This window comes from Gymnogyps californianus, chromosome Z (assembly GCF_018139145.2).
Source record: "Gymnogyps californianus isolate 813 chromosome Z, ASM1813914v2, whole genome shotgun sequence".
Taxonomy (NCBI): Eukaryota; Metazoa; Chordata; class Aves; order Accipitriformes; family Cathartidae; genus Gymnogyps; species Gymnogyps californianus.
Window position 1 is genome coordinate 66229542 of NC_059500.1, and position 144179 is coordinate 66373720.

The 144179-nt window shown below is 38.1% G+C and overlaps 2 protein-coding genes across 2 annotated transcripts; both read right to left on the bottom strand.

Moving 5' to 3' along the window:
- Nucleotides 1–326: 326 nt before the first annotated feature.
- On the bottom strand, nucleotides 327–77122 carry ITGA1 (integrin subunit alpha 1). Its single transcript, XM_050913218.1, has 30 exons — nucleotides 77066–77122; nucleotides 46179–46299; nucleotides 43141–43253; nucleotides 42079–42167; nucleotides 41872–41986; nucleotides 41078–41205; nucleotides 34891–35039; nucleotides 32992–33142; nucleotides 31254–31419; nucleotides 26956–27029; nucleotides 24941–25085; nucleotides 23612–23754; nucleotides 22151–22294; nucleotides 20469–20723; nucleotides 19905–20035; nucleotides 17693–17856; nucleotides 17366–17502; nucleotides 16269–16379; nucleotides 15628–15713; nucleotides 15290–15425; nucleotides 14277–14357; nucleotides 12402–12478; nucleotides 11206–11295; nucleotides 9455–9557; nucleotides 7858–7971; nucleotides 6092–6196; nucleotides 4856–4960; nucleotides 3899–3991; nucleotides 2277–2393; nucleotides 327–1522 (listed from the first exon to the last, which is right to left on the bottom strand). Exons 1-30 carry the CDS (start codon nucleotides 77091–77093, stop codon nucleotides 1478–1480), a joined length of 3516 nt encoding a protein of 1171 aa, XP_050769175.1. The 5' UTR covers nucleotides 77094–77122; the 3' UTR covers nucleotides 327–1477.
- On the bottom strand, nucleotides 68520–71346 carry PELO (pelota mRNA surveillance and ribosome rescue factor). Its single transcript, XM_050913219.1, has 2 exons — nucleotides 70468–71346; nucleotides 68520–69289 (listed from the first exon to the last, which is right to left on the bottom strand). Exons 1-2 carry the CDS (start codon nucleotides 71191–71193, stop codon nucleotides 68858–68860), a joined length of 1158 nt encoding a protein of 385 aa, XP_050769176.1. The 5' UTR covers nucleotides 71194–71346; the 3' UTR covers nucleotides 68520–68857.
- Nucleotides 77123–144179: the final 67057 nt, after the last annotated feature.

Below are 144179 nucleotides of genomic sequence, written 5' to 3' on the forward strand. Positions count from 1 at the left end.
CCTTGGCAAGGCAAAGCTTTTCTGCAGACAAGTATGTCTTATAGAACTTAGTACGTCTCCTCAACATTTTCTGATCTGTTGGCAATCAATACCGAGTCATCTCATGCTGAGGCAACATTGGACTTTGCCAGCACGCCTCCACTTTCTTCTGTTAATTTTGTGTGGCTGCAAGTAATATAGGAAGCTCTCAAGGACAAGGCACAGCCCAAGAGCCCTGGGGAGAGATCCTCGTGGAAGGAAGACAAGTGCATGAAAGAAAGGAGGAAACTGAATAGTCTAAATAGAAAGAAAAAATTTCTTAAAAACTTTTACTATCTACATTTCAGTGTATTCTCATATAAAATTTAATCTTTGACACAAAATAAACATCATTTGTTAAGTGCTTATTTAGTATGCAAATTCTTCATCACTTCTTAAACTTGTAAGTAACAAAGATGAGGTGTGACTTATAATACTAGAAGAAGCTTGCCAGTGCTGAATTTCCTATCTGTGCTCTTTTGTTAATTACTATTTTGTACACTTTAAACTCCTTGGATTAAATAGCTACACAATAAATTTACAGTGACAGTTTATGAAGCACCCTCCTGGCTACTCCAAGATATACAGCAAGAGTCAAACTTTCAGGGTACCTCTAAACATTTTCTGCATAAATATGGACATTTCAATTTGCAGATATAATTGTGCCCCTGCTTATTTGAGTACAGTGTGCAATCAGATGGGCTTGAATGTTTTGTGCATACATTTTTAGGCCTGCCAAAAATCTGTTTCAAGTTCAAACAGTTATGTAATTTAATGCATCAACCCTTTATGGTCTGCTTGACCATAAAAGTCTCTTTCTTGGAGTATCCTGGGTTCAGCTGGACATGCTAAAACAAGCAGAAAGAGAAGTCCAAGGTATTTCAGTAATTTTCACCCCAAATTCTGCAAGTGCTTCTATCTTCTGAATTGTAATTACATCAGTTACCACACTATTTGGTGCATTCTCAAAGTTTGCAAATTACGCTTCGTAAACTGACAGTCTGCTTTCACAGAACTGACATAAGGAGGAAATTTTGAAACTTATGCTTTTTCCTTTTGAAAATTGTAAGGTGATAAAAAAGACTGGGATTGCTACATACAAGCTGACTTCTTGCATTATTTGGAATGAAAAATGATTCCACATAATAGGTATATAAAAATATGATTACGCATTTTCCATTTTAAAAAATGTTAGAATCTTTGACCTCAGTTACTCTCAAAAAATGAGTAACACTTGAAAGTATGTCCTCGAGTATCACAAAATGCCATAAGGCTGTTTATTCTTCCTTTGCATCATTCCTTTGCATGTGTGCTTTATTGGCTTCTTGTTGTTCTGCTTCTAGTTTTTTTTAATGCACCAGAGTTTAGAAAACATTGTGACGACTGCATCTAAGTTTATAATTTTACAGTAACATTTTTGAGGCAGACCTGAGCAAAAATTTCTGCTTTTTTTTTTTCTTCATTTCTCCATTTTCTTCTTTAGTGGTCTCTTGAAAAATCCAGCCTGCAGAAAAGAAAAAAGTGACTAAGAACAAAGCATACAACCCATATTGGTAGCATTCGTGTGCTGGTTCTTAATACTATTTTAATACTTTCAGTACAGTAAAAAGTCATTTAATATTTTATCATGGAAGTACAACATTGTTTTTCCTGGAACGGAAAAACTAAAGAGACATATCATGAAAGCAGACAAAAGGAATACAGTTAATATACAGTGAGTGATTGCTGAATCATTGTTATGCTCACATAATGTCAAAGTCTAAAACTCTTAATAATATTTGGTACTCAATTGAATAAATAATACTTTATTTTATACTTGTCAAATTTTTCAAGAGGTTATGCAGTTGAAATTTATAAACGGTAACCTTCTAACGCAAGTATGAACTAAATATTTAGCTTGGAGAAGAGTGCCCACTTGCGGCAATACTTACACCACAGGCCTAGTATCTCTTGAGCAAAGAGGAAACCTGGTTATCGAAGACCACAGCCAAAGCTAATAATAAAGCCCCTTAATAAGCCCTTAATTGTGCTAAAATCTCTTTTTATTTTTCTTTTCATAACCTACTGGCAACGTAGGTTTCAATTGGTTAGCGTTGCACGTTACACATCAGAAAAATGTAATGTTATTAGTTATTTTGTCACTTCTACAAGATTTCACTCTACTTATTAGATAATATTAGTGTCTGTTATGAGAAGGACACGGCAGAGAATTTAAGCATATTTGTTTATTTTCATGGAGACAAGAATGTGCAGCTTACCTTCCACAAAGCAAATATAAGCAGTGCAAGAATCAAGAGTCCAGCGAAGATACTCAGGAGGATAACCCATAAGGGGACTGAACCCGGTGGGAGTTCTTTGGAAATCTTAATCATGGTCTGCAAAGTGTTCAGAATGTAAGCAATAAATAACAGGTCCTTCTAAAATATCAACAGAGCAGCATGACTTTTATCAGTACGCAGTGATTTTCCAGGGTACCACTTCATTCTAAGTACAGGAATTTGTAGCAGGGAACTGAGAAAATAATCTCCAACATGAAACCTTGTAATTACATAATATATTGCACTTTGTAAGTGCATTCATTTCATGGGGGTCAGCCCTGCTGTAAGTCAGTAGTCATTGTTATAAAGGATACAGGACCAAAACCATGAGTAGTTGAAGTGTATGTTATGGATTTTCTTTAGTATATGCTTCATCACTCAATGCCTGCCTCCCTGAAAGGTGGCAGTGATTAACAAGCTTCTAAACCAATTAAATGAAATAAGTGTAAAAGGCTGTGTAGATACTAAGTTGATTTTAAACCAGGTGTATCTGGTGTAAACTAAACTGAAATAAGGAATATTCACATTTAAATAAACGTGACCATATAGGAGTTTGAATTATTTTAACTGAAGAACTTATTAGAGACACAACTTTATAGTTCAAAAAAGCATTAAAGAGCTGAACACTAAACATTCAACTTGAAATTATGTCTTAAAAAAAGTTAATTCTGAAATTCCTTTGTAAAGCAGCTCTCATCATCTTCAAGCTTCTCAGCTGTGTTTACACGCCTGGATTGAATTTTAATCTATCACTTAAAAGAAATGCCTGGATACAAAACCAGCTAATAATTGACCTATGATGCTTGTATTTCCAAAACTATTTTGCACAAGATGTAATTCACACTGAATATTACTTTGCTCTAAATTTTGGGGGTATTAACAATAATAACACATAATAAGACTTTTGCTTAAAAATGTACATTATAGTAAATAAGGCCTTCCATGTACAAGTTATCACAGAAACGCAATGCATTAACCACTATAAACATCTTGGAATAAAAAGTATTAAAGGATAAATGACAACTCTAACAAAATTAAATACATTGCTCTGTATACCTGACACCACTACTATAATGTTATATACCTTCTTATCTAAGAAAATGACAGGAAACTTCTGAAAAATAAAAAATCCTCTTTCAAATATATGTCCTGGATAATGAAGCGGAAATAAATAATAAATAAAGAAATAACAAAGAAAATACAATGTACAAAGTAAGATCACTTCTAAATGACCCAGGACAGTTTTTAAAATACTATTGATTCCTTAAAAGAATTTTAATTATGCTTTCAATTTACATACATGCAGGAAGCATTTATACTGCAGCAGGCAGAAATACTTCAGACAGGACTTCTTCTCACCCAGGTACATTGGTGGGTAATAGGATTTTGGTATTATCATCTGACTAATTCTGACATTTCTACTGTGATATGAAATCACTTTTAATTAGAGTAGGACAATACATTACAACAGGTAACAGTTCACTAGTAATGAATGAAAATGAACGATTCAGTAGCACAATAAATCCTATGAAGAGTAAATCCATGAATTATCATGTTCTTACCTCCAGTTTTTGATGGTCATTTCTCAAAATCAGTGATGAGTTCTCACTCCTAAGTAATGCTTTCACAACAAGGGTTAAGCTGTGAATACTTGCCTGGAAGAAGAGAGAAATGGCTATGGTTTATAATTAGGTATTTTGAAGAAGAAAGCTTTGTAGAAATGAGAAGGGTGAAAGGAAAACTTAATGCTAAAGTTTTGGGAGATTCTGAAAAATGTGAAAGTCAGTGAAGCTGCTCATGTGTGTCACCTTCAGCACACACATCACTGTTTACAAGACAGCAGTACAGCTTTGAAAGAGTAGAGAGCAGAGATTTCAAAGAAATACTAATTAATCCTGGAATAGTACTTTGGCCACAGGGACAGGTTTGGGCTTTCTAAAATTCTGCTGTATCTCCCCTCCTGTCCTGTTATTTTCCAGAAAAAAACAAAGACAGAAAACAAGAACTCAGTATCAGAAATTTATCAACTGAGCAAAATGGACCACAGCCTGGTCATTGTTGTAACCATCAGACAACACTGAGGTGTGCTCTGAGGTGAACTCTCTCTCCTCTGTTCTTTTTGATCAAAAAATAATTTCTAGACATGAGAAATCTTTCCAGATTAAAACTGATTTAAAAATTATACGCTTCTACGTACCCCTCCTTACATCTGCTGAATTAGAATTTGTGGATGCATAAGTAGCTATTAAAAAAAGGGCCATCAATACAGAATAAGTAAGGGGTGTCTTCTTACCATATTTTGAAATTCCTGCTAAGTTCTAAGTACCTATTTTAAAGATAATAAAATGCACATAACTTAGTTTTGAGGAAATTTTGAACTAGCAAGAGAAACTATTTCAAATACTAGGAGACTGTGGAGACTTAAGAAAAAGAAAGGTGTAATTTTAATAGGCATTAGAAACATTGGCTTAAGTTTCTCAAACCCAAGAGCATTCTGAATACAAACGGGATTTACTTACTTTTATGATGGTAGGTTTCCATACTCTTAATGAAACATTCACTTGATATATGTCAGATGGGACCAGGGCACAATTAATAGATGCACAGCTGTATGTATCACAGTCCTGTTTAAAAGGCACCAGCAAGAATTAATAGGAAGAGATTTTTCACATTAAAAACATGTGAACTACAATATATACAGATTATAGACTTGCTATGACACCAACACTGAACTGATATTAATTACTGGGGCTTTTTATGTAAAAATGACACTGCAGTGTATAAAACGAGTTGAGATATTCATGCTGTGGTAGAATAGACTCAGTTTTTGCAGGCTTGCTTAGCCTTGAGGAAGCTCTGTGACTGTAGGTGCTCAGCAAAAGGCATTGGCAGAGCTCCTAAAGGAGGCAAAGGCTGTAACGGCAACTGTTTTTCTGCCAACACAGCTATGGCTTCTCTGCAGTGTTTCTTGAGCCTTTGAAATCGTGGGACACCTGAATCTTTCAAGCAAGGCAGGATGTGTGTGTGAAAATTTAGGTATCTTTACTTCCCAGCATCACTTGCTAGCTGGGAGGGCAGCAGAATTATATTCAACACTTTGGAAATACTTGCTTAGCCTAAACCTTTATCACCTCTGTGAAGGACTATGATAAGCATGGCAAAATACTCTTCTCATGGCATGGTTTCATTTGCACCAGAAACTCAACTTGTACATCTATGCTGAGGAGGTAGTATGACACTTTTCCCCGTGACATGCCAACATAACGACAGCAGCAAAATTACTTTGCAACTCTTCCATCTAAATATGAGAGGCTAATCCCTTCCAAATGGGATCATCAATTACATTTCTACCAGGAAAATCTGTCAGGTCAGAGTGCTAGCATTTGAAAGTATTTTCAACTGGGTGTCTAAAAAAGTTGCAAGGGAGATGAGAGCCTTTTGAAATATTATTATTTATTAATTACAATGGGAATATAGAAGGTCAAGATTTAGTCAGCTGTCAAATGTGCTACTGTTATTTACACATTTGCTAAATTTAAAAAAAACCACCCCAAATTCAGGTCCACATACAGTTTTATAGCCAAATAAAAACTATAGCTAGTCTACATAAAGATGGCTTTTCAGGCTATTAAGACAAAGTGAGTTTCCATAGGATACAGTTTGAGAGAAGCTTTTATATATTTATTGCAGAAGTACTCAGCTCCAAAATCTGGGTTAATATCTGGAATGAATATATATACTATATGTAGGCTTACCATAATTGTATCCTTTGTAGGTTCTTTTATTTTTGGCAACACAAATGGTTTCCCAGTGCTGATCTTTAAGGGATCTACAGGGTAACTAGTTTGGCAGATGACATTCTGTTAGCAGAAATACAAATATTATTCTTATTGTCTGAATATGCAATCTATTACCAAAAAATGCTCTGGAAAAAAGCCAACATTAATAATATTTAATATTTAATAACATTAATAATATTTACTAACTGCTAAATGCAATAAAACTGCATATTGAAAGACTGCAGAATAGGAAATTCAGATGGTGTAGGTACTGAAGTATCGTTATTCAAACAACAAATGATCTTTGTATGAGATAATTTAACCTGAATGCTATCCAGCTACTTAAACATCTGTAGAAGCAAACAAGAGCTTCCTGCAAGATGACCACAACATGAACCAGCAAGAGTTGGCTATTAAAAGAGCTAAATAGCTTTTGCACAGCAATCCACAGAGGTTCTATCTTAGCAAGCAGACAGGCAAGTTAAGTGCAGGATTCAGGAGCCTCTGTTGCAGTGCCCAGGGAGGGGGAGAGGGTGCTAGAGCACTGCTAGACCTCCATGGATCCTTCAAAGGCAACTGGGAAATCCTTTGGTGTCTTCGGTGCGGGGGAATTTGTTTTTTCAGTCAAGTCATTCAGTTTCAGATTGCTAGCACGAAGAGGATTGCAAATCCCCTGCAGTGCACTTTAGCACACTACGATCACTAGAGTGTAGCTAGTGGTAGATGAATTATACCCACAGAAAAAGCACAGATTTGTTGAATTTACGTGCAAACTTGGGTCAAATGTGGTGATTGCCTAGGAATGAAAATAATGGGGGAAGGAATTTAGGAACGGACACAATTTCTTTGTATTCTAAACACGAAATATTTTGGGTTTTTTGGACTTCTTTTCTTTTAAGGTGAACCTTGAACTTTCATTTAGACCATTTGGTTTATTTTTCAGTGGTGCAACACCTCAAAACTACGTGAAATATTTGGAAAGAGGTGCACTTGTGTGTGTGTCTGAGGGAAAGAAAAAAAAAAAGATGTTTAGGTCACCACTTAGTGATATTTGGGTTCTTCAGCCATCCAGTTATTGATAGAGCTCTAGTTTTATTATCTACAGATCTGGAATTATGGAATTTGCTGGAATTGTGATCTCCTCCAGCTGCTCTGGAGGAGTAAAATGGAAAACTCAAATGAGGGACGCAGTGAAGAGCATGTGAAAGACATGACATACCATCCCCTTCAAGATGTCTCAGTGCCCCAGAGAAGGAAGAAGCCAGAGAACTGCTAGTGCTGGAGAGCAGACATGCAGGAAGGCTAATTTCAGTAACAGAAAGAAGAGGACTGAGCAGGAGATTGAGCTCTAGACGTACACAGCAGGACTAGAGCATTCACAATAAGCACTGCTGACAATGGAGGTAATCTGAGGCTCAGTAGGCAAAACTAAGAAAGAAACTCCTGTCACTCCTATCTCAATCTGGACCTCTCATCACTTGGCAATATATCAAATTAACCTTATTATAGTCCAGTTATTGTTCAACTCCGTTTTAAATTTGCTTGTTTCCTTTTAAGAAAATTTATCTCTCTGTCTTATGCACATCTGTACATACACTTAAAACACCAGCATCTTGTCTTTTAGACTGAAAGCAATATCTACCTTGAAGCAAGGCATAATCCCAAATGTTTGCATTTTGCAGTTCCTTGCAACAAAAATTTCAAATTTAAATTAATCATAAAAATAAAAATTCCTAGCTTACTTGGGAATGTGACAATGCAGTAAGGTAGAGAAGAGTGTTCTTGGCTGCTGTTACATTGGGAAATAAGATCTGCAGTGTGAGGTTTGGCATTGGAAAGTGTTCACCTTTTTCAACCTTTTAAAAAAAAGAAAAATGTTTTGATTAGTACTGTCCTTATTTTGTTGGTATTTGATTGCAAGTTTTTTCCTTTTCTGTGTTTTTCTTTTCTTCCGTGTTTTTTTACGTTTCCACAGTCAGTTATGCAAAAAGTGGTGTGATGAACTCCTACTTTTTCCCCAAGAACAGCCTGTTGTGAATTAGCAGACACATTCTTCTGTGGTCTTTGGTAACACAATGCTCTTTTGAAGGAAATCAAATGAACAGGATGAAAGGAGCCATTTTGACATAAATTCCTTCTTGTTTACTGCATCCTCTTATCATCTGGGACTTCTAGCAAAGGTCATTTCATTTCAATTTTTAATAAAGCCCCCAAAATGCTTTAACATGGGAGAGGAGCCACTGTACCAGTGGTGGCTCCTGCTGGTTCCTCCTCAGGTGTGCTTAGGCAACAGTCCTCCTGCTCACCTGCTCCTCTCCCCTGTTTTCCCTGAGAAGATCACAGGACATATCTGTAAGCTTCTGCTCCTTATGAACAGGCCTGCTGTGGCTGAGGATGGAGAAAATGCCTAGGTAGAATTGCTGGCAGGGGAATTGGTGATCCTGTCTCTGAAGTGGATGAGCTTAATAAATACTCAAGAACCTGTTTAACTTTTCTCTTCTGACTACTCATTTGTGGTAAGCTGCTTGCAGAGATGAGTTTTACTTACGAGATCATAAATGGTATGCTCTGCAGTCCACCAGCTTTTACATTCAGAAAGAAAATGTTTTGAAATGAGATGAATAATGTCTTAAACATCCACAAAAGCTTTGAGATTACTGGGTTTGAACTTTTGGACAAAAAAAAGTAGCTGAGTAAAACACTGTAAGCGGGCTAAAAAATAGAAAAAAAACCTTTGCCATTATTATTTAGTGAGAGCAAGAAGTTTCCCATGGCCCTTTTTTTACAGACAGAAGTTGATTCAGAGACTTTTATCCTTTTTATATGGGACCCTTGTTCAGCTTTGGATTTGACACTGGGAAACAAGGATGCTCACAAGAGAACTAAATTCAGTCCTACTGCAACTTGAGGCTGGACTTCTAGTCCATTAAATATCTTTTCCAAGTGATTTTAGTTTGCAGTATTCATTCCACTAGGAAGACAATATTCTTGGAGCACGGCATTTTCCTTTTTCAAAGCTGACTGGATTTCGGAAATATCTGTTCTAAACTGCAATAAACATAGCTCAAGTTCTCATTTACCAGGGCATGCTCTCTTTCATCTGCTGAGGGTAGCAGCTCTAAACGCCCCCAGAACCACTCCGCAGGGATGGACCACTATGAGAACCTCTGACTCACCTTATTCTGAAGCAAGCAAGAAAAAACATATTGCATATGTTGCATAATGCATAATGCATAGCTGCTATTTAAGTAATAGGCTATCACATTAAGCGATTCAAACCAAATGAAAAAAAAAAGATGAGGCCAGTACCTATATCATACAGTTTTAATTGTTTCTTACCCTGTAATGTAGAGTAACTTCATCCCCAATCTGCTCTGTTGTGTTAATAGCAGTAGGGACGGTATCATTTGCTGCAATTATAACATGGTGCTCTTTGAAAACACTGTGGGTTAAAAAAAAACCACAAAAAAACCCCAATAAGCACACACATCTTCATAAAAACTCTAGCAGTTAATAATATAAGTCTTGTCATTATTTCATGAATCCTCCAGGACTAGTCTTGCAATTAAGAGTGCACTGCTACTTCCACTGAAGTTCAACTCATCCATTTTCTGAGTAGTACTTACTTTTTATTATGTACATTTTGAATATTTTGTTCAGATAAAACTACAAAATGAGCAAATATTGTTCCCAAAAATAATATATCAGGGCCTGATTTTGCTGTTCTTATTCTAGCTGTGCAGTCCCTTATCCTGAGTATTGCCACGTGAAACAGGCAGGGTCCTATAAAAGACAGAACCAAGTAAAAAGAGAACAAAACCAGCATGTCCTAAATGCAACCTGTCCTGGTTTTGGCTGGGATAGAGTTAATTTTCTTCCTAGTAGCTGGTATAGTGCAGTGGTTTGGATTTAGTAGGAAAATAATGTTGATAACACACTGATGTTTTTAGTTGTTGCTAAGTAGTGTTTATACTAAGTCAAGGATTTTTCAGCTTCTCATGCCCAGCCAGCAAAAAGGCTGGAGGGGCACAAGAAGCTGGGAGGGGACACAGCCAGGACAGCTGACCCAAACTGGCCAAAGGAATATTCCATACCATATGATGTCATGCCCAGTATATAAACTGGGGGAGTTGGCTGGGAGGGGTGGATTGCTGCTCGGGAACTAACTGGGCATTGGTAGGTGAGTGGTGAGCAATTGCATTGTGCATCACTTGTTTTGTATATTCTAATTCTTCTAGTATTACTATTGTCATTTTATTATTATTATTATCACTATTATTGTTTTCTTCCTTTCTGTCCTATTAAACTGTCTCTATCTCAACCCACGAGTTTTGTTTTTTTTTTTTTATTTCTCTCCCTCATCCCACTGGGTGAGGGGAGTGAGCGAGCAGCTGCGTGGTGCTTAGTGGCTGGCTGGGGTTAAACCATGACACAACCTTATTCCCTATGGGACAAACAAAGGCTGGATTTGAACAACAAAATGCATCCAAAATTAATTTGACTTAATTATTTACCCCTGCACACCATGCAATGTAGTCTACTGATAATATTTATAACGTTTTTCAGGGATGGAATTTATTTCTGAATTCTGATGGAAGCTATTTCTGAAAATAAAGTATACTACAGGACCTGCATTAAAGTTTATGTCTGAATTGATAAAAACAAACCCCTGAGAATCTAAAATTAAGGCTAATGTTTGGGGCTGGAAATCAAACACCACACCATAAAATATTATAGTGATACAAATTCATGGCCATCGGGAAGCTGGAAGTATTTGTTTTCTTATGTACCTGAAATGCCTTTGAATGAATAGAGCAAAGTATAAGAATCATCAAAAGATGCTGTTGTACTTGCAAACTGCAAACCAAATTTAAATAAATAAAATGGAGATACAGCAAGATAGGGACGGTAACTGCTCCATTATTTGATGTAACTGCTCTTTTCAATGAAGCCTGTGCTTCCTGTTCATGAGACTAGAAGCTGTCATCTGTAGGTACTGACCACAGCTCAACAACAAAACAATCCTATATTCTCTTTGAACACCTGCTATTTACTGTGCTAGCAAATAGAGTACAGAGAAGCATCAATACCTTACAAATATTAATCCTACTTCATATTTTACTGGAATTGTAACGTGTCCTCTGTTGTCACTCAAGGTCTCAGGTGGTTCTTCACTGTCACTAAAATAAAACAACATATGCCACTCAGATTAGACTGTGCAGATGCAACATGACTACTAGGTGGGAAGAGATCTTAAGAAACTGAAATACCTACAGCTCTGGGTATGAAAACACACTCCTCATTTCCAGTTAATTGCTATAGCCTAAAAATAAATTCAAAAGACTATTTCCAGTAACTAAAAAGTTAAGTCCTGCACCAGTCCCAGCTCAGAAATGCATCTTTGTTAAAATTACAGACTGCAGTTGACTGATGAGGAGCAGCTGAGGGAACTGGGGTTGTTTAGCCTGGAGAAAAGGAGGCTGAGGGGAGACCTTATTGCTCTCTACAAGCACCTGAAAGGAGGTTGTAGTCAGGTAGGTGTTGGTCTCTTTTCCCAAGTAAAAAGTGATAGGACAAGAGGAAATGGCCTCAAGTTGCCTCAGGGGAGGTTTAGATTGGATATTAGGAAAAATTTCTTCACCAAAAGGGTTATCAAGCACTGGAACAGGCTGCCCAGGGAAGTGGTTGAGTCACCATCCCTGGAGGTATTTAAAAGACGTGTAGATGTTGCACTTAGGGACATTGTTTTGTGGTGGACTTGGCAGTGCTACATCAATGGTTGGAATCAATGATCTTAAAGGTCTTTTCCAACCTAAATGATTCTATGATTCTATGAATGCAAATGGACCAAGTAAGGGTCACTACTCTCACACCGTCCCTGGATTTTGCAGGGACAGCAAGCACTGAGGGCAAGTGCATTCCTTTATCACAGACAACTTGTGCAATGCTTTTGCTCTTTGAAGGCCAGACCTTTTTGTTTAGCATAAACTGTGATTCATGCTAAAGTATGCAGTAATTTTATAAGAGAATAAACCTTTTCTGAAAGTAAAACTACTGGAAATTATGACTCATTTGTGACTCTCAGGCTCTAGAGACAAACAGCTATTTATTTAGTCCACTCAGTCCACTGCTGGACCGAGTACATCTGTAAAGGTGCCAGCTCTACAGATTGTTTAACCAATTCTGAGTTCAGAAAAGTCATCCTTGTTTTACTACGAAACACAAAGCTGTAGAGCTTTCTAAGAAAAAAAAATCAGAAGGTAAACAAGTAATGATTGCAACTAACCTTGTTGCATATACATGAACAGTAGCATTTTCCAGGAGATATGATGCATTGAATTGGAATGATATTTTGAAGGAAATCTGTTTAAAGAAATACATTACATATTTTAAAAGGAAAAAAAAAAGAAATAAAAGCACACTAATAAGGTTTGATCTGATAAAAAATGAGCAAATTTTTGCTACTTTTATCTATGGAATCCTTATTCACATTTTAACAGTTTTCTATAAATGAATTCACTTTTTTGAATTTGTCCCAACCAAGAAAGAAATCTAACAGTTATCATTTATTAAACAGAAGCCTCCAATTTTCACAACTGAGAAGCCTCAGTAAAACCAACTGGTCTTGCAAGCAATTTATCAAAACCATTTTTTGTTTTCTCTAATGAGGAAGAAACAAAGCTTCAAAGCCTTGCAATTACAGTGGACATGAGCTGCCTATAGAAGGCTACTGGAATCTCATTTAATATACAGTAAAACACCTAGAATACCGAACAGAAATGTTTACAATGTAAATAAATGACTACTAGGTCTCAGAAAAATTCCCTACTCATTATAACTAGGTCAAATCTATCACAATTTGGCACTACATAACAATTTGGGAACACTGTCTCAAACATGTCCCTCTTCATATCCTGACACTTAAGGGTAATTTTACATAAAGCAGAAGTTTTACTATTTGTTTCTGTACAGGATTTTTCAGCTCAGACTTTTATTTTTCCTTTAATGTGTACAAATCTTTCCTACAAAGTGACCCAGAGAAAGTTGTCTGAGATATTTCTTTACACTTAAAAAAACCAAAAAAAGCCAGGAAGAGGCTTTAAAAAGGAATGTATTAGGGATGCTTATCAGTGAATCAGAGAGTAATTTATTTCTGAATGCAAAGGAGAGTATGAAATATCTAAATTTAGGGATTTATAGTTACAGACAAACTAACAATCAAAGCATGAAAGGAAAATGTGAAAAATCCAGTAAAGCTGGGAATGGAGCATTGTGAGCACTGGCATTGGGTAGTATCCTTATTTGGCTGCAAGAAAGTAACAGCTGACTTAATTCGTAGAAGTCCAAGACACAAGCTGGAACGTGTATGTGGGAGGCAATGTAAGGGAACATCTCTCCAGATCGTCCCTCTGTTATGCATCTGCAACACAGACCTGATATGACAGAGGAACAGACAAGAAACTGCCAGGAAAGACAGTTGGTCTTATTTGCATGCAATTTGATATTTCCCAATTCAATATCAGAACTATTTAAGTGAGGCTTAGATGCATATGTTCAAAGGCTTAGTTTAGCTAAAGCTCCCTGTCTATTCCAGCAGGAGATACAGGCTTGTCGCTGGAGCTGTTCAAGCTGGAGCTTGATTTTAAGTGGACTGCTTGCTGGAAAGGCTTCTCACTCCCTGCTGAGCAGAGGTGAAATCTTGATGCCTGGCTTTGGTAGATCCAGGTTAGCATTTCCACATACCAGCTTATTCTCTTTTCAACCAACTGACTAAATTTTATGTACAAAATAACTAAAGTCATAGGCTCCAATCTGTGGAAAGCCACAGTATCTAATGTCTTATCAGTATATCCTAACCGATATCCTATACACCTGGTGACAGACCCTTCTGGCCCGGTGTGCCACTTGCCTTCTGACAGTGTCAAGAATGACAATACGCACCTATTAGCTCCTCACATACCACAGCTGACTGCCCAGGTACTGAAGATCTGATGTTTTCCTATCTGGCTCAGTGTAGTTCATGTCAAGGATAGCTTGGGAAACATGCATGGACAGGTTTTGGGGTGAACACAAGAGAAAAGAAATTCAGAGGTGATAGGGACTGCTCTGGCCTTAGAACAACATGAAGCAAGGAGAACTTGCATGCAGGGTGAGTTTTTACCTCTTCTGCAGGTTTTAAAAATGGATATCCCACTTTACAGGTGATGTTGTGATTAGATTCACAGCTATCTTTCTGTATATCCTAAAGGAAAAAGAAAGTGAAATCATGATCTTGTGCAAGCTCTTTTTAAATTTTGACTAAGCATCATGAGTCTGTTGAGCATATATACCATTGTTGATTTTCATCATCAAAACATCATAGTCAAAGCCTTAACTGAACTGGAACAAAAATAGGAAGCCACAACTTCTGCAAAACAATTTCTACCTATGGACATCTACATCAATTAGTAGCCATTATTCCCTTCCAGTGAAAGTGTTTGGAACATGAGCAATTATATGCAAACTGGACGTCATGCAAATTAGTCATGGGGTCTAGCAGATCAACATATGTGTAAGTACACAGTTTTTACACGTAATTTTGTAAATGTGTTCCTAACTTGGCAATCAAAGTGACATTCATACTCCATAAATCATTGCCACAGGGTCAGCAACAGTGCTATGGATCCCTGACTTCTCCTAATGTGCAACATCAGGACTGTTGATAGAAAACAAACTTCTCCTAACGTTTCCCACCTGAACTGAGGTGAATTTGTAGCATATCTGCTGAGGCAGGCAGAAAAACAGCTACTTTGGAAATGCTGTCTGAGGTAGGGATGAGGCAAACACTGAACTATGCTGCCCTACCAAGACAGTGCTTTTTCCGTACAGGTGCAAAAGGAGAATTCTAGAGGCTCAGGGGCTGTACTGACAAATAACAAGGCATTTCTGGCTCTACAGATGTACAGATGATTCATAGTGCTGATGTTCATCTAAGATGCAGGCACTTACTGTCTAAATGTCATACATACACTCTTTTAGAGAGATAAGAGAGGACAGCACACCCAGGGAATCTCTTCCAATCAACTGGGAAGATGCCAGAGCGGTGAAATTCTGGCTTAATAAAAAGGCATCCTCAGATCTCTCCAGCAATATAGGTCAGGTTATGATAAATGTGATAATGTGAAAAATTCCTACCTCAATGCCAGCAAAAATAATATTTGGAGAATATTGAACCAAAACTCTGGTATTATAGGCACTGTCTTTTTTGTTCTTCACAGAGAGCTGGATGGTGAACTTATCATTGCGTGACTTTACAATGAATGGAGAAGAGCTGTAAATAAAGTAAGAATGTTGGACACCTTAACTTTTGAATCTGTTTTTAACATAAAAAGGAACTTCTTTCAGTGTCCAGACTATATTGTTTCTGATTTGGAAATTATGCCACAGCATTATCTTATTAGACTACAGAACTTATAATTTACATAGAAATTTTGTACAGATATCAAGTGATACAATAAACCCAGTGTAGTTACCTGTCTCCAGCTATGCTTGCTTTTACAATCAGAACAAGATCTGAAATGCATTTATTTTTGGCTCCACAATCTTTTGTGAAAGGAATCTGCAACAATAGTATTTTTATTCTCAATTTTATTACATTTATTATTAAAATCAAATATTTGCATTTTAATTCATTATCTAATTTTATATAAGGTCTTCTGTTTGACAATCAAAGAAGTCTTCCCTAATATTAATCAGTTAAACATGCCAATATCCTGTAAAATGCACAGGTGAAACATAAGCTTTCTACTCATTCCCTTCTAAGTGATTCATCTAGATTAGAAAAAGAGGCAATAGTAGAAGTATGAATGATGCCAAGCACCATCAAAGTAAATGACTAACATTCCTCTGTGCTATCTGCGTAAAAAAACAACACTAAAATTGCTTGCAGTCTCTTCTATCTTCACTTAACTCTGGACAGCTTTAAAACCCCAGGCTGATTCCCAAGCACACTGAATCAAGCTTTTCACTCCTGAAGACTCATTTAGAGGAAACATCTTCTGGACAGGCTCAACGACTCTTTAGCCAATTTGTGGACAATACTTTCAGCTCTTGTGTGGGCTATGAATTTTACCTTAAATACTTTAGTTATTAATACAGAATCTTGCTGACTTACATATTCAGATATTGAATTTGGCAGGTTGCTATCAAGAACAGGTCCACTCTCTGGATCAGAAAAATTGAACTCCAGCAAAACCTTTACAGAGTCCTGAAAGTCAGGCTTATCCTAGAACATAAAGAAAACAAAATTGCTGTTATGGACATTTATTTTAATATGTAAGGAGGTTAAAAAAAACCAAACAATGCTGAGGTAAAATATTTTTCAGTAACACTGTCGCCATCCCTGCTAGAGAAGCATTTGAAAGCTTACAATTGATGATAAAGTATTTAATGTGCAAGCCAATCCTTATAAATATCTACTAATGTTTTTGTGTATCTCATCTCATCATAAAAATGTGACATAGCCTGAGCATATCCAACAGAGTTTCATTTAAGAATGTCTCAGAACAGTCAACTCAGACTTTTCTCTTTTAGTTGTGCTTAAAGGACCAGTAATAAGAACAGCAGTGGTATTACCTTGTGTGAAGTCAAAATGAGGCCTGCTGTGAGGAGGTGTATTGCATACTCAAGCAAATTCTGGGCATCATTTATCATTAGTTTTGAATTATGATACAACTGTGAAGTCACTAAACATTTTAAATGTCGGTAGCTTATAATATTCATCTCCATTCACTCTCCACATTAGTTACAATCCGGGCAATTTCATACTCACAGTTGCTAATTACATTTCTGTTTTGCAGTGGATAAGTATTCTCTATCCCAAACCTAATTTGTGAGGTTTTTTACTATATTTTAGTAGGAAGAATTGCGCCATTATGCAAACTAGACTTCCAGCTCACATGCTCCTGCTGAGTTTTGAATGCACCTAAACTACTAACCACGATAGCTGCTTGGTTCCACTAAGTGTGTTATGCTCTTTCTTAAGACAGACACAAATAAAGAGACAAAGGTAAATAGACTGTACATATAAGTAAATAGTTTATATCTATATACACATACAAATATATAAATCCTAAGTGGTAAACAAATTTTATGTGCACTTCTTAAGATTAATTCTGGATACAGAATTTGTTGTCCAATTTATAATTAATGGAATACATTTGGGTTATTATAATGTCAACATGAGAAAAACACTTTAAATGATTTACTTGCCAACATGTAGAAGTTATGTTTAATACATTCTGATGCTTTGATAGTTATATTTTTTTGCATTTTCCTCTCATGGCTTTCTGTGAACAAACTTCGAGATATTTGTCTTTGTGAGTCGAGAGTAATCCAATACTGCAGACCTGCAAAGGAAGTTGAGATCAATATTATGAACCAGTTTGCCTCTACACATTGTTTTTTCCCAAAATATCTTAAATGGACTTTGAATAGTGAATTTAGAAGAGTTGCATTCCATTTTTGGAGAAATAAATGAATGCAAGCATAGCAGTTTTATAGCATAAAGATTCCATAGCTTAGTGCTTATCTACTTACTGGATTCAAATGTATCTTCCTTCGACTTTAGTCTGGTCTTAAAACAAATAGTGGCATTTATGCATATTGTTTTTCTTTTATTTATCTGACAATTTTGTTGTTGGATATTGATGCTTTTGGGTGTAAATTGCATGGAAACATTTACTTCAGCCACATCACGAGACCTTAAAAAACCACAAAGAGAGAAAATGCCTTGAAAATAATAGCAGCAACTTTTTTTAACTTAAGAATGAACTTACAAAATGTGCAACATTCAACATTAAAATACACATATGTAATGGTCTAGATGAGTAATTAACTATACACTCTATACATAGTACCAGTAAACAACAAATTACAGAGAAAATGGTCACAGGGTTTCTCCACAGTGCTGTACTTGTTTCAGAACAGACACCAGACGAAAGGAAATATTTTCAAAAGCATTTAGGCAACTCTATAGAGCTAGTCCCATTTTAAAAGAGACTGAAGGCCCAGATCCATCCTTGAGGGTATCCACAGATGAACATATTATCATACACGAGCTGGAAGGTAGTGTGCCATCTCTTGGGCTGTGGGTAGATAAACAGGCTGAGATTCACTACCAATTTGCTTCACTTTAACTCCCCTTTGCCCCTGTCCCTGCAATGCATTCTTGCCTCTCCCTTTGCTCTGGCTCAGTTCCCTTTTAGCTTCGAGATGGAGTATGCCAGTGTACTAAACCAGCAGAAAACTGAGCTGGCTAAATAGCTTTCTTCAGATTTGTGATTGTCCTGGTTTCGGCTGGGACAGAGTTAACTCTCTTCTTAGTAGCTGGTACAGTGCTGTGTTTTGGATTTAGTGTGAGAATGATGCTGATAACACTCTGATGTTTTAGTTGTTGCTAAGTAGCACTTATCTTAAGCCAAGGACTTTTCAGTTTCCCATGCTCTGCCAGCAAGCAGGTGTGCAAGAAGCTGGGAGGGAGCACAGCCGGGGCAGCTGACCTGAACTAGCCAAAGGGGTATTCCATAACATGGAACGTCATGCCCAGTATATAAACAGGGGGGAGCTGGCCGGGAGGGGCGGATCACGGCTCTGGCATCGGTCAGTGGGTGGTGAGCAATTGCATTGTGCATCACTGGTTTTTTCTTGGGTGTTATTTCCTTTTTTTGGGTTATATTCCTTTTCATTACAATTATTATTATTATTATTATATTATTATTATTCTTAGTTAGTAGTGTATTTTATTTTACTTTAATTATTAAACAGTTCTTATCTCAACCCACGAGTTCTACTTTTTTTTCCCTTTCCTCCTCCTCACCCCACTGGGAGGGGCGTGGGGGAAGCGGCTGCGTGGAGCTTAGTTGCTGGCTGGGGTTAAACCACGACAGTGATCTAAACAATGCAGTGAAGGGGCATCTCATTGTGTTCACACACAGAGCTTTTAGAAAGACAAACTACCAGATGAAGGTGAGGAGAACCTGGCAGCTTGAGGATGGTAGCAAGACCTGGCAAACTTGATCACCTAGCAGGTCTGTTAGGTGGAACAGCAAGACAGGGAAAGCAAGGAGCTGGCTTAGCAATTGCTTTACCAGCGAGAGAAATAGTTTTAGTTGTGCTTTAGAGACGAGGAATTATGTTACCTTGTTTATTTTTCTTACTGGTATTTTTCTCTTCTCCCTTGCAAAATATATTGCTCATTATGCCATTTGAATCATGCTTTTTTGTAAAGAAAATGAATTCACTGTTAACCAGAAAGTTTGGTTAAGTTTTTCCAAGATTTTCTGTAGGGAGTCAAACTAGAGTTTTCTTATTAGGAAGACAAGTGAGTTTTCTTTAGTGACCCCTTTACATTTGAACCTGTCCTTGATATTGCTAATAAGATAATATGTTATTATCTTATATATGTTATATATTATCTTATATGTCTTATAATAAGATACGTTTTTTTCTATTTTACTTAGTGCCACAAGTGGAATCAGTTTCTATTTTGAATATGGTCTAGGAGGACAAGGACTTCATACTAGGCTAACAAGGTTTCTAAAACATTCCTATATTTATTTATGTTATCCATTAAGTTTTATACTCGTTCCTCCAGAGAGACATGAAAACATGAAGATTCACAGCCAGTATCAAAGCATGAGACGAAACCAGTATCCTCCCAACAGTCCAAACAGTAGTGCATGCAAGTTACATTAGTATTCCAAGACAAATGTTTATCTTCTGGCCTGACAGCTGCTGTGAGTATCCGTACCAGAAGAGGGCAGCCCCACCAAGGCCTCCAATGGTGACATCAATCAGCCCATCATCGTTTAAATCCATTTCTCCATGCACAGACTGGCCAAAAAATTTCACTTTTTCCCCATCTCCACCTGATGCAATACGCTGTGAAAACCATTGAGAGGTTTATGCAGTACATATTGAAGGATTTTATGAGAACATTCAAGACGCATTTGTTGGCAGTTAGATGGCTTTTAGACTCTTTAAATATATTAAATTTTCATTACAATACTCCTAAAACGGTTACCAGGGTGATGAACACACTATAAATTTTCAGAATTGCAAAATATCTACTTTTCTGGCTGTAGAGAACATTTCAGAAGGTTTCTAATAAAAAGATGCAAATATATTTTCTAACAATATTAGAGTCAAATTCAGTTAAATCAGTATGAGTTTAAAAGTACAGTACATTTTAAAAAAGAAGCTGTCATGACAGGTCAGGTCACAGTTTGATACTATGTTGAGAAGACATGGGAAAACAGGATTTGTGCGACATACACTTAAAGCGGCTGCCAATCTGTAAAGTTTTACTTCATACCTGTGAATATTTTTTACTGATTGTGTTGCCACGGCCATGATAAATATAAACAGCTCCCCGATGATCATCCTCTAAGGGAGAACCTATTACAATGTCATTATATCCATCAAGGTTGAGATCCTTCACTGCAGCAATCGCAGTCCCGAAGCGTGCACCGCAAGGCTCATTCTTAAGAACTTTGCAGGTGTCCTGCTTTAATGGCGAACAGCATGTTTGCTTTATAGGTTCCAGACTCATCTGATATTCAAACTTTGTCTGTGAAAGAACAGATTTAGAGTTTGTGGATTTTCATCAACATTTTAGCAATGCAGGCTTTTAAGAGCTCCTGTCCAGAAGACAAACTGATGAAATAAATGAAACAATTACGTCCTATTCCTAGTGACTGAGTGCACTGCAGAAACTGTGATTCTGTAACTATAATTCAAATGTTCTTTCTGAGCAGTGGGTGGGAAAGACATTCTCACTCCCCCTTTTTCTGTGTCTAGATGCTTCTGCATATTTCTTGAAGTTAGAGGTTCACAGGAAAGCATAGTGTCATAACAATATTTGGATGTTATTGTAAGTAAAACACTTCATTCTTAAGATAGCGTTCTTAAGATAGCATTCTTAAGAGTTCTTCTAAAGGCATTCTCTTAATCTGAGAAGTAAGCCAAGTTTCTGATGAAACACAGATGGCAATACTGTTATTCCAGAAAAAAAGACAGCATTTCTCTTACATAGACTGAATTCTGTCCTCAGTAGACACATACTCCATGGCCTAACACATATATTCTTTTGGTCCAGTTTGCATCCTAGACCAAAACCACACATACAGTATGGTATGTAACCAATCTTTCCAAGAGATTGGTCCAAAGAGTTCCATGTTAGAGATTAGTAGCAGCAAGCAGTTGCTGCATCTCCTTGGAGATGGATAAAAGGAAGCACAGGAAAAACAAATTTCAAACCCTCACATTACTGGAGGACATGGAATCCTTATTTTCTCGCCAGCCCTATTCACCAGCAATTTGTTGTTAGCAACATGCATGTAGAAACTGGAAGAGTTGCTTGTCAAATAGATCCAGTCTCTTCAGGTCCTTTTCTTGCAATAGTATTTTGGGGGACCGTCATTGCTAGGACATATTTTGATAACTGTTATAGTGATACACAATGGTACTGGACTAAAAGAAGAAAAAAAGAAGAAAAAGTATGCATAGACATTGGAAGGAGAGACTTATCAAATTAAGAAGCTGAGGTGTGGCTGGTATATTCCTCAATCTAGTCGTGACCTGTTTAAAAGCTGTTGGATGCATGAGGTTTAACTCTAGGTTGGTAAGCAAGTCACAAGGATACTGGAGCACACACTTTTAGGATTGATAAGCCCTACTGTTCCCTAATCTGTGAAAGCAAAAAGAAAATGTGATAGAAAATTAATCCTATAAATTTGTATCTATGCCATATTGCAGCTTACAGGATATAGTGCTTATCTATATAATATACTCCATTAGAAAAAAAGGTGAGAAAAAAAGAGTTTGAGAAGAAAGTTTTAAAAAATAATCTGTATTACACTCTCAATTGTCAAAAGCATGTTTCTCTGTTTTCAACAGGTCATCTTCCCCAACTCAAATTATCATATTTCTTTAAAATAAGGATATGAAGACAGTAAGGAGAATGTTCTGTTCCTGGTCAATAAACATCATCCTTACCTTGTTCAGACCATAAACATATACTTTCCCTTGCTCTTCTTTCTCAGTTCCCATGTACATAGGAGCTCCGACAAGAAGAAGGTCTGTAAATGAGTCCCTATCGATGTCGATTGTAGTAATAACACCCCCAAAGTATGACCCAATCTGCAGGAAAGTATAAGGTATAAATCAAAGACAGAGTCAGCAACACCATGCAACGTTTTCTATTCAGAGACTTGTTTTACGGTTGCTTACAACAATGCCAAATGTTAACAATTAGGCAGAAATTTTCTTTGTTACCTAGAAGATCTTTTTGGTCTGTTTGCCTTTGAAGCTTGTTTTCTGTTTTAGGGTCTGTTGTCAGATTTTTTTTATTTAAGAATGGTCCATTCATCTTTCAACTCTCCTGAGTCTGAAAGGTACAAATGGTGCCTTCTACCTGCTAAGGGGAGTAGGACCTCTTAAGACAGGATTTGAATAGAAGTGTCTTGGGGAAGCTAGTTTTCTCTTCAGTTCCAACAATAATACATAGAAGGAGCAAAATCAATAGTCTTCGGCTTGCCAGGGTAAAAAAGTAGGATGGTGGACAAAAGCTCCAAGACAACACAGTGTAGGCAGTCTCCATAATTCCCAAGTTGCCACTAAATGCAGAGGAACAAGATCTACACAAAGAGCTAGATACATTCACAGACTGCGTACAAGGCGTGGGATTGATCTGATTACATTCACTTGACAGCTAAGCTGGAGACCCTGCATTTCCTTTACACTCAACATGAGAAGCAGTCTCTTCTAGTGCAAGATGTATCTCATCTCACAGAAGATGCTTCAAGTAGGCCAGATCCCTCAAACCTTAAAAATGCCTACTTTCCTTCATTGACTCGAAAAGGATTGATTGATTAGCTGAGTTGCAGACATCAGCTATAGGTAAAATTAGGTAACCTGATTTCTCCTGAAAGAAGCTTGTATTGCAGCATGGGGAGACCTGAGCAGGCAAGTCTTTCAGCCTTCATGTGCATAATATTATACTACCATCTTTAATTATGTGATTACATGTTTTTTTTTCCCTGCAGGAACAGCTCTCAGTGAGCTGCTACTCAATATAACAAGCAGCTATTCAATATTTCATGCTATGCCAGCTGATGCTCTCACACAGAAGTCTGCTTGTCGCACCTGTTTCTGGCCAGTCATATACCCCTTCCACTCAGCAGACAGAGAAAACTGCAAGTACAGAGATGGCTACAACCACTTTGACACTGCTGAAAGTTTAACCCTCAGACAGAAAATTCCTGAAGGTCTCTGACTACTGTAGAGTCCACTTTCCACTACTTACTATACCAGAGCATCTACCTAACCTTTCCTTCTGTTCTTGCTTACAACTCCCAGCTCCATTTGCTCTTCTGATGCAGAGTTCTCATTTGAAATCACTATCTCTATTTCTCATGCCATATTCCTCTCATATGTTAATCATGAATGCATACTTACTTGTTCTCCATTTAACCTCTGAAGTACTTGTACCTCTCTTCCTTCCATTTTATAAATGATAACTTGGCCAGTGTGATTGTACCGTGGCTGTCCTGCTATGTACAGTATGCCTCCAGGTGTCAATGCTGAATTCACAGTATATCCTAGAAAGCAGAAAAGAAGTCAAGATGCAGTATGCACAGAATGAATCAGAAATACTTGCTGTGATTCAGAGCCTTTTTAAGGTTTATTCTACAACTAGATGTTTAGCCCTACTCATGCTAGGGAATAATAGCAGAGTTAATTAAAAGGGCTGGACGTGTACTTGCCTACAGTACACAGAGAGTCATGAGCACCACTGTGTTCACAGGCTGGTGAGTCATGTTCACTTTGCCATTCTCACACAGTGTAAGAATATGATGGTACTGATGAAATAACTCGTGAATAGCTGGTTCAGAAGCTACTTTCAAAGAACAGTTGTCACCGGTTCACTGTCAAACTGATGGAGTCTTCCAAATGTGATTCTGGGGGCATTTTGAACCTAGCTCTATTTAATATTAACAACAATTTAACAACCTGGGTGAAGGAAGACTTAAAAAATTTGCAGATGAATCAAAACTGTGGCAGGGTTGCAAGTATTATGGAGGAAAGGATCTAAATTTAAAATGACTTTACCAAATTCAAGGTATTAAAAAAATAGCTAATGGCATTCTGCAAAGACAACAAACAGTGTACTTAGGGAAAAAAAATGAAATTATTCTAGTGTTGAATCTTCATCAGTGAAAATGTGGCTTAAATGAGATAACAGAGCAAACAGAACCATGAGGTGTAGAAACCAAGACCTAGAGGAGAGAGCAAGGCCACTGATGCTTTTTGGTAGAAAAGGCTGAGAGGAAAACAATAGCTTGCCAATATGCAACACATTATTATAAAAAAGATAGTGGCAAACTGTTGTTCTTGTCCATTGAGTGACAAAAATCAGCTTAATTTTAAGCAAAGATTTAGACTGAATATTGTATAAAACTTTTTAACTATCAAGGCATAGAAAAACTTGATAACAATCTAGAGGAATCTGTGAAATCTTCTCTGAACAGATTAGACAACTCTATTGGAGAAAGTCTAGATATACTTAGGTCTGTAAGTGTTTGGACTAGTTTTTTGATTGTAGAAGTAGTAATTTTTTTTAAAAGAACAAGAAAATCATGCAGTAGACATGTCCACACATTATAAATTTTCCTAGGCTCCTAGAATATAAGCTAATATTCTGTAAGATACTCTTGGTGAATGAGATTTGAGAGAGGTCTTGTAGCGTTTGTCGAAAAGTGTTATAAGATGGGTTATTTCTCTTACCTAGATAGGCTGCAAGGGGTTCATTTTTTTCTGAAAGCCTGTCACGAAAAGTGTCATTAGTTGGCATTGAAACACCACTGCCCTTCACCATGAGCACTGTGCCATTCCAGTCATATGCTCCAACTGCTCCAAGCATGATCCAATCCTTACGCAGAGAAAAACAAAAAGCCTGTTCTCTATGTGAACCATCTTTCTACGTTCATTGATCGTGATGCTCACATTTGGGTACTGCTTCCTGTATACTTACATATTTAGCCCTGCTTTTCCTACTATAGTATGGCCCCTACAATCATAGTATGTTTCCCACTTTTTATTAAAGATGCACCCAAACTTAAAAAAAAAAAAAAAAAAGGGCCATTCAGGAAAAGCAGCAGAATGAAACACAGCTCCGACAACTTCAGCCCACCATTCCAGGCCACACAGAAAGACAAAAGGGATTTAGCAAAGCTAATCAGAGAATACAGAGAATACAACATGTAAATGCATTTCCCGGACAAACTTACAGAAACTTGAACCTTTCTCTGTTGAATCTGTGAGTCTTGTATATTGTGCAAGAGCCTTTTGTCAATGAGAAATGGTTTGCTGACCTTTCTTGCCTAAAGGCATGAACACAGCCTTCTAGATAAGACAGACACCAGAGACCCTGAGTCTGTCAATGCACCAAGGACTGAAGACCCACTTCTGAAGTAAGGTTCTGATGATAGCAGGTCAGTTGTTTGTAAACTTCAAGAATATGCTCTACTAAATAGATAATCTTATAAATAATCCTCATGCTCCCTATCAGGATAATAATTGTTTCTAAGGTATGATACACCATCTGAAGCATCATGTGTAATGTACTGCAGTGAGTAAAAATGAATGGAGAGTACTTCTGCAATAAAGTATTTATGTTAAATCATACTGAAGGTCTTTTATTCTCTTTTTTACCAGTGATAGGCTGAGCTGTATACAAAGCCATGTTGAAGGTTTCTTATGTATGTCAGTTTGTCTCAGATTGCCTGGTGTTTGTTCAGTTCAGTTACTTTCCTATTGTGCTCTTTTCCACTGTCACTACTTTTTCATATCTTTAAAGCTTAACTCTTCCCAGTTCTTTCGATCTCATGTTAAATTTTAATTTCATTTGTGTACACTGAGCAGATTATCACAATGCATACTTTCTGATTTTTCAAGAATAAATAAAATACGTAGGGAGTGATTTTCTGCTAATACAAATTCCCAGGGATTTTTGCCTCCCAGTTGAATAAATATTTACCCCCTGAGAACTGAGGTATTCAATGTGTTAACAGAACTAAGAATATGTTGTGTTACTAATAATGTAGATCATATCCATGACAGAATTATCCTTTTTATATATCTTCTGTCTCAATTTCACCAATACAATGCAGTATCATTTTATACATTAATATTTAGAGAGAACAGTTTTATAGTTCATAGAATCACAGAATGGTTTGGATTGGAAGAGACCTTTAAAGATCATCTAGTCCAATGCCCCTGCCATGGGCAGGGATGTCTTGCACTAGATCAGGTTGCTCGAAGTCCTGTCCAACCTGACTTTGAACACTTCCAGGGATGGGGCATCAACCACTTCTCTTGGCAACCTGTTCCAGTGTCTCACCACCCTCATCGTAAAAAATTTCTTCCTTATATCCAATCTAAATCTACCTTCTTTCAGTTTAAAACCGTTGCCCCTTGTCCTGTTGCTATAGGCCCTGGTAAAAAGTCTTTCTCTGTCTTTCTTAAAATATTATAGACTATTCTCCTGATAGAAAGTGCTACGGGAGCATTAAATTTAGAGTTCATGTGAAGAAGGTACTTATTCTCTTAAGCTTTCATTGTTTATAATCATTCTTTACCTACCTTTTACAAAAAAATAACTGGATTATGGGAAACTCCAGAACTTCCAACAGCAAACAGGACTGTAGAAAGAATTCTGAAACACTCATTCCAAATTCATGCCATCACCAACAAAAATCTACTTTTGTAAAAGAACTTCTATTTTCAAACAGTTTGTTTACCTGAGAATAATGAGCACTAAAACCAGCTTGAGACATTTCCATTTCAAATGAGGCAGCCTGCTGGTCTGTTGTTGCTATTAAACAGAAAAGATTAAGTTTAAAAAATAAATTAGTTTCAATCTGAAAAAGTATCTGAATAGTGTAATGAAAATGTTCATGTCATAGTAAAGGATAGCATAATTAACTAGAATATTCAGTGAATATGGTTTGCCATAGATTTTTATAATAAATACAGAAATTAAGATCTGTGTTAAATGCTACCATTAAGTACGAGAGCTTCCATTTTAAGATCATGTCTCAGAACTTGTCCAACAAATATTTCTGGGCTAAAACTGACCAGATTTGACCTCAGGCTGATGGTAAATATGTTTGGAATGTTTGATTAATATGGTTAAGCCATTTTCCACTTGAGCTAAGCGAACAATAAAACACCAGCCATGTAACCCCAGCCTTGTATTCAAGCAACTAAAAATTTGTAGGCAGCTGGAGGAACTTTAAATGAAAAACACTTGATGTTTGTATGAACCTTTGCAAAAAACAACATAGGAAAATCTGAGCTGTCCAAGATTCATAAGCCTCAGGAAGGGCTTAGGAACTATAATCCTGCCCAGAAAGTTACACGAAAATCTTCCTGATTCTCTTAAGTGACTTTGAGTAAAAAAGGTATCAGGTGATTCAGTCCTCGTTTCGGTATCTTGTCAGGTAGTCATATGCTAGTTATTAAACTCTGATGGGCTGCTTTGCTCCCAGGTACACTTGAAATATCATCAGGGAAGAGAAAGGTCTGCCTCTTCCTCTACTTAAAAGCAATACTCAAGGACTACTTTGCTGCCTTAAGTGGCCAAGTAAGGTAACTATATTCTGCATATTGATTCCTCCTTGAGAGCAAGATATGGTAATGGGCAGTAGAGGGGAACTATGAAATCTGCTCTAATGTTTGTCCAGGAAGAGTTCACAATTTGCTACCAGCTGAGTGCTGAGGCGAACCTCCAACTGTGTGAATGAAACTGAGGCATAGCAAGCCATGGCTGCATGAATTTCAGGCATCTGGACTATTAAATAATACTGAACTTTTGATATTCAGCAACTAAACCACAGAGGGATTTATAGCCAGTCATAGGAAGGAGACGTGATCTCAAACACAAAAGGTTTGACACACAAACATAGGCCATCATGTTTCACAAGATGTAGCTGCTTTGCTAAGTCTGAAAAAGTACTTTTTAAGCATAAAACTCTTAAGTTGCACATTTGCTGATAAACAACATTTTCGTGCAGTAAAGGATGCTCCTTAATGAGCTGAGAAAGACAGGACTCTCACAGTCTGAGGCAGAGGACAATGCCAGTACTGTTGGTGTGTGCAGCTCTGAATGCTGCTTAGATAACAGCCCTCAGTCTAACTTTCCATCGAATTTCAAACTGCCAGGCATCCTACAAAGGATGTTTTGTGAAAAAACATTTGTGCCTGCCTACAAGTTGGATAGAACATGAAATTGCTGTTAAAACCAGAAGTCCATGCCATGAGACACAGAGGCATATGAAAAAGGTTATGTGTAAAAATCCACTGGCTGTCAAGTATGGGTTTTTGTTGGATTTGATTTTCCAACTCTCTCTCAATTTTCCTTTCCATTTTTTTAAAGGCCAAAACCAAAAAACCCCCAAGAAATCCAAGAAAAAAAATCAAATGTACTACTATACTAGCAAGAGGCTATTTAGATTGAGAATTTAAACAGATTCAGATAGAGAAATTCAAGAATCAAGGTTCCTGTGACCTCCATGTTATGCACAGAAGTTAATTTACCTACATTGTATGGGGTTAATTAATCTTTTCCACATTGCACATATCCAATAAGCTGGATTGTCACCAGAAAGCTGGGTGAGACAGAATTAATCTGCTTTTCTCCCCCGCCACAAAAATGCATCCATGGACACAGTCGCAAATCTAGAATAGCTCCTGAAATGCTTTGGGAGGGGACAGGAAACCATGCCTGAAGAATCAACAGAAACTGATTTAGTCAGCATCTTCTAGCTCCAACATATTGGAGCAACTTAACCTTGCTATGCTTTGACAAAAAGCTAAGACCCCATTTTCAGTTTCTATTCTGATTGCCTTGGAGCCATATTATGGGATTTCTGGGACTCTCATAGGTGGAGGAGGTGACATTTCTTGTCTCATATCACAGGTGTCTTATATAGAAATCTTAGTGCATCTCTGAGTTCCTATTGAAAATCTGGAAAGCAAGAAGCCTTTTGGGAGTGGTGAAATTACCTAGCTCATCTCTTATGGTGTGGATGAAAATGATTTTCCACATTTTTCATTTCAAATATATATTTTTTGTAATACAGCCAAGTCTACATAAAATAAAAATTGAAAATAAGGCAAATATATCAAGGCACAAATATCCTAACAGTTTATAATAGGTTTATGTTAAATAAAAAGCAATAATATCCAAGAAGTACATATTTGTTACTGCATCTTTTGCAGAAGATTAAAACTGATTTCAAGGACTATTGCAGAACTTAAAGTACCAAAACACTGAAGGGCATGATGACGAGGATTACTCATCTCAAGACTGACTATCATATAAACAGATAACATTTATACAATTTAATCAAAAAGTTAGTTTCACCACTGTCAACATGACTACCTTTGTTTGGATATTTTATTAAGCTACAGAACTTGTTTAATGTTCAAATGTTTTGTAATTTTTTCTTGTGATTAGAAGAATTAATTACTGACATCAATGGAAGGGTTAGAGCTCATAATACCAAGCATTCCCCACCAGCAGGGAGTTCAAGTCAGCACAGTTTACTCCACTGTTTGGAGGCCGGGGTTTCATGTGACAGACAGGCACTACCTAATGGCTACTGATTGCTAAAAGGGACAACGTGGAGTGTGACAAAGTGAGACCGTCTCTTCCAGTGGCATCTGGTTTTTCAAAGGGTTGAGCTATGGCATGAAACCTTGAATTTGAGTACACAGATGTCCAGAAACTCAGTCATGTTAGGTTTTATATCCTTTGTCTGTTGTCATGACTAGCAGTTGATTAACTTTTTATTCTATATCCATTATATTTAATACGTGTAACTAACAGATTTTATTCTACTAATGAAAGAAAATTATTTTTCTCACTTTTCTAGAAGTACAAAGCACAAACTGAAGACTAAGTTTTCAATTGCTATTTGAACAACTGTTTTTGCACTGAAAGTGCTTTCTTCCTAGTATACAGGGACTTAACAAAAGAGCCAATGATGAATTCAATGAACTTTGAAGTAGCCAATGAGCTTAAGTAGACTAGATCTTGGGCTTTAGAGAAATCAAATTCTCCTCAAATTAATTTGTTTCAAAAGTGAGGAAACAAAATCTTCCAGAAAGTAAAAAGATAAGAACATATAAACTGGAGAAAATATTTAGTAATAATCAGCTGAAAATAGTAATATTTGATCAAGCTAAATGATACACTAAAAAAAATACATAAATATGTCTGAGAAATATAGCTCCAATTTAAAAAACTTTAAAATACTCTCTCATATTTGTATTATTTCTTGACATTCAAGTCAACATTATCTTTTGTTCCAGCTGTAAACTACACTATTCCAGCTACTTGGAAAGTTGAGATGTTGAAAAAAATAAGTCCAAATAGATGAACGTTTTCTTTGTATGACACAAATCCCTTCAGAGTTGGCCAATATAATTTATAACTAATAAAGTCAGTCTTCTGTTACCAGTAGTATGCTTGAAACAAACAGAGATTTGGACAGTGTTGCCTAATTTGGATAGAGAATGTAAGCAGACATTATGAGAGAATGACTTTTGTGTGGTAAAATCTGAATATCATGAACATTTCCAAAGGAAAAATATTATCTTGTCAACTCCATAAACCAAGTCCATATTAACTTGCATAGCAAAGTAACATGCTGTAATTAATAACTAACCAAAAAGAGAACCTAAAGGTACAGGCAGATGAACACATGATCATGGGGTAATCAGGATATGGTCTGGCAATGCTTTTTTACCTAAGGGAAGGCAACTTCATGTTTACCCCAGATAAAACAGTAACGGTTACTTACCCTTTTAGGCTATTGTCTGCATAGGCTCTAACCCATCAGGATATATTTCACATCATTATCTATGTTTTTGATGTCTGTTGTAAAATATTTTTATGATCAGCATGAAAAAAATACCTGCATAATACATTTTATGCAGCACAATACATTGCAAAGGAAGATAAAAGCAGGTGGTCTTCTATTTGCTTCAGTTGTAATGCAGGCATGAAGTAAAATTTTAAATAATGTCATACCTTCCAGGGCAAATATTCTCTCTCCAAGTGCTTCAACAATAGTTACAAGAGCTAATTCATCTGAGACATTGAAGAAATGCTTTTCAGTAGGCTTACTGGCAATTGATTTTATTTCCTCTACAAATTTCTCAGTACTTAAATTTCCTCTGCTGTAGCTGCCAAGAATCTAAAGCAAATTAAAAAAAAAGAAGTCAAGGACACATTTTATGACCTGTTTTAAAAGATACCTTTGAGGCAGGTTGTCAGAGAATATTGGGAAATCATATCTAACCTTAATTTGCTCTGTTAAAACCTCCCTCAAATTGATTTCCAATGAGAACAGAACTGTATGAGCGCTCCGTTGTTTTTCTGAAAATATCAACAATAGCAAACAAAGCAACTATATGGTCTAATGTCTGCTATCCTCAACTGTCCTTTTTCCCCCTTCTTCACAATATTCTAATGATTTATTCTATGATTTCATGATTTGTTGAAGTAGGCCTTTAGGAAAAAACCAACACACCACCACCCAAACCAGAATACACAATTGCACTGGCTTCTGCATAGATACCACCAGTTCTCCTCATAACGCAGTATATAAGCAATTAATGACAAGTTAATTAGGCATAGAATAATTCTTTTTTGTGTGCAGATTTGCCCTATAAATACATATAACAACAAAACTTGCATTCAGTGTTAACAACTCCATCATAGTAGAAGACTTTAGATTTGGTTTGCAGTTTTAACACCACTGCTGTAAAAATTCAGGATGCCTCAGAACAAAACAACTCACATCTCCAATTCCCAGACTGACAAGTATTTTTCATAGTAAAAAGTGCTCTACACACTTAACTTGCTTTGAGAGGGAAATAAAAAACGAATGCCCATGTTCTAGCATTCCTGGACACTGGAGCAATTCAAATCTGGTTCTAGACAGGGATTTTACTGCTAAAAACTATTGCAGCTTCAAGGATCACTTTTTCTTTAATGATCTCTAGCTTTATGAAGGAAAAATTTGTGTGCTGCTGGATTCAACTTTTGTTTTATATCTTTCTTTAAATTAAACATAACACCTGTCTTGAAGTTCTATGGTTCCAGACCACCTCATTGTACCAAAACAAAGAAAGATAGGAATGGAGAAGCAACAATCCAACGTACCTTCAAAATTAATGAGAGAAAATAGATTATTTTAGTATAGAATACACAAATACAGAGCAGACTTCACACCAAATCTATCATTAATGTTTCCATGTTTCTTGATATGGGTTAACCTCCATCATGTTCATCCTCTCATTCAGCTACTACGTTTGCTCAACGTGAAAATGACAACTTTAGAACATGAGCACACAGAACACCCATAATAAACCTGGTTTTTGTTGATGGTTTACATTTGCTTTTTTTCCTTTTAAGTAGGTAATGTTTTTATAGAAATTGCTCAGAAGATTTGAACTAATCCACTCTGTTCAATATTGCTCTTAACAAAAAGGATTTGATTTTATACTGCCCCTCAAATTCTTTCTCCTTTCTCTTCATATGCACACACACCTGTCATCACCAGGAAGACAAATTGCTTTTTTTTATGTGCTATAAAATCAAAAAGCAAATTTTTAATGTTTTTTTCAGCTTCTTTCTTTTTTTCCTTTCTGAAATGATTATATTTCCATAAAGATTATGTGAAATGAACTTTTTAAACAGAAATTACATTTGGAACATGAAACATGCTTTTAAGATTGTTATAATCCTATTAAATTTCACTTACAGCAATAGCAAATCTCTGAATGTTTTCATCTTCACAATTATCAATCACTTCTTTTAGTCTGTAGTTGTCATGTGATTCCCCATCAGTCACAATAACCATCACTTTTTGTACTCCTCTTCGCGCACCATGAGCTTCAGTAAAAGCCTCTTTCCTAAAGGGAGCATAAAGCATTTGGAGAAAGGCAATGTCAGCATTTAGCACATGCATCATATTTGAATAGTCAACCATAAACTAAAAGACTTTATATTCACTAAGAAGCAGGAAAAGGAGATTAATATTAACCATGAACAAATACAAACAACAACAATTGGAACTTACATGACAGTTCACAGCCAAAGAGTTTCACAAACATTCATTCATTATTCACTCATTTGAGAGCAACAGCAGAAAATACAGTGCTGGATAGTGAAAAATTCTTCCTCTCTCCAAATAAACTTCTGGCACCTTAAAACAGCTTTTGGCAGCTTAAAAAAGACTCAACCAACACTCTCCCATCCTGAAACCCACATACAAAAACCCCACCTATTTCCACCCTATAGCAGCACTTCAAGTGGTCAAAGTATTTACTCAGCTACCAGCACACCTCTGCACATCTACAGTAAAACTGGGTGTTGGGGATGTGGCAGAAGTAGGTTGCAGGTGAGTGGAGGCAGGTGGGGGTGACTGGTTGAATTCTACAGCTGCAGATGGGCAAACGGGCACTGAGGTTTTGGGCAGCTGCTCACCCAGACTCTGGAGGGGACCAGAAAAGGTGAGACTGGATTAGGGCTCTGAAGAAGGAAGGAAGCAGGGCTTCCTCTTTTTAGAAAAATATCACAGAACTCTAAGACTGGCCACACGAGTGAAAGCTAAGATCTATCATTGACGATGGCCAAAAGTGGATGGATAGGAAGACTGCAAGAACAGAGGAAGCTTTTGCTGATAGTTTCTGTATGTACAAGCCTGCAGCATTTTGCGGTGCACACGGACTTTCTGAATCACATGTGGTTTCTGAGTATTTGGCAACTCTCAGCTGGCTCTGCATTCATGAACTTGCAGTAGTTCCTCCCTCAAGCCTCTACTTGTATCTAAGGAAAACATTACTGGTGAATATGTAAGAACTTCATTGGATTTAAGACATCATATCAACAAAACTTTGGTCAAATAATCAAATAGTTCATCAGAAAGATGCTGCATATTTCACTAAATGGTTGTTTGGAAAGGGCAAATGCAATCTTCTACAGAACAAAGTCATGCTGTCATGCTGGAAAAAAAGTAGAAAAGAAAAAAGATAACAGGATAACATTGTACGGTTCGAAAGTGTGTGAGAGATTTTGCATTTACTGTCTGTTCTACAAAAGTCAGATTTCATTTTTCTCATAAAGGAAGTATTTCTAACTAACGCTATTGCTACAATAGATCTTTAATCTCCCAATGATCCAGAAGCTTCAAAGACTTTGGATATAACATTTCTAGGCTTTCTGACAAGTGTGGGCTCAAACACCATAATAATCTTAACTTCAGAATGAAGACAAATTAACATTAAAAAGTACTATTTTTTCCTGTTTCCTCTGAAAAACTTTATTTCCTTCATCCCTCTACACATACAGTTCCTACCTGCTCTGTGTGGACATCAAAGACTGTTAGCCCTTTGCTTAGGACTACAACCTTGCTCCATGTCTCTTCTCTTTCTCTATTTCCTCCATTCAAGAGACAGCTGCCTTTCCATGGTGCCATATACAACTGCCCTAGATACTGGACAGACTCTGTTTATCCACCCTCCTCCTAAATTTTGTTTGCCTAGCTAAAATGAAGTCAGATGTCAGCCACATTATATTTTCAATTTATAAAATCAGAATCGTCACCATATCTGTTTATGTTTGTTTCTACCGTATGCAGGACAATATTTTGTGAGCGTACCTTGCTGTATCTATTCCCAGGGCTGTCATAGTTTGTGTGCCACCCCGCTGGCGTATTCTTGTGGCTGCAGCCATCACATCTTCTGTTGTCGAGTATGTATTCAGGAAAAATTCATGGACTACAGTCTGTCCGTACTGAACAATTCCAACCTGAAACACACAGTTTATGTTAAAAATCAACTACCCTTAAAGAAAACATCTGTGTCTCCTGCAGTGGGGTAAATGCCTGTCTGTACCTACAGCCAGGAAAAGAATTGAACTCTGTGCGTGTCCCTCAGTATGAAACACCTATAAGCATTTAAGCAAGACTGGCTAGAAGACACTCAATCTCATAAAACATTTTGAAGTTTCTAAATTGTTTTTATTAAATAGGAACAAAGCCAAAAGCAGGCTCAACTCCTTGCTCTTCCTGACTTGCGGTAATCTGTGCTGCAGCTCTGCTCTCCTCTAGGCCAAGGCAAACCAATGCCCTAACCACCAGTCACAACTTCTCAAAATAGTTTTCCTTATACCATATGAGGCCATGGTTCACTCACAACTCTCTTCGTTCCATCCAAACATAATATTCCTACATCTGATAGTTTATTTACCCTAAACCTAGTCTAGAAACAGCACTGCAATGACAAATTTAGGCCCTCAGGGTGAGAGGAAGACCCAAATACCCTTATCTTGATGAAGACAACAGGGCAGTCCAGGACATGGCCGTTCTCCCAGCAGGAGGTAAGCCAAAGTAAGACAATTGACAAGTGCCAGAGGGGACAACGTGAATAAAATGGTGGCTCCTGGAATGGGGGAGGATGATGGAAAGATTCTAGATGACCGAAGCAGGACAAGTCTTTGTGTGAAAGATCAATGCATGGGATTGGGACCCAACCACAAATGCCTGAGGGAACCTGCTGCAAAAACAAGTGTGACATAAAAAGACGAGCAATATTCTTAAATATTAATTAATTTCTCTCATTCATCTCTGTCAGTTTTAATGTTTTGGCAGGTTCCTGACAGCTTTTGCTGGAGGAATCCACACAATGTTCCATTAGCATATTTCAATTTTATGTTACACATGGCAATTTATAGGTGTTATTTAGGATAATGCAGTATTATGTGGCATTTATGTCTCACTCATCTATTATTAAAAGCACTCTAGCATTTAGGTACTGAAGATCAATAAGACCTCTGGGATGTTTATGCCGTCATATTATTTTAGAAGTGGCTTAGTTTGTACTTTGCAATTGCTTTATAGGTGGTTTTTCAGGTACTTTCATAGCCTCTCAGATTCTACACAATGTTTGTTTGCTTGTAGTAGAAGGGTTAGAGTTGGATAAATATTTGACACTAAACATCATTATGAAAATCTAGTTATATATGATTATGGGACTATAATTATAATGGTATGTGGTAGCAAAATCTATCCCACTTAATTTCTGTATCCTTGAAAATACAATCAAATGTGGAAGAACTGACGTGAGTTCAAAGTTACGACAAATTGCTCCTTTTTAAGATATTTCAGTTCTGTCTCGGAGGCATGCCCTCTTCCACCTGCAGCTGAGAGCATCCAGAGGCTGCATGTTCTCATGGGCAGCAGCCTATTAATCCTGCACAGTGTTCACACAACAGGCTGGGGCACATGCTGTATTACGGCTCAGAGCAGTCATGTGGCACCGACTAAACCCCAAGCTGAAGATGAAATTTTTAACCTGTTCCTTCCTAGGCAACTATTTTGTGGCATGAATCTAAAGTGACATACAGCATAATCTGAACACGATGCTGCTAGTCATTTAAAAAGACTGCCATTAACTGGTGATAAACAAGAGGTTTTCATTATGTTTGGTCTTTTGGAGCAGGAGGAGTGCCTTAAGTATTCCAGGACCATGCACAAGTGTAGCTAGAGACTATTGTACACCAGGGAGCCTGCTGCTGTGGATTCACGGGCTCCTTATCTGCAGCTTTGAGGATTTTATTGGTACCAAGGATTAAAGCAACTATTGACTGCTGCCAGTGTGAAAAGTATCTACCAGTCTTTCATGATTCTAGAGACCCATGTTGGTGTTCTCTTTTTCCTAAAAAATATTACAGGTTGACATTGAGTTTTATCATTTCCTATTTGAAAGGAAACGTTGTCCATGATCACAGCAAGTAAACATTTTGAGCATTTCCTTCTCAGGAAGTGAATGGGAAGAACATCTGAGTCTGGAAAACTGCACTGTGTTGCATAGCTTGTAAATCAGGAAGGAAGGGGGGCATGTGGTTATCTTATGGGATTAAATTGTTCTATTGGACCCTTCCTTAGCACTAGCTTTGAAAACACTGATTATCATGTTCTGAATATTTCATGGCATCAAAGATGAGCCATTCCTCAAAAAAGGGTGATGAAAAGCTTCCCAGAACCAACAAAATACTACTACGCTGCATGTTCCAGTCTCCTACAGGATCACAGAATCAAGTCCACCTTGTAAAATTAGAATTATACTCTATTAGATAGCAATGAAGGTTTGAGCTTTTGCAGCCTTTTAATCTAATGGAAAACTATAAATGACACATCTACATGATGCAAATGTGCCTTTATGGGACAATAAACCTGTTCAAACTGCATAACTTCAGCAAGCCCCTAAGAATGATGCTTACAGGCCTTGTATGTTTTGATTTGCTTGCTTAATTTAAATCTGGAAAATGCAATAGTACTACACAGAAGGATGTAATTCTGCACTACACCAGAAAACCTAATATTTTTGCCAGCATTACTGACCATAATCTATTGAACATCTTTGTAATTCCTAAGTTTATATTCCCTTCCCTAGCATTCCATGGCTTTTATATTACACAAGGGAATAATTCTTTAATTATCCCCAGTTCCTGTGAAAAAGTGTTGTACAAGAGAACAGGCAAGTGAAGGACTGTTCTACTCTGGGACAAAACATTTCTCTGAGGACAATTATTTATTTTTGTTCTATAAGTGAATACAGCCCCTTATTTGGAAAGTACATTCTGGCTTTCCCAATAAATTATTAAGCTAATCTATTTGGTAAAAACCAACAAGATAAAAACCAAAAAGAAAGAAAGACCATTTAGTACATGGAAATGATATGGTAGGATTTTCACTATTGGGATGTGGAGGAAAATCAGAAGTATTTTCGGTTGTACTTAAATCATATTTAATGTAAAAGAAAAGCAGAGATGCCATGGGAAGCACTAATGGATAATACATTTTATCATATGGAGAGCTTGCTGAAGATACCTGAATCAAAGCAAAATTGAATTAATTCTGCTACATTTTGTTTGCTCCCAGGGACTCAGACAGCAATTACTTGTAAACTATTGCAAAGGTTTTTCTTCATCCTGAATCTTTTTAATACCTCTTTAATACACTTCTGTTCTTCTGGAGATAAAACTGACCCTAAGATATGACATGGCATGACTTATTAGTCCACTGATACAGTCACTTTGGAGATATAATAAGGTACAGGCCAAACACCTATAACTGTCTATGTCATATACTAATGGAGAAATAAAACCTGTCTTGAAAATTTCTGAAGGCCATTCCAGCATAGCTTTAAAGTTGGAATTGAACATATCAAAGTATTCTGCTTTCTCTTTTGATATTCTTCTACCACAGAAGGTTGCTCATATGTAAAGGATTAAAAAACACACCCTCATATCAAAAAGACAATTATCTCTATAAAAGTTAAAAAAGAGGAAAAAAACTATCTTGCTTTGTGATTACACTAAAATGTGGAATAAGGCTGGGAGAAATATTTTGTTCCTACTTGTACCATTTTTCCTCATTTATTTCCTTCTTCCTTTTCCATTTTTCTATCATCACTTTCCCTTTACTTCTTTTATCCCTAAGCTCAGGATATGCAGCTTAACCATCAGTATGGTGTTGTGGACTTTCTGGAGAAAAAGGGGAAGGGAAGGAAATACTTCTGAAAAAATTATACCGCAAACTTTGGCTTTTTGCATCTGAATCTTCTGGCTTTCACTTTCAAATTTGCCAAACATGGGACACTGAGGAATTTCTCTTCTGACTTGCCACAGATCTAATGACCATTGCTCATGGAGGGGGTAAGTGGAAAAAAAAATCTCCCAAGCCTCTAATCAAAACACAGTTTTGAACAAGTCACGCCCAAGCTGCTAAGGAGTTATTCTGTAATCACCTCATTCTTTTCCCATGCAAAAGGAAAACAATCTGAAGGCAGTGAAAGTTCTCTGATTTCTACGTGCTCAACAATCCCCAAAAGAAGAACATGGAAAAATCAATTTAAACAGACAGAAAGTAAACAATTGTTCCTGTATTTCTATTCTGTGCTCCCAGAGCAGAGGGGAGAAATAAACCTGCTCTGTCGTTTCTCCTTTTCCCCATTCAATAGCCATTTAAACACAGTTTCTGAAAAAGGAGACAGTGTGGGTGGAGGAGACAGTATAAAGTCGTTACTACCTTTGGCTGTGCCAGGGTTCCCAAGCAGGAGGCTCGGAGGAGAGGAGAGAGATGGGATATGTTCGGGGGGGGAAGGTAAGAGGAACCGAGAAAATTCCACCTAGCTTTTGCCTTCCATTTCCAGTTTTTCAGCCTCTCTCCTCCTTATCCCAATCTTATCTCCCTCTCAAATGTTTCTGTTCTGTAGCAACCAGATGCCAAAGCTGACGTTCTTGAGTGAATAACTGTACATGTGAGAAGAGGGGTAGCTATGCCAAACTGTGGGTAGAATGGATTTTGTAGGTGGAGATGGCGGGCAGCTGGAGTGCAGGCCAGCAAGGGACCTTTTGTGTGTGAGCTGAGCCACACAGGCAAGGCAGGATTCCAAAACCAAACATAACAGAGGTGTGGCAATGTAAAAATTTAGGAATTGCAGGGTGAGGAAGAAGGGTGAGGATGCAGTAGAGCTGATTGCCCTGTGTACTATTCCCATGAAGCCCTTTGGGCAGAAGGCAGTGATGATTTCCATACAGCCACTGCCCCATACTGGGAAGTTCAGGTTTAAGTATTTTCCCAAGATGGCACATGTTCGAGTAATCACCAGCTTAAGGGACCAGGAAGAATTTATTAATTTTTTTTCCTTTCTGTTAAATTTGACAAAGTGTTTTTCCTTCTTCCTCACAATATCTGGAAGAACAGCATGTTCAAAATAACAGGACATGCTTGTAAAGTTGACAGTTTATAAGTAGTGATTTTATCAGCCAGTGTTCAGTACAGCCAACAGGGTAGTTGGGTGGTAACTCACAAACCCCAATTAACTTGGAAAATGACAGGGATACTCTCTGCAAACAGCGGTATCCTTCACACCTTCTCACAGTCTCCTTTGTGAAGGCAGGAGCTGAACACTAGGAGCTAACTTTAAGCAGCAAAAATGCTAAGTATTGGCCTGCAGCATATCAAATATTATACAGGATCCCAGAAAATCCTTGATTTTGGGAGGGGGAAAAGGGAAAGGAAGATCCAGTTTCTTCTGTTGCTGTTAATAAAGCTTTCTGTGTTACAATGTATCCCAGCGTGCCTGCTTCCCCCTTCCCTGAGTTCTGCTCGAATTGCTATTTACAGACTGTTCAGCAGACTGTGAAACATATGTCAGATCCTCAGCTGTGGTAATTGGTTGTAGCTCCGTTATTCTGGTGGAACCGCGCTGATTTGTAGCAGCTAGGAATTTGGCCCTCTCCACTTATTACATAAATGCAGCTTCTGCCATTAATAACACACAGCTTAACAGCCACTCGTTAATTATGATTTCAAATGTTTAAAAGCTGTATGCTCAATGCTCCACAGTACAAAACATTGAATGCTGCTCCAAAAAGCTTATAATCAAAGGCTGTCTGAACCATGCATGTGCGTCTTGGTGGAGCAGAAATGACCTTTCTGCTATGAAGTACAAAAGAAGACGAGAAGCGGTTGTGGAGAGGAAGGAAGTGGGAAAGGACAATGTTCAAACAGCCTCACTTAACGCACTTAACTCTTGTTTCTAGGTTAGAAAGTTGGTTTCTCCAGACTGCCTGAGCAGTGGGGGGAGGGAGAGCCTCCCTGACATCTCTGCTTGGTGGCAGACACTGACTTAGTTGTGGTTTCAGCTATTTTGTTTTAGTACCCCATTGCCATAATTCCTTGTAATTGAAGAGCTCTATAGATGACGCTCTCATCCCATTTCCTGTAAACCTTTTTTTTTCTTGCAAATTAAACAACCATAAAATATCTGCTGTGTTACCTGTGTTTGCTGAGGACCTATATCCATGTTTTTCAGGAGGCTGTTTAGGAAGGCTGTGACACTCTCCCATGGATAAATGCTGTTGGACCCATCGAGGACTATAATAATGTCCAACTGGGTTTTACACTCTGCAACACAAATTGCCACATAAGAATTGATACTAACAAGGGTCAAATATATCTCATAGCTCTAGTTACTTTTGTGATTAGTAACAAATGCATATCCTTCTGCAGTGGGGCTGAACTGACATGTTTGATGCCATCTGTCATTTATCAACTTCTGCATTGTATTTTACATGGCTTGTGTTCCTTTTATCAGCAAGGCACTTTCTTGTAAGCAGAAATTTAAGAATGGGATTAGAAGATCACATAACTGGAGTATTTACCAGTGACCCCTACCTTCTTCATTGTCAATCTGTTCTTCTTCGACTTTTCCAAAGGACCAGGTCTTTAAGATTTTCATCCATATAACGAAATTGGGTTTGTATTAGGTCTTAACATGCCGTCATTATTTAAAAAGAGTCTTTTGACCATAAGTAAAAAACGTAAGCAACTATTTTTAGCAATTGTGTTTGGAAGTTACATAGCGCTCTAATGATTGTTTATACTGAGATAAATTCCAAAAGTAGCAAGAATTTAGGTTATATACTAACAATGAAAACATTTACTTAACTTGGTAATGCTGGTAGCTAAGTTAAGCAGTTCATATTTTTTGGTATGCCTATGTGTATACTTTTGTCTTGTTTGGCACTTTGTATTTTCGGACACACAAGAGAATCCCTGTGGCATGCATACCTTGCACAGACGGAGCAATCGCCTCAATGGTTTCAAAAGTGGAACTGACATTAGAGCAAACTCCAGTTGTGTAATGCAAACGCCCACATTTATAAGCATAAAGTGGTCCACATGCCTTTAAAAGATGAAAAAGGGTGAAATATTTTTGTTATGGTACCTGAGGAAAAAACAGACTTCTTTTAAAATTGGCAAAAAGTCCTTTCTTACCAGAAAGCCTCCTTTTGGGTTAGTCACTAAGGTTGTTCCAAGAGTCATGTTTTCTTTTACTTCCACGATGTTAGGAACTGAAGTAGCAGCTATAAATAGATGAAAATGTTAAGTATTTGGGAACATGAAAATAAAATGTTAAAGTATATATCCCCTAGCATGGAGCTTCCAGCTTTTAAAATAAAACCCAGACTGACACTGATTTCATCAAATATTTTACCACCCTTCCTCCTCCTTCCTCAATTGCAACAATCAAGAAAAATTTCTGAGACTGGCTTTTATCCCAGAAAAATTGTCTGGGTTGCTGTCTCAAATAGTTTTCTTGAACCACAAAAAAGAAAAAAAGTAAAAATAACAGCACAATGAAAGCAAGAGATTACTCTTCACACAGTTTAATTAGAAAACAAACATTCATTTTTTACCCCGTCCTGCCATAAATGACTTAACAGCTTTTATATTTGTTACTGTTAGGTTACATTACTGACATTTAGGTTTTCAAGGGAAAAGAGGAGATAAAAAATACCACGACAGGTGTATTTAGTGAAATTCATATTAACAGGAAGTCTCGTCCTGTCTACATTGCGTATCTCTTGACATGAGCAAGAAAATGATTAATATTTACCTGTATCATATTAAGATGCATCAGTCTGGTTCTGGCTAGTTATGTTCTCATCAAAAGCTTACTGATGGCATTATGAAGGCTCTTGTTGGCTTTCGAGAGCTTTGGAAAGGATAATCCATGAATCTGTGCTCCATGGCCTTTCTGGCTCCATGGCCAGGACGGCCAACCACAGTCAATTAATGCCAGTCATAATAAAGTTTTGATAACACAGCCAAATGCCCATTCTAAAATTATGAGCATGTTTTCCATAGGACAACGAGAAGCTTTAAAATAAAATTATTTTTGATGTTACAAACACAACTGCCTTCACATTTAGCTCTGGAGTCCTAAGTAAATTTTCTCTATATAAACAACTCCACTGCATATTTACTAGCTAAAAACGTCCTAAGATCCGACCTCTATTATTCCTCCACGTGACACAGTTTTACTTTCTTTCATACCTGGTAAGTTCAGTTTTATGCAGGGTGATTCGTTGTCCCTTCCTACAGGGCATTTGTACACATCTCCTGTTCTTTTCTCAGGTTGGCCAACTAACGGTGAACCAATAAGTACCCTGCAAATGAAGTAAGTTACCTGATATTTCTTCTTTCTTAAAAGGCACAAAAGTCAGCAAATAAAACTTACAGAGAGAGCACAGCTGCAGCAAGCTCCGTACTAGGAGTACAGGATGGAGAGCAAGAAAAGTATTTATTATGCTAGCTCAGGTACAAGCAAAAGCAGCCATTCTGTCTCCTCTTTAATAAGGACACAGAAAGGAAATGTGCCTATATACCAAATTACACAATAGAATAACATTTAAAAAAATCCCAGTGGCAAATAAAAGCAATATTGGTGGGTGGATGACAAGTATTAAAAGTAATACAGAAGGAAAGATCTGTTTTGTTTAGTATCTCCTTGATCTTTAATATATTTTAGAAGAAAATGTATTTTCAATGCTGAGAGACCAAATGCCAAAGGAGAGGCTCACAAGCACCCAGAATAAGAATTCAGTCTTAAGTAATGTGAGCCAGCAGTGTAAAATACATCATTTTCCATCTCATTAATAAAAAATAATGTTATTAAAAGAAATTTCAAAGTTTTAAAATGTTAAGGATTTTTGTCCTGTGCATTTTTTTTTCAAAATTTGGTGTGATCAAAAATCACTTTTCTCATGTAGTAATTTGTAAGCATCACAAATTAGCATCCACTCCTAAATCCAGTTTTCAGCAGGAAACACTGTTTAGAGATGGACACTGTATTTGTTCTCAAATCATCATTAGCTACACTAAATAGACCAGCTTTACCCAGCAGATAACAACTGGCTCCATTAAATGTGTAACGAAGAACTTGGATTAAATTAGAATTCACAGCACACACTGGAAACAGAAATCCTGCCATTAAGAGCAACAGTTCAGTAAGATTTGCTCCTGGACACTTAGATGATTGTGAAGAGTTATTGAGAGAGCCATTTCAACCTTTAATCGTAAATCAATGAGTCCGGGCAGAAGACATTTCAATAGAATGACATAATAGGTAAAATGTAGCCTACGGATTTAAAAAAGAAAGAAAAGAGAATTTAAACCCAGTACACAATCCAGCTTCTAAAAAAACCATACTGGAATAGCTCATTGTGATCCATTAAGATTTTTTCATTAATAATAAATTAATTAATTCTAAAGCAAAATAAAATGCTCCAAGTGTATACTGGATCTGACTGCTCTTTCAAGCTATATGCTGTAATGTATGTATTTTTTACACCAAAACTTAGAAACAGGCACCACAGCCTATCATGCATCCTTGACTTCCATTTAACTGCAGAGAAGGTGCGTATGCTTGACATCCCACGAAAGGTGATCAATGCTCAGCAGGATCATGTCCCCATGCTGTTCTTTTCTCAGAAAGAGCGAGCCCCGTGAACAGAGAGAAGTGGTCTGAAAGGCTATTTTGTCTTTTTGCATGGGGGATTTTTTTAGGGGGCCCCAGTTTTGTTAAGAAACAACCGCATTCAGGTTCGCAGAACATCTGTTGCTGAAAAGCTCTATCTGTGGTATCTAGGTAGCGTTATAGCAGTTGACAAAGCATCACAAGGCTGCTTTGTATATTTATTTTTAACTGTCAACCTACATATTTCCTGCTGTGGATGTTGCTATGCTGAAAGCAACTTGAAAGCTTGACAACTTAAGAGCAGCTCTGGAGTTTAATTTCAGAGATGTTCAGATACAGCACACTAGTTTAGATTCCTGTCTTCCTTCAGCTACTGGAAGAGTCGCCATTCCCAGCTTGTATCATGTTTTGCTCTTGAAAGGTTTCAGGACAGTTTACAACAATATAGCTTACTTCGCAAAATCCCAGCTCCTAGAATGGATACCACTTCCAGAAGGTCTAAATTAGCTCAAAGAAGGTCATTATTATTCTCCCATAACCCTTATGTAGATGTATATTTAAACATCCTACAACCTGGGCAATCAAGAGCTAGCATTTTCAAAAGCAGGCTCTGCAATTTCATTTCCGTGAACATCCCCTATGGCTAACGGTGAACACTGTGTTGCAGTGGTGGACAGACTCTCGGAGTCAGACAGCTCTGGTGCTTGCAGGGGGGATTGCTCGGGCACTGCAGAACAGTCGGACCTGGCTGTCATGCAGCCACGTGCCTGTTGTCCCAGGCTGCCCACGGGAGTCCCTGGGTTTACCAAGGATGTCAAATTACGGGCAAAGCTCTGGGAAAACCAGAGCAATCTGCAAAGAATGATGGAGACCTCAGGATTCCCAAACGTTTTACCATTCAATCGTTATTTCAGTCCTCCAGCCCAGCAGTTAGCCTGTGAAGTTTGTTTCTACAAGGGAAAAGCGTAAGCAGGTGTTTATCAAAAGACCAAGAAGCAATGATACCAGTAAGCACGCCAAAATGCAATTTCTAATTCAGAAGAACAACAAGAAGGAAAAGACAGGTTAAGAAGAAGGCTCCAAGTCCTAAATGTGAATATATTACCAATTGCAAGACATAATTAACCCTCCAAAAGGGAAGGCGAAGTACTGTACTAATAAATATTCTGACAGGGAAATCTTCCCACCAGTTAAAAAACTTGGTGCAGACAACCTCTGACAGAAAACTTTAGAAAAAAATACATAATACAGGTTAGTTAGATAAAACAGGAGCAATTTCACTGCCAATACAAAGAAAGATAAATACTGATTTTATTTGGTAAATGGAAAAAAGAGGTCTCAGGCTTAACACAAAACTTTCTCAGCTCCATCAAAGAGGGAATTTACCCACTTTGTGAACTCATTTATGTCTTTGAGGAAATAAATGTAGACATAAATTTTGATCTTTCTGTCTCCCAATCTTTCCATGTTTCCTTATGTGCATTAGTTTAAGAAATATGACTGACAGAATCTGACCCTTACGTATTGGGCATACTTACAAATAATAGTGTAGCACCTGAGTCACTGAATACCTGATAAGTTGAAGTTTCCATTTAAGAAAAGAAAAACAGCTTACCATTTCCCTTCCTCATTTTCATACTGTTGGACTGTGTACCCGAACATGTCTTCCAGAGGCCCGCTGAAGGTCATTGCATTTTTCACATCAACATTGGAAGAGCCAACGAGGTGAAAGAGAGCTTTAAAAAAAAAGTAATATGTAGCGATACACATAAACCCCAAGACTTTTAAGAAATCAAGGTTCAGTTATGACTTAACTGGGGGTACAAGACAGGGGTTGAAACTGGCATTTTGGGCATTATTTATCACAGCTGGTAAGAGATTTAAAATGTACTTCCTCACACATACATATGCAGCTAAATTCAGAGATGTTAGCAACTGGACTTCTGTATCCAAATCCTATTTTGCAAGTCCATCACTCATTTGTAAATTACAATTCAAATAACATTAAGTAAAAAATTATTACCTTTAATAGTAAACAAAATAACTTTTTAGTTATTTTTACTCCTTTTAGCTCCATGCATTTCTAATTTAAGAAATTTACACACAATGTTCCTTCCCCCATGCAAGGTAGTAGTTCTCAAGTTTTCATAAATTTGAGAGTTAAGTAATTTTCAAGTGTTTGCAGAAGACACATATAGGAAAAGAATGAGGAAAAGCCTTCAGATCTATTTAATTTTAATCTATATTAGAGAAAAAAAAGCATATAGTTTTCTCTTAATTCTGTTCTAGAGTACCTGTAAACCTTTCATATTTGGAAAAGAACAGAATAAATTCTTAATGCAACCAGATGCTGTTATCTCAAAAGTACCTATATGTGCCTATTTGCAGAAATCCAACATTTACCCACTTAGGAAAAGTTGCTCTGCAACAGTGGTGTTGGACTGTGATGAGATCAGTCATGAGAGCAGATGCTTCTGCAGACTGATTTCCTGTACCCTAAAGCTCAGTGATCATCATCAGGGAAATACTGTAAAAATATGACTGTGTAGCAAATTTCAGAAAAATGAGGTCTATAGGGTGAAAACTCCTGCTTGAAGTGGTAATAAAAAATGGCTATTTATCTTTATTTTTTATTTCTTATAGTGATCTCTTCCATCTTTGTCCTGTTGAAGTCAGTTTCAAAAGCAACCACTGACTCTGCTGCTGCAGAGCTAGCTGTATATTTAATTCACAAGAGCCAAAAATTAGTTGAATTTGTAGAACATCAAGGCTACTTAAAAACACAATTATACACAACTTTCATTTCATTTCAAAGAAGCATTTCACTATCATTTGCTGACATTTAACAATTACATAAATGTACCCAAATCCATAATACTTGCAGCATGTCAAAGCATCTAAATAATGTCCAGTTACTAAAATACACCTGTGTTATTCACCATTGAGACAACGATATTCTCATAGAAATCCTGTTACCAGAATTAAGCTCCCAAGCGGTCAATGCTAATCTGTCTCTCTCAGTATCTTATTTCCTGCTTAATGCAGTAAAATTATCACAGAAGACTATTTATCACTTTGTAGGTACTTCCAGTTTCACTGGACAGCAAAAAAGGAAAACTTTCATTTGTGTTATTTTAGTTTTTCTTCCTGCAGTCAGTCAGAAAATATAAAGAAGTGAACAAACTAAAACAGAGTTTATTTTTATTTTTCAGAAAAGATTCATTGCAAGTGATAAGAAAAAATTCATGGCTGACAGTCTGATGGGAAATACTTTGCCAGAATAGTAATCCATGCATCTTTTGTCTTCCTTAAACATTTATGTTTAAAGAAATTCTGCTATGCCTGTTGATGTGCAATAGGTGTTTTCCTCCCCTACTCTTGGTCATCAAAGCATAATTAAAATCAACAAAAGAAATTTTTAAAAATTCAGTCATCACTGGTTCAAATTTTCTTTTGTTACATTTCAGAGTAAAAATAATTGCAATTATTATTTTTGACACCATGTGTGGGATTTAGACCACGTCATTTAGGCTCCCAACCTACATCCTAGACAATGAAATGGTTCTAATGAGATTGCCTGCTAAATTAAGTGTCTAAGTTCACTATTTAATTGAAGAAGAAAGGTAGATGCAAAATCTATCCATGTCAACTTGCCTCTTAAAGATCTCTAGAAGTCTATTCACTGTAGCCCCTGAATAAGATGGACAGAACATCCATCTAGAAGTCTTCAGATGCATGTTTTTCCCCCTTTCTCACCTTATGATGATATTTAAAACATATTATGATAAGAAATATTAAAGGCCACAGATTCCAGCTCACCTCTTCCAATTTACTTTCTCCTAAAGCTACCAAAAGTTACATGTGCACTCTGTGCTTTGTACACTCCATCACGATATCCTCCATCGTTATTCCATCATCTGCTGATAGACAAGGAATTTCTTCACAATGATGCAGTATTGACAACTATTGTGATTTTTACTGTATTCACTATACTAAATGGTCTTGAAGTTTCCTGAATCTGTTATGCAATATACTCAAATCTCATAATTTTAACAAATACACTTCTAATCCTCATAGCTGTAACACAAAGTTTGAAAATGTGAAATGCTAAAACAAGCAAACTAGAAGAGGAATAAAAAATGCCAGCTATTTGTTACTAACCCCCCAAATCCTCATGCTTTTGAGTAAGGTCAAATTAGAACCAGCAATAATAATAATAAATGTTCTTCTAAAAAATAAACCTAGAGGAATCAAAAGAAGCAGATGGGCCAAACTGTTCAGAAATAAAAAGGAGGTGACTCCACACAGCAGGGAATAGACCTGTAGATCTTGTTGGCAAGGGATGTTTTGGATGCTAAATGTTATGTATTCAACGGGTAACTGAATAACTTAACGGAAGACAAAACCAGTGCAGGTTACAAATCATACAGAACGCACATCTGGTTCAGGAAATCCCCTCAGCTGGAAATATTTGGAAACTGGAAGACGAATATTACGTATGCTTGCTCAGTTATTTTTTGTCTCTTGCTATCAGCTTACATGTACTCCTGCAGACATGATACTGGACAAAACATGGTCTTGATCTGATCCAGTATGGCTATCCTTTTGCTCTCTCATCTTCCCTTTCTATCTTAGCCAGAAATCAGTTGCTTTGAAGTTTGACTTCATACACAAGCTGTGTGGCATATTTTAATATGCAAATGTATTACATGACCTTCTGTGGCTTCCATGTCTATGAAACATCATGAGTATAATGTTTTTGAATAAAAGTAAGGGTCATGATAAGCAGTGTAAGATTAACTTATAAATAATGAATAGATTTAAAGCTATGTTATTACATTTTCCACAGATTCTGTAAAAGGAAATCTTACTAGTCAAAGATACATTCAAATCTGCAGATGGTAAATGGAAAAGTGGAGTTTACAGTGACCCACATTACACTGTTAACTAACAATAATCTACTGACTTATCGCAACCTGGCTTTCACATTTTGTTTCATTTTTCAGTACAAAGAACATTATACACATGACCTGACGATTCAGAACATTTAAAAATATCACTGATTGTGACTGTTAAAATGACACTTTATATTAATAACAATACCTAGCTTGCACTCTTCCAGACTTCCAGTTTCTAAGATGCATGCATTCTCATCTGTTTCTAGCAAACTTGTGTATATGAATTGAAACGACTATTGGCAGAAGTAGTGGAAAAAGAAGAGCTACAGGGAAGTTGGAAAGGATTCTTTTGAGAGTTATGGGGATTAAGGAGAAAAAAACCATTTTTTTGTAACGTACATAGTATTTGACTATATACTTAATCACAATTAATGTAGGTAAATTAAATTAAGATTTTGAATTATTTCATGTTGTGTTAACAGAATGACTAAAAATACAAATCAGAACTGCAGAATATAAATGTTTATCAAAGGATAAAACTGAGTGCCAGCTTTTAACTTCATGTTCTACAAGAAATGAGGCACTGTAGAAAACCTGGGACAACATCCCCCTCACTACCGCTTTAAACTGAGGAGAACGCTAGCTGATGCATGTGGCATTCTTTGCTAAGCACAGTTTGTACCTATATGTGAAAGGTTAACACTCAGTCACCAAGACAACAACCCAAATGTTATTTCTATTACAAACCTAGAGTAGTAGCTCATACTTGTCCAGTAGCCACTAATAATTTTTTTTTCTGTTTTATTTAATGAGATCTTTTAACCAAATGTTCGTGCTGTCTGCCTGGTTATTCTGCCTCTAAACCGCGCAAAACTAGATTTCCCTGGCACTTGTCCACGTGCATATTGCCTTTGCAAGTAGAGAATTGCAGAATGGGCACCCTTATTTTCCTAGAACAGACGAATATATACATAACCCGAACTGTAGAACAAGGCCTAACACCTGGCTCTTTACTGATGAAAACCAGATCACCGCAGATCACTCACAATAAACGACATCATGAAGACCGATTTAGCCAAGAGAAGAGAGTAAGTTCAGTTAGGGTCTTTTATCTGTTTATGGTCTGTAGCAAGTAACAATTGCATCCTCTATAAATGGTGGTTATTCTGAGAAATACAAATGTTTTTTGCAAAAATGGGAAAGGAGAAATTTGTACTTTGCATTGAACAGGTGTTGTGGTTTGACCCCAGCCAGCAACTAAACACCATGCAGCCGCTCACCTCTTCCCCTTCCCACTGGGAAGGAGAGGAGGATCAGGAAAAAAAAGTAAAACTCGTGGGTTCAGATAAAAACTGTTTAATAACTAAAGTAAAATATACTACTAACTACCACTAATAAAAATATAATAATAGTAATAATAACAATGAAAATGAATATAACCAAAAAAAGATAAATAAAACCCAAGAAAAGACAAGTGATGCACAATGCAATTGCTCACCTCCCGCTGACTGATGCCTGAGCAGCGATCTGCCCCTCCTGGCCCACTCCTCCCGTTTACATACTGAGCATGACATTCTATGGTATGGAATACCCCTTTGGCTAGTTCAGGTCAGCTGCCCCGGCTGTGCTCCCTCCCAGCTTCTTGCACACCTGCTTGCTGGCAGAGCATGGGAAATTGAAAATCCTTAACTTAGGATAAGTGCTACTTAGCAACAACTAAAACGTCAGTGTGTTATCAACATTATTCTTACACTAAATCCAAATCATAGCACTGTACCAGCTACTAAGAAGAAAATTAACTCTATCCCAGCTGAAACCAGGACAACAGGGCTTACACTTTGGCTGCACACTACTTCTCCCCACCAGCATGTGGTCAAAGTGTTATTTTTGTTCCATTTCACACTTACTGCTATAGCATTTCAGGTGCCCTTATGAATTCCTCCGCATTTTGCAAGAAGAGACTGAAACAAAGCAGGTCTAAGTGCAATCAAGGAGGACAACAAACCAAGTAGAAATATCTTGCAAAAGTATGCACAACTGGAAAATACTGGGAAACTCAAAAAAAGTTATTAGCAGAAAAAAAAAAATCAGACTGCTTCCATGCTGGAAAATAAAAGAGGATAAACAAATATAAGCTGAAGATTAAAATAAGATTAAAATGTTTTATGGAGTTGTCATATACCTGGACCCCTTGCAAAAAAAAAAAAAAAAAGTTGCTTTAATGTCTTGTACAGCACATATTACAACCAATGATGCTGCAAGGATATTTTAAAGACCTGCAAACAAGATAGGAGTGCAATACAGCAACACAGAACAGTGCATCTGATCAAAATGTACTGAAAGTTAAGTGATATTAGGAAAGATGTCCTAGTTTATAAGGCAATAACTGATTGCCTTTAAAAGTATTTTATGCTGATATTGCAAAAGACTACGTATCTCTGTTGTGATCTTAGAAAACATACAAAGCAAACAGCATAAAAGGAAGCCATTGGGATGCTGGTGACAGTTACTCAGTGACAGGAGCAGGACTGGGAGCATTGGCTTGGCCTCACACAAAAGCTTATTTTCAAAACGGTGGCAAATAGTATCATCCTCTGCAATTAGAAAACTCTTTCACTTGAGGAAATTGATACCACTGCATGTTGGCATGTGCAAGCCTGTGCTGCTGCTCTCAGCTAGCTGGAATCAGGCCAGTAGCAGAGAACAGTGTCCTTCAGTAAGTGCAGCACTGAGCCTCAGCAAATAAAACCTCCTGAAGCTGGATCTTTTAGGTGCATCAACACAACACCATGGATTTGTGTTCAGGGCTGGACTGCATTTGGCTGGTAGCAAGGGAAGATTAAACATGTATCTGCTTGCAAAGACATACCTATAAAAATGCTATTTGTGGAATCATGGCTCAAACACGTGAAAGTGGACTCTTTGCTGGACCACCAAATGGGAGAGTCTTCACATTTTATTTTTTGCTTCATTTGCGATAATGTCACTGCAGAATTATACAGTCTTGTCTTATGAAAAAGAGATTTAGTCACAGACATCCCAAGCGGAAGAAAATACGATGGCGTGGTACAATTGCCGTCTGTGAGCTCGGGGGCCACAATGCTCTGGCCTTGTTGCGGAAGGCCAAGGAGGCTACGGTAGGAGTTCCTGCTGCATTCAGTTCTGGCTGGCTAAATATCAGCATATTTCAAATAAAGCTGTATATTAAAAAAAAGTTTCAACTTTGAAACTTTTTCAGTACTGCTTAAATCGCGCCTTTTATTTTTCAGGGCTACAAAAGAACCTTTGTATAATTTTGCCTCCAGTATTTTTTCTTTAATCTTGAACCTTTGAAGAGCAAAAGACTGACTTTCTGGAATGAGACCAAATAATTAAAAATAAGACTTCTTATTAAAATTAGATAAATATCCCCAAAAGACCAAGAAATATATATTTGAAAGTGGTTCCAAATGCAGTAGCCACATGCTTTTCAAAACCAATTAAATGCTTTGTACAACCCATTAAATAAAGCTTCCTTTGCTGGTTTTGTATTGAATAATTTGTACTGGAAAATATCTTCATAATGCGGTGTCAAGCCTGAAAATATACTGAATCAATGCTTTGTAATGTGACCCCAAATGAATTAACACTATGCAATAGGCAAAACTTTTGGAAATACAATAGCAGAGACCAAGAATATGCACCCCACTCAGCTGACAGTCATCAGAATAAAATTATTTTGTTCAAAGTTTGGAAAGTAGTCCTCTCATCGGCACAATTCTTAGCACTTTGCAGTTTCTCACAGAAGGGAGAAAAAGCCTTATAAATATGCAGTCACATACAGAAAACTTTGTGAGGTCAGCTACTAGACTCGTACAGATGTACAGAGGCTTAGCAAATTTAGCAGCTTGATGGAAGTGAAACAACTCCTAGAAAATGTTTCAGCTTGTCTCCAGTGATCTCCAGTCTATCTTTTGGATGTAGTTCTTCCATCAACGCTTAACTCCATTCAATTCCCTACAATCTTTGTGTTTCCCTCTAGGCCCATCCTCCTTTGTCCCTCCTCATCTGTGTGTATATATTAAAAGACAGAAAAAGTGATGGTGATTAATTGGAAATGTATTGGAAAGTGTGGGATCTGAGCATGACGTAAATGGTATAGAATAAGGGGTGGATATTGTACTGGTTTCGGCTGGGACAGAGTTAATTTTCTTCTTAGTAGCTGGTACAGTGCTGTGTTTTGGATTTAGTGTGAGAATAATGTTGATAACACTCTAACGTTTTAGTTGTTGCTAAGTAGCGCTTATCTTAAGCCAAGGACTTTTCAGTTTCCCATGCTCTGCCAGCAAGCAGGTGTGCAAGAAGCTGGGAGGGAGCACAGCCGGGGCAGCTGACCCAAACTAGCCAAAGGGGTATTCCATACCATAGAATGTCATGCTCAGTATATAAACAGGGGGGAGTTGGGCGGGAGGGGCGGATCACTGCTCTGGCATTGGTCAGCGGGTGGTGAGCAATTGCATTGTGCATCACTGGTTTTTTCTTGGGTGTTATTTCCTTTTTTGGGGTTATATTCCTTTTCATTACAATTATTATTATTATATTATTATTATTCTTAGTTAGTAGTGTATTTTATTTTACTTTAATTATTAAACAGTTCTTATCTCAATCCATGAGTTTTACTTTTTTTTTCCCCTCCTCCTCCCCACCCCACTGGGAGGGGGGAGGAAGAAGCGGCTGCGTGGTCCTTAGTTGCTGGCTGGGGTTAAACCACGACAGCTATCAAAGACCATTTCCTCCTGAACATCCCACTATAACTTTTGTTTCCTACCATCTAGCTTTATCTGTAAGTCCCCAGGACCCTTTATCTCTTGACCTTTTTTTCGAGATAGAAGATATTTATAGTCATCTATAATTAACTCAGATTTCACACAGAAAGCAACATCAAAATGAACTTGTATGTTATTTTCTGAAACAAAACCAGAAGCTTAAAAAGGAGCAAGAGATAATTTCATGCAAAAAGTGAATAAACAAGGACTCTTTAACCTAAAGAAAAATGCGTTCTTCGCAATACTCTCCAAAACTTCTCATGGACTTGTAGGTTTTCCTCTGCACAAAATTCCTCTAGGTTGATAGGAAGAGTCAAGTATGATGTTTCAGTCGTTTTTTTACAAGCTTTCTACTTGCTTAGTGTCCTGGTTTCGGCTGGGACAGAGTTAACTCTCTTCTTAGTAGCTGGTACAGTGCTGTGTTTTAGATTTAGTGTGAGAATAATGTTGATAACACTCTGATGTTTTAGTTGTTGCTAAGTAGCGCTTATCTTAAATCAAGGACTTTTCAGTTTCCCATGCTCTGCCAGCAAGCAGGTGTGCAAGAAGCTGGGAGGGAGCACAGCCGGGGCAGCTGACCTGAACTAGCCAAAGGGATATTCCATACCATAGAACGTCATGCTCAGTATATAAACAGGGGGGAGTTGGCCCGGAGGGGCGGATCACAGCTCTGGCATCGGTCAGCAGGAGGTGAGCGATTGCATTGTGCATCACTGGTTCTCGCCCCCCCCCCCCTTTTTTTGTTATATTCCTTTTCATTACTATTATTATTATATTTCATTATTATTATTGTTAGTGTTATATTTTACTTCAGTTATTAAACTGTTCTTATCTCAACCCACGAGTTCTGCCTTTTTTCCTGATTCTCCTCCCCATCCCACTGGGAGCGGGGTGGGGGGACGAGTGAGGGAGCAGCTGTGTGGTGCTTGGCTACTGACTGGGGTTAAACCACGACACTCAGTTACGCTGAATCTCAGTTTTGCAGGCTGATGTCCTGCTGCTGTAAGGTTTCCACTGTGTAGCCTTGTCGAAACCAGCATGGTAAGCCAGGTACAGCTATTGCTGTGGGAAACACACATTAAAATCCTTAGCAAGCCCCCAAGTCACTTCTTCCATAGTGATTTTTCATTTGACTTCACATTGTTAACTGGACTGCTTTTTCTACACTAACTAGCATACTTTACGTATTTCTAATTAATTTTGTTGCTCTTAGGCTAAGTGAAAGGCCAAGCAGATCCAATAAGAATCTTACAGTTTCTTTTAAACAAGTATGATGCTAATTGAGTATCCAAAGCGTTATCATTCTTATCATGTAAAATAATTCCTAAATATTTCTAAGTATTCTTTTCAGATTTCCTAAGAAATTAAATTCTATAACACTTGCTTAATGGGAGGAAGCAAACTCAATCTTTTTTTCATTCTTAAGCAAGTAGCTCCCATACCTTTTCTAGCTTATGTAATCACATAAATCACTTCACTTCAAGCAATAGTTCCTTCAACATTATGTCTACGATTCAATCCAAAGATATAGCTGGATTGTGCAATAGGTAGCACAATTGGTTAAGAAGGTCAACCCATCACTACCTGGTTAAAAAAATATGGTATGACCATCCTTACATAGTGCCACTCTATTATGGTTAATAATCAGATAACTCAAATGCATCTTTGAATCAGAGATGTATTTTACAGTATCAGAGTTGAAGCTCATGATAAAAACATGTGAAAGCTTGTAGAAATAATCAGAAATTTCAAGGCAGAGAGGTTGGTGTAATATGTGTTCAACAGTAAGTGTCATGCCTATTCTCCTTCGAAAGGAGGTTTATTTTGAGAAGATGGAGGCTGGTGACTTTTGTCATTATGCAACATGGCCTACACCTTTCATAACTTCAGTATACTAATATAGGATTAAGGAAAAAGAAAGCACTGAATACTCATCACACTGGCGAATCCTGTGAGTTGGAGGAAATTACTACCTGTCAGTGTTCAAATGTGAATTGCAAATGCCATTGTCTACATATTTTTTTTTAAGTTTCTTTTGAATCCATGCTTTGTACTTGTGTTCTCCCTTGCCAGCTAGCAAGCTGTCTTTGAAAAAGAAAATAAAAATATTCTGTCAAAAAATCAGAGAAAACTGCCAAACACTGCAGGCAAATTAAGTACTTCTGAGGGTGGATATATTGCCACTATGCTGTTATTTACACATAAAAAAGTCTATTTTCTTTTAAAAGAACGTGAACCATAGCACAAAAAAAAAACCCCAAAACCAGCCTATCTGATCAGTCTAGACTTCGTCAGTCTACCCCATCAAACTTAATATCACCCATCTATATGCCGCAGGACAGAAATTCCTTTTGAACATTCTGAGAAATGCGATAATCTGAGAACTGATGCAAAAAATTATGCCTAGCTGAAAACTCATGTTACTATCTCCCTACCAGGACAAAGGACAATTTTTTTTTTTCTTTTGTCTTCCTGACTTAGAACCTTTATTCGTTAATTTTCCCCCGAAATTGTTTTCAGGGATTGTTGAGTAATTTTTCTCAAAGGTCAGCAGTCTTAAGGCTAATATTGGAGTGGAAATGCTTTGGCAGCAACACGGGCTTTCTGAAAAGTAGTAACTTTTTCCATTTCTTTACTTCACAATGGCTACAAACTCCTGTCTTTCATCGCCTTATGCTGAGCGTAATCATTGGCTTGCTCTCAGCTGAATCACTCAAGGCTTCAGGAAGAGAAGAAATCCTCCAAAAGGAAGTGCAAATATCCTGATACGACCCTCTCACACCCAGCTAGCCAGAGCACCACAGAACTGAAATCCAAGCCAGTTTTTATATAGTACAGCAAAAACATATGCAGTCAACATGCATGCTAAAAGCCAATAGCTCATATTTTATGTCTATAAAATGCATCAATATCCATTCAGCTGTGATCCAAGAAACTGTAATAAGTGCAGTGGAAGGGAAAAGACGGAAGCTTATGAATACCTCTCTTTTTCTTTGGTCCCGTGCAACTCTGCTATGCAGTGATTTGGGGGGAAAAAAAACCCGAAAGCAAGCAGAGAGCTTGACCAAGCAAAAACTCCAGAGCCAAGAGGGGATGGACACACTTCAGAATTAAATCTTAGATGTGTCTATTAAAATTAAAAAAAAAAATCAACTTGAAAACTATAGTCAAGTTGTATAGAGAACACCTTTCCTATTATTTCTGATAATACAGCATCTATAATTTTCATTGGAACACAACAGAACATTCATTTTCTTTATCTGAGTCATCTTCTGGTAGAGTAAGAGGGAATCACTATGTTGCTCCAGCTTCTTATGTCATGGCTACATAAAAAAGAATTCCAAGTTTCCCTGTTTACACATGTACTCCCCCACTTCAACAGGGACTTGAAAACCCTTAAACTTTAAACTGCTTCTTAGTACAAAGACTTACATTATTTTTCAGACAAATTCGTTATATAAAGCTAACAGGTTCCAGCAAAATGTAAATCCAAAGGATATTTACAAAACTGAACTCCATTTGCACAGGGAGATGCTACAACAGTCTAAGATAGAAAACACTTTTACAAACGTAAGTATCCTAGTAAAGTTTAAACCAATTTTTTTGTATTTAAATAATCATACTTGCAGTTTTCTGAGAGCAGAATTGGAGAGTAAGGGATGAAACCTGCTGTTGCCAAAAGCGAATTTTGAAAGGTTTAAAAAATGCTTGACATTGAGCTTAGACTGAAAAAAATGAACCATCATCCAAACAACTCCTCTTTCCTATTGCATATGTTAATTCTTTGCAATGAATCAATCGTATTATCAATAATATTGTTCAAGATGTTTTTTTAAACTTTTTCTCCTATCAGTAACCAGAAAAATGACTACAGTGAGAATATAGTTGATACAGTTGATACAATTGAGATTGCTACACACAGTAATGGAAAATAAGTCACATATTTGTTGAAATGCTGGAATTCCACCATGAATGGTCCCCAGATGCTAGCACTCTCTCCCTACAAGGTCAGATGGAAGTGCCTTTTCATCCCCAACTGCACAGCAGCGAAATGCCCGCAGGGAATGCCAGCTCAGTCCTGCAAGAGCACAGGGTAGCAGGCACTGCCTGTTTGCACAGATCAGCTCTGACCTGCTCACTAGCAAAATCTTGAGCCTGTCTCAAGCACGCACCAGCATGGGTAATCACGGTATCAGCTCTCTACCAAGACATACAGAGCTTTTCTGGTTTGAAACTTACAACTGCTCACTGCTAAAAGAGAAGATAATCCTCAGCAGTCTGTTTCCTTTCTTGTCTCTACCTATGAATTGTTAACCGTGATAAGAAACCTTTTCTTGCACTGGACAGTTTAAAGAATATGGCTCCGTGATAACACACATTTTACATTTTTAACTGAGAAATCCGAGCAGACAAAAATATTGGACTGCAAATGACCACAGTGGTCATTAAATCCAATTTTCTGTGAACATAAACAACCATAAAATAGCTGCCTAATCTAGAAAAGGCTACAAAAAACACCACCACATACACATCACAAAAGACACTGCAACCTAAGAAAAACTGAAGATCAGCAATACAAAGGTTTGTTCATTTGGACAAAAACCCAAGAACAACTGGTATTGCACTAGGCAATTAATAGACTGCTGCTATGCATATTTATTTACTTTATTTAAGCAGCTTTACTCTTGTTATGGTCTAAGACAATCACAAGGACTTTCACAGGCTCGCCGTTTTATATGTTAGTAGCTACTTTCAGGCCTACCTGTGAGGTGAACATAATTTACAAGCAATAGATAAAACCGAACTTGCTGTAAATGGAGTCATGTACCAGTAAGTCAAGAAGTGGCACACAGTGTTCACCTGAGATCATCAGAAAAACAGATAAAGCCAAAATGCCAACTTCACGCCAGTATTGTTCAGCTGAAATGAGAACGAAAGATAGCCCTCTAGTGTATGTTAGAAACTTATTCCCTGAAATAATCATGCGTGACATGTTTGAAGTGGAATATGATCAAGATCGGTGCCCCTACCATTGTCATTCACAGTGCAGTTTGGGAAACAAAGTAATTTTAAAAATTGCAGTAAAAGTTTATGGGGATTTAATATTCTTCTTTTATGTGGTATATTTTTATAGTGAAAATACTTTTTTTTTTCAATTAAAAAGTTAATAAATTCTCCAAAAGCCAGTATATCACCATGAATTATCAATATTGAATAGCAACATACTGAAAACTTTAGCATAATAATATGCATAATCAATCATATCTACTAATTTTTAAAGACTAAGACACTAAAGTACCAGTAAGAGCATAAGCACCTCTTTTGCTGTACTGTTGGTGTAGGAATTTTACTGGTAAACCAGTTGAAAGCACTACAGAATTAATCCCAGGTCTTTTTACTGCAAATGTTCTTTTTTACTGGTCAATAAACAATTCAGGGAAATTTGGAACTAGCCGTGAAGAGATTATAAGAGGAAGGTTTGTTTCCCCCCCCAAAATTAAAGCTGAACTCTAGAGGTAGAAAAACATCCTGTTTTTTAGATGCAGTTTAAGATAGAGCTTTCTACATGAATTACTGGCGCTAATAACTTACACTTCCCACCCACAGCACATGAAGTATACCCGTGATTTTAAGGTATCTGTCCGGCCCAGGCCTATTCAGAAAATATTGTGGTGTTACCAGGACTTCCATAAAGAACCTGTTACTCTTTATTTCAAACATCTGCATCAACTTCACAAAAGTACCACGGAAGCTTAACAGTCAGGAAATTTTATTTTCTTGTGTAGATGCCACTTGTCCAGGCTACATTGATGTTTGCAAAGCTAACGTCAATTTTGGTGTTATTTAAGAGTGACTCAGTCTTCTGAAGTCAACAGGAGCTGTGAGTGTTAAAAAAGGACCTCCTAAAAAGGCACAAAAGAGCCTTGTGCCACCACCTTATGTCCTACAATACTCCTTTTGCAAATATGTGCTACCTTATCATAGATTTAATATCAGCTTTATGCAAGTACCACCTGAACTACAGTTTCAGCAGCAGAGTGGCACTGGATCACTTCCAGCTTTTCCTTCCAGCCCAGCTACAAGGCAGTACAGCAGTGCTGATGCTGTGCTTTCTTTTTATTCTTCTTTGGTCTATAGCTCTTTGGATCCTGCAGTTGCTTCTGTCTGAAACAGAATTTTCTAAGCTGTGCCAATATGCACGGAGGAACAACTCACAGCCGCTTGCTTCAGAATTGTTGGAGAAAACATACTTTCTAAAGGAAACACATTTAATCATCAGTGACTTGAGTCTGATGCCTGTTTACAAATCAAACACTCAAAAATTATTTTTAATAGATCTTTAAAGCTCCTGGAGGACATCAAACCGGCAGAGATCGAAAGGAAAGTACTAATTAAAACTGTATCGGGTACCTAATCTACGCATCTTTGCATTGTCAGCCTAGACTGCTAATGCCTGTCTGACACAAGGTCAGTATTGTGGTGCAATCTGGTGCATCTGTTGAGATGTGGTGTGAACATATGCGCTAAGAATTGGACTGATATAAACGGGGCAACACAATGCTCTGCTAAAATAACAACAGCAAGCGCTCTGCTTCTGTTCAGAGCATAGGGTACAGGATCACTGGATTGATTCCTATCTATTGCTGGCAACTACATCATATTTTTCAGGGTAAACAAATTCCATATAAAAGTGACCTTTTGCTCTGATTTTTCTGACTGGAAGGCTGTTCCAGCTTCTCATTTTTCCAGTAGTAGGAACTTTCTGCTCTCCAACATACATTTATTTCTTGCCAGTTCTTATGTCAAAATAAAAGTGCTTAAGCTAGGGAACAAAGTAGTTTTAAAAGTGTTCTAGAAGTAAAAGTGGAAACTTCAATTTCAAAATACTACTGCCTAAAGCCCTAAACATTTTTCAGTGACAATTTCAATACTCTCCCCTGAAAAAAGAAGGCTATCGTAAATTTATATAACCTATTTAGGCTAGAAAGACAAGTCTTCAAAATTAGGAAAGGTTAGACTCACAGTTGTCAGCATTAACTGTCAACATTAATTTCATTCTTTCTGAACACTTAATAGGACTTTTGTCTCATAACAAAAATGCACAGGACCATGCAAGTAGACTTCCATAAAAGATATGCAGACGGCTTGCAATTGCTTAAGCAATCAAAAATCTGTTGTTTACCAAGATCACAATACTTGACTGTGTATTAATAGAGTCTTAATAACTGATTTCTGAGGCTTTCAAGAGAAAAAGTCTAAAAATTTGCCATTTAACTGACTTGACTTACTAGTCTGGTTATCTTAAAAAACAATGCTTTAGTTGAAACAACCTGAAACACTGTTAAAAAAACCCAACAAACCTTTTAACATTTTTTTTCTGGCCTTCTCTTACTGTTTCTTCTCACTAAGCATGCCCTCAAAACTCTGGAAGGTTTATTTCAGTCAGCTTCTGTTGTGTTTTGGGTTTTTTTTAATATCTGACTAGAAGTTTTTCCTTTGCTTATCACGCTGATTGCCAACGCAACACATTGAGGTGTTCGTTTCACAAAGCACTACATACTACTTTGGAAAAAGAAGGTGGCTTTCAGACAGGTATGAAAGGAAAACGGAGAGAGTCTTTCACAAGCCTCAGATACAGCAATGACTCCACGTGTGACACTTGTGTAGCAGGCTTGTCAGAAATTAGTTACTCCACAGTGACAGGATTCGCAAGGTCTCAGTATCTCAATTTCAAGTCTCACCCTCAGGCTCAAGGCTCCTCTCCCTCGAACACAAACTTAATCACATCAGCTGGCATCTTACACTCAACTGAGGATGAGTTGTTAGAAGTGAGTACAGATACTTTAAACATCCACTGCGGCTCTCTTTGGGGAAGAAGTTGCGTGCCCAACACAGCATCTTATGTTTTCCATTGAACCATAGCTTTTTGTCTTTCCTCATGGCTCTGGAACTTGGAAAAGCTCCCTCATGAGGCAGCTGCTCCTTTTCTGCCTCTCACCACCACTGTCCCAGCAGCTCCTAGGTACAGCCTTGCAGCAAGGGCAGCCACTGCCCCAGGAGGCACGGCTGTCCTGGCAGACAGCTGATGTTCTCCCAGCACCATATCTGAAGAAAGTCTATTTCAGCTTCTCTTAGCCACCCTATTGCAGAACAGCAATTTCCACTCAGGAGAGGAATAAATTATATGGGATAAAACAGTTCTCTTCACCAAAGGGAGTGGAAGTGGTCTTATGGCAACTATTCTGGTAAGATAAACAAATGCAATTAATTAATTTCTCTCACACGTGAACTAAAATAGCTATGCCAGTATTAAACACTTGAAGTCACCAAGCTGAACACTGCAGGTCAAAGAAAAGGCAATTCTCTTCAGCAAAACCTGCTGCAGCTTTCAGAGCTTCAGAAACGGTTGAAGGAGACGTTCATGAGCATTCAACAACCATCAGATATCCTAAATGTAGCACTTGCTACCAAATTCCTCCTGCTGTAAACAAATCTTGAGGCCTGAAGATAACTATCAAGCCTGCATCCTGAGTTATTCCTTCAGCTACCAAAGCAACTACAAGCTAAGAGTCAAGTTAACTTTTTTTTTTACATGAAGATACCACATCCTTTGAGGATACTGCATCTTTATACACACACACATATGTATCTTTACATACATTTTGTGTTTCATTTCTTTGTTCTGAAGTCCTTTCAGTAAAAAGTCAGCTAAAAACATTTGTTCTAAGGAAAGTAAATGTCTAAGGGTTTGTATTAAGGCTGCATGGGAAATAATCTGCCTGTCTTCAAAAGCAGATTTGCTTGGCTACGACCAGGTCCAAAATCTTTTTGAAACTCTACTCAGGGCTTTTTTCTGAAACGTGAAGACTAGAGCTGGAGTACTTTAGGTAGGAACAGTCCCAGCTTTCAATCACTTTCCTGTCCCATTCAGATCAGAAATCTGAAAATTGTCTCCCACATCCCAAGAGATATCATACCTGAGCCAGTTGTGGTTTAGCTATTTCGGTCAAAATATAAAAATATTTATTTGCTTATACAATGTGGAATTGTACTTACCAAAGACACTGACAGAAAAGGGAGCATCTTTAGCCTAGTGTTAACAATGAAACAGAAAAGGGTCTTAAGCTTTCTATCTTCTGTCCCATATGACTCCTTAAACCCCTAGACTCTTTCTTGGCTATTCTAGGCTTGGCTTTGATTAGAAATTCCATTTTGGACCAGAAAAAAAACTTCCCATCAAGTCTGGTATGTACATTCCTAAAAAGGAGGACTGGTTTCAACTAATTAACATTCTCTAATGGAACAGCTATTTTGTCAAGAGGATTCATGATCAGCTCTAGTTTGACTTCTAAGTAATTATTAGAGCAGCATGACAGTAATTACATTAACTGTGAACATAGCATTTCCCAAAAAGAGGGCAATAAATTAGAGATTGATATAGCAAAATCTGACAAGAGCTGGCAGGACTTGAAAGCTGCTGCTTCATGTTGCACTTCCCAGAAGACACTGACTTGGAAGCAAGTGCTGCTCTGATATCAGCCTCCCCTCTGTTTCTTGTACAGCCCTCAAGTGGGACAAGAGGAAGAATTATTTTCAGACAACAGAATAAACAAGTATGATTTCAGAGACCTTTTCCTCACACTCTACTTTAGGCTAAGACACCTTCGGAGACAATTTTTTCACAGAAAAGCTATACTGCATTTCTAAAACACCCAAGTTCAGAAGTTCACAGAGGATATGCATTACAGTTTGGTTGTTAGACTGTAGACATTTCTTTCCTTTATACTCTGTATCACGCAAGCAGTTATCCTCAAATCAAAGTCAATGCCCTACTTGAGTCAAGCATAAAAAATGTGGCAGGACTAAACATTACGCTTATTAAGCAATTCTTTGGGTAAGTGTCACACAAGAAGCTCCACAGCCTATGTTTACTCTTTCCACTGCTGAAAAAGCCCAGGCTCAACGCATGTCAGAGCCTGAATTCAGAATTACAACAATAATCACAAGACCCAAATGGTTAGGCACTTTCTTAACTCTAAATTAGCAGAAAAATGAGTTTGCAAAATACTATTTTCCTATACAAGATCTGAATACAACAGTCTCTAAAAGCAAGTTGTGGCCATTATAGGAGAAAAACATACTGCAAAATAATTACTGCAATGCCACGTCTCTCTTCTGTTCCCACCATCTGCTAAATCAAACAAAAACTGAGAAATCCTAAGTTCTAACAGCATCAAAACTTTTATCATTCACTTTGTAACAAGTTGCAGGTGTATATTGAACAAGAACTGGGAAGGGAATGAGTCCCAGATCTGTATCATTAGCATAGCTTGAAGAAGTAGAAACTTTTTTTATATGTCATCAACCTGAATCACCTCAGTTGCACCTAGCTCTACATGTTAAGAACTTCATTCTAAAATAAACATTATAACTTTATTGTTAAAAAAAAAGGGAACTGATGAAAGCAACTGCTATATCAGAGAGCAAGAAAAAAATTCAAGTCTGAAGTTTTGCCGTATCTAAAACATACATAAATAAGTAGTTTTCTGAAGTAATTCCTTCTTTTTTTTGTTATTATGTATCTTGCAGGAATTCCAATTTTGGGTTATAAACAAGGATTCCTAATTGCAGACGTGCTAACTGCAGTTTCACATTTTAAAAATTGCTTTCTTAGATCTTTTGTAGAAGTGATAGACCACACACCGCACAAATGTGGCTTCAGATAAAGCAACAGCATAAATAGTCTGAGAACATTTTTTTTCCTGCAAAACTAGACATCTATTCCTTTATGAAACAGGCTTTTCTTTAAAAACAGTTAGAGATACAAAAATCTGAGAGAAAAGTGAATGGACTGGGTGACTAAAAAAGATCACATGCACGTGATTACACCTTTTATCCCCACTTTGCCTTTATAAAACTAAGAATATTTTCTGGATGGATAATACAGCTTCCAGAAAGAAATTAGAGAGGCTCAAGCTATAAATCAGTCAAATGAGAAGGTAGCTATAATATACCTTTACAGAAAAAGGCAAACCAAGGTCAGCAGCTCAGAAGTTAAACTAAGAAATTTTCAAAGGGTAAGAAAGGTAGTTTTAGTATTCAGGACTACTTAACCGTTGAGAGAACAGTAGCAAATGAAAATTACTTCAGACATTTACATGGCTTTAAAAACATCATGCTAGTTACATCACAAATTAAGCTGAAGAGCTATGGGCTCTTACTACACTGGTGGTCGGGGAGTGGTCAAAAGATCATGTTACTCATCTAGTGTACAAGGGTGAAGACAGGAGGAGGGACATGAGGAATTCCCTAGGTCAAATACTGTTAAATGCTTTACAGTTTTACTGAAACATTTATCTTTTATTTTGCTTTATAACTAGTAGTATTATTTTGGTCTCTTGCTGGTGGTGACCTCATGTTTTGCACCAAACTTTATTTGGAAAACCACAAAAATTTATATAATAACAACTGGATTTAAATGCCAAAGGTGACAAAACTAACAAACTGAGGCCTTCTCCAAAGTATGAGTTTGCAAGAGAGGCTTTATGACCTAAATTAATGAATTTATTTGAATCTTTGAAGAGCACAGCAGGGTTCAGGATCAACCTGATTTCATGACACTTTTTAAAGCTTTCTTCCTACCAAACATAACAAATGTTAGAAGTCCTACAATGTGTATTCATTTATTTTGAAAACTGAAAAATTGGAAGATAAACCATGCCACTAATTCACAGAATTATGTCAGAACATAAACAGAAACTAAACTGAGACACTGTTCAAAATTACTAAATAATTCATGGTGCAACAGAACAATTTTCAGATTGCGGACAGTTTTTAGTTCATATACGTTTAGTTCCAAAGAAAAGACACAAAAAATATTTTCCCATGGCTCTAGCACTTACTCATTTGATCTGCAGATAACACACATCAAGGTCTGTGTTAAGCAAGCATCTTTGTCAATATGGACTTTTCAACTATTCGAAATTCCTTTAAATGTAAAAGATACTAGCAACCCTGGAACTTTGCCAGGTCAAGCATCTGCAACTACTGAACACAGCCTACTTTCAATACCAAGCCCTTAAGCTGTTTCCTGAAACAGGATGCATTTGTCTACATAGTGATTGTATATTTATTCTACTACAAAAATGCTTACCAAAAAAAAAAAATAAATCCCACCCTTCCATACTTTGGGCAACTAGATGTGTATTTCTTTCAGAGACTTAATGCCATGATAGCAATAGCTAAAAAAAGAAAAATACTCATAAATTGTAAAGTCAGCGCAGAATTTTAAGTGTAAATAATTCAAAGAATCACTATGAACATACTTTCTTACCATATGTTTGCTGTTATACCTTAAAAAACCCAAATAAACAGCAAAATGGCTGCTGCTTTTCCTTGGTGATACACTACCACAAGCACAAAACACAGACTTGCAGAATTGCCATTGTAATCTTCTTACAGTACACAGCAAAAACTCTTCAAAATTTCTTGTTTAAAATGGAATAATTGCAATCAATTTGGTCTAATAAAATAGCAAACCATTCCACAACCAAGGAACAGTTTGATTTGTCTCTCAGTTTGCTGAGAATTAAACTAAGAATTTCCTGGTGTACTACAATTTTGAATGTAAGTATCATTTGTGTACAATTGCAACAAATTGGCATTACTTATAAGAAGGGAAATACCAATATAACAGCTTATCTTAAAGAAATTAATGACTTTGTTTAGACATTATCAGCTTGTTTAAAGCCATAATTTGCTGCATATAAGTAATATTTATTGAAGGCCAGATTCTTCTACCCGTTTCATATGTTCTTTACAGCAGGAATATAGTGCTTTCTAGCTGGCAAAGTGTGTAATCAGCTTAGGCAGATTTTTAAAAGAAAAAAAAAAAAGAAATTTTAATTTAACCAGTCCTAACTGCTGAAGGATGCCTACCTGAGCATTCTATGACTTGTGGCACTCATCACCAAGACAAAAAACATAAAGCTCAAATAACATAGTTTATCTGTGCAAGCTGACTCTAAACAGCTGTCTTAATGGGCTTGTGTGTCTTCAGTGAGAGAAGAATCAAAGTGTTAATAAAGTACAGCTCTAATGTAAGTTCTGTTCATGCATTCCTTAGCCTGTGTGGATGATAGGAAAAGGGGAGAGGGCTTTTAACTCAAAAGTACTTCTATCAAGGAGTTTAGGCTGATGTTTCAGCTAGCAATAGACAATATCAAATTTCACAGGGCTGGCACTCATCAACATATGGGAGTACCATTAAAAATGCTTTTCATAAAATTATTCTACCCAGACTAAAAGTTCTGGTGAATTTATTTTTAATCTTCCATTGTTATGTTCCTTTCCTTATTTCAGAAGTCTTCCGTGGCTTTCTTAAATGAAATTTACTTTTGGCAAGTCTCTCCTGTTCCCTGCCTCCCACCACATTTAAAAAAGGAATGCTTATTTACACACACAACCTACACCATCAAACATTGGTTTAAATTGAACAGTCCCCTTGCAGGTATGTCAGAATCTGAAAGCAGTTCCTGCTTCCTCAGCCTAAGATTTATTGTCCAGTGAAGAAACAAAACTCATAGTGGCTCTCAATTCTTTGAGCAGATCAAATAATTGGAAAAGTAATTTTGATTTTTACAGTTGTCATTATCTTAAGATGAAGTTCAATTTATAAATTTGTAATCTTTACTTCTGTATCACAGCTTATGTATGTTTTTAAAGAGGTACACAAATAGAAAAATACCAGATTATGAACTTGAATCTTTTGACAACAAGTAGTTTCTCATGGAAACTAGGGTCCTGATTTTGTAAGCCTCTTCATATACCTTCTCAGAACTGGGTGCTAAATAATCCCAATGCCAATTATCAGAACACAGTCAATGACAAGATACATCATACCTTGTTAACCTTCAGGACAATCTCCCAAGATAACAGCATTCAAAAAGATAACTGAAATGGGTGCACTGAGCTTCACAATTTGTCTTGCATGTACTACCACTAGAGAGGAAATGGTTAAAGGGTCTAGTTTCCGAAAGATTGCTTCAAGTGTTTCACAGAAATATTTAAGTGGTTAGGCTCAAAACACCACAAAAAACCCTAACAGATGATGTTGAACCCACTCCTTTGCCACATCTTAGGAAGAATGGTGAGTTCCTAAGAAGATCAAGCACAGTTTTGATAGGTCTTGCATGAAGAAGTTTACATTTGTTTTGCAACACTCTTTTCAAGCATTTGAACAGAAATAGACAGTCTGCCAGAATTTTCTCCCTCTTAAGTTTATTATCTTTTCATACACATTCCAAAACACTAAGCTGCCAGTCTGCCTTAACATGTACATCTTGTACTGCTGGAGGTCCAGGGTGTACCCTTGCAAAAGCAGTCAGCTCCAATGCACAGTATACCAATAATCATTACCATAGAACAGATATCCATTAGTGTGTTGAGCAGAGTTATATACTGTACGAAATACTATGAAAAACTTAAATTACATGTCATGGCACATTTGCACACAGTATTTAGGAAGGGAGGGCCTTTAATGTCATTTCAGCATGACTTGGAAAAGAAACTGTGGAATGAAGTCACTGTTATCAATCCTCTTCAGAGCTAGATTCATCTTCCTGGTCAGAGAGCTCAGCAACAGGAAAGCGCAGGATGGCTGCCACCCCTGTTAGCTGGCCAAGCTGCTCTCCAGACACATGAAGGCTGGAGAAAATGCGTACTGTGCCCATGTTCTCCCGTACGCTATCTACCAATTTAACATATCGGGCACGTGTAGCCACATCCTGGTGCCGGAAAAGCTCATCACTGATCAGCAAGGTATCGATGGCCATGGCTTCATTGGCCTTCTCCACATGTTTTAGACCATAAAAAGCCCGGTCAGGCTCATGCTGCAGCATTTTATAGAAGTCATCTAAGGCTTTGACCTCACCAGCTGCCTTAGTGTCAGAGAGACGGCTAGTTACAGCTGGGTCACAGAGGGCTTCCTTCAATGCGTATTTATGTCCCGAGGAAGAGTGGACCTAAAGTAAAAAAAGTCAAAGGTTTGGTTTTTTAAAATAAAAAGGACCATTTTCTTGATTAGCCCATCACAAACAGCTTCCACTATACATAATATTTATCTTAATAATTATTCAAGGAAGTTATCTCTTTCTTGAAACCTACATGATTCTTTTCTTAAAGGATCTCTCCTGCAACCCAAAGCCTATACCAAATCCCTTAAACTGTATTTTAAGAATTGCAGGAAAGCTGTTTCTCTTATTCAAAGACTGGGTTAAATATGCAAGCTGTTGCAGACAGTCCCCAAGGTAGAGCCACTTGAAACTACTAAGAAACTAAGACTTAAGCCCCTCCCTTTTAAAGCATTCAAGAACAGGAAAACCTCTTAAGACTGCAGATATATAGTGCAAAAGCATTAAGTCTTGCACAACTGCATAGCTGCTATGCTTGCAAAGCTGTGAAGTACATTAAAACTTTTCACACCTACTATTATCACTTTGCTACAAACGGAAAAGGAGGCTTCTTGGTGCAATGTGTCTCCTAAATGTTGTGACCATTAAGTATTGGGACATGCTTCCCCCCCCCCCCCGCAGCCTTTTGCAAGCACAGATTACAAACCTACTCCAATTAAAAAATGATACAAGTATCCTTATGACAAAGAAAACTTATTTCAGGCTTTGAGTTTGCCTATTTCAGTGAAAGGCAAAAAACCCCACTCAATCAATGAGATGACTAAGGAACAAGAAAAAATGCTATGGTCTGCATAACCTTTAGCTATGTAGTACAAACCAAACAAAATTAACTAACCTATACCACATCCAGGTAGTTTTTTAAAAAAAGGTTTAGAAAGCTGTTATTAAACATGCATGCTATACAGTACGACAGATTAACACTACAGTTAAACTATTTTCCAACTTGTACTTCACTCTTAATTGAAGATTAAATTTGCCTTTATAGGGAGTTTGAAATATTTAATGCTTTCTCTACTCCACATTAAGGTATCCTAGCAAGGAACCATCCCTGTATCTTGCATAACTACCTTATAGTTTGGGACACATAATTTCCTTATGATGCTCAGACAGAAATTTATTTTCTCTAATAAGAATTAGTTCCCATCACCCTTGTTATTATCTTCTATTATCACAGACAGCTCTTAAGCTGTCTGTCTTTTACTTACTCTGGAGACTGTTTAGCTCCTTACCTGTAGGAACTTGGACCTGTTCTCCAGTAGCAGCTTGTTGTCAGTCTTGACCGCCTGCTGGAACATGTAGTCACAAAACTGCTCCCGTACGAAGCCTGGGCTAGCCACTAGTACACACTTCACCACCTCAAAGTTGATATGCCGCTGGATGGCTTGCACCACCTGCTCGTAAAACCTCTCCAGGGCCCGGTCGTGCTGACTGCAGTTCCCTTTCCGTTTGCGGGGGATGTTCACCTCCACCTTGGCACGGGTAAGCGTCATGCTTGGAGTAACCAGGCAGACGTGAGCCAACCCTTCCTGCATGACCACGGCTGCCACATCGGCGCTCCAGGCTGGGTCGCAGGCCTGTTCGATGCGCTCCAGCACCACGCTGTCCCACTGCTTCTTTGCCAGCGTGAACTGCCGGTTGGGCTCCAGCTCGATGGTGTGGTAGGCGCCCATCTTGACATACTCATTCTCTTGGATGTTAGTGCCCTTGACCCGCAGCTGGCAGGCCTGTGAGTCAAAGTCGATGGCCTCCACGCAGAGGGTGAGGGTGGTGCGGATGCGGTTGCTGCCCACGCTGCCCGTGGCTGACTCGGTCTGCACCTTCCGGATGGTGGAGGCCCGCAGGCTGTCACCCACCTGCAGCAGATTGTAGGTGTGCCACATGTCCTCGGGCTCCTCGGGGATCAGCGTCACCTGCCCCGCATTATCCTTCTCCAGGTCCTTCCTCACTAGCTTCATCCTGGCGGTTCCTTGCGCCGCCGCGACCCCACGGCTTCCCCTCAGCCGCGGCAGCAGCGGCCAGCAGGCCTGCCCCGGTAGGCCAAGCGGCGGGAGGCCTGACGGCGGGAGGCAGCGGGAGGCACCGGGACCCGCGTGCTCCCGGCCGGCCGGCCGGCCTACCTCCGGCCGCGATGAACGGCCTTTCCCGAACACCGGCCTGCCCCGGGCCCGTGGCGAAGCCCGGGGTGAACCTCAGGCGCGGCGCAGCGGCTCCTCCGAGCACTCACGGCCGGCTGCTCGCCGCGCATGCGTAGCGCCCAGCCGCCCCCAAGGCGCATGCGCCCAGCCCGTCCTAAAAGGCGCTGGCTGGACGCGCGCCTCCCCCTGCGCCTTTTCGCCGCTGCGTCCCACACGCATGCGCACGGTCGCTTCCGCGCCGCCGCCCCTGCATCAAGACCCGGCGCATGCGCGGGCGTGCTAGGCGCGGCAGTGGCGTTTGGGGCCGGGTGCTGTGTGCTGAGGCGCGGTGTGGGTAACGTGCCGCCAGCCAGAGCCACGCAGGCCCGGGGGTCTCCGGAGGGAAACCTTCTGGCGGGGGGCGAGGAGGCAGCCGCCAAGCTCCCGTGTGCTGTGAGGCAGGAGAGGACTGTGAATTGGTGCGTGTCGCCGCTACAGCCTCTCCGTGAGGGAGGCGGGAGGGGGTTGGGGCCCGCGCTGGTCCTTCCCCTCGAGCTGTTTGCAGCGACGCTTCGGAGTTCCGAAGGCTTCTAACACAGTCCCTCACGTTTGAGCAGAGACAAAACCCCAAAACTAAGTAGTTGTGGAAGGTTATGGTTGCAGATCGAGAAAGAGATGAGAAAGGTACGGCTAAGTAGCCAGTTTTCTGGGTGTGGTGAGTGAATGCCGTGGTACCTCAGAGTCGGGGAGGACAGGCGGTACCACCTAACAGCTGCTGGTGCGTGAAAGAGGCGGCTAGGCAGACGACCGTCACGCAGTGAAATGAAAAACCAGCCCCAAGCAACGTCAGAACCTGAACTGTTACTTTGACATCGCTCTTAAACAGAACTTCAGCTTAAAAGCTTTTGGTTAAACTTGCAAGTTACACTTCAGCCTATACTGAAACTTGACCTGCTTCCTGAATCTACTCGTCAGACTGAGACAGTTCTGAGAAGCTTGAGAGGACGTTTCAAATGAAGTTTCATGTCGACAAATGCAAGTGGTATGCCTTGTAAAAACACACAGATTAGTTCAATGATATTTGCACAGAAAAGGGACCTGAACAGTAACTACACAGCTCAATTCACAGCCTAGACAAATTTAACAAGCCAGAAATAATAAAAGATAACACCACTATGCAAGTACTGCAGCTTATTTTGAAATGGTGTATGACACTGAAAACTCCATTTGAGAATGAATGTTGCAAATTTAGAAAGAATGAGGAAAGGAAAAGAATGGGGAAGACGAAAAATGCTTGTATGAAGAATGATTCAAAAGAACAAAAAAATACATGAGAAAGTAGAGAAACTAATGTGCCATGATAAGTGTATCAGGCAACTGGAGCAGATACAGTAAGTTTGGAATGTCTACACACTCAGTCTGATAACCAAAAAGCAAGAGGACGTCCTTTTAGAGATGAGAAAGTGGCAAATTTAGAATTGTTAAAAGGAAGTTTCTGGTTTCTTTTAGTTATTTCTTTTTTTGAAAAAAACACTGTGGATTATGGCATTTGCTGACTTGGAAAGGGTTTGGAGTCAAGGATTTAATGAGATACAAGGCTATTGTGAGCAAAAATCATCCCATATCTCCCATTATGGTGTACATATAAATTTTTCTCAATTATGTAGCACTAGTCAGTTGTTGTGACAGGACGCTGAACTCAGATCTGGCCCTGTAATGTGTGTTCCTTGTTTCTAAGCTTGATACTGATGTAAAAACAATTTTATCAGATATTACATAATAGGATTTATTTATGAGACCTCAGACTCTCTTCCTGTGAGTACACATGCTTAACTCTGTTAGCATGAATATTTTCACAGAAGGAAGCTGGACCACCCAAGGGAATATAACATAAGCAGATGTATAAATAACTGTTTAATTTGGGCTTGTACATACTCATAATTCTGTATTAATGTTTTGTGGTTTAGGCAGAGAGTGTGCATTCAGCTTTTCTTTAGTTCCTTTCACTTATCTATGTCAATGCTGCATGGTGAATTTATAGTGAATTTTCTTCTTTACGTTCTTTGCAATTACAAAATTGCAAGGGTTGACCTCTTGCTATTCTTTCAAGAAAAATTAGCTGTAGTGCATATTTACCTTCCACGTTAATATTTATTTTATTTTTTATTCTCTTGCTGCTGTGTATTTACAAACTTTTCTCTGCTTGTTTGTTCCAGTCTAATTTTTACGAGCAGCCTCACATCCCTGGAGATGCAATATATTTTAGATAAAGTTTGCAAGTTGGCATCCAGTACCATCCAGTAGAAAATAAACATGCAGTTCATGCAAGCAGGTGACTTGCTGCATCAAAAAACCCCCACAAACAAACAAAAAAACCAACCCAAAACAAAGAACAACCACCTTGAAACAAAGTTGCCACTCAAAGTGACTCAAATTGACAGTTGTAGAAAGAGACATTGAGATGTGCTGAAGTCCTGTCTCAAAAAATCATGAGATTTTATAGTTATGAACAGTGATCCACAAGTATTTAGTGGCAACTGTAAACTTCAATGATGTATCCACAATTAGCAAGACCATTGTCAACTTACAAAGGAAAACATTTACTAGTGATGATGCTTTGCCTACTCTAGTAAAAAGTAAGTACTGGGTATTGTTATTTGTTTGAATATGTCAAAGAATGAGCAGAAGAAGAAAACAACATTTCCAAAAATTTAAGAACCATATAACTGTAAGTTTGTAAGTTCATACTAATTTTGCTAACATCAGGGAGAGAGATGAATCTGATCCAGTAGAGCCAAGACAAGTGGATGCTTTTAACTCTACATACAGTTTTAACATAAAAGTTCAAAATTACATGGTCTGTTCCAGTCTTAATAAAAGATTAAGACTAAGTGTAGAACCTGGCAGTTCTTGCCATTTATCACTTTTTAAAAGCAATTTTATAGGTACTAATAATTGCAGCAATTTGGCATCCATTTTCAGACCTTCTTAAGCACAGTACAAGACAATATAAAAATGGTGATAGCATATATTCATTGGGATTTTGGAGCCATGCTGTTTTTGTAAGATTATTATTTTGAAAACATTTGAGAGACACTGCCCTACATCTTCAAGTCTTGATCAGCTGCTTTATGAAGATGGGTTGTGTACAGATTTTAGACAAGGAGAGGTCATGTTCATAGGAAACCTCCTCTGCCCCATATTATAGCCATTTTAGCTAGAATTCATGCAAACACGCTCAAGTCCTGGACAAGAAAAACTAGTGGGAAAGAATCTCAAATATAGGGAGAAATCTGCTGAGAAATATTGGACATTATTGTTGGAAAAGCAAAGGAAGATACAAGATAAAGATGGAGAGAGAAACAGGGGAAAGCGTGGTTTTTTTATGCTTTCTGTTTATCCTGTGTCTGTCCTGCCTTTGCAGGCTCTGGACAGAGACCACTTCATTTTCTGCATACAGTTCTGTCTTTATGATTACTGGTCCTTTCTGTTACAAAGATGAGTACTCTTAATCAGTACCAACAACATGATCATCACCAATGAGGAGAGAATTCCAGGAGGGAACAGGCTATGCATAAAATTCTAAGTGATGAAGCATTAAAAAGTAATGGAACCCTTTGGATTGATTTCTTCCTTCCTCTTCTGTTGAAACATAGGGCTGGAAAAAACTTCAGCAGATCCCTAGTCAAACTACTTACACTGAGGCCAGGTGAAGTAAACCTCAACCATCCCTCACAGGTGTTTATCCAACTTCATCAAAATTTTCAGTGAAGGAGATTACGCAGGGGTGGGGTTTTTTGGTGGCCTATTCTAGCAATTCGTTACCTGAAGAGTAATAAGTTCTTCTGAATATTCCCTAAGTTTTTTGCACAGCGAGTTATGTTGATTTTCTCTTGTCCTTTGTTGGACATGGAGAACCAACTATTCATCAATCTCTTTATAAACCAATATATGCAATATAGAAAGTCATGATTGAGTGCTCTCACAAAACAAAACATTGACATTTGGAAGAATATTCTCACTAATAATACTTTAGTAAAAATATGTATTTGAAATGCTCAATGCTTTGCCATTAGTTTTCTTTCTTCTAGATAAACAAGCCTAACTCATTCAGTGTTTCTTCATAGATCGTTGTCCTCAGCCCTTATCAGGCTTGTCACCTCCCTGTGCACTTCTGCCTGTTTGTCTGCATCTGTCAGACTTCCTGTACTCAAGATTCTCAGAGGCCTCACCAATACCAAGTTGAATTAAAAAAAAAAAATCTGTATAAATACACAAAATTACACCTCTATGCACCTCCTTTATTCTACATTGTTTTTGTCTGCTAGTGCATGCCAGATTATTTGCCTTTTTTGTTCTTTTTAAGAAAGAGGAGCACATAATTAATTTGCATTTATTTTTTATTCTACTGTAATTCTAAAACTCCTTGTCCTTATTTTTATGACATTTTGACTTGTTTATGTAGGACTACTTCTCTTATTTACCTGACACAATTTGAATGTCATTCCTGGTATCTGTAATGCCTCCTCTTGTTTCTAAGTGTATTCTATTTCACACCAACTTTTGAAAATAGAAAAAAACCCCAACAAAAACTAGTAAGCCCCTGACAGATCTGGATAGGGCCCACCCTTGAGATGTTTCCCTATCTGACAATAAACCTTTTTGTCATTACTGGTGAATTATCTGTCAGCAGTACCAGTGGCAACTTTGCAACTCTGAAGGGAAGTTGTGGCATGCTGAATTGTTGCCACTTTACAAAGCCGCCTTCTGTGCACGAACACAAACAAAAGCATATTTTGGAGAATATCACTGTGTAATAAAAGTAATAAAGACATCTATGAACAAGGGCTAAATATGGCACACTGAAGTACTACCTTCAGATTTTAACATTTTCCTGTATCTGTTCTTTCTTGCACAATAAGCACAGAGTGAAGAGGGAAAAGCCATGGTCTTGCCTTTTCCCCACTTGCTGCTGCCTGCATTTTGACGATTCTTATGAAATTGGTTTATTCCTCTGTACTGCCTCAGGTTCACTGTGTGCTAGTTGCCAGCGCAAGAGCTGCTGGGGAGCTCAGTGTCAAAGTTTGCAAGCACATGAATCCCAGCATTGCCTTAGCCTCTTTCCCACTTCTTGGATTCCCCTGATTTCAGATCCAAAATGTTACTACAGATTGACTAGCTAGGGGGATTGTTACTGGCTGGAATGAAAGCCTGAAAGGAAATATTACATATTCCATCTCCAGATGAACTCATCTTTCTGAGGTTAGTTGGGTGCAGTTAACCGCTTCCTCACTTCGCCTTTTACCACTCAGAACACCTGAAAGCCAAATGGAGGAAAACAGAAAAGCTACCCTAATTTAAAAAAAGTTGCCAGGTGCACCTCTTTTCCCAAGCCAGATTCAGATACAGCATTTCTTCTCACCCATTCATCCTCATCTAGCAGCCTTCCCCCAGCCCCCCGGGTTCTAAGATTGGTTTAGGGATTAAAGTTCCCGGAGAGAAGCAAACCGAAGTCCCTCGGGGGCTCCAGCTGGAGGGCAGCTCCGGGCAGGGCATTCCCGGGGCAAGAGCAGGGGCAGGTGGAGGGATCGGGGAGGGGGGACGCGGTCCCTCGGGTGCCAGCCCCCGGCAGCTTCACCCCCCTCCCGCAGGGAGCGGAGCTGCTTGCAGGACCTGGGTCTTCAAAGCAAGACAGAAAGGGGGCTTTTCTCACCTGTCAGCATCCAGTAGGAGGCAGCCATGCCTGGGCTCCTGCGAGCCCGGGGGCCGGGAGCCCGGGCCGAGGGCAGGGGTGGCGGGAGCGGTCCTGCCGCCGGCGCGCCCGGCGGTGCTGCGCTGCGAGTGGAGTTCAGCGCTCTGCACCGCCCGCCCGGCTTGCAGCCGAGTTAGGCATTTCCTGTTTGTTATTCAGTCTTTACGTTGTTTCTTCGCATCAAGAAGAATTTAGCTTCCTCCCCCCGCACACAACTTTCCTCCCACCCACCCCCCCAAAGACCTCTGAGCTTTGGAAACCTCCCCGTAGAGCTAGCCCAGCGCTAAGATGTACAAATAAAGCCAAATCTTCCCCCCCAAGCCTTCGGCTGCAGCCCTCGGAGAGCACAGCAGACCTTAAAGGGACATCTGCCCGCTTATAATTAATAAGTGTCTCCTGCCGGCCAGCCCCCCTCCCAGTAGGGCAGGAGAGAGCTGGCGTGCTCCACGGCCACCTTTCTCGCCCTTCTCAGCAGGAGAAACACATCGTTGAGGTAGGGGGTGTGTTTGGCTGGTCAAGTTTAATTTCTCTTACATCACCCCTTAAAAACGCGCTCTAGGGCCGGTCATTTGCCTGCAGGAGGAAGCCAGCTACCCCCTCCCCATTCTCAGCGCCTCTGGGGATGCAGTAACTCTTCAGACAGTGGACGATTTTCTCGAGTCTTTGCGTCTTCCTGTGCTTTGCTGCGTAGAGGAAACACCAGATAACTGCCTTTGCCCTCATCTGCCGAACATTTGCATGGCATCCCTTCCCCCTCTTTCCCTGCCCCCTGAATGACTTCACTAATAAATAACTGAATAAATCGCAAAGGTAATAATCAGCCAGGTTTAGGCCTGTGAGTAGGGATTTTCAGGGTTCATTAAACACTCAGTAAAAGAGCAGCTTGCAGGACTTTGTGTTTACCAGAGTGATGCTCAGGTGGAGTGACATCCCTTCAGCAGTGTATGAGTTCTCACACTGGACCTGGTGAAAAATAATTTTGTTGTGCATAAAATGAGAGAAACAATGGTGCCTCAAGCAAGAAAAAGAGAAATGAAAGTACTCTGTAAGGATGTGGAGATCTTGGTGCTACTAGAAAAATCCCCCATTTTTTCTTTGAATTGGAGCAAAGAATTTAGTGAATAAGTGGAAGTTAGTGGAATTTTTGTAAGTTCCTCTGAGGCTAACAAACTACAGCTGTTAATCATCATTATAATAGTTAAATACATCTTCCAACTTCTGTCTAAATTTTATGAGAACATGTTGGGTGCACCTTTACTTGTAGATCTGTGGAAATTTTAGAAAACAGTGCACAATTTCAAAGCTGAGTTTAAGAGCAAAGGTCCTCATTCGGTAATAATTTATGCATACACTTGCCTTTACACATTATAAAATATATTTAATTACCACAGTGGGACTACTCAAAGTTGATGAAAGTAAGCACATGTGTAACTTTTGCTGAATGAGGATCTGAGCTCTGTTGGTACAGTTTAAAACACTGGACACAGGTTTTATGCATAAAATTAACGGAAACCAAAATGGCATTAAAACTAAAAGATGACTGAGATTTTGGAAAAAGCTGTGATTTCATTTTTTGCAAGTGAGTTGTATTACTACTGCCGGGTTTACCCCAGTTTTAAAGGTGGCAATAACTTGCTGTGTTTTGTTTTTTTTTTTAAACAAATCTTTGTATTCCTTTTCTGTCACTATAATTCAACTAAATGCACAAGGGGGAGTTGAGCTTGCTTTCAAATCATAGTGAAGGATTTCTTTCTGTGATACAATTAACTACGCCAGAGGAAGAAACAGGGAAACTAAGGACTTCCACATGGATTAGAATGATCAGTTCAAACCTGTTTGAAGTATATGTGATATTTGGTACATATGTGGGGAATGTACATCATGTTGGAGAATAAGACTTCTTGAGACTAAAAAGAAACATTCCTGATGTGGGGTTATTCCTAAGTTCTTCCAAATTATTCTTGGTACTATTATTTATTAATTTCTTTTTGTGGTGGTGTCCTATGCGTCTTGCATCAGGCAACGTCAAAAGGAAGACATTAGAAAAGATGAACTGCTGGACTGAGCTAGCATTTCTTACTGATTTGCACATATTCAGAAAAGTAAAATACATTATAGACTTACAGACCATTATTTATTTTGGAATGCCAAACTAATTCAGAAAAAAGCCGACTCTTATTGCTTGTAGAATAGCTGCTGCATCTTTTCACAGTCTTTGTTGGTTTGGGTGCATTCATTCAGGCAACTGTTCATAACTTATCGCTAAATACTCTTTTTGGAGTTTAAAGTTTTATACATCAGTAACAAGGAACACATGTATATTAAGCAGGAATCCCTAGATGAGGTGCGCTCAGGCCCAGAAGTAGTTAAGATACTAGATAATTTCAATATCCGCGTAACAAATAATATTAGTTTCAGTGGATCGTAATAGTATAGAAAATCATTACTCATAATGATGGATAAAACAAAAAGGTCAAATTAGTTTAAGTAATATAATTGTTTTGCATTTTCTTTTATGCCTTTCTGAAGTGTCACAGAATGCTGAGGATTTTTTTTTTCTAGTGCTATAAATTAAACATGATTTATCATTTTGAACTCTGCCTCCCAATTCAGTTTCAGCAAAGTATTTTAGAATACACATTATAGAATAAGTACACTAGTAGTTCCATGGAATCTGATGGAAGTTGTGATTAAAGATTAATTTAAAGCCTTTGAAAGATTAGACTTTGAAAAGACAACAAAAATGAAAAATATCAGGGAGACCCAATTCTTCTCCCTTCAAGAGGGTGTTATTCCTGCAAAAAACAGTGGAAATGCATTCTGTCCCAAAGGTGAGGGGTGAAGGAACAGGAACCAAAGCTTTTCTAATAGTTTCAAAGGCAGGCAGTCTTCTAAATAATGTGACTGTAATGTACATAGAAATCATTTTCCATGGAAATTGTTCTTGCATTCTTATAGAGGATATGAGCGATTTTAATTTATTTTGATTGTTAGGTAAAAAGGATCTCTAACCTGTAGCACAAGAGAGCAATGAGTAATGCAAGACTTTGACTTCAAATAGCCAGAAGCATGCTTAACTTACTTCCATTAAAGTAATAGTATGACAATATCAATACTTGTAAGAGAGACGTAACATTTCTACGAAGTTCACTGTTGTTATTACACTGTATTATGCACTGCATAGAAAATACTACAGAGCTCGTTCATATAGCTTCTAAGTGAAGAATTATCATTGAAAGCTCTTATTATATCTTTGACGGTTTACATCGTACTGTAGATTAGTGATAATTTACATTTACATTTTTTTCTTACACTTGTTTATTCACAGTCTCCAAGATGTCTTTCACCTTGATTACTCTGTTGTTCATTTTCATAGTCTCTATGTTTTTTCCATCTGATTCTAGGGCCATGCTAGAATTCACTTGGCAGAACTTGTGGGGCTGTAGTCTTATTTTTATTATGTCTGAGATACTCAAGGGCTCCTTCTTCAAGTACCAGAACTAAGACCTTGCAGCATTTGGTATGGTTCCAGCAATACTCTATGCATAAATCTTTTCATGTTTTACAGCTCAGCTTTTAGCTGATACTTGATATTCTTGGAGAATGCCCATGTTTCTGCTCCATCTGTATTAACCAGTGGTACAAATGTGCCAAAAATCCTTTTTACTGTACAACGGGATCTTCATAAAAATTTTGTTTTGCAGCTTGTGTTAGTTTAATTAATGTTGGTAAGAAATGTTAGGGAAAATGCCCTTTGTGTTCTGTGTTAAATTTGTTCTCTACAATATCTTTTATGTCTTCTTCGCTGGTCTTTTTTGGATTATATACCAACTATCATAGAGTAGTTGTGAACCAAATTAATATACAGTCTGTATTCTTACTGAAATAAAATAGTCTGATTTTCCTTCTTAACAGATTTAAAGTATCTCACATCCTCAGTCATGCTGCTTTTCTTTCTGCATTTTCTCCAGATGCATTTTTTTCAATATTCATCCTAAATTTGTAGACATCAAAACTAGCTGTATCACAAAAACACAGGAAGACCAGGAAGAGATGAGTTTGTATGGCATCATTTGCTGTTTTAAATCTTCCACCAATCTCTTTATTTTATGATTGTCGCTTTATACTCATGTAGCAGGATTTTTATATTAGAATAGAATTTAAGATTCTTGCAGATGATACCTCTACACTTTTCATCATTTCTTATGCTGTTTCTATTTCCTTTGAGTCAGCTTCTTACAATTTAAATCCTGATTCACAGTTTTCTCCTGCAACCTCGAGGAGATTTTCTGCTTGCTTATTTACTTATCTATTTACTATGTCAACAATATATCTTTGAGCTCTGTAGTATATTACCAGACGTTAACATGAATATGTATTTCTTCAAAGTATATGTTACAAATAAGGCTAGGAAAACACACTGTATTTAACTTGAATGAGGTACTGATCTCTCTGGCCTGCGTATTTCAGCCTTTCTTGTGCTGAAGCACTTTTTCTGCAGTGCTGAAGTCATTCGAGCTACGGCATTGAGTCTGAGAGGAACTGGTAACTACAAGTGCGGGGAGACAAAAGAAATAAATTCATATTTTAGTGTACAAAATCAAGGGGCTGAACTAGAAATTGTAATATGTTTATACGGTTTTTGACTAAAGGTACATATAACATCCCAGCTAATGTTGGTCCATGAGTGCATTATCTCCACTTCATTATACAAATGAAATTATTTGAAATGAGGCCAGATGTCCTGGTTTTGGCTGGGACAGAGTTAACTTTCTTCTTAGTGGCTGGTACAGTGCTGTGTTTTGGATTTAGTGTGAGAATGATGTTGATAACACTCTGATGTTTTAGTTGTTGCTAAGTAGCGCTTATCTTAAGCCAAGGACTTTTCAGTTTCCCATGCTCTGCCAGCAAGCAGGTGTGCAAGAAGCTGGGAGGGAGCAGAGCCGGGGCAGCTGACCTGAACTGCCCAAAGGGATATTCCATACCATAGAATGTCATGCCCAGTATATAAACGGGGGAGTTGGCTGGGAGGCGCAGATCGCGGCTCTGGCATCAGTCAGCGGGTGGTGAGCAATTGCATTGTGCATCACTGTTTTTTTTTCTCCTCACCCCCCTTCCTTTTTTTGTTATATTCCTGTTCATTACTATTATTATATTTCATTATTATTATTGTTAGTGTTATATTTTACTTTAGTTATTAAACTGTTCTTATCTCAACCCATGAGTTTTACTTTTTTTTTTCCCTCCTCCTCCCCCTCCCAGTGGGAGGGGGGAGGAGGAAGCGGCTGCGTGGTGCTTAGTTGCTGGCTGGGGTTAAACTACAACACCAGAATTTAGGGGCAGAGGATTAATTGATTCTTATTATTACCTTGGGCTTTCTCCACTCCACCCACACTTCTTTTTATTACAGCTTCTTAACAATTAAGTGTCTTTTTTTTAATGTGTTGCTAGTGGTATGTTGCATAACCAATATTATTTATTGTTCAGATAGATTTCAATTATGAAACTGTAAAAAAGAATAACTTACTAAGAGCGTGCTGTGAAGGGAGACTAATACATGACAATAATTTCTCAAAATAGTTACATAGTCTGCAGAGTTTTACATTATATTGCATTGCACTGTATTCATTGCCTTCACAGCTGGTCTGCATAATATACTTACTTATTACTATTTGGTTACAGAAAAAAGGTAGCTGTGACTGCAATAACCATAGTGAAAATTCTCAGTTTATTTTTCTCTTTCTAGTCTACATAGATAAAAACATTAACTCTCCCCTTTTTCCTTTATGCATGCACACATTCATCTTCCATTTCTATTATTCTGCTCAGTTAGTGCAAAAGCAACTTTTAAATATAGATCACTGCCCGGGCTTTCCTACAATCTTCATGATCAGGAAAAAAATCTTGCTTTTTGCGGGAACAAAACTCTGGTCATGATGCCAGTACGTGTTTTATGGCATACATTAAAAACCCCAAGCCAAACCAAAACAGCACACACACAAGAAAAATATCCCTGTAGTGCAGAAACTTCAGCTTTTGCAATGATTACCTTTTTATTTTTTAACTATGTGATTCTAAGACAAATTACAAGTTTGCAACAATCCTTCTATAGTGAGCAACACATTGCTACTTTTTTAGTGGATGTTGCAAACCAGACTCCTGCTGGGATTCCAGCTTCTGTAGATTGCTGTAACTCTTGGTTTCAGGGGTGACAGAATAATTTTTACCTACTGAGACCTGTAATCTAGATCCCACTGCTTCACCTATCTGTCCATGTGAATAATTTTTTTTTGTGGTCTGAAACCCTTTGATGGTTTTATCTTAGTGGTTAGGTCACTCTCGTAAGAAGACAGTCCTGGGCTTCATACAGAAGCCCGTATTGGGTTTTATTATCCTATATCCAGTTTTCCAGAAATAAGATCAAACACATAGGTAAGTCTGAAATCCAACCTCTTTTTCAAGCCTAGGTATTTTAGTGCAAGACACAGACAGATAGGCATCTCTAGGCACCTCCAGGCCAGAGTCTGGAACTTTCTGAATGTGAGTTATATGAAAACAGTGGACAGCTGACAGAGATGGTAATATGAATCATCTTGTTAGCAGACTAATAAAACACTCAGCTTCAAAGTCAGAGTTACAAGTTGGTGTTCTTTTTCACGTTGAAAGACTTTTAAAAAAGCACCTTCAGTCTTCCAGAGTCATGTCAAAACCAGCCAGCTTTTGCCTAACTGGCTGTAGCATTCTGTTGAAACTAATACTGTGTACTGGAGAACTAAGGTTTCTTCAGGCCAGAAACAGGTAGCAGAACAGTAACTCTGGAAGCTACCACAATGAGCTTTTTTTACCCGTGCAGTCTGAGTTACATAGCTCTTTATGTCATGAGATGTGCTCTCCTCAAGTAACCAATATGTTAACATGTCTGTCACACGACTCAATACACGTGTATATGCCCTGTCAGACGAGTACAATGCAGATATTCCGTGACATTGTGCTTTTACATATCATGCCTTTTAGATGTGATAGGTGTGCGTTTGACCATGTGATGAAAGAGGTGCTGCCAGGCCCGCATGAAAGAGGGTGACAAAAGACCAGGACAATCCATTTGGTATGCTGCCTACTCCGTCACTGTATGCAAACAGCCTTCAGGTAGCCAGGAGGAGGGCCTTAAATGTGACTGAGTTGTTCTGGTGGTCTGGATCCACTTAGTCATTTTAGGTTAGTTCACTTATGTAGGAGTGTCCTAAGCATCATACAGAATGCATATGGTCGTAGGAGAAGGAACCAGAGATCAGGACTCTCTCATCACCACAATGACAACTTAGCCATCTTGTCAAAGGACTCAAAAGTTGGGACGTTTCCCTTGGGGTGTAAGACATTGTGAATCTGTCCAGACTGGGAAGGGAAGTGAATCCAATGAATGCTGTAGACATTAAGCTATTACAGAAAAGGGGGACACAGTCTCTTCTTCCACCCATGCCTTAAAAGAAGTGGTAGCAACTGCATTTTGTGAGGAGACCAATCCTATCAATTTGTACTAAGCATACTCTGAGTGTGTCTACAGGATCTGGCTCTTTAGGAAAATTGAGGGGAAGAATGTCTGGTCTGGAGGTCTGATCCTGACACCAAAGTGCTTTGGAAGCACAGTTCTAGCCATGCAAAACCAAAATGCTAAATGTCTGGAGAACCTTATGGACACAAACAGGTTAGCACCCAAACAGAGTAGTTATCTCCAAGTTCAGATAAGAGGTGAAAGAAAAATTTTTAGATCATAATTTTGGATTTAAGTACCTAGTTTAATTTAGGAATTGCTTTACTAGTATTAGTGGATCTGGATCATGGGGTAAGCATAACTTTGGGTTTAATTTTAAAAGAGAGGGATTTCTTATAGTATTTTAATCAAATGGTGGTGAGATTTGCTGATATGAAAATTAAGGAGCTGTGTTCCATTTCTGTAAAATGATCCTTGGGTATAACAAATATAGCTTTAGCACTTCCTAGAAATTGTTTAAAGTATATAGTCATAATGAAAGAGGAAGTTCTGCTCTGGCAGAGTTTGTCAGATTTGTAGTTTGGATTTTAGATTTAGGAGTTTGTGATTAGTAGCTTTTTCTTAGTCTGAAAACTCATCTTCTGTGAAACATGGCAAAGTTGCTCATGCTGTATTATTCTGCTTTCTACCTTATCAGCAACAGAGCTAGAAATCAATAGAAGTTATACTATACATGTGTCATTGTTATGCCATTTGTGAGATGTCTAAATATTTTCTGTTTGTTGTAAAAGTGTAATCTGAAAAAAAGAAGGATGCAGATATTTCCTCCAGCTCGCAGGAAATTGTGACAGGTTTCAGAAACTAGAACTAACTCAAAACTCAAGGGGCAAGGAGAAAGTTATCTCTTAGGTGGAAATTTTCAGAACTGATGGTTATCACTGTCATAAACCATGAATCGCATGGACAGATGTGCAGTGTTCTACTGTGGGGTAGTGTTGACTCAGATGATATAGCATTAATAGAGGCAACTTCAGAGTGACCTGGGTTTTGTACATAGATGGAAGTAAAAAAAAATCTTATTTTGTACACATTTGTAAGGTCTAAGGAAACAGTTTTTCTTCATCCTCAAGATATTCTCTAGTGTACCAAGCATGAACAAATCAACCTGTTTCTCCAGACTATGTAATATGCTTTCTCTTTAAAGATATTGTATCACCTTCATCAAAGATGGTTTATTAGAGTATAGCAGAGTCCAAGCATTGAGTGACCACAATGGGGTTGTTAAAATAACCAACATATCTGCCAGAGGCAGAGTTAATTTTATTAATAATAGTGTGCTTATTGGTGAGTCAGTGGAAATGAGTGTTATGCCTGGATTAATTTGTGTTTACTGTCTATGGAAATCTTGTTTCTCCAATAGGGCTGGGCTCAGAGCCAAGACCTTGGTTCAGGTCAGCAACCTTAGCAGAGGCTTTAAAGCTAGCTCAGCAATCCAAATAACTCCCTGTGGAGCAATTCAGAAGAATATTCCCCCCAAACTCTGCAGCCAAACTAGCCTTTTTGACCTTGTCCAGAACTCATAGGTTGCAGCTTCTTGATTAACTCAGTCTGGCATCATTATCAAATACCTGTGCACCTAACATGCATTTGTCTGCCTGGGATCTTCAACTCTTTTAGAATCCTTCCAGGCTCTAATGTGTCACCAGGACATAGTTTGGTTTTGACTGCTAGAAGAAAAGCATTTGTTTGCTTTCATGAGTGCTCTTATTAAAGTAACATGAATGGTTATATCCTTGACCATGTTTGTTCTCATTCCCATTTCTTCTCCTCTTCAGAGTCTTATGGCCTTTTCTGAAAGTATTTTACTCAGCCAGGGTGAGATACAGATCTCACAGACGTCAAAACTTTATTTCGTCTAGGTATCTACTGCCTCAGTTCTCAGCTAAGTCATTATGGCTGCTGTAAATCTGATTGAAAAAGCTAGAAGAAAAATATTTTTGGTAGGTCTTTGTTGAGATTTTGAAGTATTCTGCAGATGAGAGATTTTTTCCAGGAATGGTCCAAAGTTGGTATCTCACCAGCTTGTCCACCTGACATTTGCAGCCCACTTTGTAAGCTGATTTGGGGCCAGCCATCACAAAGCTGCAGGAGTTGTATTTTCTGGATTCACAGTACCTGATTATGTGCTGTGATGTGCTTCCTAGGCTCCTGGATTATTGGTCTGACAAGGAGGTAAAAACATTAATCCCAGCTTCCAGGTTTATAATTTCTTGAACGACGTGGATACTGGTGTATATAGATCCAAGTAGGCTGCTAGATGGACTGTACCAATTAGGAAAGTGAGGCCTGTGGTGGTATGGAGATATGGGCTGGTCTGCGTGAAGTGTTTCACTTGCTTTGTGGAGGAGGATAAGAACTGGGTGGTGAATTTGAACAAAGGCAAATTATACAGGATAAAAATCACCTTTTTGCATACAGCTGAGTAGATTACACTGTCTATACTGTAGCCATTCCTATGACTCATGTAGACACACTTGGAATTATTTTACGGCTAGTTTTATAGTTACATTTAAAGTAGCTATATTGGTGTGTTTGAACCATGTAGCCAGCTAGTACTTAGAGCAGTGTGGAGACCCTCCTAAGTAGCAAGCTAAATAAAGGGGCGCAGAAAAAGAGGAATTGAGACCACAGTGATCACCACACTGCTGTGCCTTGTAGTCACAATATCTAGTTTAAGACAGCCATCTTAGCTGCAGCTATGGCAACAAGATTCATAGTAGTGATTACGGTGCTGAATCAGCATTGTGTGTTTCGCGTGGGAAATAGCAAAGCTATGGAGAAGAGAGCCTTGAAAAGTCACAGGGTTTCTAGTTGTCAAAACAAAGTCACTCAAACTAAAAAAGAAACTTTGAGACCAATTTTTTCTCTGTTTTTAGTCATATGTACAATGCCAAAGGAATTTATGCAGCTAGGTACATAGTAGCAGTGTAGGTACATAGTAAGATTTCTAAAAAGACTGAGCTTTCCAGTTAATGAAACCTGGTTTGCTATTTGAAATTTTGCACATGGAATCAATAAAGCTATGAATTAATGTCAAGAACATTCTGAACTTGGTGATTTTTTTTTTTAGTTACTGGCTTTTCCAAAATTTGCCTGCATACAGAGCTTGATTGGCAAATTGGTAAGGGATTGTTTTGTGAATCAGATTGATAGTAAATTCATGCATTTAGTAGAATTAAAATTAGAGTAAGTAGTATAATGATGTAAGATCTATAATGATACAAGCACTGTAATGATAACATTATATAATAAAACTGGCTTCTTATAACTTGATTTAACCTTTCTTGATACATTATATTAGATTAATTGTTTACATTTTTTTAGTACTGTTTGGACTTCAGAGACTATTTTGGTGGGGGAAAAAAGCTTTTAAACTCAGATAAATGCTCAGTTTTGTACTTTCTTTAAGCATTCAAAATCCAATATATAATATAATTTTAAAATAATCCAAGCTATTCAATCAGTTTGATTTGATATGTTGCATATCATGTTGTCTGCAGTCCTGAGATACTGTTATTTTACGTTACAAAACTAATTTACTGCATGTGTTTGAAGACATATTTTATTGACTTTCTCCAAATCTCTAGTCCTGCAAAATATGTAAGAAAACCTGTCATGATGGAGGAATTGTATTTCCAGTGGGATGGCCAAAAATTTATTTCAAAGTGAACAGACTTTAAGGCCAAGGGAATTATTATGGTTGTTTAGTCTGACCTACTGTAGAGCACAGAGTTCTGGTTTAATATTCTCTTTGGGTCAGCTAAAAGTATGAAATACACATTTATATAATATTAGACAAAATACAATTCCACCAGTTTGATAGACAAATTTTAATTCTTTTATCTTAGATCTATCCAACCCATTAATTGTTGCCTTTTCCAACAAAGCTGAGAATTTTCAGATGGGAATTCAACTCAAGCCAGTAGGGTTGAAGGAGAAGTTAGAGAACCAAAAAAGGAACAGAACTAGAACTGATATCCATTTATATCCATTTGTTAAAATCCTTGCTCTGAACTTTGCCGATAACTTTTGTCTAAGCAGGCAGTGGGTAAGCTTGACTTAGGTCTAGTTTTCAACTTTTTCATGGACTTCAGAAGGCAAGCATCAGCCGCTTTATGAGAGCAGATATGTGCTTAAAAGTATAACAAGGTATGGTATGTTCTTGTTGAAATGCAGCTTTTTACATGAAAATATTACAACCAGTCCGTAAGCTAGCTCAACATGTTTCATGCTATTAACAACTGAGTTCAGTCATGACTGTATTTTGACTGGTTTTAGGAGGTACGATGCAAAATTAGAATTTACAGATATAATGAATGGACACTATATTTTGGAGTACAAGCATCAGCTGGTTGGATTGGAGTAGGTCTTGAGGATTTCAAGAGGCAAAGTGAGAGGGGCTTGAAGGATAAGTTTTGGAATATCTTCAAAATATAAGGAATATTATGAAGAAAAGCACAAAGCAGTGTAATCTTACGTATCAGGAGGTAAAGAGTTAAGCTATAAATAGTAACATCATTAGTCCTGTGTTTATTATGAACTCAACCTAGTTTCCTGTTAACAAACTGTTTTCTATCCACTCCCCAGTATAAAAAAAAAACCACACCACAACTGTAAACATTAACTTAACCTGTATTAATGTTTATCAGAGTTCCACATGTAAAAGAATCCTATTAAAGCAACTGAGGAAATAGATTAGCAGACATGCATGTAACAGACAGTGAATAATTCTGACATTTTCTCATGTCATGGCCTTGCAAAATGAGTTCCTAAAAAATGGAGCCTCAACATTTACGTAGTCATAACATCCAACAGAAAGGATCCTTCTTAGTCCCTGTGAACTGGAATTCTATTTATTTTTTCTTTTATTGATTTGTTTGAATGACAAAGTTTACTTAGGAATGACAGTTAAAATGATGTTGCAAGAGGAAAGGGAAATACAGCTACAAAGAAGTATACACTTTACATTGATAGATGCTACTTGTAGTTCACAATTTATTAGTACTGGCTGTCTTTACCTGCAGCTGAACTAAGTCCTGGGAGTAAAATTTATCTGAGTAAATGGAGAAAGCTTTACTTGACCTACTCATTTTAGGCTTTTCTTATAATCAGTGAAGAGAAACAGGCTTTCCCAGTGTGTGAAAGATGTCATATTGTAAGAGGTCTAAAAAAGATTAGATAACTCATGACCTCAAACACCCTTTTTCTCTTTACTGTCTATAGGGCACTCTGGTGGATAGCTGAGATGTGGAAGTCTACACTGTAGACATATAAACTAAAGAGTTGAATCCATCCTGGGAATGAAATCCTTAATTTAGAAAAATCCATGACAAATATTTTGATGGCTTCATTAGGGACAGAATGTCAACATCTGTTCTGAAAGGGATGTACACACTATATGGAAGATAGCTAGGATTACAAAGACTGGTTTTCTACTTCTAATTTTCCACCTACACAATTGATGTAACTGCCAAATGTTCATTATGTGTTCATCGGTAGGGAGAAAATCTTTCTATTACATCGTGGCCCACATAATAAATACATGGAGATTTCCTTGTTCAAAGAATCGTGAAAAGAGAGAGAAACCACTTCTGACATGATTTATTCAAAGAATGCCAGTGGGTGTTTTCAGAGAGAGAAGTCAGAGTTAAAATGTGCTCGATGTGTTTCTGTAGTAGTTACCAATCTTTTCTGCATATGTTGATGACAAAGGAAGATTTGTCACCATAATTAGAAAGGGAAGAAAAAAAATCCACTTGCTTTAAGATAGACTACAAAAAATGCTATTTTCATATATCTTTGTGATGGCTGATAGTGTCAGTGTTCAATGTTTGGAATACATGGGTACTGGTCAAATGTTGTTCTGCAGTGAGCTCTCCTGTCACAGAAAGAGAAAAAGAAAAAAAAAGAATGAATAATGGAGAGGAATAAAGGGTGTCATGATATAGAAAAGGCATTGGAAATCCACCAGATAGATTTTCCTTTCAACTTCTCTTACATGTTTATTTGGTCTATATTACTAGGCTGGAATACATGGCATACATAGAATTCATTGTCATAGTGCCTAGTTTTTTGTTGTATCCCTTAAAGGAGATTTTTTCTGTTTTCATTTCTTTGTCCTTACAAGGGCCCTGCTAAAATGCAAGAGAATAATTTCAAGTAACTGTGGTGACCCCATTTGGTCAAGAAAATGGTATTTTCAAAAGATGACAAACATATTCCTTTTTCAGCTTTTAATTTTCTGATTTTAATCACCCTTCTAGAGTTGAAGATTGTGCAATTATGCTGTCAGTTTATCAGTTCGATTGCATATGTGCCATTGTCCCGAGTAATCTTTGAACCTAGCAGTCAGTTTCAGCTGATTCCATTTAAGGGAGAAGCAGAGGACTGAGTAGGGTCTCACAAGTCTGGGGAAGTGTGGGTGTTAGTCAGATGAGTAGGGGTAAATTAGAGCTTCATCTTTTCCACCAGTTCCCCTGTAGGATGATGTTAAAGCCTCAATCAAGCAGTATGTATTATACCAGATAGATAGCTAATTATCATGCTTAAAAGTTCAGTGTAGCAACAGCACTGTTGCCTCATGCAGGGGGAAAGGTGTTTGATAAGAGATGTGGGCGAAGGGAAGGAGAAGTTAAGATAGTCACAATAGAGGAAGAAATTTACAAGACAAACTCACAGAAAAATAGCAATTTTTCATTAGTTTTGTTATTCAGAGAACTTTTTTTTTGGATTACAAATAATTCACCTCATTTGTATTTAAAAAATTAATTAAAAAACAATAAACCTTTTTGGTCTTAAATCAACTTTCAGTTAGATATTGAAAGTGAAAGAGTTTTGTTCCCTTTGCAAGAAACCCAATTAAAAGCCTGAAACTTGTGGTAAATTTACTGGAATTCTGTGGCAATATCTGGGAACTGACTGGGCACAGCTATCTGTTCAAAGTTATGGGGCAGTTTGGTAGACTAATGAAAGAAAAGTGTTGCGACTTTCCAGCCACTGTTATAGAAAACAAGAATATATTGTAAAATTTTGAAGAGATATTGACCTCCTGTTCTTTATACATATAATATTGAAGAAAAATCAGATACTTCAAATGCTCAGTTCCATCTAAGAAGATTTTAAAGATACTATTTTGAAATAACAGTCATTAATCGATATATGATACATGCTTGTTTTCTGGTTTTGTCTCTGTTGATTCTTTTTTCACCATGAAATAGGGAGCGAAACACTGTGAAGTCAAAAAATGCAAGAGAGAATCTAGAATTAAAAGACTAGGATAACTTCAACATTATGATTAAGTATGATTTTTTTTTTAATAGTTACACAATTTGAATTTGAAGTACTTTTACTATTGAAGTACAACATCTATAATTAGAGGTATAACTGTGACATGTATTTTTTGTTGTGAGTCAAATACAAAGTTATACATGGTGTGAAGTATCATATTTCTAAACAATATTTGTGTACTGTTTGCTTATCAAGATAAGCTGATGAAGTAGTTTTGTAAAGTTAATTTTCAGGTCCAGCTTTACAGTTTCTTTCTCCAGCAACTTGCACATAAACACACAGATTTCCTCCAGTGTCTTTCTGCAGTGGGACTGTGTGAGTTATATTGTGACACAGGCCATCCAGAACTGCAGAAAAGCCAACACAATAGCAAGAAAGCAAGATGTTATTTATACTTTTTATCACCGGCTTTATTGGGTCACTTGTGCTCTATTTCCTGTTACAGAGGTCAGTATAAAAGCAGATGCTATAATAATTAATAGATGATATTTTCCCACCTATGAAAGGCAATGCAAATTTTCATACCAGCTTAAGTTCTATATCTAGAACAGAAATATTTGAGGGAAAACCATATACTATATTTTGCCCTAGGAAGCAAAAACATTGGGAGATGTATATTCCCAAAAGAACAGTGTTCAATAAGAAGTGGCATGGATTTAAAAGCTTTATAACAAAGCAAATGCCTTGTAAACATAGTTTTCAGGAAATTTCGTATGCAAGCTATCCACGCCTTTTCCTGACAGTGCATTGTGTGATGTCTCTGAAACCACAGTTCTTTATCCCAGGTCTAACACTTACAAGGATTTTAGTTATCTTAGACAAACGGAGGGTCAAGGTTCAGTCTTTTTTGTTTAAATAAAAATTGCTGAGGAGTTTTACATGAAAGATAGGCAGATTTAAAAGAATGTGTAGAGGTCAGTGCAGAGAGTGCCCTGGAGTTTGGTGGAATTTGTTTTCTCAAACAGACCATTGAACAATCGTATTTGCATCTCATGCTCCTTATATACTGGATAGTTCAAGTGTTTCATACTGCTTGGAATATAAAAACTGGTTTCCTGAATTAAGTTTGTACAATATGTCCCATAAGAGATAAAATCAGTTTAATGAAATTTCCCTGGCTTTGTTTTTTACTGAGTCAGATAACATTTTTTATCTTATATGTCCCCAAAATGACAGTTTAGCTTTTAAAAGCCCTCATTCTATTGAACAGTTAAGTAATTCTTTACCTTTTAAGAATATATTATCTCTAAAATGTGCATTATTTGATTGTTATAAAGTCTCATCTTGGCTAATTTTTATCTGAAATGATAAAATTATTTGACAAAACCCAGAATTCTCCTATGCAACCAAGTGAAATAAAAATATGATCCTTTGAAGGCTGAAAAAGGGACATAAAATCTGAAAGCCAGGCACAAATAAATTAGATTCAGCCTTCGATGAAATCTAGTGCCAATACAGTACATATCAGATACAGAGTTTTTGATCTTCATTTCTGTTACATTTCTAAACAGCCCTGACCCTGAAATTCAGTATTGGAGAGCATTCCTTAGCAAGTCATGCCACTGCATTTTGTGGTGAGATACATTTTCTGCATTTAAAATGTGTCTGTCTAATCTAAGCCATTTGTCAAGGCTCATTTTACAGTCAATGAAATGAAGTTCCCCCCTAGCCATATCTAGTCTACTTTTCTCAGAACAGCTACAGTAGCTGTCCTGTATCTTCTTTTCTCCATCAACTCTAGGTGGAGCCTGCCTGCCATCTTAGGCTAAGAGTATAACATTTAAATAGTTAAAGGTAGGGGAAGTCTACCTTTTGTTAACTTTCTATGTCTATATATAATATGGAAGTATTACCATTGTTATTATTAGGAAGATATCCATTAGTATCAGCTAGATCATGATTTGATATGTATAGGCATTTTTGTTTATTGCTTGTTTCCTCCTCTCTAGTTCCCTAGCTTTGGAGTACTTTTTTTTCCTTCTTCAAATCCTTTTTTCGGTGTCAAAATTTCATTAATGTTTTCTTGGAAATTGTTTGTATGTTTGGGTGTGTTTCTTTTTGTTCAAGTTAATTAAATTGGAAGTGAAAGTAGCTAAACAATGCATGACCTTGAATAAACTAACATGATTTTAACACAATGTGAGTGAACCTCCCATCCAAAATAAACAATGTGGCAAGTTCTTGAAATGATACAACACATGCTGTTAACCATTAAAAAAGCACTGAGTGAGTAAGTCCACATTTGAGCATTCAGGATAAAAACATTTCACACCTTTTCCCAGGTGCTTCAACATTCAGGGATGCAAAAAGGCATTTCATTGCTTGTCTTCCAGGAGGAGAGCTGCAGTGATTTATAAAATAAGAACAGAGCTCTTATTTACTGTCAGGTTTCTAGCTGGGCAACTAGACTGAAGATGAGATGAGACAGAAAGTGTATCTGCTGAGGTTTTGCCTGCAACTATAATTTAATCCATGGGTGGTTAGAAGCTGGACTGCCCTACAATGGTGTACTGTAGGAGAGCCTGAGAGGTTTTCAAGCAGCTAAGCAGGAGATCTGAACTGGAATTAAAGGAATTTCCTCATTTAACATCAGGAATTTGCAATATTGTCTTTTCTGTTTCAGTTCTTGGATAGATCTGAAAAGATTTTTCTGACACTAATATGGTAAAATACTACATTCCTTAATCCTCGGGTTTGTTCAGCCTCAAACTGACTCAAGGGTTCTATGTGTATTTTGCCAAAAATGGGATTGATTGTATCTAATTTTTGACATCTGAGAATGTGGTGAAAGCTAGTTTTTTAGGCTTCCTCTATAGTTAAAGAAGAGGAAGAGTTTCTCCAGGAACTGATTCTTCCCATCTTACAATAGGTGTGTCGTGGTTTAACCCCAGTCAGCAACTCAGCACCACACAGCCGCTTCCCCCTCCCCCTCCCAGTGGGGTGAGGAGGAGGAAAGCAAAGGAAAAAAAAAGTAAAACTCGTGGGTTGAGATAAGAACAGTTTAATAACTAAAGTAAAATATAATACTAACAATAGTAATAATGAAATATAATAATAATAGTAATGAAAAGGAATGCAACAAAAGAAGGGGGGGGGGAAGAAAAAAAAAAATCAGTGATGCACAATGCAATTGCTCACCACCCGCTGACCGATGCTCAGTTAGTTCCCGAACCGCGATCCGCGCCTCCCGGCCAGCTCCCCCCTGTTTATATACTGGGCATGACGTTCCATGGTATGGAATACCTCTTTGGCTAGTTCAGGTCAGCTGCCCTGGCTCTGCTCCCTCCCAGCTCCTTGCACACCTGCTTGCTGGCAGAGCATGGGAAACTGAAAAGTCCTTGGCTTAAGATAAGCGCTACTTAGCAACAACTAAAACATCAGAGTGTTATCAACATCATTCTCACACTAAATCCAAAACACAGCACTGTACCAGCTACTAAAAAGAAAGTTAACTCTGTCCCAGCCGAAACCAGGACAAGGTGTTATGAGAACCTATGCTCTGGAGAAGTTCTCTCTTGGAAGTATACGCAGAAGGAGCCTAAATAGTGAGTTGGACTAGCCATCTAACATATAGATGGCTACACTTCGTAAGATTATTTACACACCGAAGCTCTAGTCCCTCTTATAACTTGACAGTATGAATCTTCTCCTTGCCTTCAGGAAACGAGTATGTTTCACATGTAAATATTGTCCCCCGACTAACCCAGTCCCTTAGAGGAGTTCTACTCAGAGATAAAGGAATCTTATTGGAGACAACCATGTCCTTTGTCTTCCTTGAAAACTGCCAACAGCTCTGCTACAATATTATTTTTAGATTGGTAAATCCTTTCTTACTCCCTCTGTGAATAGTTCCATGGAGAACTATATAGTAGGAAACTCCTATTAATGTGTTCAGCATGTCACTCTCTGACGGGAGTATGGGGATTCATGGCCAACCCATACATCATTACAGTCTCTGACAGATCTTTATACGTCAGCGTGCATATTCAGAAAAAATGCACATTTCAGAGATGAAATACCTATCTGTGAGGATTCTCACCCAATAGAGCAGAAGACTATTGTCCCTGAACACCAGTTTCAGAGAAACCTCTATCTCCATCTTAATATAAGTAGTTATTCAGGACTGGCATCATAGACAATATTTCTTTCAGGAAATCATGATTTGCTTCCACTCTGGCAACCAAGTGTGGGCTGTGCCCCATGTTCAGAAGCTGTGTCAGTTTCTGTTGTAATATTACTGCAAAAAAAGATGTGCTTTAGGTTTTATTTTAATAGCTCGCATTGGCTGTCACAGTTTCAGGTGGACTTCCTTACAGAAGTGGAGGAAAAAGCATCTGGATCTGTTACAGCTTGGCTGATCATTACCTGATGATTTGTTCTGGGGCTTGATAGGAAATTCCAGTGGTTTTAAGGACCACTGCAGTACAAAATTACAGAGATTTTTTGTTTGGGTTTTTTTGACTCCTTTTTTGTTTGGTTGTTTTTGACTGGGAAAATACCCCAGAATCCAAAAAACAACCCCCAAAAAACTTCAAGAATTGGTCTTGTTATTTCTGCCAGTATCACTGCAGGTCTGAACATTAAGCAGTGGGACCACCAGCCTTCAGTCCTCCTGTGAAGTCACATCCTTAGGAGCATGGGTATGCTAATAAGCAAAGATTTTGTTTCAGCCCTAAATGGACTTTTATTCTACAGAATTGTAATAATAATTCAATAATCTCTTTCTACATAGTTGAAAATACTGAGATTATTCAAAAATAATAATTTGAAATAACATATGAACTTTAAAAGCAACAAGAATGTTTTAGCTGACTGCTGACTGCAGTGTAGGAATCCTCTTTGCTGAGTCAAGTAATGACCTCGTTTCCTTTTAAGGTAATTTTTGCAGTGCTAGTGTGGAAAAGACCATTTGGCCTTCAAGCTTGCAACAACAATCTACTTCCTTGTAATTTCTGTTGTGTAATTAACAAATATTTATTCACAGAGCATTTATACTTGGAAGAATTACTTCTTGCTTATGCAAGTAGTCCTTTCAGACCAATTGGATTTATTAACCTGAGTAAATATTGTTTTAGGAGTCAAAGACTGCAGGACTGAACTCCAAATATAAATGTTTTTCTTAGTTTGGATCTATACAGGATATAAATCAATGATTAATTTAAGATTATTGAAGCAATGTAACATTTTAAAATTTCTGGATTTTAAACCAGATTTTCTCACATTTCCGTATTGATTTGTGTGTTTGCTACAAAGACTTCCATATATTGTTGTTTTCATCCAAAAGAAAAAAAACAATTTGCAATGTGACTTGATTCCTACTAACTTCATCCCACAAAATTATATCCATATTTAGTGTAGAGGGCAACATTATAAGCAATGGGATAAATCTTAACTATTTTCTTCAGGTGGCTATAAAGACTACTATGAAATTCTCTTGTACTGAGTGAAATTTAAATTTATGTGGTACTTAGGTATTAGCACAAAGATTAATTTCATTGTCTGTAAATTGCATCTTGGAACTTATGAAGGATGAAGGAGCAAAGCTGTAGCCAAATACTCTAATAAATCTCTTCTTAGGGTGTCACACTTTTATAGATTGGCTTAGATTCATGTCCTGTTTCATAGTTTGAGTATATATGAAACTTGGACTTTTCCTTGCCCCATGACAATTTCTTTGCTATGTTACCCAAAAGTACCACTTCTGTTCAGATTACTTTTATCCTACGTCTTCACTAGGATGTGCATGTGGAAGGGCCTTCCATTTCTTTGATTCTAGCTATTCTCCACCTCAGTCCCATTAACAAACAGCTGGAACAGCTGGATTCAGCAACACTGACAAAAAAACATTGCTGCTCAGTTGGAGCTGAAGTCTGAGCTCTATGACACTGCAGAATAGTAAGTTGCATTTCCCAAGTGTTTTTCATGATCCCAGCTGGGGACTATAGATATAAGTCAATGTGGGCAGGAATATCTGGATGGAAAGTCATTTTTAGGAACACATGTCATTTTGTGGTCTAACTGAAATAGTGTATTTTGGAGTTATTAGTTATCTGAATCAATTCAGGCCCTGTGTTGAGAAGAAAGCCAAAGGCAATAATGAACACCCTGGAGGCAAAAGAGAGCCCTTCTACTATAAGGGGCAGCTACATCTGGGAGAGTGACATCACAGTGGGGTACACCAGAGCTTCTGTGAGGAAGAATGTGGGATGATCTCTGAGATCAGTTTTCATGTGCTGGGAATACTGAGGAAAACTGGGATGAGAAGTATCTGTAGTAGAAGAGTCAAAAGCAGAGAAGTCTAAGGAAGAGGCAGGAGGAGAGCTTCTGGGAGCCAGGAACCTTAAAAAAGATGTCCAGAATCTATGCAGAAACCTGATTGCCACAACAGACACTTCTGTGGATACATTCTTCCCTCTCCATTTCTTGTTTTAGCTGCTTCTTTTTTGCGGCTTTATGGTAGATTTTTTGTATGAAATTTTTTTGATGGGAGTGTGCTTCCAGTCTAGGTTCCTTGGAAGCTGAACTTTGTTAGTCATTGCTTGCATTATCCTTCCTGGAGCTCCCTAGTCACCTCTGCTGTAAAGTCCCAGTCACACAACAGCAAGTTGAAGGGAGCATGTGGAACCACAGATATTCTTGGCTGACCCAAAGCAGAATTTCTCTATGAGTGAAGCACCATCAGCCACAGTTAGCCTGGATTAAGAACTATCCAAATAGCAGAGGTTGCTTTTTAATTGTGATGCTCACTGTCAACTTTTTGACCCCAAATGAGCTTGTAATGAAGTGGGATGAATATGGATTGCCAGATTCTGAGTGATCAAATCACCTTTTTAATGCCCATTGGCATGTTGGTTTCACGTCTCTCCAAGTAAGGAGAGTGCTTAGGGGCAATCTTCAAATGTCACGTCTCCTCTCCCTCAGTTTTTCCTACTCTGGTGGCCTTTCCACTTTTGGAGCCTTTGCTTTTCCGATTGCTTTGCTCAGCTTTGCTCTTAGGATTAGAGTTGACAGCTATGGGCAACAGTACAGCATAGTAAGGTTATACAGGACCTCAAGGACTGTCAGACTAGTTACCTTCTTTCCAGAGTCCTTATGTACAGCCACTTCCAAAATATGATTTCCAATCCCACCAGCCTAGAACCTGAAGGAACCAAGGAATACCAGAGCGCATTGTGTGGAGAATCCTATGCCAGATGCAGACAGACCTGGAGTAGCTTGTGGACATGGAGTAGCTTGTGGACATGGAGTAAGAGTAGGCCTTCCACTATAAAAGACTGCTCCAATTCCACCAAGACCATACCTTCTGTAGGTACAAGACCTAGGCGAGTGTATACTACTCCTGATGCAGATATACTGAGAAGTTAGAGAGTGAAATAATGGAAGTGGATATTTCATTTGGGATGTCTTCAATTCTGAACCTCCAGCTCTACTTGCTGTAGGCACTGTCAACAAGGAGCAGTCTCAATAGCAGGAGAGATGGTGACTCCTCCAAGAGGCAGGGCTGGTTGATGTTGCTAGCTGTGCAATTCTGACCAAATTTGTGTTGACATGTGACCTAGTAATGGACAGAACTGATACAACAATTCTCTGAGTGTTGCCTGAGCCAAGTTCACCATGAGCTAACTGAGGGATATGTACCACAAAACTGCATGAAACTCTCATTTGTATGTAAAAATTGGTTGCTGGAAGAAGAACAGAGAAAGTAAGCTTGCCAGAGTTCTCTGTATGCAACAACCTTGTAATGCAGGATGCTGGTTCCTCTTTGTTTATTCTGAGAGTAATATACTTACAAGGTTTTTTTTTTGTGAGTAGTTTGCTTCATTGGTAATGCTATTTGCTGTTTTAACACTCAATTTTATTTCTGGCAGGACATGGCAGAAATAACACAGCAGCAGTTGGAATGATGGAAGCTGTAATTAAAAGTGTTTCTGAAATTAACTGCAAGGGCAGGCAGCATCATCTTAGTGAAGAATACATGTATTAAATCAAGAAATATGTAATGTACCATTTATATTTGCTTCCCAAGGCTGTGCAGTAACTTGAAACAAAGTGGTAATCCCTGTCTTCCCAACCCCCTTCTCATAGCATTGTAAAACTTTTCAGACCTGGATACACAGCTCTAGATATTGCTGATAAAAAACAGAGGGCCATTTTAATGAGAAGAAATCATAAATCTAGGATTTAGTTCCCAAGGAAACAGATCAGGAGCTAAAGGACAGCCGGGCTGTTTCTAGTTTAGCTAGCTCTAACAGAAAATAAAAATGTAAAGCTATTCTACCGCTGTCCTTTGCCAAATATCTGTCAAGAAAATAGCACTTTGAACAGGGGAGGGAGTGTTTTGTCTCCCACGAGGAACTGTGCAGGTACCAAGCCTGAGGACAGCCATTGTGGCAATAGTGGTGGAAGCCCAGGTCCATTCCTTTGGGTGGAGGCTGTGTTGCAGAATGTTCACCATGCTTCTGGGTAGGGGTGTTAGAAAGGCTGTTTGTGCCCTCTCCTTGTCTCTCCTTCAGCTCAGAGGTGAATAGTGGTTCCATCCTTTGTCCTTTAGCCTAAAATAACCTGTTACAGTTCAAGAACTCTGTCAGGAGTTTCTGTTTGATGTTACGACACAGAGATATTAAGAAGTGCCTCAATGTCTAAATCTACTATGAACTGACAAGGCTGTTACATGTGCCTACAAAAATCAATCATTAAACCTTATAATTGCATAATCTAGAGGAAATGCCTTGGGACGATAGACGGCTAAAGATTTGGTGAACTAGGCCAACCATGTTTCTCTGCAAAGATAGTTTTGCAGAACGGAAAATCCCCAAATGAGGAAAAAAGGGCTGATGTAAGGCTTTCTGAACCAGAGACTGGTTGGGTCAGCAATGACTCTGTGATCCATAGTACATGCTTGGGTCAGGAAAAGGAAGAGGTGGGGATGTTACATGATGTAAATGTACAGGAGTTCCTGTTTGACAGATGGAGAGTTGAGGAATACAAAGCGGGGGTGGGGTGGGGTGGAGGGGGTGGGGGAGGGGAGGCAGAGAGAGAGAGAGAGAGAGAGAGAGAGAGGGAGGGACGCAGAATTCTGGGGAGGTGCTATATGCATGGTGACATCCTGCCCTTTTCATATCACTCAACTGTTTTGTTTTTTTTCCCAAATTTCTTTTTAGCATGGTGTGAAAAGAAGGCAGAAAAATGGGTTACTATGAGATTTTTTAAATGTAAATTAAATGTAAATTATGTATAAATATACTTTTGGTTTAGAATACTAAACAAAGTTTGTTCTATACTTACCTCATGCCCCTGCTTATTATATTGTAAATGCAAAGTGCTGGCATGGTGGACTGTATGAGGAAGGGCATGTTTCAGTTGAGTGGGGAGGCAGGCACTGACTGAGGGCTGTGGAGTCCCTGTTTTGTGAAGTAACATGTGCCAGGCTGCTAGGAGAAACAGTAATGCTTCCTTTCTGGGCCCAGGGAAGCTTCAGATCCCAGAGGCCCTGTAAACCAGATTTAAAAAAAAAACAAAACCAAAAAACCCCAAACAAAAAAGAGCCCCCAAAACCAACCCCAGTATGTGGACTGTGCAGCAGGAGAGATCTAGCAAGTGCTTTAATCTGTCAGAAGGACAAGATCTTTTAACCTGAGCAGGACCATTGCAGCTAGTAAGAGTAACGACAGCTCACGTAAGCTGGAGTGGCAATATTTAGTACTGAATGCTGGGCTTTTTTTTTTAAATAGAAGTATCTATTTATTTTTAGCTGTTTTAAAACATATATATACTACTTGAGTATAATAAAACATAATGTCATTTAAAATGTAGATGCCAATGAAGCAGACAGTTAAGGGACAAAAATCCATTAAATAAATTGAGGAAAATTACTCTATTATCATCACTGTTAGAATGACAATAGTGTCTATAGCAAGTCAAATATTTTTGACACTTCTAGGTGGTCTCAGGCCAGATTCTTAGACAACTTTAAAAATCAGTGACATTAATGGGGGCTATAGTGATTGATGGCCTCTGTGGGTTTGTCTCTCTCCAATTTTGCTATGAAAATCTGAGTATGTCTCCAGGTAAAGCAACACAGTAGCCAAACTTCTTTTTCTTTCAGTATTTCTTCTTCACTCTTTGTTGTCAGTAGGATTCCCAGAAAAATAAAACAATATAGTAGGCCTGATACCAAGATTGCTGACATCGAGGGAATCTGTCCCTTCCCTCTCCTCCCTGCCCCAATCTGGTGTTTGGATCAAGCCTGTAACTTAGGAGAGGAATATAATGTAACTGTGAGTACCTGCTGAGTTGTACTAACTCTTGTTTTGGTTGCTAGCAGGAGAGTTGGCTTTTATAAACAAAGATATTTTTCATTACTTAGTTGTCTTCATTTTCACATATGGCTTCTTTTTCCTTTAGCCTCAGTTATAAAATCCAGGAGTTTTCTGTGCTCACTTGCTAGATAATGTTCAATTCCAGTATGAACAACAAATTTGTTAGGAAAACAATCAGGAAACGTCTTAAACATCAACATTAGTTTTAGTGCATTATGGCTCATAGTAATGTATTACCTAATTCACACCTTTTGTCCCTCTGAGGGACAGACTGAGACACAGGTGAGTAATGCTGAACACTGAATGATGCCTGCAGTATTCTCTGAAACCCCTAACAAAGCCAATGTTGTTCTCTGAAATTCCAATTCACTCATTTCTGCCCTTCCCCATCCTTCTAGGGAGACATTCTGAAATCCTGCTGTCCCCTATCAGTCTCTTAAGCACCCAGAGGCTTCCTCAAGCTTTCCCAGCCCTTTTCTTTACCCTGACCTCCACTGAACTATTCCAACCTGCTAAAACTCTCACTGACATTTCCCAGACTCCCTCCCACCTCCAGAACTTCCTGGACCCCTCCCAGCTACTTGTACAAAAATACGGCACTGCTGAGCACGAGACTGGCTCTGTTCAGGTAGACCATTACCAAGGTTTAAACAGCAATATACTGGAAAGTAAAACTTGGATTCAATCACAGTTCACAGACTGCAGGAAATGCTACATTTTTTACAAGTGCTTCCTGGCTTCCATTAACTGGAAAGCATAAGACAAGGGAATTCTGTCAGGAGATACAACAGCTATTGCCATACCCCAAATCTAAAAAAATAGAATTTGTTTCAGTGTTCAATGGAACATATAAATTTCTCTGCATCAGTAAAGACTCCTTACTTAAATGTTCATAGCCAGAATCACTCTAAGGAATAGAAGTCAATACCCAGCTATTCTTCAAAATACCGTGCTTAAGAAGCGGTCCTTTTTGGGTCAGATCTCCAGTCCCTGACATGACTGCATAAAGCAACTGCAGAGCTTCTTTAAGGTAGAAGTTAAGAAGTCTTCCTGATGTGGAAGAATAGTTGTTATCAGAAAGCCCTTGAGGCTTGTTCTGTATGTTGTCTGCTCTGCTACGTGCTATGGCAAGCTGAACATAAGATTGGGAGATAAGATCTTACATTCGGTTGGCTTACTGTGGTACTAATACAGATATGGGAACACTAATAGACTTTCCATAGAAGACAACCATTTGCACCCTGGAGAGAATGGGAAAAGAGGAAGAAATATAAGGCTGATCAGAAGCTATTCATCAGCTGGACAGTAAAGTCTTTTAAGCACATGTCCACTAAATATTGTCCTTAATAGAGAAATATTTTTTGGAGATACCAAATCGCTCTTTTCAAGATATATGCCAGTAATAAAATCATCCATTTTTGATTTATAGTGGATAAAGTCATTCAAATATTAAACTATTAAAACAGATTGATAGATAAGGAGAGGAATAGTAAAGGCTTCATTTAAATTAGCATGGGATCAGGATAAAAGAATAGAAAGTGAAATAATGAAGCACAGGGAGAACAGGTGTTTTAAAACTACAAAGCTGTATGAAACATTGTAAAAATTAGACAGACGTGGAGTACTGAGTAAAATATTTTAAGATATATGAAAACACTCCAGCATCATCTCCTTATTTCTGCTAAATGTCTCCCTAACCTAAAAAGTAGAGCAAATGAACTGCAGAAAAAATAGATCTTGCTTGGATATTAATCATAGATGAGAATATATACTGACAGTGGATAAGGCAAACCTTTCCCTTTATAAAAGACGAATGGATGAAAAAAATGAAAGAGGCAATATAGTACTATGTTCCTCTGTTGTTAAAAGGTGCTAAAAGTGGAGAGTTTTCTGTCTTTCTGTGATGACTGAAATTAGTCCTTCATATGTTCCTCCACCCATAATACTTTGCTAATTGAGAGGTGGGGCAAAATCATGTTACCACTGGTTGAAAAGATTCTTTGTGTCATTGAGACTTAAGGCTATCGATTTGACTTCCCATTTCCCTTGTTTATGAGCATTTACATGGTCAAGTGGTGCATCCCTTATAACATTAAACCAAAAAATTTAGATCGCATGTTCAGATGTCACTGATAAGATGTATTTCCTCCATAACAAAATGCTTAGAAGAAAGAATACTGTTAACACTGACATCAAATCCTACTTAAGTTCCCAAACTTCATATCATGCTATTCCTACATTGTCATTTTCAACTACGATGAACCTACAATAGTGATGCACACATGAAAAGTATTTTGACGTGAACTTCAAAATGCAAAATCTTATGTCTGAGCTGCTGGTGTTATTTTAAATAATTTATTGAGATTTTTTTTTTAACATGGGAAGGTTAGAATTTCTGCTAACATTTATTCATGGTCTGCTAACCACTCCAAAGTAAGTATGATCAGCTTTGCCACACATGATCAGCTTTGCACACCAGCCAGAATAAGCAAGCAAAGATATTTAGTGTCCTCCATTACCTTTTGAAATGCATTATGTATAATATTATTCAAGTGTGTACAGACACAGTTGTTCAGTATTATCTGGGCTTTGAAGAGATCAACAGATGAATGCAAAGGGTGAATTTTTCACCATGGTGGATCCAAAGACTATGTGCTTACATTTTCAAAATGGCAAGGAAAGGAAGGACAGAGAGAAGTAATGCTATAAGGGAGGCAGTGAGTACTATGGAAGTTTAGGATTGTGCTAGTCACTTGTAATGAGTTATGAGTGAAGTTCAGCATGAAGAGGAACAGAAGAGATGTGAGAGCTACCAAATGACCATCATCCTATTGGGCATTGTCGTTCAAGGAGAAGGAAAAGAATCAACAGGCTGTTCAAGTTACTTGAATTAATGTTTTGCCTATAATTCATGAAAATACATTGGTTTTATGTTCTTAGTCCATGTAAATTTGTCCTGCTTCAGAGACAGACTCAGCTATGGTTCTAATCCAGAGAAACTGAGTCATTTTGTCTGTCTTTAATATTATTGAATAATGTTATTTCCTAGAATCTTGACTGATGTTACGGTAACAGTGACATTCTCAGAAGTCTGCGTTGGCAGGAAATAGTATACAATCTAAATACCAAATTTTTCTGCATGTGAAAAGGCCAATTAATTGCACTGTGCTAACACGCATCACAATGCTAAGTCAAGGGAACATGTCCGGAGTTTGTCTGGGATGACGTGCATTTGTTTTAGGCCATGGCCTGTCCTCACTCCCATGTTCTTGGTACCTGTTCTAAATCTTATTAAAATAACTGGAAATTCATGGGATTTTTTGACATTTTCTTCACTGCAGCCACGTCAAAATACATCTCCATGAGAAATGAGTTAAAGTGTAATATAAAGGTGGAGAACTATACTGTAAATAGCCAGGCCTAGTTAATTCTTTTCATGTCAGTTCCTCTAAAATCTGTGGCAGAAAAGAGTGTTCAGAAGTATGCTTATTCTTAACTGGTTTTCTTCCACACTTTACATCAGAGAAACTGACTGCAGTTAGAATAGCTTGTGCTTCCTCTTCTTTACCTGTTGCAAGAAACTTTCTGAGTTGTAGATTGAAAAACCAAACCAAACAGCAGAATGGCACTTCAATGGCATTGTGTTACCCTGGAATGGCAGTGGGGGATCTGAGGTCTACCCTAAAACCTCAGTTGTGTGTGTATTAGAATGTGTGTATGTCAGCCTTGCTAACTCAGTATTCTACCCTTACTTTTAAACCACCTCAGTGCTCCAATTGCAACCACATCATGTGCCTTGTATGCAGGAAAGTACTTAGATAGGAACTTGAGCTTCATTTCCTGGGAATGCAAAGAAAATACAGATACAAAACGACCTAGAAGAATAGTATGATAGATTCTCCTTTTGCCTTTAAATGCCTATATATCAATGTATCCTCATTAGTATAAGGGGAACCTCAGTGGCTGTGAGGGAACAGTCTTGTTTTTTGTAGAAAATATGACTTAGATATTTTCCTCTCCTGCCTCCCATACCTATTGTTATACACTGAGCTGCTGATGCAAGCCATGGGCAGCAGTAGGCTTTTCAGATGGGAAAGTGCAGGAACCAATGTGGTATAGGATTTTCAGGTACTGTTGTGTAACAGTTGGTATGATTGTATTTGCTTTTGATTTGTATTTTGTTCACAGAAATAATATATTCAGGAATCATGCTAATCATTCCATGAAAACGTCAACCCAGGAGATGACAGATATGACACAATTACGTATTGGTCTTTCAGCTTTACATGATTGTCTAGTTACTTGCAACTTTGAACAGGCAATAGAATAAAGAACATCCTGAATAGAAGTACTCTGGGCGACTATTAAATGTATCTAGGCTTCATATTGATGCACAGTGTATACCTAAAAGACTTAATATAGTGGAACTATTACTAATGACCCTGCAGTAGTCCTTATTCATACTGACATCAATTTCAACAGGGATTTTTTTGAATGAAGGTTTTAGAATCTACAAAAATTGTCTCTTGCTGATCCAATGCCAATGCTAGACCATTCCTATTACTGTATTGTTTCTTTTTTGAAGTATTTTAAAATTTCTCTAAAAATAGTCTAATATTTCTTAGATTCTGATCTAAGAAATCTGATCTCTTGTATTCGACACAGGAATCCTATTCTGCAAGAAAAATGACACTTTTGAAAATGACATTTTTGAATGTTAGAAGGGGCCTTGATTTGTCATGTCATACATCATTGTGTTTGCTTTTATACAGATCCCCAGGAACTATTACAATTTTTATTCTCAGCCTTTCAATAAACCAGGAGAATGGATGTGGGAACCATCATGCTAAATCAGAGTGGTGCTCCACTGAATCCATGTCACTGTCCAATCTCTGACCAAAACCAATTGGTTCAGAGTAGGGTACATAAAACCTACAGAAGATTGGTGATTAAGTCTGTCCACATCTTCTTGACTATTTAGGTCTGATCACACGTTAAAACTCATTATTAACATCAGTAGTCTCTGCTTTACATCTGACAGCTGTATGTCAAACACTCACTCTCTATAAAGCACTGGTTTCTTCAGCTTTTCCAAAATGGGAGCCATTGAAAATAAAGTGAGAATTGAAGTGGTGAAGAAATCAAGATGGTATCAAGTTTATTGTGTTTTGCCAAGACTTAGGAAATCATTAGTTACCAAGTACAGGTGCTCTCCACAGCAGTAAAATATTCTAGACTATGCTGTCAGACCAGCAAACAGTAAAACGCTGTGCTGAGTTTCTGATTAGACATGTTTTTCCCTGATTGTGGTTAAGTGCCATCTAGCCAAAGTGCCTTAGGTGACTCATACAGAATTAGATACATAACTGATTTTGTTAAAGTTTTAGTAAGTTGATATGGGATACAAAGCTTCCAAGAATGTGCACGAGATTTTGAGTGGAACTTCTGGAGTTAGTTAATGCCTATCCAAATGGTAACTGTTTGAACAGCTCTAACATCCATGTACATGGTATACCTTGTTATATATATCACTACAGTACAAAATAACTTGTCCAGCAGAACTGCAGTTGACATTTCTGGTCACCCTGAAGAAGCATGTCAGCTCTTGCTAGACTGGAAGGTAATTCGTATATCTCCAAGGAATTGAGTTAAAAATCAAATGAGGATTGTTTATTTCTTCAGATACAAGGGTCCACGTAATATGTCCACAGACAAAGATACAGATAATACAGATGCTTATTTTGCCATCTACTGGTTCTCTTTTTACTTATGAACAACAACAACAAAAGTTATTTTTTCTGTACATTTTCTATGTAATAATTTTCAGAAGTTGTAAGTAGAAAACAGTTGTCACTTTTACAGTATCTATAATCTATATCTGTAATATATATTTAATCTGGGCTATAAGATTCTGCAACATTTTATTTTTAGTCACTCCATTATTGGTAATTATTATGGTGCTCTGCTAGTCAATTAAATATTAATTTCACTCTTTCTTATGTATACATTGCCAGTACTTCCTAGACACCTTTATAAGGTTCTGAGTTTGGAAAGTGTGCCATGCCCTTTCTTAACAGAAAAGTGATCAGCAATTCCATAACATCAAATAATATAGTAGGAAACCTGCTTTCTGACCTGGCTGAAATGATAATTTATGCCGTGTTCTGACTGTATCAATAGGCCTAAAAAGAGAGAGAAAGAAGGGGAGAGGGAGGGAAAGAGAGAAACCAAAGCCTATTCTGAACATCAAATGCTAATTGCAGCTGAAGACAAGCACCTGAATTTCTGCCACAAAGGGAGAATAGTGTTGCCAGGAGCATTGCGATGGCCATTTGGCATTTCAGCTGTCGGCCCTGCAGCATATAATCACAGGGTGTATTTAAGTTCTCCAGCAATTGCAAGTCTACTAAAAATGTAGTATTCTGACATCCATCAAGCTGAAGGAATGACAGGTAAAAAATACATATGAATATAAATTGCTTTCTTCCTGAGGGTGCTTTTTGTATAAAAAGTGATTGAGCTTGCATTTGAGTAAGGTTTTTTCATTCTTCTTCTTTGCAGTCCTTGAAGTCACTCGGTAACAATAACTCAGTGTAATTGTTTTATGAAGCTATTATGAGTATTTAGCTTCATAACGACTACCTGTGCACTATGCAGACAGAAATTTTCCACTGCTGCAGTATGAGAGTCTCTGTGCCTCTGAAAAGTGCATGCCATTTCCCTCAACATGTAAAACAGTTTTAGGGACGGTTGTGAGGGATTTGGAAACCACAGCTGTCTTTCTTTTCTGCTCCTTTGGAAGCTATCTGTGCTAACAGCAGTAACCTCTGCTCCTTTCATGTGATGACGTTCCCAGAAGAAATGTCTTTCATGCAATGGCTTCCAGGTCATAGAAACTAAAAGTCACTGAGTGGCCTATGTGGCAAAACCTAAAGAAATAGAATGAAATACCAGCTTCGTGGTGACATAGGATAGAAACCCCATATCGCAGGCAAGTAGCAGTTAAGCCCTTGCTTACGTCTATCATTGTGGGCTTCTGGTTGAAAGCTGATCTTCACGAACTAAGATATTAAGGTCCCTGTCCAACACAGCATTGATACATAGGCTTAATGTTAAGTATATTGGTAATTCTACTGAGTCAACAATAGTCTTCACGTCATAGAAGGTTCCCAGTTAAAAGTCTCAAGTAGGCAGTGCTATACAGGCAGAATGTTGAAGAAATGGATGATAAACATAGTTTTAAGCCACTAAATCAGGAACTTCTTTTCCACTGTAGACTGAAACATGAATTTTCTTTCTCTTCTGGAAATACCTTCCTTGAAACATATTTTCTTCAGCTCCGTCTCAGTAGTGGTAAAGGGACAAGTTTGAAGGTCAGTCCTTAAGAAGATCCTTTATGTCAATACTTGCAAAGATACTGAACAAAACAAAGCTGTACTGCAAGTCAGTCTCCAGTTTGGAGCATTGTGGACACAGCTAAACGGGATTATTGGCAGCAGCCTAAACTCATTAATGTATTCATGCTCTCAGACTGAATATATCTTGCTTACCTGGATATAATAGCTTGATTTTTTCTTCATAGCACTTTGTTGGATCTTGGAGGTGTAGTTTACACAGAAAAATCTTAATTTCTTATTCATTTTGTTGGAAGATGTGTCTAAATAATGACACAAAAATGAACCTTCTGCATCTGAATTGTTCACCCAATTGAAAAAGCACAGCAACTCTCCACCCTGCCTGCAAACCTGGTTCGACATTATACACATTTACCTGAGTTTACAAGCAAATGTAGAGCTAAAATAATGTCTCCATAGTAAACTGCTGCTGCAAGCATTATAAGAATATCCGCATCAAGGCATGCCAAAATGATGACTCGAGACCATCTACTATAACATTTTTCTTGAAAAGCAAGAGGATAACGAAAGTGCCCAGCCTCCACTATACCCTTCAAGATTTGCCTAGTGACAGGAGCACTTGAAGGCTCGATAAATTTTAGGATTAAGTACAATGTGAATGTAAGAAGACACATCTTGTGTTCTGATGTGCATAGAATCTTGAGAGCAGTCACAGCTACCACAAACCCAGACTGAGGCCAGACTCTGGGCTTGACTGGGGTAGGAGACGTGCTAGTTCAGTGTAACAGCTAGAAAGCCTCTACAAGCAAGGCTGCAATGGAGACATAAAAGGAATTTAAAGCTACTTCTCTGATAAAAAAATTAAGAAAGAAAGATGATATTAAATGCAGGGCAAGAAGCCACATACAATCCCATAGCTGAATATTCCTGAGGGGAAAAAGAGAAAGGAAAACAGGCCCACATGAAGAGGTGCCCTTAAATTAGTCTTGAAGCAAAAATCTGTGGTGACCACTGATCTGAGATCGTTTATTCCCCATCTCTAACTGTTAAGTTTACAGATCTCAGCTGGGCCCATTTGGTATTTGTCCTTTCTCTAGGGAGAGAAGGGAAAAAACAGTGTGCAGACTTCCCAGTCTTTGAAAGCCCAAAATAATAGCTGTTACACTTCACATTGGCTGACCTTTGCGAGTGCAGACATGCCTCCAACTGGCTCAGCTATTTTCTCAGTAGAGATGTCAGTGTGCTGGACATACTCCATGTTACCGAAGGAAACTTTAGGCACATCTTAGTAATCAGGACTCCAATGAAAGCAGCTTTCATTTTCATGAGAAGATTCCTTCCAAACTGCACCTGGCAAATTAAGATTTTTTGTGAGTTCACTGTGTTTAGATTGTGTGACACTGCTAAACCTAACAAATGGTATTACTTCATAAACTAAACATGTGTTGTATTGTAGTAATGCATCAAGAGATGATGCCCTAAGGTAGTTCTTCAGATAACTCTGCAGGCACTATAAAATGATTACTTCAAAATATGCAAGCACAAGAAAAGACTGTTCTTCATGGCCTGTGCTGTAGACTTTATGGCCAAGATTTTAGCTGCATCTGGTCTAGCCATTTCCTTTAAACTTCAGAACTGTGACAATGAATGTGGCTTAAAAACTAAGGTTGATTTTTGTCATGATAGTATGGCTGCCTAAGAACTCCTTTCTCCTTGATAGTGCATGAGCCACTATAATAAGGGCTGGAATCAAGTTTAATAAGGCTGTGTCATAAAAAAAGAGGGGGAAAAAGCATGATAAAAATGAAATCAGCTTCAAAAGAAAAGTACTTCTTACTCCAAAATGCTCCACTGCCTAGGCCATAAAAAGATCTCAAGGGAAAAGAAGGGCAAATGAAAGATATGTTCTTTCTTGTTCTGTGCGTGATACCAAAGACCTTACTATTTAGGTAGCAACTTTACAAGAAAACAAAGCTCTGAGACCATCTGAAGCACCTAAACTTGTGGATGGATTTCAAAGTGTGGAGAGTGGTGGAAAAGACATTCCCAGTATTGGCTTAGTGGTAGGTTATATTTTAGGTCCCAATCCACAGGAAGTTAAGAGAGGCTTGGAAACTCCATTTACATTTGTGTATGGTATGGCTGGACTCTAGATAAAAGTGCTGGGAGCAGAATGAATGAAGTGGAGCCTCTTGAGCTTGGGGGTGTGGGGTATCGGTCTTTTACAGTTAGTGGTCAGACGAGTAAGTTCTAGTTTGCAGCTGCCATATGGCCACCTCATATACATTTCCAAGTCCTGACAGCAGCTGGTGTGAGGTTCAAAATTATTTTTGTTCAAGACTTCCTCTATTGCAGTTGAGATTTTAGAGGCCAGAATTAGAGGGTGCTGAATTCTTTCAGCTCCAACCAAACACAGCAGAAGTTGAAAGCATGCAGATTGAATCTTTTGAAGATACCAGTTGAACATCTTGTGGGAAAACTGTTTGTGCTTACATGATCATGCTGCTCTGTGTATTACGCATCTTGGAAACGTAAGATTAAAGTTGTGCAGGAAATACTGTAGCAGGCCAGAAAACTAAACAAACAGCAATCATTCCCCACTCTCAGCTGTTTCATCAACTTTCTGCTATTGTTACAGATGGTTTGACTGAAAACAGAGAGAAGTGAGTCTGAGAACCCCTCCTACAGGAAAACCTGCAGTGCAACATAATGGGTAAGGAAATCTCTGCAAACTCTATTAGAGGGTTCTTCTCAGTCATTCCAAATGGCAAGGGGAGGATGCAAGGTTTGCTTTCCTGTAAAGGGACACAGCAAATTCCTGTGGATATCAGCTACAGTCTGACATCAGAGTGATCCCAGGCAATCAACTGCAGAGCAAACCATTCAGCCATGGAGGTATCTAACAAACTTGCACAAAAGATAATCCCTGGAGAGAAGCCTCAGGAGTAATCACACACATAATCCTATTATGAAAGAAGTCCCTGTAAGCTTTAAAGGTTAAATGACATGAAGGCCCTCCCAAAATAAAAACAAAACAGATCATCAGGGAAATAGTTTCTGATTGTTAGAATATCAGAACAGTGTTGCCAGTTCAAACACTAAAGGACATTTGTCTGAGAAACCATATGATACAATTCATTGGACAATGACCTGCACACACAGCGAGCTGCTGTCTAGCTGCTAATACTGGGGTCATGAGGAGGGGAAGAAAAACAGTCACTGTGAAAAGAACTACCATAGCATTGCAGGCAGAAAATTCAGCAAATGAAATGAACTCTTGTGGAACTGTGACTCACAAAAAGATGATTTCTTTTCTGGATTACAGACTAGGAGAGGTGTATGGATTCCTAAGACCTGTTGAAGTTTCAGGTACATATGATGCCTCTGCACTGACAATACTTCACAGTTTACTGAGCATGAAATGTACTCATGGTATTCCTAACCAGTTATGGTTTGCTGTGCGTATTGGATTTGTGTGGCAAAGTTTTGGTAGATGGGGGGCTACAGAAGTGAGAAGCTTCTGTGAGAAGCTACTAGAAGCTTCCCCTATGTCCGACAGAGCCAATGCCAGCTGGCTCCAAGATGGACCTGCTGCTGTCCAAGGCTGAGCCCATCAGCAACAGTGGTAGCACCTCTGGGATAACATATTTAAGAAAGGGAAAAATAACCTGCGCAACACTGGCAGCAGCAGCCAGAAGAGAGGAGTGAGAATATGTGAGAGGAACAACTCTGCAGACACCAAGGTCAGTGAAGAAGGAGGGGGAGGAGGTGCTCCAGGCGCCGGAGCAGAGATTCCCCTGCAGCCCGTGGTGAAAACCATGGTGAGGCAGGCTGTCCCCCTGCAGCCCATGGAGGTTAGTGGTGGAGCAGATATCCACCTGCAGCCCATGGAGGACCCCACGCTGGAGCAGGTGGATGCCCAAAGGAGGCTGTGGCCCCATGGGAAGCCCACGCTGGAGCAGGCTCCTGGCAGGACCTGTGGCCCCATGGAAAGAGGAGCCCACGCTGGAGCAGGTTTGCTGTCAGGACTTGTGACCCCGCAGGGGACCCACGCTGGAGCAGTCTGTTCCTGAAGGACTGCGCCCCATGGAAGGGACCCACGCTGGAGCAGTTCATGAAGAACTGTAGCCCGTGGGAAGGACTCACATTGGAGAAGTTCATGGAGGACTGTCACCTGTGGGAGTGGCCCCACGCTGGAGCAGGGGAAGAGTGTGAGGAGTCCTCCCCCTGAGGAGGAAGGAGCGGCAGAGACAACAGAAACAATGTGTGATGAACTGACCGCAATCCCCACTCCCTGTTTCCCTGCGCTGCTCAGGGGGGGGAGGAGGTAGAAAATTCGGGAGTAAAGTTAAGCCTGGGAAGAAGGGAGGGGTGGGGGGAAGGTACTTTAAGATTTAATTTTTATTTTCTCATTATCCTACTCTGACTTGATTGGTAATAAATTACACTAATTTCCCCAAGTGGAGTCTGTTTTGCCCATGACAGTAATTGGTGAGTGATCTCTCCCTGTCCTTATCTCAACCCTTGAGCCTTCATTATACTTTCTCTCCCCTGTCCAGCTGAGGAAGGGAGTGATAGAGTGGCTTTGGTGGGCACCTGGTGTCCAGTCAGGGTCAACCCACCACAGTGTGTCTCAAGCAGGGCGAAATTGGATGTCTTTGTTTAGAATGAAATAAAAAATGCTGCAGTGTGACAGGCAGTTGAAAAAGAAAGAGGAAACATAAAAATGCTTACTTGAAAAGGGTGGACACGAGAAACACTCAAACACTGTGTGAAACAAGTGAAAGTGAATGTATTCTGAAAGAAAAGGCTGGCTGCAAAGAGAAGACTTGTCCTTTCATAACGTGCAGCACTGTGCTGTGATAAACCCTGTGTTATTTGCCAGTGTTGTTTCTGCCTCTCTAATGTATACATTAAATTTATATACAACTGAGTTCTTCAAGTTGTGGCATAGACCTTGAGACTGTTAATTTTGAACGTGTGGATCTGGAACATGTGAACTGTCAATAGCATATCTAATTATCTTGCTTATTTAACTAGCACTTACATCCTCCAGAAGAAAAACAGAAGGATCGAAGTTAGTCATCAGGCATTTGAGTTTCTGCTGTTAGAATGGCAGACTGATCCATCTGCAACACCTTAGAGCAATTTATCCATTACTTTATCTGTTTTGCAGTCGGGGTTCTTCTCCCTACCTTTGATTGCCCCAGGATTTCAGCTGCCATTATCCCATTGTTGACTTTTCAAACAAGCACTGTTAGATCTTTTCCAATCCTGCCATTTGTGTTTGGAAGGAGATTCCCAAGATAAGAATGCCTCTACCTCCAGCCAGACCTATCTTATTTTTTTTTCCCTGCGATTCCTACAAAAACTTCTGCAATTGTTAGTTACTGACATGCAGACCATTGCTTAGGATGGTAACACAGTATCTTGTTGCCTGTACTGCTTCATCTGGGTCTTTCCATCCGTTGATTCCTGTAGACTGCAAGACATTTTCAGCCAGGATCATAATTTTCTTCTGTGTTTGTAAACAATGTAGAGCTGGGACTCCAGCAGGGCTCTTAAGAGCCCTGGTAAACAGTAACAGCACCAAGCAACAACACAATAATGCATGTGGTAGAAATACTTTTGTTGGATTACTATATGTTTAATGGAAAAGACAGTAAATATTTTTCGTAACATTTTTTGCATGTTTTTTTATGAAGTGAATGGTGTTACCAACATGAATAAATTAAGAGAGCTGCACTAAAAGGATTTATGGCCAACTTGACATCACAGACGTGAAGTTTAGGAGTTGCTCGAATTATTTTGAGGGAAATAGCTAAATGGAAATCGTGGTTTCTGTAGTGAATTAAATGATAGCTGGGATCTGTGCAGGTAGTCTTTAATGAATGGGAAAGGAAGTGAAGACACAAGGGGTAATATATACAATGAGTGAACGCAGGAAGGAAGAATTGTCTAAAGTAAGCAAATGGTTGACCGAAAGAAAATCGTATTAAGTAGTGAAACAGACAGATCTAGGAAGAAAGTAAAAAAGAAAGAGGAGTTTTGAGGAAAGAACAGTCAGAAAGTAGAGACAGGTATTGGGCAGTTAAGAGCATTAATATTTGAAAATGTTTAAGATGCCTGTCTTCCAAAAGAAAACATGGGAAATGAAATTAAATAAATTGGACATGGAGTACTTTAAAGCAATCAATTAAAAAGCAGCATAAATAAAGTAATAATAATAGAGGGGTTTTTTAAGCAAAACGGTCAAAGGAGTTTGCAAAGAAAAAAGTGGAAAAACCAAAGATTTAAACCGTTATTACTGTAGCATGGTATTAAAAATAAAAGAAGAAAACTGATCATGTTTTACAGCATTGTAGTCTGGAAAACCATGTTCAGCAGCTAAATTTAAAAGATATAAAGATGGTAAGCTATCGGTGAGAGCTGAAACACACTAAACAAGTATGAACTGTGTTACACAGAGGACTATTTCTCAAGTTACAAAACTATCTGATTTGGTGGCACACGTATGTAAAGATGCAGTTATTCAAACACTCTCCTTTGGAAACATTTATTTGAGATTTGATCGAGCATTTCTGTGAGGGATCTTAACTTAGTATATAAGAGGATGGTAACAACAGAGTTGATATTCTACATCAGGCTCATGATCCAGGTAACCCAGATCTCTCTGACTGGCCATCAAAGACATTTAGTTCAGGAATATTAGAACTAAAGCAAGCACTGAGTAATACTTTTTGTATAGGGATACACCATTCATTTATTCACTAATATAATGATGCTTCTCCTTTAATCTCCATTTCTTTCCTAACTTTGTTTTTCTTTTGTTTGTTTGTATTTTTTTTTAAATTTTATTTCATGCCTCAGCCAATCATTGAATAGACATTTTTCAGAGAATTTCAATTGGTGGTTCTCTTTTCTGACCAGTAAGAGCTGATTCAAAGGCCAGCTGTTTTTTCCTGGATACCCTTAGGAAAAACTGGGCAATGAAGAGTCCCACAGGAATGCCTGTTATTTCTCCCAGTAGCTTTGTGAAGATTCTTGCAGAATACTTCTAGCTGGGTTTTTTGAGAAAACCTTGTTAAAAGTGAGTTTGTGACAAAAGGCTGCCAAAAAGTAGGAATGAATCCAGCAGGCTTATTGCATGGAAGGTGCACTGTATGTAGCACAATGCTGACAGTATGACAAGTACATAGAGTTTGTGAACTGTCCCTGCGGTCTACCATGTAGTGCCTATTCTTGCTTTCTTGATGAAACACCTGGGGATGACATGTTTCAAAGAGTTTTGCTCACTTACCCTGAATTTTGCAGCTGAAAAGGTCAACTGAACCTTTAGCACAGGCAATCATAGACATGGAAATATGTTTACAAATACAAAGAAAATAGGGATATAAACCCAGAGTAATTTGTACATTTGCACAGGGACAAATTCTTCTCTCAGTTATAGCTGAGACACAACCTTGTTGACCCAATTAACATTACCCAAGGGCCAAATTAGCCTGAGGCTGAGTTGGTCCCTTCTTTTTTGAATAACATGATTATTTGGAGAGGCAGCTGTAGGGTAGTCTTAAAGCAGAGGTTAATAATCTAATTGTGTTACATTTTGGGCTAATAAAATTGTAGCATCTGAGTGTGATGAGTTATTGAAGAAGACAGAAGATCCTGGGTGAAGTAATATAGGAGAGATGATGAAGACAAACTCATTACAATTAGTGAGTGTCACTGAGGTGACACATGGTAGCTTATGATTAGTTTTCTGCAAGGGAAACTGGAACAGCTACAGTCAGTAAAAAAGAAAAGTAATGAAGTGAAAAAGAAGCATGCTGGATATAAACAAATACAGAAGGTTGTGGTGGGTTGACCCTGGCTGGACACCAGGTGCCAGCCAAAGCCACTCTATCACTCCCCCTCCTCAACTGGACAGGGGGAGAAAATAAAACGAAAAGCTCATGGGTCGAGATAAGGACAGGGAGATCACTCACCAATTACTGTCATGGGCAAAACAGACTCCACTTGGGGAAAAAATTAATTTAATTTATTACTAGTCAAATCAGAATAGAGTAATGAGAAATAAAACCATATCTTAAAAACACCTTCCCCCCACCCCTCCCTTCTTTCCGGGCTTAACTTTACTCCCGAATTTTCTACCTCCTCCCCCCAAGCGGCGCAGGGGGTTGGGAAATGGGGGTTGCGGTCAGTTCATCACACATTGTTTCTGTTGTCTCTGCCGCTCCTTCCTCCTCAGGGGGAGGACTCCTCACACTCTTCTCCTGCTCCAGCGTGGGGCCACTCCCACAGGTGACAGTCCTCCATGAACTTCTCCAATGTGAGTCCTTCCCACGGGCTACAGTTCTTCATGAACTGCTCCAGCGTGGGTCCCTTCCATGGGGCGCAGTCCTTCAGGAACAGACTGCTCCAGCGTGGGTCCCCTGCGGGGTCACAAGTCCTGACAGCAAACCTGCTCCAGCGTGGGCTCCTCTTTCCATGGGGCCACAGGTCCTGCCAGGAGCCTGCTCCAGCATGGGCTTCCCATGGGGCCACAGCCTCCTTTGGGCATCCACCTGCTCCAGCGTGGGGTCCTCCATGGGCTGCAGGTGGATATCTGCTCCACCACTAACCTCCATGGGCTGCAGGGGGACAGCCTGCCTCACCATGGTTTTCACCACGGGCTGCAGGGGAATCTCTGCTCCGGCGCCTGGAGCACCTCCTCCCCCTCCTTCTTCACTGACCTTGGTGTCTGCAGAGTTGTTTCTCTCACATCTTCTCACTCCTCTCTCTCGCTGCAACTGCTTCTCCCCTGTAACTTCTTTTCCCTTTCTTAAATATGTTATCCCAGAGGTGCTACCACTGTTGCTGATGGGCTCAGCCTTGGACAGCAGCGGGTCCATCTTGGAACCCGCTGGCATTGACTTTATCGGACATAGGGGAAGCTTCTAACAGCTTCTCACAAGCCACCCCTATAACTCCCCCCCAGCTACCAAAACCTTGCCACGCAAATCCAATACAAAGGTCAATATGAATAAGGCGATTTACTGAAAATTGCTTTGGTTGTTTTAAGGATCAGCGGTGCCACAGAGAACACTTAGAATTCATACTGGAGTTGAGGGTTTCTGGAGAGACACCATTTCTGCTAACAAATTGATGGTTTACTTCCATTTATAAAAGCAATAGGTGCATTGTGAAAATCTGTATCACTGTTGCAGTAGCTTCACATTAATTATTTTCACAGGAACAGGTTTCAAAATTGCACAGCAATAAAAGAATGTAGTAAACAAACAGAAATGCTTCCACAAGACAACAGACAGTACTGTATATAAGCAGAATAATTCAGAATACAGTAATATTTTTTAATGCAAAAGATACTAAAAAGTGAAATAGGAATTTTGGGGAGAACTCGGGTGTTTGTTTCATTAGCTTTAGTGGGTTTGGCATAGGCTAAGACAAAAATCTCATTGTGAAAGTAACTACATGCTAATGAAAAACTAGCAGAAGCAATTAATAGAAATACAAAAACTTCTGAATGACAGTAATTCTGTCTCAGAAATTAGATCTTTTAAAGACTGTTGAGAATTGTCTGCTTCTATCTGTGGGGAGAATTTGGTCAGATTTCAGCTTCAGAGACATTCTTTTCATCATGAAGTCCATATTTAGGCACAGATTCCCAAGCTGATGGTTTGCTTGAGAGAAAAATTTATCTATCTCCAGCTGAAGTGATTTGAAAAGTTCCCATTGGCTCCAAACGGGAGTTGGAACAGGCTATGTGTAAGAAAGAAGGTAGCCCCTAATCTCTCTAGCAGACTAACTCATCTTTGCTGCTTTTTAAATTAAGTTTTCTAGCACTGCCAGATCAACCAGTTTCAGTTGCTAAACATGCTATCAAACTGAGAGATTTATAAGCTAGATGTGCTAGAACAAGGCAACCTGGTTTAAATAGCCAACACTGAGCAAAATATAGTAAAACAGAGACAAAACTGTATAAGCAAAGTAAAATAGGATCAACCCCAAATAAAATTAGGCTCAAATCCTATCTTGCTGTTGTTCAAAGTAGCACTTTGGCAGATTTTAATGAAAGTTGATTTCTATCGGTATAGGTGGGGAATTTTAATACGGTCAAACAGGGAGAAGCATTTCACTCTTGGGGTGTGACAAACTATTTCCTTTTTGTGCCTCCCTTCTCAGTTCTTGTGTATAATGCTATCCTTTCCCCACTTACACTGTTAATGCTGTTTTCTGGAATAGAAAACATCTTCTGGATTTGTTGGCCTTCAAAACAATGGAGAATATTTCCAGACATTGGGAAAATTGTATGTTAAATACATTTTGTAGTTGAAGTGGCCTCAGTACATTTATTTGTTGTGCAACAATACTGTAAAAATCTTGATGCAAATAGCAACACAAAGTTATGGGGAAGGAAACCAAATGGTCATAGATCCTTGGTTGGTACACTTTGGCTCAGTGTCCTACTGTTTGCAGGATCCAACCTCTGCAGTGGCTATCAAGCTCTGTAATTTTGGGTTTGGAGATTTTCCCACTTCACCACATTAATTAATGTCTCTCAAGCTTCTATTTCATACTGTTGTTCCTAAGTGTACTGTGCTGTTCCTAAGAATGATTGCGGTGGAGGAGTAAGATAATCATTCACAGAATTGCTATGCTTTTGCAGAATGAATTCTCAGATAGTATTTTCATTTGCATTTCTGTTGAAATAAGTGAAGAAGAGTCAGAAGGTTTCCTGACAAAGGGGACATGTAATGTCTTCATTATAGACTTTACAAATCCGTATATATTCATAGATTAGGAAGCAGCCAATTTGAGGGGTAGTTACGATGCTCATATCCCTGGAAGTGTTCAAGGCCAGGTTGGATGGGGCTTTGAGCAACCTGGTCTAGTGTAAGGTGTCCCTGCCCATGGCAGGGGGGTTGGAACTAGATGATCTTTAAGGTCCCTTCCAACCCAAACCATTCTGTGATTCTATGATTCTATATATATTTACATTGGCATACAGTTTACCTATCTTGTTTTCTACCTCTGAAAGATGAGAGCCCTTAACAGCTGACACATGTAATAAGATACTATGCTGCAGCTATGTTATGTATTATTAATTCAGTTTTGATGATGCTGTAGACTGTAGCTAATGCTGTAGATAATGCTGTAGGATACAGGGGGGATGATGGAAGGAGGGAGAGAATATCAAGAGAAAACCAATTGGAATCAGTTTCAAAACACGTAAAAGAGGTAGTTCTTTGTGCAATAGGTAGCCAATTAGTGCAACTCCTTGCCAAAGGATGCGGTGGATAGTAAAAATCTACATAGATTCAAGAGGAAAATGGAAAATTTAATGGACTAGAAATTCATTGAAGATTACTAAATGTATAGAAACCATTTCTAGCTCATGAAGAGCTGAAAATACTTGAAGGCTGGAAGGTTTTAGGGAGAGACAATGTGTGTCCTTGCCCTGTTCTTACTCCTACTGAGGCATCTACCTGTGATCCCTACTGGAGACCAGGCTCTGGGCTTGACAGACTGCTGTCATCCAGGATGGCTTTCTAATGTTCCTATGTTTTAGGAATCAAAGTTTAATATTTACTGAATACAGTAAATAATTTTCATTTACAATACATTATATATAAAATATAAATATATAAAATATTCCTTACCTGCATAGAAATATGCATAGTCCCTCATGTTCTTCTGATGTAATATTCCATGAAAGAATAGTGATCTCATTGTATTACTATCTGTCTCCCTATGAACCATAATTTAATTAGCAGGAAAGCTTAAACTGATGGTGCTTAGAAGTAAGATTTTCGTATGGAAATTTGAATGCTCTGCTTTGTAGTGCCTTCATTTACCCAGAGTGAGTAATGAGAGTTCTCTGAATACCAGGTGTCTTCACTGGGGCATTTTAAATAGAAGCATTAGAGAATTTTGGTGACATGACATATGCTTTTTCTAAAAGAAAACATTTCTCCAGCCTAAAATGAAATACACATGGACAAACCCCAAGTGAAAAGGCAGAAGGGTCCACCCATACAGATTAAATTGTGGGATTGGATTCCAAATATGTAACCCTGCCAGCTCCATGTGTAGCACACTGAAGGTTTTCCAAACATGAAACATGTGGTCAGTGATATATCATTTTGGATGCCTTTCTAATAGCATCCCATAACCCCTTTAGCAATTTTTCTGCCTTGATATGATAAACAGTGCCATGCATTATGGGGTGAGAACTCTTTAATTTACGAGCATTTCAAAGGAGCAATGTGTACTTGTTCATTTGGTATATGCAAGAACAAATTCTAGAAAAGCTTGTGTGTTTTTTGCTTTGGTTTGTTTTGCTGAAACATTACCAAATTGAGTTTTAATATTTAAAACTTAGAAGAAAAACATGCAGAATTTGATTCTTTGCTAAAGCCTGGTCCAAACTCCTTGAAATCAACGGGTACCTTGATTTGATTTGTGTTGGTCTTGGATCAGCCTTTTAGTCATCACAAAATAAAGATAGATTCTTTTATAATTAGGCCATATTAGCACAAAACTTTTTATTTAACTTTGTACTTTAGTATTATGTTGATCTCTTTTAAAATGTTTTATTTTAATGCTTATTCTGCATTCTGTATGTTTAAATGGATTCCTTTTATTCTCTTTTCAACTATTAATCTCTAATGTCTACTAGGGTTCTGCTGCTTCATGACCCTAATTCCTCTATTTGTGATTTATTCTCTTCTTACAAATAGTCATTCTATTTTGTCCTTGTAATACCCTGCTTATGTGTAGAAACATTTGTAGAAGACTGAAGTTATTTCACTGTAGTATTTATGCATGAGGAATTATGTGGCAGAAAAGTAAACGGTGAGTGGATGGAGGTCATGTCTTTACTCTTTCTTTCTTTAAAGCAGGATCCAGTGGGTGTGATTAGCAGCAACTTTTAGTTCAGCATCTGCATTTAATCAGAAGTTATTTCCCCATTTCCTAGACTGCTTAGTGTAACACTTCACCACTCCATCTCTCTTCCCTGCCAACCAGGCAATAAAAGAAGGTTTTCTAATTTTTTCTCCTCTTTTTTTTGGCCAACCTTGATAAAACTTAAATGTCTAATTTTCTGTAAAGAAGTGATAACATAAGTAAAGTAAATGACTAGACAAAACTTTTCAACTCTTTCTGAAGTTTTTGTACAGCATAGTGCAGGAGTGACTCAGCAGCACAGAACAGGATGAAAATGTTTAAATAACTACCTACATTTAACTTTAAGTTCAAGTGTTAATTTCAGTTTGCTGTAATTAGTGGTGCAAAAAAGCAGTGTTTTCCTGGTTTCTGGCATATCAATGACATTTACTGTGTATCAAGACTCATGAGTTTGCATTAAGGAATCCTCAGCCTTGAATCTCCCCCTCCCTGCCCCAGACAAAAGTGCTTAATCTGCTCTTGCGTGTAAGCAGTGGATCAAAAGCAATTCATATATCCATGGGAAATCACATGAAGAAATGATTTAACTATATAAAGTTGAAAGAAATTTTTGCCTTTTTTTGAGGAAAAGAAGCCTCCGTTTTCCTGTATAAGGTTTATAGCCACAAAAACATTGGCATTCACATTCAAGTGTAGGTAATTCTTTATAAGGTAGAAATGTCATTTTCGTCTTTTTCTTTTTTTTTTTTTTTTTTGGTAATCAGACACCAGACATGAGTTTGGTTACATTGAAAGCAAAGATGGATAAGATATCTTTTAAAATGATCTCTTGCATGAAAATCTGCCAGCAGGTTTATTAGTATTAGGAAATTAATAAATTAAAAATAGATTCCCTATTACTTTTTTTTGAGCTAATCTCACATGTGATTTGTAATTACATTCTGTTGCCCTTCTGCTTCCCATGTCTTTGCTTGCCATCATGCATAAATACTATGCAAAGATTTTTATGCTATAAAATACATATAAAATATCATCACCACAAGGATCAGATTGGATGGGCCCATCTGGTTGTGGGCAATCCAGAGGTTGCGGATAAGAAATAATCAGTAAAAAAATCTCAACAGTTCTTACTTCCTGTAGGTGAGGGGTTTGTGTGACCCTGTGCAGATTGATACCAGACTGAAGCTAATTGCCTGTTCACTTCCACATCATGGGAACTGGGGAAGATTCCAAGAAATTAGTAAAATATGGAAAAAAAATTTAACAATTTACAAGTTAACAGTTCAGAATCCTGTATCAAATATTACGATTTTAATAGATCTGTTGCAGAACTCTCACCTGTCCATGAAAGTGAAGGATTTTAAAGTGTTCTGTATGGGAGCTAAAATCTGTGTCTAAATACTTATAGAAGGTAATTCCAGTCATCTAAGATCTGAATTACCTTAGAGCTTAGACCCTTGAGGAGGCCTACCCTTGAAGTGCAATAGGAACATGAGGTAAGGTACAAACTAAAACAGAGAAAAAAAAAAAGTCAACTTAAGTAGAAGTGTTTTTCACTCTGCAGTGTATTGCCCAAGCACAGACAGGAAGGCAGCCAGTATTCCTTAGAAGTCTAGAACAGAACTGATTGATAATGATATTCAGCTCCAAAATCTTTGTTTCCTTCTTAAGAGTTTAAAGGGAGAAAAAGAACTGTAGTTCATGGCTTATGAAATATAAATTTTAAGTCTTTGTCTTTAATGAGTTTGTATTACACATTACCCAGATTTTCCCATCACTGAACTTCCAGGCACAGCTGAATGTTACCATTTATGTCATTAAGGAATGTCTGGGGGCTGTTTTTTAAGGGTGGGAGGAGACAGATATGTGTGGTGGTTTCTTTTTTAAAAAATATGTTTTTCTTATCTGTTTGAACGTCCATTACATCATATAAGTGGCTCAAATTAAAGTTATTCTGCTACCTTGTGGCTGTAACTTGAAATACCACATCCTCAGTGGTTTAATTTATAAAATTCTCCACTATATTGATACTCATTCCATTTGGCATTTGTTAAACTGCATCCAGAATACTGTATTTTGTTTTAGACCCCTCCCCAGCAGAAGAGATAACTTTCTTGTACCGGAGGCTGAGTGTCAGAGATGATAAATTCTTCTTTTTTCCTCACCCTTCTTCTGTCTCACCTTTGAAGCATAGAAACACAACACGGAGGGGAAATTTGCACTGCTGCTGTTCTTGTGCCTAAACATATTTCAGAATTTGATGAGAGCAGTCCAGGGATGATGGAAAATGTCATGCATAATCCTGGAGAACTAAAAAATGTGACAAATTTAATGTTTAGATGTCACGGAAACTGTATGTCTTCAGGATCAGAATTTTATGTGCCTCAATGTTGCATAGATCCCACCTTAGATACCCTTTTTTAGCTCTTCTTACATATCCTCCTTTTGAATATTTTTTTACTCTTCTTGAAATGAAAAAGGTATTTAGTTCAGAGGAATCATCTACTAGGCACTTGCAGTGACCATGTGTGTCATACTTCTTTGCCAGTGGTGGGCAATGCATAGCGTAAAGCATTTATCCAGTCTATGTGAATAATTGACCCATAGCTCTGAGACACTTCTAGAAAGGTCTTCCTGTGGACCTTTAGACATGAGAAAAATATGATTTTGGAAAGCTGTACTCTTCCATTAGCCTCTTCTCTCTTTTCCTGAGGATTTTGTAGTGTGATGTCCATCATGTGCCCAGACACACATTTGTCTAGTAGTAAAAAGAGACAGTATAACCCGTTTTAACTGAAACTTTTCCTATCCTGACTTAATTAAAATGAGTATAAATGGTTTATCATAAGAATTACTATGCTGAGACTTTGAATCTCTAGGCCTAATTACCTAATTTTGAACAGATTATGCAAATGTTATTTAAATTCCTAAGTTTTCAGAATTCCCAGTTTGTGGTGTCCGATTGTAGATATGCTGACATTAAAGCATCACTGACTTAATACTTAAATAACGTAGAAATAGTGAGATAGTCTCTAGCCTCAGTCTAACCGTAGTAATAACGGTAAGATAATTCAAATATCCAGGATCCCATTCTGTTGCAGGTATATTGAGAAATACTTTATATAGCTCTATTTGCCAGTCCACCTTCACATGACCTCAAAAGACCTATTCTCATTGAAACCAGCTTTAGGTCTGTCCCGGTATTTGTAGCTATTCTTAGCAGGAACAGTTTGAATAACTCGATTAGCTTTTAAAATAGTGTAAAATAGTGACAGAATAGCGTCTTAATAACATTGACTTTCATGCCATATTGGAGAGCAGTAATTTATTCATGTTAATACTGACAATAATCATAAATTACTGCAATGAATCATTATTAGTTATGATATGCCAAATATGCAGAGAAACATTAGAGGCCCAAAATACTCATTTCAGTACTATTTTGTACTTTAAGCATTGAATAATTTTTTGCTTTTGAAACTGAAGGGCAAAGTCCCACTGTTTATTGACAGAAGCACATCTAACACAAAAGTAAGTACAGATCAATGTCAGACAGTGAGAAATTAAGGAAACATTATGCAGCAGAAGTTGTTTCAGGAAGTGGCTGTGTCTGGGGAAGCTGCTGTAGAAAGGGAAAAAATCTTCCATTCATGTTACAATTAAGGCATTTAGGTATGGAATGACAATATCATGTAAAACAGAAGCCAAATAATTGTAGATTTGTATGGACAGACACTGAATACAATATTTGTACAAGAATATAAATTTCTAAAATTTTTCTTATATCTTTATGCCGAGATGTTCAGCTGGCATACAAACTGTTGTTTCGTCTTTCTTACTGCAGGAGATAAGCACACATTATAGGCTTTACCTTGCTATGGAATCTCATACAGCATTTACCTCACTGCTTACTTTCGGTGGCAAGATACTTCTGTGATATAGAAAACAAATCTTCTTAGAGGGGAGGGACATGTGCTTTATTTAGTACAAAATCAACATATGCTCTTTACTGCCACTGATCAAATTACATACCAAGTTTTTCTTAATGGCCACATCATGTTGATAAAGAAAGTTATTTATTATCAGTAATGTTGAAAGTGGCCAAAATTCTACAATTAAAAAACTTTATTTATTTTTCTTATGGGAAATCTGTAGCTCTAACTTTATTCATAATGGCAGGGTACCAGAAATACTCAGACTGGAATGATAACACAGCAAATCCATGAATCTGAAGCTCTGTTTTTTCAAAACTTTCAAAATAAATGTCTTCCTTAAAACATGGCTGCTGGGTGGCTTAGATTAAAAACTGCTTAGTACTTACATTAATCCCATTTAGGTTGATGCAATATGTTAATACAGAAGCTTATGTATGTGCCTCATTAATTTTTGATATAGCATTATAACTTTTCTCTCTTCAGTCTACAGCAACAGTTCCTTAGAGGGGAGACAGAAAATTAGTTTTGTATGGATGGCATTGGAAGATAATAGGACAAAGCTTAAACATGTGAACTAGATATGAAAGTTATGTATTCCAATAGAGAAGACCAAATGGTTTTTCTTTGGATGCAAATCTCAAATCATAGGTTAAAATTTTGGCACCACAAAAGAGAGACCTAGAAAACGCTCTCACCCAGACTTTGCCATACACTCTGTTTTAAGTAGCTGAACAGCAATTGTATTCAGCTGTTTCTTCATAGATCGAATCATCTTTACACGGTTGAGTGAAAGCTCTTTTATTTTTGGCTCCCATTATTTTAATTACATATGTAGTCTGTCATAAAAACTGGGTTTATTTATGACAACATCTTTGGGACTGTCTGGTGCTTGGAGCATTCTCTTTGATTTTTTTATTTTCATCAGTTGACCAACTAAAGCAGCTAAAATCATTTAAGATTCAAAGTTTTCCAAATGGAGGGGATTTGACTGTAATTATATTTTGATGCAAAGGGTGCATTCATTTCAGACTCGTGACTCTCTTTCTATAGATCATGGCCTTCTCCTCAAGTTAGTTGTCATTCTTCAGCAGGGAAAAAACACAACTGCTACTAAAAATTCCCATCCTTCTCATCAGAAGGACCTGCTCCCATGAAAGATGGAGGAAACTGTTGCTGAGTTGAGTTCCTTGGCTATGTAGGATAAGAAACAGAACAATATAATATCTGGAAAGATTTCCCAGAAGTCTACAGTACTGCAGCATTATGTGACTATTGTAGATGCAAAAACTCCTCTGTTTTTATGTGGTTTTTACAGCTATGAGCGTTTACTTTCTAAGAGAAGAACATATACAATTTCCACTCAGGATGGTTTTTATTTTGCTTATAAAAAAACCCTCTAACTCTTTTTTAAGCTGATGGTAGGCAAGAAGGGCCACTTTCCTCCTTTGCCCTGGTACCATCAATGGCCAAGAATTGGCCAGCTGATTCTTGACCAGAGTGCAGCTTTTTTCTATTGTATATAGGACTGGCTGTGAATATTTGAGTTTTGGGCATTTTGTAATGCTCTCTGAAATTAAAGACCAAATCTATCCAAGTGGCTGCTGGAATTGGTGAGGCTGTACTGCTGAGTTTGGGAAGAAAAAGCTGAAATGGGGACCAGATGATTCCATCCCACTGCTCTAGAATATCCCAGACTCAGATAGTCTTTTCTGGGCAGTCTTGGACATCATTGTGAAACCAAGACCCAGACAATGCTCTCAGTCTGGCAGATAAGACATTGGAAAGAGACAACAAGGAGGAGCCAAGCAGAAAATGAAGCTGGCAAAGCAGCTGTTAACATAGGTTAAACAGAACAGAAACAGGCCCTAATAGTGTTTTCTAGAGTTCTGACTAGTTGCTTTTTCCCCTGAGCAGATCAGCAAGATGATTCAGTCCCTTCATACCTTTCTTTCTTCTCATCTGTTCAGTCCACCTTCACTTGTCTAGGTTCTCCCTTCTGTACCTAATCACTGAACTGTAAAGTGTATATGCAGTCTGCAATGTTACAGTGCATATTGCTTGTATTTATTTATTTGTTTTTCTCCAACTTTTCACTTGTCTTGCTTGGTGGAGGTGGTGTTTATAGAGTGTTGTTTTCACTATGGATGGTACTGTTTTTTGTTCCTACATAGGCACTGCCATAAATACAATTAATAACAATGCAGAAATTACACAGTATGATCACCCACACATGGCATAAGGGTAGAACAGTGCTAACTGTCATTTTTTCAGTTCAAAGGCTTAGTTGGGCAGTAATAAAACCAAACATTTAGTGTATGATAATAATAGCCCCATTACTACTTTGAATAATGTAAAATTACTCATTCCAAGAATAATATTATGTTCACATGGATAATGGAAATTATTAGCCAAAGTTTCCTTAGTGTGAAGGGTTCATCTGGGTACAGGTAGATATATTTTCATCTAAGCTACCCTAAGCTCTGTGAAATGACCACAGAGGAATGCGGTGGTTAATGTTATTCTAAAATAGGCGTCTACAACTAGTCAGATGAATCATGTCTTAAAAGTGTCTGTTTCTCTTCACTGACTATATAGAGGGCCTGCAAGGATAGGCTTAGATGTAAAATCTATGTTATAGAAATCTGAAGTGAGGTGAAATGAGTCACACCTGAAAGATTTTGTTTCCATTTTCATTACTGTTAACAAACACAAAGCCATGAAGATGAAAAGCTAAATTTATATATCTGTCAAAAAACAAAAGACAAAAGAGAAGCTACAGTCCTGACTTGGTAAGAAAACAAAGCTAAAATACCCAACAGTCAATTGTCAGGATGCCACTCATTTAGGGTACTCATTTCAGTTATGTCCATTGCCTGAAGTCTTCCCACTTTCCAAGAAATAGCTTCATTAGTAAATTATAAGGTTTGCATAGTGGAAAACTGCTTCCAGTTTTGTTGTTGACACTCTGCCATTGTGAGTGGCATACTTAAAAATGAGTTGCTGGATACGTAACTTCTGATGGACTGAAACTTCTTGACTTAGTGAACACGGGCCTAGTGTGATTAGCAAAGAGACAGGTATGGCATACCGCTCCACACTCTCAGCATCCAAAATATCTTGTCTCAGATAAGCAAATGGGCATACAGTTTTTATACTTGTTTCCTCCTCTGGGGAAAAAAACCCAAACAAAACCAAAATAAAAACACCCACATGAGGAGAACATAGACATGAAGATTTCACCAAACCCAAAACTTTTTCTTTGAATTATTAAGACCTTGATTTTGTGACTGATAAGCAAAAGGCAGATGATCTAGTAATTAGACCAGATTTGCTTCCATGTTTTGCATGGAAGCACAATCTGGCTCTATAGGATCAATGTAAGCGATTGTAATACAGTTATTTTAACACTGAGTATCAGTATCAACACTCTTGTTTAGTAATGTAGAATTCACGTTGCACTTGAAGATCTGAAACCTTATGGTATTACTTAGCAATTAAATTCGATTTCTATTCTTAGCGTAAGAAATTAGTAACATAACTTCTTATGGCCAAAAGGCAAGTAGGAAGCCTTTTGGAATTCTGCACTTGTAGGAAGCAGTTGAGTGCTAATTTGATGATTATGTATATCCCCACTTGGTATCTATGTTTCAACAATAGCTGGGGTAGGAAGTCATGCACATAATTTTGAAGATATGACCTCAGGAGTAGCCTCGGGCTGAAGACCATTATATCGATTGCACTGTTACAGAAGTAACACACTTACTACCTCTAACAACAGTTACGTCCTAAAAGATCTGTTTATCTGCGGCAAATTACAGTTGCACAATGTTTTTCTGATGTAAAGTTTTCTATGGGAAGACAGTTTCCTGAAAATCTATGTTTTCTACAGGAATATATTAATCTGACAAAAACCTTGTAAAAATTGCTTGAAGGGAGTTAAAGCATTCTGACTTTTTCTGGTCTTTCAGTGTTTCCTAACTGTATGAAAATGAAACACAATCTTCTTCAGTTCAAATTACTTGTCACTTGAAATAAATGATGGGCTATAAATACAGCTTGTCTGACCCGAAGTAACATTTTGAAAAATTCTGTTTCATGGAGAATTGTTTTTTGCTCTGATTTCTAATGAGAAAAAAAAATTCATGGTCAGAATTTCTTCTCAGCTGTCTTTTACCTGCCTCTATTGCATGAATGCTATGATTAAAATTAATAAATATATATTAATATAAATATTTGTATTAAGCCTGGAAAACAAGGCTTATGTAATCAACAGTTTTCTTGTACACCCTAGAATTTGAAATTGCTAGCTAATTTCAATCACATTTCGAGGAGGGAAGAGGTCTCAAAAATAAGTGTGTTTCTATAAATTTTACAAATACAGCACCTGGATGGGGGAGTGGAACCCAGGTCATTGTGTCCCCAGAAGAAAGTGGAGGCAGAACTTAACTGTTACACATTCTATTTGGCAGCAGATGGCTGCCGGCTAGTCCTTCAGACGAGCCACAGTACTGCTGATTCTTTCTCTGGTGAGGATATGGAAGACGTGTGTTGAATAATACCAGGGAGCAAAGAACACAAATTCTTCTGAAACAAAGCTTCACTAGTTCTGCTGACCACAAAAAGTTTTTAATTGTTAAGGTAACGTTCTTAGCCTATAGTCAGCAAGTAAATGATTAGCCTCAGTTTATCTTTGACATCTATCACATTGGACTAAGGTTATCATGTTGGATTAGGATACAGTTGACGTAATTTCTGATGATCTTATGTCAGACTAGACCAGACTGGCAGAGAAGCTGTGCAAACTGCCTTTGAGGATGCTGTATCTATATTGCAGACAAATCAATTACTTCTATTTACAATGTTCCCTGACATGACTTAAGCTCTATTCTATTTACAATATTTCTTACAGCATTATGCCTAAGCTCTTAAAATAGGCAGTCGTAGAAAAATTTAGATGAAACAGACGTCTGCAGGTCTTCTACTGCAGCCTGTTGCTCAGTGCAGGACTCATGTCAGGCCTCAACGCAGGACTCAATGCAAGACTCCCATCACTTCAGGCCCTTGCTCGATGCAGGACTTATGTCAAGGTTAGGTCAGGTTGCTCAGGGCCTTGTCCAATTGAGTGTTGTGACCCCGAAGAATGGATGTTCCACACCCTTTCCAAGCAACCTCTTCCAGTGCTTCAGCACTATCACGGTGAAGAATTTTTTATTCATGTACAATTACAATTTCCCTTGTTGCACCTTCTGATTGTTATCTCTTCTCCTTATGCATCTCTCAGAAGAGAAGGCTAGAATGCACCTGCCAGTAGTGGAACCTGCAGTTAGGTCTCCTCTTCTTCAGGCACAAACACAGAGTCCCCTCAGCTTCTCTAACAGCGTGTTCTTCAGTCCCTGATCATCTTAGTGGCTGGCTCTCTTCTAGATTCTCTCAGGTCTATCAGTATCTCTTTTGTACAGGGTGCAGTGTCTAAAACTAATCCCAGTATTCCACATGCAGCCTCACAAGTGTCTAGTACAGCAGAGTGGTCACTTCCATCAGTTCGTTGGCCACACTGTTGTTAATATAGCCCAGCATATGTTTCACCTTCATACTGCAAAGGTACACTCCTCACTCATGTTTAAATATGGTGAACATCCCTCATGCCCAGTTTAGTTGTTATCAGACACAATTTTCAATAAGCACTGAACAGCTTCCATCTCAAAGGGAGACTCCTTTTCTTTACTCAAACTAAAACATGTCAACAAACTGAAACACTAACTGAAGTTGCTAATCCCTTTGAGGTGTTTTGGCTTGTGTACTTAAAGAGTAGTGTAGCGAGTTGATGATGTTATTGTTGCTACTCTTCTTGTGTCTTTTCTCCCTTTTTACAGTCTGTATCCTATGAATAGGGCATTTTATTCATCTGAGGCTGACATGCCCTGACTTCAATCTTGTGCTCTCTCATAATTTTACACTGCTTTGGGGGTCTGGTTTATGAGCAAATTTGCAGACAGAGAACTTCATACACCTGAGGAGTTGTAACGCCTGGGTAAGGAACCTTAGCTGAGCACTTCTGTTGAGACTTTTTGCCAGCAGGCTTGTTAGTGAACAATTAGAACCCTCCTGACTGGTTGTTGCTGTCTTTGAAAATGCACTTCATGAATCTTCTGCTTTGAAATGTTACATCTACCATGCCTGTTGAGCACTGAGCTTGCTCTCAAGGCCAGCTTCACCTGCTGTCAATGCTGTTAACTTTCAGGATAGCTCGCAGTGTTTCACCCTTTCCACTTTGGTAAGACAGAATCCCTTACTATGTGCACGGTTCACATATTTCCAAGTAGTCTCATTTCTAAGTCAATAGACTGGGCCTTGGTCTCATTTCAGTCACATGGGGAGACAGGTGAGAACAAAACATAGTGTTTATGAGCTTGAGCCTTAATGGTCCCTAAATCTTCCCATTCTATATGTTTAGTTTTATTATGTGACCCAGCATATTTAAATGATGTTCAAGGTTCTTTAGAAAGTTTTTTCCTTCCATATTTGATTCTTCTTCTTAAGATGATACTACCTGACTCATCATCACTGTAATTGTCATCCATTCCAACTTTACAACCACACTTCCAGTTGTGTTTTCCATTGAGAGCGTTATCTTCTGAAACTGTATGTTTGGCATTTCGCAGGAATTAGCTGTGTCCAAACATTAAAGTAAATAGCTCAGTGTCAGTGTCTTCCAAACAGAGCAGAAGCACTCTCGCATTGGTATTGGCATGAGCACACATTATAAATTATCACTATTTTTACTTTGAGATACTAATCTAGGATCAGGATACATACTATCTTAGGACTTGTATGGACACAGTGAAACTATAGAGGAAACAAGTTTACTCAGCAATGATTTGTGTAAGTAAGTAGGCATATGGGTACCTAACATAGGACCCATACAGAATTATAGAACGGTTTGAGTTGGAAGTGACCTTAAAGATCACCTAGTTCCAACCCCCCGCCATGGGCAGGGACACCTTCCATAGTGTCCCTTCAAAGCCCCATCCAACCTGGCCCTGAACACTTCCAGGGATGGGGCATCCGCAACTTCTCTGGGCAACCTGTTCCGGTGCCTCACCACCCTCAGAGTGAAGAAGTTCCTCCTTACATCTTATCTAAATCTACCCTCTTTCAGTTTAAAGCCATTACCCTTTGTCCTATCACTACATGCCCTTGTCAAAAGGACATTTAATGAGGCACATCAGCCACATTCTCTTCATTTCAGCCTTATACAGATAGCTAACAAATCAAGAAGAAAAGCCCTTTGGAAGACCTGGGAAAAGCAAAACTTGCCCCTGCTTCTGAGGCTTATAGAATTGCAGAAATCAGAGTTGTATCAATTGCATCCAGGCGCTGTGAATGAACTGCTTCTTTCTGCTCCATCATGTATCCTTAACTGCTAGTACTACCTACTGCCCCACTGGCCTGTGGACTTCCATCACATCCCTGCCTTCATTCAGAAGTCATTAAATTCAAAGTATGGCAAAAGTGGATTTCATCCTCTCAACTTCCTGCGATTAGGAATTTGCTACAGAAACTCCATGTCTCGTGGCTAAGTATGGATGAAAAATATTCCGCATCCTTCCTTCTCCAAACGGAACATTGACAGTTCTAAGATCCAAATTTAATTATGACTTGGAAGAAAAATTCTATTCAAGTAAATTCTTATTTATAATCTATCTGCATGAAACTATTTTTTTCATTTAGATACGTGCATTTTCTTTATCAGCCACAAGATGGGAGTGTTGACCTTTAAGGCTGTGTTTTAGTTTTTTGTTTTTTCTTTTTTCCCTTGTGCTATACCCGGCAAAGACTTTGAGAAAATGTTTTGTTCCCTCTTGAACAAGTTCTCTGCAATGAATTAAACTGGATAGAGTTTCTGGAATGTTTAGAAAATGTTAGTCATCCTCGTTCCCAATATGAATCCAGGGAGCAAATGTCATGCGTACATTAAAATAATTTCTTGTGACGAAGCACCACATTTCTCTGATACAAGTTTCAGAGCGGTTCTTTTTCAGTTCTGCACTGACCTGACACCTTTTCAGATAATAGTTTCCCTTTAGCACTCTCACTAGACTGTAAGGATAAGTGGAGTAACAGATCAAAACACTTCACGCTGCATTTACAAGTCTCCATCTGCAAGTCTGATAGAGCATAGTTTATGTGATAAAATGACCAGCTCTGAGTAATTTTGGCAATGAGAACTCATGCTAAGAAAACATTAAGAAATACAAAATCCCACAGTTAAATTTTACTACATGGGCAATTGGAAAACTACTTGTTCTGCCTTTAGGCTTATTTCTGAAAGGTGTGAGCATGCAGTCATGTCCTATTTGTCATGTGACACATAGTGCCTATGAACGCACTAAAAGAAAATGGACCAATCCCAAACTATAGATTCTAAAATTTCTGAGCATGGAAGAAGTTCAGATATGACCCTCCTTGGCCTGTACTCAAAGCATTCATAACTTTTGGGAAACTTTTATCTGCACAGAAGCTATGTGACCCATACCCCTCTTACATCTGAAACACAGCATCACCCAAGCTGCCTTTTTTCGTTTGTTCAGGTTTTTTTCTTGTCACAGCAATCCTCCCCTTCTCCTTCAGTTAAAGAGGGAAACATTTTACTAAGGAGTGTGTAGGAGGTACTTGCATATATTGTTACCTGTTAACGGAGTTTGTATATGTATACAGATGTCTGTGAACAGCTTTGAAAAATTGTGAAGTATAAGGAGGCATGTGCTTATTTCGAATCAGCTGGTGCAAAGAAGAGAGGGAATGACTTAACCATTACATGCTGTGTGCAGGTATTAAAGCAAGAGTATTCAGACAAAATACAATTTCCATTTTGGCTCGTTAGGTGAATGTTATAAACAAGAGTTGATTAATGCTTTTGAAAGGTGATATTCTAATACACTTTCCAAAGAATTTGTCTCCTATTCAAATACTGAAAAGAAAAAGCAGATTTTTTCAGAAGCCCAGTACTTGCCATTGAGAAATTTTAATTCAGACTATATTGTGCACTGTTGGTTTTTTAAAGTAGCATGCTAAAATTCCATTCTGTTTTGTTCTTTTCCATTAAAAACTCTTAAAACTGATGCAGGATTTAAACTAGTTTATTGATAGTAGGAAAAAACCTACTACCAAACCCCTTATTTGGTATAGATGATACTAGTAAAAAATTGATTAGCCATTACAGTTTGCATTAGTAAGCCCCATCTTTTCAGGATTTGTCAACTGTACCTAGCTGTAAATTATTAGCCAACTTTTGGCTGCATTTTAACAAGCTGAAAACTTGAATCTTCTTGCTCCTGTATTGCAGGCACACTGAAAACTTTGGGGCTTCTGTTCCTTCCGTGCCTACTATAAGGAACAGAAAGGCTGAGCTGACTGTGGCAAGCAGTAACAAAACTGCATCAGATATGTTCATGCTCCCCATATGCCTGGGCCTCCTGTTAAACCTGAAACTTTGTCTTCCCTCACTGTGATCCTGCTAGGAACTTGATATTATGGCCTCTCCAAGGATAAAAGAGACTAGTCATAGACATATACAAAGAGCTGAGGAAATATGCCTTATTCATAGTGCTACATTTAAAGAAATAAAAAGAAGTCTCACTAAGAGAGGAGGAAAGGAAGTGCAGCATTTCCATGGCAAATAGCATGCTGTTCCTTTGACAGAAGTGAGCTTGGAAGAATATGCTTTCTGCCTCTGTTCTCTAGTTGTCTGTTTTCTCCCTGAGTGCGCTTGTACTATGAAAAATGGCTGATGCCTTTTTGTACCATGTCTTTACTCCTTCAATATATTCAGAATCAGACCTGTTTGCCTTCAGGTCAGTAAAACATGTATTTTGTTTTCCATTTCTGTTAACAGTGTAACTGTATAGCTGTGTAAGAGTCTTTCCCTTAATGTCCATTCACAACATAGTTTACTGACTTGCAGTCAATTTAATCCTTTCCAGTCTCCCACACAGCATTGAGGTAGTTTCTGAAAGAAGAGCCCAGAGACAGTAAGCTTCATAAAGGAGTACTCAGTGCCTCCTGAATGTGACACTACAGCTCTTCTGTAGTGTCCTTTTAGGCCTTCCTAAGGCCCTCCTAAGCCACCTGGTGCATGTTTACGGAGGAGAAGAAGGATTAATTCCCAGGTGGGAGGTAGACCTATCTCAAGGAGTACAGAAAATTTAAAACTAATTGTTTGCTGGGTTACTCCCTTAGCCAGGAACTCCTGAAGAAAAATAGAGCTGGTTTTCTTTCCTTTCCCAGTATATTTTAATGGGGATTTGGAGTTTCTGGATGTTAAACTGCCTCGTAGGAAGGCAGCCAAAGACCTTTGCCAGCTATGAATTGTTTTGATTAAATGAGAAGTCCTTTGATGTAGATGTAGAAAGAATGAATCAGACAATATAATATTGGAGATGTCACTTTATTTAAAAACGTTATTTGACTGAAAGAACCACCTTAGAGTACCAGACTGTGTTACTTCTGTAACAATTTCAAGTAGGATCAATGGTTTCTACATACAGGAAAACTGAAGGTAATCATGAAAATCATGCTCCTCTGTGCCCACAGGCCTGAAAGGCTGAATTCAAGTCTATTTCCACCCTCTGTGGTAAGATGGGAGCAAAAGGAAAATCACAAGCTGGGTGAGACAGGAGTCACAAGTCTCTAGGCAATGCCATGTCTGGATCAATAAAGAGCCATGAGAGGCTTCAATGCGCACCTCATTAATTTGGAAATTTATTAAGGTGTTTCTCATTGCCTTACTGTGCTGTTTTTTCCTGGGATAGAGTTAATTTTCTTCATAGTAGCTAGTATGGGCTATGTTTTGGATTTGTGCTGAAAACAGTGTTGATAATACAGGGATGTTTTCATTATTGTTGAGCAGTGCTTACACAGAGTCAAGGCCTTTTCTGCTTCTCACACCACCCCACCAGCGAGGAGGCTGGGGGTGCACAAGAAGCTGGGAGGGGACACAGCTGGGACAGCTGACCCCAACTGACCAAAGGCATATTCCATACCATATGATGTCATGCTCAGTATATAAAGCTGTGGGAAGAAGAAGGGGGGACATTCAGAGTGATGGCGTTTGTCTTCCCAAGTAACCATTATGCGTGATGGAGCCCTGCTTTCCTGGAGATGTCTGAACACCTGCCTGCCGATGGGAAGTAGTGAATGAATTCCTTGTTTTGCTTTGCTGGTGTGCGCAGCTTTTGCTTTACTTATTAAACTGTCTTTATCTCAACCCACCAGTTTTCTCACTTTTACTTTTTTTCGATTCTCTTCCCCACCCTACTGGGTGCGGGGAGTGAGCGAGCAGCTGTGTGGTGCTTAGTTGCCGGCTGGGGTTAAACCATGACACTTGCGTAATGGACTTCCCACTGGGTAAGTTGACTTTTGTGGATTGTATTAGAAGGAAAACAACTCCATGCAAGCATTTTATAGAGGTCTCTCAGCAGTTGCCTCAGAGCTCATGAGACAATTCAGTCAGATATTACATGACTTCCATCTTTTTGCCCCGTCTCATTTACAAGTCCATTAATTCCAAATGCACTGGCAGTCCCAAGGAAGCCAATGGTGCTTGTCACATATTCTTTTAGACTTAGTGTCTAAAGGGCCTTTCTTTCTGTATTCCTGAGATGTTACCCAAATATAAGATATCATGTTATTGCAAGGACAACATTGATGAGATATAAGACTCCTTTCTGCAGTTGAATTCACCTGCTTTTGTTTAGTTATCACACCACAGCAAAATTTTTTTAAGTAGTATTTGTCCATGGATTCTTTTCATTAAGGCGACATGATAAGTTAACAAAGCAGCATCACAGAGGTGTGAAAGAGAGAGGCATAATAGCACAAAAAACTCTAGAAGCATTTAAGTTTTTCATCTGTAGTAGTGATTAAAAAATAGCAAAAAAGTATTTTCTTTAAAGGTCTAACAGGAACTGGTGTAAAATGCTGGTAGCATTTTTAATTCACTGAAGGCTGTGGGCAAACAAAAATATTTCCCATACTTTGTGCAAGTTCAGAAAATATTGTGGAACAAATCTATAATGCAAACCTTGTAGAGGTGGAACAGCAACATAAGGCATTTCTGGTCTTAGTATCTCTTTTACAATGCTGTTTTGTTTTTGTTCTGTCCTCAGGTTGCAATCTGGGTGTAGCTGCACTGCCCAAGAAGCCTATCTGTATGCACAGAGATCACGTGTCGTGCAGCATCGCCTGTTGTCTCTGCACACTCCCTGGAACAGTCAAGGCAGAGCAGGGAAGGAACATGGAGAACTGGGGCTGGTGTGGAACTGGAATTCAATTACATGTCTGCTGTAGACCCATCCTCATCATAAAAACTAGCCTGATAATTTTAGCTTTAATCATCCCTATCTGAACTCTCTTTGATGTTAAAGATGGGTTACTCTCATCCCCCTTTCTTGTCATGTCGTGGGCAAGCATCACTAAATCAGAGAGCAAGATGCAGACCTTTCAGGAAACCCAGACATGGAGTGAACAGTTTTCTCCAGCCCTTGAAAGTACATGGGATTGATCTGTTTGCTGTACAATCCCCAAGCCCCAGGCTAGGGATAAAATTTCTTAGAAGAGAGGCAAACTAAATCAATTCTCTTCTGTTGCTGGGGTAAAGTTGGTCAATAGCTGATATTTTAAAGCACCTCCATCAACAATTTATGAGATTTATTCAGTTTATGCGAAAGAGCACTCCATAATCATCACTACACAGTGATGGCCCAACAGGGTGTTGCTAACTGGGTATCATTTAATAAAAGTTTTTCAAGTGCTCAGCATGCTTTCATCAGAGGGTGATTTTTGTTTTTATCCTTGTTTTGTATGAACATTAAGAGGTAATCAAGAAGTTATAGAAGTTGATGATTTATGAAGCTTTTGAAGTGGTGGGTGAAATTGTAGGCTAGATATAATGCTCATATTGATCACACTGTTGGTAAAAGCATGATAAAACTGTTGACTAAAAGTACTATTAAAATAAATTTTATGACAGGTTATTAAATAGAGATTTAGTATTATTTTTATAACTTGATTTTGGTTAATAGTGGTCTTGGTCAACACTGGGCTGTATAGTGTTGATAGGGGCATAAAGCTCACAAGTATTACCAAAACTGGTGGATAGTTCCAGTGCGTTTTCAGAATTAGGAATGTATTTACATAGCTACCAAATCTCTCCTACACTAGCTCTTCAATTTCTTAGGTTGCCAGCAGTATTCTTGTCTCTTACAGTAACCTTTTGAATTTTTTGTTCCATGCTCATGCGTTCATCCCAGTCTGCTCCTTCGATACCTCAATCTCCTCTTGCTTTGTTGATGATTTTTTATACAGTACTACTTTTTCTTCCTTTTCCTTTCCATATCCTGATATTACTTTGATTATTACCTTTCTTGTTCCAATTTTTAAAGCACAAGGGAAAACAAAGTCATGATTTATCTTTTGGCATATGTAGTTCCATACCCATTAATTCCTATCACACATTATCCACCATTTACAAAGAATTCTGAGAACTTCTTCTAGAAGTTTCATAAGTATCTCTAATTCAGTCCTTCTTTTTAGCTCTTTTCTTTCCCACTACTATGTTTTTTCATTTCTAGCTACTTTTGTTCTGAAGAGAGTCTCAAAATTTATAGTTCTCTTTCTGATAAACCACCACCAAAAAACAGAAGAAAGTTTTGGCCAAATTTTGGGTTCTCATTTTGATATGTTTTATCTTTACATCTCCTTCTCTACTTTATTTACATTCTGTTTCACTACATGCAGTTGAAGAGCTAGTATCTTCATATCAATGCCTTTTCAATCTGCTAGTTGTTAGTTAGGTGAAAAATGCGTACAACCCCTAAGTTTGGAAAACAATCCAGTGCTAGCATTTAGGTCTGTGCAGCTTCCCTCTCTGTCTTTGTTGTGCGCAGATTTTTGTTTCTTTGCTTTTCTCATATTGGTGCTGACTGTCATTTTTGAGATGAACCTACTGATTCTTATACTTTTGGAATGAGATCTGGTTTCTTTGGCTCATTTAGTCTATCACACATCTGATGTGTAATCTAGCTATGATACGAGAATGTCCAATGCTATTATAAGAAAACGGCAAAATCTATTTTATACTAATACAGAATCATGTTTTCAAAGTAAACAAAGGTATGTAACGGAAAACACTTGTCAAGGACATCATCTGAGAACACAGCTGCCCTGGTCTGTATTTGTGGGTGATCATCTGAGGCTGCACAGTACACATCTCTGCAGAATGTGCTGTATTCCTCTTTAAGAATTACTCCCTTTCAATCTAATCTACACAAGCTACTTATGTTCATAGATGTTGCCACCTTTCCTCTTTCACATATAAGTAAATGGAGTAAAAATCACCAGAATAAGATTATCAGTATCATAAAACCAATCTGAAAAGGACTCATTTACTCATTTAAAACTAGACTGGATATTTTGTTATTCTTCTACAATCTTCTTTTGACAAAGAATAAAACTTAATTTTAGTTTTGTTTCTCTTCAGAAACATTTCAGAAGCAGAGATTCACTGATGTGAGTTACTGTGTTCCTCTTCATTAGAGTAGCTAAACAAATGTTTTAAGAGTAAAATTGCTGAAGAGACAGTGCAGTTGCTGGAATTTTTTTTTCAAATTCATTTAGAAAACATTACCAACAGTAGAGTTTTTTTTATTGTTCATACAGCCAAAAATACCAGGATACATATGACAGAATCTTAGCAAACCAAGAAATGCTGTCAAATCTGGATGTAGTTTTCATTTCTCTTGAAAATATGGTGAGTTAGCTCTGGAGTATCTCTGAAGCTGAGAAATTCTAGGACAGATTGGAAGGACTTTTCAAACCAACAGGTGTTGCTATGTCTCTATTCAAAGGTTTCATTCCAAAACCCACAGAAAACCAGATTGAAAGGACTCTCTGTGAGCCTGTTATATATACAGAAATTATACTGGATATTAAAACTAGACTAAATTTGTGACTAAAGAGTAAGAATAACATTTATGTCTGTTGCTGTTACATTTTAAATATATTATATAGTCTTTCCTGAAGCATGTAAAGTAGTACAGAAGATAAAAAATTAAATTATATCAATGTGGGACTAGATTCTCCACAAAATAAAAATTAACAAACATTATTCTTATGATAAAAAAAAAAAGTTGCTTGTTCAATAATTGATGCTCTTTTAAAGTGCTTAATTTACCTATCTTTGCTGAAATTTGAGATAGTAATAAACTTGGATTTGTTTATATTTAATGTGAACTCATTCCTCTTTTGATAATGAAGAAATAATAGTGAAGAGGAATTTAACTTGTCAAGACAGTAGATGTTCTGGGGTTTGTCAGGCACATGCATGTAATGTCAGTTTGAGAGCAAGAGAGTTGTGAATTAAAAAAAAGAATGTTTCAGTCCTTGGGTTTTCTGTGAGACATACAGTGAAAGGCTAACAACACAGAGAAAAAATTGTTGTAGACATTAGACATTAGAAAAAAATTGTGAGAAAGAACACAAAGGATTGGGGAAAGGTTGGCTTAAGAATGACCTTACATAATACTCACATGTGAACTTTAAATGTCTGGCTATATTTATGGACATTAGACAAGTATGCAATTCTTTGGAAATCTATCTAGGCAATATGGGAGTCCTCATGTTTTCATTCATGATGACATAAATGATAACCACACTGATAAGCTTCAATATTGAAAAGAAAACTAGGAGAGAAGATTATATCATTGTTAGGTTTTTTTCTTGTTGTTGTTATAACAATTAACTGAACCGTCTTGTATAAATTAACTAAGCCTTGCCTGCTGAATCATTGGTTTGGCTTGAATCTTTACAGGTAGAATACCCTGTCAGAGAGCTGCACCATGTTCTCCTCCTAAAGGTCCTTATTTTCACCTGAACAGATGTGAGAAAAATCTTTTGTGGTGTGTTAGAAAATTGGCAAAAACTTTCCTATGTTTATGCGCTGGACACTGATCTTTTTTAGCATGGATTCCCACATGATACAAATCAGAGCAGCTCTGCTGAAGTCAGTGGAGCAAATCAATCAATACTGGCTAAGGGTTTTGTCCCCAGTCAGTGTTTTGATGGGAAGACAGAAAAGGGACATTTTTCACTGTCACATACTGAAAAACATCATGTGTCTTACTGGGTCAGGCTAGAGACTGCTCTTTGGAAAAAAAAAAAAACCAACAAAACCACTGCCTCTTGGCTAAGCAAAAGAATTGTGCATTTTTGAGTACAAACAATAGAATCTTTGAACTAAAGACATGCAGGCATGAAACTGTTTATTTGCAGGGAAAAATGACCCACTTCTCTAAGAACATGACCCAATTTAATCTGCTAGAAAAAAATTGAAAAGCTATTTGACCTAAATTTTCTGAAGCAAAAGGTGTGTGGCAAACAGAGAACTGTCCATAGAGTTCATGAGGCAGCATAATTTACAGGTCACTTGCTCCATGAGTCAGACAGGATTTTGTTTCTTTTAATAGACTGTGATTAGGCACATTACCTGAACAACCTGAAGAACAGAGCTTTGATCTGTTGTGTCATTCTTTTGCAGCTGTCTTAGGGATGCAACTACACTGTAAATACCAGTATCACTACACTCGGAGTCTCAGGACAGGCTAAGGTAACATTTGGTGATAATAAAGTACCTTTCTCAGACAGATGTGCAGAGACAGGAAGACCTGATCGTTGAATTGTCAGATCTGGGATGATTTGGTTAAAGGATTAATCTCAGTATGGTTGTCCCAAGAGCTCAGCCTACAATACCACTGCTTTTAGAAATGGGCATAAAAATTATCATTTGATTAGTTCAGATGGTCAGTATGGTGCAAATCTCATATGCTGATTTGATCTGAAGAAATTCATGCTCCCTTGTCCATGTAGGAGTCTTTCCTGGGAACAGACCTGCTTTGACTTTGACCTATTTCTTGTTCTCTACATATCCATTAATGTATTGAATCATCAGCGACAGTCAAAACGGAGTCAATGCAGAAGTATTTATTCACAATATTTCAATGGCAAGTCTTTCCATGCACTCTCCTCAATGTGAATACCAATCCTGCAATTTTAGAGAATTGTATGAGTGGCATGTAGTATTCAAATCATGTTGGCATTTTTATTAAAAGCCCAGATATGTCCATTCCTCTTCTAAAGTAAATCAAAAGCTGGCTAGGGAATGCTCGATGGACGTGTCGTCTTTCTGTCTACAAAACTGCAAGTGCAAAATGAGTCATAGCTGCTTCCTACTCTTTTGCTTGCAAAATTATGAAGGGACCACTAATTTGGAACAAAGAACAATATGAGCACACTATTATCCAAGTTTTTGGTAAAACTGACTATGTGAGATAGCAGTAGCAAAAAAAGGTGGTTTGAGACTGTCACTTTCAGTCATACTGAGATCAGTAAAATCAGTTGGGGTGTGAGATACTTGTCATCATGGGGATTTCAGCATTTATTCCATAGTAATTTCTTCTTGTACATGTGTAGACAATGCGACAAATAGGAGAATGGAATTTTTAATTAATGTTTTTGTTCATTTGTTATTTTGTAGGTGCTTTGTATTACCTCTGTTTGATACTTTGTACTGCCTCTGGATAGGCAGCAAAAAGTCCCGTGTGAACTTGGGAAGCAACTGAAAGGTGCTGGAAAGTAAAATAAGACTGGAGAATACCCTCAAAGGAT

Excerpts from the sequence above, each read along its gene's own strand:
- PELO (XM_050913219.1), bottom strand. The coding sequence starts at position 71,193 with ATGAAGCTAGTGAGGAAGGACCTGGAGAAGGATAATGCGGGGCAGGTG. Across the intron at positions 69,290-70,467 it reads ACAGGTCCAAGTTCCTACAG|GTCCACTCTTCCTCGGGACA; the intron begins GTAAGGAGCTAA and ends TTTTTACTTTAG.
- ITGA1 (XM_050913218.1), bottom strand. The coding sequence starts at position 77,093 with ATGGCTGCCTCCTACTGGATGCTGACAG. Across the intron at positions 23,755-24,940 it reads ACCCCTTGCAGCCTATCTAG|GATATACTGTGAATTCAGCA; the intron begins GTAAGAGAAATA and ends TCTGCTTTCTAG. Across the intron at positions 17,857-19,904 it reads GGTGGGGCTGCCCTCTTCTG|GTCTCGTGATGTGGCTGAAG; the intron begins GTACGGATACTC and ends TGGTTTTTTAAG.